We start from the raw sequence: 121,842 nt of genomic DNA, 5'->3' as shown, positions 1-121,842 counted from the left end.
GGTAAATAATTTAATACTTCAAAGTATATTTTCCAAAGTATTTGGTGAAGTAATTATTAGTGGATTAAATTTTTGATATATATTTTGTTCTTAGTAATTATTAGTTCATAAAAATTTTGATACAGAATCCCAACATCAATAGGCTATGGCCCTGTAACCCAGTGGCATGGGTCGCACAAATTGCTAAAAATACTATTATTAATCATCGGTGACAACGGTGTCCAAATACCGCTATTCTAATCACCAATGGTGTGGTATTGAAACCGCTTTCTCACAGATTATAAGTTGACAGGGCCAACAAATAATTCTTATTAGTAGGGCCAGATTATAGTCATGCTGAGAATACATACATGTATACAAAATAAACTTTTTATAATTTGTCTAGTCATATTTTTCAGATATCATAACATATAATATAATTTCGAAATAATCAGTAACATGTAAAGGTTCAAACCAAATTTGATGCTGGCCTTACCTTACCTTATTGAGAAATGTGAGAAATTATTACCTACACTGCGTGCACTAGCGCAGCCGTGAGGCATACATGTAGCCGATCACAGCCGATAGTTTCTATAATAATGCACCAAGATATATGCTTGATGAATGAGGCCTGCAGAAACCAACGGCCCTTATTGGCTGGGTGCACGGCCATATGGTGCTTGTAGTGTAGGCAATAATTTGTCCACCCTTTCACTAACGACACGCTTCTCTCGTTTCTCCTCAAGATTGCAGCTTATCTTAATCAGGTGGGATTGAGGGCTAATGCTGACCAAGTCAAACCTTCGTATCCAATCATAACCCGACACAGCCTCAACCCAATCTTTTCTTAAACAAAGTTTGGGTCAGTATCCAACTGTGCTATGTTGTGTTGCATTAATCAAGTTAGATTGGGTTTGTATAGATAATTTAAAATTAGACGGCAAGATTTTGAATATGTTTGATAGGTCAGTATTGCCATAGAATCTTGTTTGGATGCACTTATACATTATATAACTTAAACAAGCATTTATGCATTTTGTAACGTAAGAAGACCAGATACCCCAAAAAGAACACTAGACAATGATATACATTATATGGTTAAATGAATAATACAAATATGTTATATAAAACATAAACATGGATCTATTTAATTGGGTAAGATTCAAATTCGGTTAGGATTGCAACTTGCTTGAGTTTTAAGCTTTTAACCAGGTCCAACTTAGAATTAAATTGAGATATTTAAACTCGAGCTGATCCAATTTCAAAAAATATTGACCAAATCATATTCAACAAGCAAAATTTGGTTGGTTATGTTTGAATTACCCTAATCCAAATGGTGCACTCATTTTCTTTTATGTGCAAATAGATGGTATTTATATATAATAATGTTTATATAATAATATTTTTTTATAACACTATATTAAATATAATATAAATATTAATTTACTAAATTAAATATTTATCATCACTATCGTAATTATATACATGATTACATCACATCCTGACTTATAATAATAGTCAAGGACTAACATACACATAGCTACGTGGTAACATTGAGACAAAGCAATGATTAAGGGCTTTCGGACCCAAGCACCCAAAGCATATAAATGGAACTATCCAAAAGACTGCAAACTGAAATGTTGAAACTTCGACTATGGATTTACTCGCATTGCCCCACAAGACCAGGTTGAATTAATTAAAAAGATGATTGGATTGCTACAAGATGTCTAACAAGCTGAATGGAAGAGAGGCCGACCAAGGAATACCAAATAATTGTTAGAAGTGAAGAGAATAGACCGAGCGAAGAAGACATATCATGTCAAGCTTGAGGCTGATTGGGTGATAAATTGTGGAGATTAAACTATCGGACTAGTAAAGGGATTATGATGTGGTACAGAATCAGTAGTAACTACTGGATGATTTATGGGTGGTTATCGAAATATGAGGAGAAAGATGTTGGCTGTAACTATTGGAACCATTAGAAGAAAGTGGAGGTCAAGTCTGGACAGATATCAACAGTAAATGTAGGCAATTGCCTGCCCATTTAGAGCAGATCGTACAAATATTAGAATACGTAATTCTATGGAATGATCTTTGGCCAATCAAACAATAATCGATTATATTTCTTTATCTTTATTTCTACCTTTATTCAACTTACATTATGTTAGGTTATCCTTAATCTCTAGTTTCATAGTTTAGACCCTTATCTCAAGCTAGCTTTAACTCAGGCTATCAAATTCTCCAAGAAGGTAGCACCTCGGTAGTGAAAATCCTCGAAGCTCAAGGCTCCTTAATACCATTACCTTTTTCTGGTTTCAGACACTGGTGACATGTTTGAACATAGGGATGGAAATGGGTAGGCCAAACTAGGCCATACCACTACTCGAGCCCGACCTGAAATTTTATTACCAAACTTAGGCCTAAAAATTTTGGAAAATCTAAGCCTAAGTCCGACCCAAGCCTACACCCAAGCCTTACTTTGAAACCCGATTAAGCTGGCCTAAATAAGCTATTTAGGCCAAAAACTAGGCTGACCGAATTTGGCTCCACTTTGCCACTGTCATTGGGAAAGTCCTATGCAGGTAATATTGAAAGGCCTCAGGAAATCGTGTCTCCACTTCGCCAGTGGCATGCAAGTAGCAACTCCATCACCCAAAGATCGCTCTACAAAAACAAGGCCTTGATTATATACCTAGAAAGACCGCTACATAAAGGTTTCAAGTGCAGATTTGGCAAGTTGGATGCAAATAACTATGTAAAATACTTCCTATAAGATCGAAGCAGCTTGGAGAAAATGCTTGGAATCCAAGAAAGAAGGTCCAATTGTGCTGTAATTAGGGTTCTTGATGAGAAAACGCTAGGAATATTGGGAGCTCACCTCGAATGTTAGGGTTTTCCATGCGAGCTTGATTGGAAAGCCTTAACAACTCCTTCTAAGAAGCAGAAATCTAAGGTGGTGAGAAAACAAAACCTAGAATCCAACAAATGCACAAGGATACAATCAAGGATTGAGATTAGGGTTTGATTGACAAACAAAACTATAAAAAATGAAACCTAGAATCCGACAAACATACTTTAATTTGTGTTTGGTAACCAAATTAAAAATATGCTTTTGGTATGATAAAATGATAATAAAGGACATTACATACTATTGTATAGTAAATATAGTGTAAATATATAATTACATAGTATAATATTATAATATAATATAATATAGTAATATATTATTACATAGTATAATGTTATAATAATGCAACATAATGTAATATACTATTGTAATATAATATAATTGTTAGATGTATGCCCTAGAAGCTAATCTGGCTGACATATTATTAATTCTGGAACATAATTTTATACTTGACTTTATTATTATTGAATAATAAATGGGTATGTTTTTTATTCATATTGTTTATGTGTCTATGAATCGTCCAAGAAATTAATAAGATGATGATACATATTTTCAAGGGTTGAGAATTTGAACCATGTATCATTGGTGATTAATTTCTAAATGCTTCTGATCAATGGATCATCACGAGGACGGTGATCGATCCGATGAGATCAGTGCACACATCGCTTTCCTTATGGATGGACGAAACTCGAGTCCACAGTGTAGGAACACTGAAGTGATAAGTGCAGGTGCTTGTTAGAGAATAAGAGTACTGAGCGTGATCAAGACAAGAAGTTACTTGGATGTCTATCCACTTGTCAGTGACTTGCTTGATGTTGCAGTAGAATGACTGGTCCTTTTGACCTGCGGTGCTTCGGCTACTCACAGTAAGGTTATTGTAGTTTGACTGCACATATACATGATCTCTAGTTATATGGGTTCTTGTAGTGTAAATTGGCTGTAGTAGATTCACTGTAGGAGTAGAGTATGCACCTATATGGAATCTATCGACCTTGATAGATGAGGAGTGATCCTATGTGATTTATAAGACTGAGTTCTAAGATCTTGGCCAAGGCAGTATATATAGTGAAGAAAGAGTTTTCCATTCTCGAACTCAAGTTGAATAAATCTAGACATATGACAGACGACGAAGTTTGACGAGTTATCCATAACCACCAGTTTGTTTGGATCCACGATAGAAGGACTATATCATACGATAACTGTACCTAGAGGTTCATCATTCCATTTTGCTGGGTGGCCACTACATGCTGTTAGGTGTCACTGGTGGATGGTGAGACTCACAGGGACCATCTTGATGGTCGATGAACCCTAGTGAGTTGAGTTGGAATTGTTTCAACCTATTGAAAGAAGTTTTCAATGATATTATGATAGAAATCGCAATATATCTCACTACCAGACAGAATAGAACCTATCGGATCACACACATTAGAGGTATTGACCGATCCGATAGTTGAATGTGATTAGGAATCACAAATAATCAATTTAATTGATAATTAGATAACTCGCTAAAGGTTAGTGAGTTGAAGAAGGAATAATTGCAATCGGATTGTAATTTAATTTAATTAATTGGACTTAATCACGAGTCCTACTTGGAGTAGGATTCTTGGAGTCCTAATTAGATTAGTGTGGAGTGATTGATCATAACCCTATTTGATTTTGATGAGCTCAAAGCATCTGAGTATATCTCTTGTTTACTAATGAATTCAATTGAGTGTTTCAGTGAAAATCTTGTCTAAAGTGTTTCTAGACTTGGTTCATAATATTTTGGATAAGTTAAAAAGTCAGTTTGAACCAAAGTCTGAGACTCGAGTCGACTCCAGAGTATTACGAGTCGACTCCAAGCGTATCAGAATCACTGGCACGGGCTCGAGTCGACTCCGGATCATTACGAGTCGACTCCGACTGAGAACAGACAGACGAGCAGAAAGCATCAACTCAAAACCTGTCAGCGAGTCAACTCCTGAAGTGCGCGAGTCGACTCCGATGTTTACCGAGTCGACTCCGGAGTAGTATGAGTCGACTCCAAGGAGTTACAGACAGAAAAGTCAGAGAGCGAATTTCGACCCTGAGATTTGAGTCGACTCCTGTGGAACGCGAGTCGACTCCGATAGTTGGTAGGTCGACTCCAAAGAAAGCGAGAGTCGACTCTCAGTGGTTCACAAGGCAAAAGTCAGAGAGCAATTTTCGGACTCTGAGATTCGAGTCGACTCCCGCAATGCGCGAGTCGACTCCGAGACAGCGCGACCCCAAAAAGACAGAAGACCGAAAAGGCAGCGCTACACCAAAAAGGCAGCGCTACACCCAGACAGCTCGAGTCGACCCCAAGGCAGCGCTACACCAAAAAGGCAGAAGGCCATGTTTCGGAAACTGAGAGCCGAGTCGACTCCAGAACAGTCCGAGTCGACTCCAAGACTGGACGAGCCAAAAGACAGAAGATCGGGAGTTCGGGCTCTGAGCGCCGAGTCGACTCCCAGGATTGTCGAGTCGACTCGAGTGGGCCAGGTTGAAAATTGGCTCCGTGGACTTCATGGGATGAGCCGACTCCGAAAATGCCAAGTCAGCTCCAGAAGTTGGCGAGTCGACTCCGAGTCAAGTCGAGTCGACTCCCAGTCGAAGAGGCCACTTTAATTCAAATCCGGAACAGTTGCCGAGTCGACTCCAGAAAAGCATGAGTCGACTCCCGCTACAGCCGAGTCGACTCCTGATCGCGCGAGTCGACTCCGACCCCCAACGGACATATTGTCAGGTTGTGCAGAGTGTGCAGAACGGGCAGAAAAAGGTGTCTAACGGCTAGTTTCCGTGGGGGATGGCTTAAATAGCCACAGAGGACTGTAGCAAGGCACAGAAGCACCATTCCATTCAAAGAAATCAAGCATTCATTCTCTGCATACTTGTCTTCAACGAAAAGAAGGAAGAGCGCCATTAACTCCATCCAACTTCCTCTTCCCAGCATTTTAAAGAAGCCTCCTCCTGCATTCAAGTCGACCAGACATTCCAGAGGAGACTCAAAGTTCAAGAAGCCCTACTCTACTCCAACTCAAAAGTGTTTGAGGGCTCTTAACTTCTCTCTAGTTTATATTGTAGCAAATCTGCTTTTTAAGAAGCTCAGTTTTTCTGTTTGTTTCTTATTCTTTCCATATTGTCTTTGCTTGGTTCAATCGGGGGATTGAATCAAGGGTGTAGAGGTTGGTTGGTGAGCCGAGTGTAAAACCAACGTGTAAGGGTTCGATTGTGATCCCGGAAAAACAATCGGGGTGGTTCTAGTCGGTGAGCCAGGAAAAACCGACCGAGTTCGTTGTGAGCTCGTAAAACAACAAGTTTGGTTGTGAGCTTGTAAAACAACCGGCTGTAATCCAAGGGGTTATAGTGAATTCCCAAGTGAGACTTGAGGAGTGGACGTAGGAGCAAGGGTTAGCTTCGAACCACTATAAAAGCCTTGTGTTTGTGATTGTTTGTCTCTTTCTTTTACTCTCATTTCATTCACAGCACATAGCAATTAATTAACCATCTTGGTAAAGCATTAATTAGTCATCCACAACGTTTTAATTGCAAAATTATTTTAAAACCCAATTCACCCCCCCTCTTGGGTTGTCTATCTGGGCAACAAGTGGTATCAGAGCCTAAACTCTTCTACCCTAAGAGTCAAAGATCAAAATGACAACCCCATTTGGATCTTCCCACATCGAGGGTCAGTCCACCCAAAGACCCCCATTCTTTAATGGATCCGATTACTCATATTGGAAGGCTAGGATGAGGATATTTATCCAAGCCTAAGATTATGAGATGTGGACCATCATAGTGAATGGACCATACATCCCATCCATCTATGTAGAGGGTGTCAATGTACCCAAACTAGAAAAGGATTGGGATGACCATGACTTTAGGAAAGCACAACTCAATGCCAAAGCAATGAATGTGCTTTACTGTGCATTAGATAGGAATGAATTCAATAGGGTCTCTACTTGCAATTCTGCAAAAGAGATTTGGGATAGACTTGAAGTGACCCATGAGGGCACGAATCAAGTCAAAGAATCCAAAATAAATATATTGGTTCATAAGTATGAACTATTTAAAATGGATCCTAATGAAACAATCACTTGCATGTTCACTAGATTCACTGACATTGTCAATGGCCTAAAAAGCCTTGGCAAAAACTATACTAACAGTGATCTTGTCAGGAAAATTCTTCGCTGCTTACCAAGGTCATGGGAAGCCAAGGTGACGGCAATCCAAGAAGCTAAGGACTTGAACAAACTTCCACTTGAAGAGCTTCTTGGATCCCTAATGACGCACGAGCTGACAATGAAGCAGCACAGCGAAGAAGAGTCCTCCCATAAGAAAAAGGTAATAGCTCTTAAATCTACATCATCTAACAAGGACTTGTCTTGCAGTAGCAGCAGTGAAGAAGAGAATCATGAGGGAGACGATGATGAGGCTCTTCTCGTGCGCAAATTCAGAAGATTCATCAATCAAAAGAAGACCTTTCATCAGAGGAGAGGCCCCTCAAATTCCTATCGGAAGGATAAAGGTAAGGAAAGGGAAAATGAGGGGATTGGATGCTATGAGTGCAAGAAGCCGGGACACATCAGAGCTGAGTGTCCTCTACTAAAGAAGGGGAGCAAGTACAAGAAGAAGAAAGCCCTTGTCACCACCCTATCGGACTCCGACACATCATCATCCTCATCGGATGAGGAACAAGTAGAAAAGGCCAATTTCTGCTTCATGGCCAATGAAAATGAGGTAACATCCGCACCACATTTAGATTTTACTTTCGATGAACTGTATGATGCTTTCAATGAATTAATGGATGAATACAAAATAATAAACGTTAAAAACAAAGAACTAAAAGTAACTAACCAAACTCATCTCCGTAAGTATGATTCATTAGTTAAGGATAAAGATGTTCTTATCAAAGAAAATGCAGAACTTAAAACAAGCAACCAAATCTTGATACAAAAGAATAATACCTTAACTAAAGAAAATGAAAGGCTGAACAAAGAAACATTAGAACCCAAAAACTATAAACATATAAATGAGAGTATCACAAAAGAACTAAATGATCTAAAAGCAGAAAAACAGACACTAACTAAAGAACTTGAGAAATACAAACCCTTGGTTGAAAAATTTACATATAGTTCTGAAAAATTAAATATGATACTTAATAGTCAACGAGCTGTATTCAATAGAGCAGGTCTAGGATACAAACCTAAAAACAAGCAAAAACTTCTTAGTAACTTCTTTGTTAAAGCAGGAGAAAGTAAAATTAAGAAAATAACCTGTTTTTGTTGTGGAACTGTAGGACATAAAGCAAATGTATGTGACTATAGAAAAGGAAAAACTAAAAGAAAAATCAAAAGGGTATGGGTTCCAAGAAATCAACATGACTAACCATGAAGGACCCAAGAAAACTTGGGTACCTAAAATTATATGATCTGCTTGTGTAGGAGTGTCTTGCAGCCAAGGTCAACAAAAATTGCTGGTACTTGGATAGTGGCTGTTCAAGACACATGACGGGTGACAAGGATCAATTCTTCACCCTTGAAGCTAAGAAGGGAGGTGCTGTGACTTTTGGAGACAACAACCAAGGTCACATCATTGGTATAGGTAAAGTACAAATTATCCCTTCTACTTTTATTGATAATGTTAGATATGTTGACGGTCTTAAGCATAATTTATTAAGCATTAGTCAATTATGTGATAAAGGTTATGATGTTATGTTTAAACCATCACTATGCATCGTAACAAACCCAAATGACAATAGTTTAGTTTTTAAAGGAATAAGACGTGAAAATGTGTATGTTGTAGACCTTGAGGATCTTGCCAAACACAACCCATGCTTAGTTAATGAAACTAAGGACAATGATGCTAGTTGGTTATGGCACCGTAAGTTAGGTCATGCAAGCATGGACACAATATCTAAACTAGTTAAAAGAGATTCGGTGATAGGTTTGCCAAAATTAAAGTTTGAAAAGAATAAAATATGTGAAGCATGTCAATTTGGCAAACAATCAAAGAACTCCTTTAAATCTATAAATTGTGTCTCAACCTCTAGACCTCTAGAACTACTACACATGGACCTATTCGGACCAACTAGAACCACAAGCCTAGGTGGAAATAAATATGGTCTAGTTATTGTAGATGATTATTCTAGATACACTTGGGTCATGTTCTTAGCTCATAAGGATCAAGCTTTTTCAGTTTTCAAGAAATTTCATAAAGAAGTAACCAATGCTAGAGATACTAATAGCTATTAGAAGTGACCATGGTACCGAATTCGAAAATCATTTATTTGATGAGTTTTGTAGTAAAAAGGGGATAACACACAATTTTTCTGCACCTAGGACACCACAACAAAATGGAGTTGTGGAGAGGAAAAACAGAACTCTAGAGAAAATGGCTAGAACTATGTTATGTGAAAGTAACCTCCCTAAGTACTTTTGGGGAGAAGCCATTAATACTTCTTGTCATATATTAAATAGAGTTTTATTGAGACCTATTATAAAGAAAACACCTTATGAACTTTGGAAAAATAGAAAACCAAAGGTAAACTATTTTCGTATCTTTGGATGTAGGTGTTTTGTTCATAATAATGGGAAAGATAATCTAGGAAAATTTGATTCTAAATCTGATGAGGACATATTCTTAGAGTACTCTACAACTAGTAAAGCATATAGAGTCTTTAATAAAAGAACCCTAGTTATAGAAGAATCCATACATGTTGTCTTCGATGATTCTAGTGATATCTCTTCTAGTAAGAGAGTTAATTTTGATGATGATACGGAAATTCTTGAAGAAAAGATTGACGAGATGACATTACAAGATAACAGTCAAAAATTAATTGAAGATGCATCATCAAGCCAAGAGACTATAGTAGATCATGGGCTAACTAAAGCTTGGAGGTATGCTCACGGGCATCCTAAGGAATTAATTCTAGATGATCCGTCTCAACCTATTAGGACTAGAGCATCATCCCTTAGGAACTTAAACAATCATCTAGCTTTCGTTTCACATTTTGAGCCTAAACGCATAGAAGAAGCTGAAAAAGATGTAAATTGGATAAATGCAATGCAAGAAGAATTAAACCAATTTACTAGAAACAAAGTATGGAATCTAGTTGAAAGACCTTCTGAATATCCAATTATAGGTACCAAATGGATTTATAAAAATAAACTTGATGAAAATGGAATTGTCATAAGGAATAAGGCTAGACTAGTAGCAAAGGGCTATAATCAAGAAGAAGGTATAGATTTTGATGAAACCTTTGCTCCTGTAGCTAGACTTGAGGCTATTAGATTATTATTAGCATATGCATGCTCTAAGGACTTCAAACTATTTCAAATGGATGTAAAAAGTACATTTTTAAATGGGTATATTAATGAGGAGGTACATGTAGAACAACCTCCTGATTTTGAAAATCATCAATACCCTAATCATGTATATAAATTGAACAAAGCACTTTATGGTTTGAAACAAGCACCTAGAGCATGGTATGAGAGGCTTAGCAAATTCCTATTAGAACATGAGTTCTCTAGGGGTAATGTAGATACAACACTATTTCTGAAAAAGCAAAACAAAGATATGTTATTAGTGCAGATTTACGTTGATGATATTATTTTCGGTGCTACTAACAATCGCCTCTGCGAAGAATTTGCTGATTTGATGCAGAGTGAATTTGAGATGAGCATGATGGGAGAGCTGAACTACTTCCTCGGACTTCAAATCAAACAGTCTGAAGGAGGCATCTTCATCAATCAAGCCAAATATATCAAGGAGATGCTTAAAAAGTTTGATATGGAGGGGAACAAGTCAATCAGCACCCCCATGAGCTCATCATGCAAATTAGACCAAGATGAATCAGGTAAATCTGTAGATCAGAAACTATATAGAGGTATGATAGGATCTTTATTGTATCTTACTGCAAGTAGATCTGATATCATGTTTAGTGTTTGTATGTGTGCTAGATATCAGTCTAATCCTAAGGAATCACATCTAATTGCAGTTAAGAGAATCTTTAAATACCTAATAGGAACTAAGAATATAGGTTTATGGTATTCTAAAGAATCTAGCCTAAAATTAATAAGATACACAGATTCAGACTTTGCTGGATGTAAACTTGATAGAAAAAGTACCAGCGGGTCTTGTCAATTTCTAGGAGAAAACTTAATCTCATGGTTTAGCAAGAAACAAAACTCGGTTGCATTATCTACTGCTGAAGCTGAATATGTTGCAGCCGGGAGTTGTTGTGCTCAAATCTTATGGATCAAACAACAATTAGAAGATTATGGCATTAAACAAGATAAAATACCCATTAATTGTGATAATACAAGTGCCATTAATCTAACTAAAAATCTAATTCAGCATTCAAGAACTAAACATATTGAGATAAGACATCACTTCATAAGAGATCATGTACTGAATGATGATGTGACACTACAATTTGTTTGTACTGATGATCAATTAGCTGACATTTTTACAAAACCCCTAAGTGAAGAGAGATTTAGTGTGCTTAGGAGGGGATTAGGAGTGATTGATCAATGCTAGTGGTGTTTTCCACTAGTTCATTGATTTTGATGATTAGATTGTGGTTAATTTAGAGTTTCTTTACAATGATCATCAAATCAGATCATAACTTAGTGATTTTCCCTCATTCGGCACGAACATAGCATGATTTTTAGGTGCGTGCCAGAGTTCGAGACGACTCGAGTAAGTTTCAGAGTCGGCTCGTAAGGGGGAGTCGACTCGCACATTTACGGGAGTCGACTCGAAAACAATGGCAGCAGAGGGGGAGTCGACTCGCATACAGTAAGGAGTCGACTCGAGGTCAACAGGCGCCTAAGGAGAGTCGACTCGCGCATATTTTGGAGTCGACTCGAGGTCGAGTCGACTCGCGACTCAGTGGAGTCGACTCGCAGTCGGGATCCGACTTTTTAACCCTAACTCCATCGTTTAGAAAACACTTATTTTCACCGCCGCCACTGTTCAAAACCCTAGAGCCGACTCCTAGAACGTCTCCGGCCGCCCCTAGGTCCTTTTCCCGTTGATCCTTCATCGTCCATTAGGATTTCATACCATTCTAGGTCAACCATGCCTCGCAAAGCCACTGTCCCAAGCCGGAAGAGGCCCCATTCCGCGACCGGTGCCGAGCGGCGTTCCAAGGCTCGGAACGACCCCGTGAGGCCACAACCTCTGGCTCGTTCCCCGCCGAGGGCCGTTCCCTCGAGGCCGTGTGCCGGGAAGGCGGTCTCCACTGGGAGATACGTCGATTTCGACTATCTCTCCCGGAAGGGCTTCACTATAGGAGATAGACTTAGGGCCCAGGGTTTAGAGTACTTTTGTTCCCTAGACCTCCCCACATACCCTGGCCTAATTAGAGAGTTCTATGGTACTGTCCATAGGGGGAATGGGGGAATAGAGGGAACCGTAGCCGGTGTCCCATTATTTATTTCCGAGGATTTCGTAGCCCAAATCCTCCACCTTCCACAGTTAGGGGTGGCTCCCACACACCCCAAAGATAGGACTGAGGCCCTTACGGCCATTCTAGGGCATCCACCCCAGTCCCCTTTAGATGAGGTGTCCGCCAGCTCACTTTCAGTTGAGATGCGGCTCCTCTTGAGCATCATTTCTCGGTCTTTGTTCCCAAAGACCGGACGGTTCGATTTTGTGTCTGAGAGGGACCTAGCCCTCATGTACTACATTCTTCAGGATACCCCCATAAACTTTCCCAAGATGATATATAGATACCTATGTGAGCCACTAGATAGACCTAGGCTCACCCTTCCCTATGGCATGATGTTCACCCTTATCTTTAGGAAGGCCGAGATCCCTATTCCTGAGGGGGAACCCTCTCGCGCATTGCGATGGACAGATCGCATGCGTCCGGGGACCCTACACAGGATGGGGTTTCGGAAGGTAGAGGGGACCAAGGTTAGGAAGTCTTCCACCTCCACACATACCACCAGACATTCTCCTAGTCCTGAGCCAGACTCAGATTATCCTGACTTTCCCTCCACTTCTGCTCCTACCACCTCAGCCGGACCCTCCTCCTCAGCTCCTCAGCCCATGGAGGTCCGAATCGCTCCTGAGTAGCTCCGGGAGTTGCGCCAGGAGATAGTTAGAGACCTGCGGGATGATCTACTTCGGGAGCTCCGGGGTTCAGTGCCTGCTCCCTCTCCTGCACCATCTTCAGCGTTGGTCCCTTCCTTGACAGCCGTGACTGAGATGACGGCCCATGTGCGGGAAGAGATCGACAATGTACGGTTCCTGGTCCAAGCCCAGTTCCATAGCATGAGCGAAGTCTCGAGCACCACTCGGAAGATGCGCGATAACGTCCGACAGGATATGGGCACCACTACCCAGGGGGCCGAGCGCTTGGCGAATGTGCTCATCGATAAGCTGGACACACTTCAGAAGTCGGTGACCGAGCTCGATACGACACATAGCAGGGCCACCTCGGCCATTATCCGACAGCTCGAGCACGTCACCAATGCAGTCACACTACTTGCAGAGCGCATGCCCCGGGGACCCGCATCCTCCTCGAGGAAGCCTTAGATCATTTTGTGTTATTTTGACATGTACTTTTTTGCTTTACTTATTGTATTCTAAAATGTATTTACATACACATCAATACAATGAGTAGACATATTCTCTTCAATTGTGTGCAATTTGATCTCTAAGTGATTGTTTGTTCTGCTTACCTCCTTTTTGATATGATGACAAAAAGGGGGAGAAATATTTAGTAGATATGTAAATGGAATCAACATAAAAGAACTCAAAATGAGAATCAAAAATTAAAACATAATTTGTTCTTAGTGGATTTGGTACCTCGAGGCTCATTATCTCTCTGTTGGGGCTCCTAATGGAGTAATCTCCAGAATCTATTCAAGGAATATTCGGAGATTAGCTGAATCCTACTCAAGAACAAATTGACAGATTTTCCTTCTAAAAACCAAAAATTTCAGTTCAAAAACTGCAATGCATTAAAAGAAAATTCAGAGAATCAAAACAAAGTTGAATGCATATGTTGAGGGGGAGAATCTGAATTTTTAAGAAAGCTAAATCATTAAATATATATAAGCCAAACAATTGATTGCATGATATGAAGGCTTATATAATTCCAAATGAAAGGGGGAGCTTTAATTCCAAAATTTATTGTTTCACACCTTTCAAGCTTGGATAAATTAAATAACCAGACACTTGAATTCATTTATGGATTTTATTTTCTTGTTTATTGAGCAATTCACTTTACATATACTCAATGTTTTGTCATCATCAAAAAGGGGGAGATTGTGGAGTGATTGATCATAACCCTATTTGATTTTGATGAGCTCAAAGCATCTGAGTATATCTCTTGTTTACTAATGAATTCAATTGAGTGTTTCAGTGAAAATCTTGTCTAAAGTGTTTCTAGACTTGGTTCATAATATTTTGGATAAATTAAGAAGTCAGTTTGAACCAAAGTCTGAGACTCGAGTCGACTCCAGAGTATTACGAGTCGACTCCAAGCGTATCAGAATCACTGGCACGGGCTCGAGTCGACTCCGGATCATTACGAGTCGACTCCGACTGAGAATAGACAGACGAGCAGAAAGCATCAACTCAAAATCTGTCAGCGAGTCGACTCCTGAAGTGCGCGAGTCGACTCCAATGTTTACCGAGTCGACTCCGGAGTAGTATGAGTCGACTCCAAGGAGTTACAGACAGAAAAGTCAGAGAGCGAATTTCGACCCTGAGATTCGAGTCGACTCCTGTGGAACGCGAGTCGACTCCGATGGTTGGTAGGTCGACTCCAAAGAAAGCGAGAGTCGACTCTCAGTGGTTCACAAGGCAAAAGTCAGAGAGCAGTTTTCGGACTCTGAGATTCGAGTCGACTCCCGCAATGCGCGAGTCGACTCCCGCAATGCGCGAGTCGACTCCCGCAATGCGCGAGTCGACTCCGAGACAGCGCGACCCCAAAAAGACAGAAGACCGAATTATTGTCTCTGAGAGCCGAGTCGACTCCCAGACAGCTCGAGTCGACCCCAAGGCAGCGCTACACCAAAAAGGCAGAAGGCCATGTTTCGGAAACTGAGAGCCGAGTCGACTCTAGAACAGTCCGAGTCGACTCCAAGACTGGACGAGCCAAAAGACAGAAGATCGGGAGTTCGGGCTCTGAGCGCCGGTCGACTCCCAGGATTGTCGAGTCGACTCGAGTGGGCCAGGTTGAAAATTGGCTCCGTGGACTTCATGGGATGAGCCGACTCCGAAAATGCCAAGTCAGCTCCAGAAGTTGGCGAGTCGACTCCGGGTCAAGTCGAGTCGACTCCCAGTCGAAGAGATCACTTTAATTCAAATCCGGAACAGTTGCCGAGTCGACTCCAGAAAAGCATGAGTCGACTCCCGCTACAGCCGAGTCGACTCCTGATCGCGCGAGTCGACTCCGACCCCCAACGGACATATTGTCAGGTTGTGCAGAGTGTGCAGAATGGGCAGAAAAAGGTGTCTAACGGCTAGTTTACATGGAGGATGGCTTAAATATCCACAGAGGACTGTAGCAAGGCACAGAAGCACCATTCCATTCAAAGAAATCAAGCATTCATTCTCTGCATACTTGTCTTCAACGAAAAGAAGGAAGAGCGCCATTAACTCCATCCAACTTCCTCTTCCCAGCATTTTAAAGAAGCCTCCTCCTGCATTCAAGTCGACCAGACATTCCAGAGGAGACTCAAAGTTCAAGAAGCCCTACTCTACTCCAACTCAAAAGTGTTTGAGGGCTCTTAACTTCTCTCTAGTTTATATTGTAGCAAATCTGCTTTTTAAGAAGCTCAGTTTTTCTGTTTGTTTCTTATTCTTTTCATATTGTCTTTGCTTGGTTCAATCGGGGGATTGAATCAAGGGTGTAGAGGTTGGTTGGTGAGCCGAGTGTAAAACCAACGTGTAAGGGTTCGATTGTGATCCCGGAAAAACAATCGGGGTGGTTCTAGTCGGTGAGCCAGGGAAAACCGACCGAGTTCGTTGTGAGCTCGTAAAACAACAAGTTTGGTTGTGAGCTTGTAAAACAACCGGCTGTAATCCAAGGGGTTATAGTGAATTCCCAAGTGAGACTTGAGGAGTGGACGTAGGAGCAAGGGTTAGCTCCGAACCACTATAAAAGCCTTGTGTTTGTGATTGTTTGTCTCTTTCTTTTACTCTCATTTCATTCACAGCACATAGCAATTAATTAACCATCTTGGTAAAGCATTAATTAGTCATCCACAATGTTTTAATTGCAAAATTATTTTAAAACCCAATTCACCCCCCCTCTTGGGTTGTCTATCTGGGCAACAATTAGGATTTCAAATTAAATTAGAGTCCTACTTGGAGTAGGATTTCTAAAGTCCTAATTGGTTTAGGGCTGAAATTTGAGAAGTCCTAATTAGATTAGGAGTTCTTAAGTCCTAATTAATTTTAATCTAATTAATCCAATGACTCCTAATTGGATTAGGATTGAAGAGTTCAATAGAGTCATAGTTCAATTAAATCCTAATTAGATTAGAATTTGAAATGAAAGGAAATGGGTGCACCTAATTCTATTTGGAATAGAATCGAACCCCTAGCATTGGACCCAACCCAATCACCACTTAATATGATTAAGTGGTTGATTGAAATGGGATAAGAAGGAGGGGCGTACGCCCCTCCCTTGGTGCCGTGCGTGGAGAAAAGAGGAGGGGCGTACGCCCCTCCTAGCTAGCCAAGTAAGGGGATAAAGATGAGCTCCTAAAAATTAGGAGCTCATCCTTATCCCTTAGGAGATTAAAAAAGAGGAGGAATTTCGGCCCCTCCTCTTCATGTTTTCTCTAGAGAATTCGGCAGCACCTCTCCTCCTCCCATTCCTCCTTTCGGCCGCAAGATAGAAGGGAAGAAAAGAAGCCTTGGCGTGGCCTCCTTGATCCCCTTCCTTGGTTCCAACGCGAAGAAAATAAAAAGGCTGTGAAGGGCTTTTGTTCTTCTTCCATTGAACCTTCCTTCTTCTTCCTCCTCTCAAGGCAATCAAGAGTTGATTCAAAGGAAAGGATTTCAGTCATCAATAGCCATCTCTGCAAGGGAGCTAGCACCCCAGGGAGATACGAAAGCTTCGATCGGTTCACTACTTCGTGTGGATACCCGTAGAGGCCGGACGCGTGTGCAGCTTCAATCAAACCTTCAACAAATCCACGAATATCAGATTTGTGGAGACCATCTACCCGCATAAGATAAAGATCTGATCTTCTTAATGATTTATAAATGGTTTAAAAGAATTAATTCCAATCTATCTACAAACGAAGTTTTTAAAAATACGTTCATGCGATGAATGGAATTTTGCATGCCTTTTCGCTGCGATCTGAAATTTTTTTGAAATTTTCTGCGACATATATTAGATCCCAACAATAATATAGTATTATATAGTATTAAAATATAATAAGATAAGATATGATATAATATAATAGAATAATGTATTATAGTGTAATATAATGTAATATAATAAGATATGATATGATAACATAAATAATATTAGTTAATAATTATAATAATATTCTAATATAAAGTGTTATGATTACTAATTTTACATATTAATATATTATTAGATAGTATAATATTTTTATGGTATGTGTTTATGGATATTTTGGTCACAATGAAAATTACTTAAAGCCAAAACAACTTTCTAACATCTATTAGAAAGCTTTTTGGAAAAAAGCTCTAAAACGAAGCTTTTCCAAATATAACTTTTCAGCCTTTTAAAAAAGCCAAATCAACTTTCAGATTCTTTTACCAAATACTACTATACCAGTTAAAAGTGCTTTTAGAGGGTTGGAAAATATTTTCTGGGCCACCAAAAGCTTTGCCAAACAGGGCCTTATGTTTCTTCTTCAAGAAAAGGAGAAGATAGAATCAAGTCTTAAAGGGAAAATAGGAGCTTTTTTGCATAAGCTCATCCCATAAACCGCAAGATATGGGATTAATAGCGTTTGCTGAATCAGACCTAGTCGTGGTTCAGTGAAGCCCAGATAAGGGACAAATAAGGGACAGAAATTGGACCTTATTTAGACTAGATTTTAAGCTAGCTCTAGGCCTGACTTCAAGCTTAGCTTTCGGGCTTGGTCTAAGCCTAGGCTTCGACTGCACCCAAATTAGGCCAAGGATCTACTCGAGCTCAGCCTGAAATATCTATGGGTCTATAGTTAAGCCAAAACCTAATCCAAACTTTCTCGGGCCTAGTCCATAGCCCGACATAAAGTTGGCCCGATCGGGCCTACTTCCAACCCTACCTGCATGACTCAACCAGAGGCACGTACACCCTCCTTCTCATCTTGTTCCGACGGAAAAGAAGGCCAATAATATGTAATATAATATAACTATATACAAAATCTAATAATAAAATGTGATGCTCTTTATCATAACTTCTCATCTTTTATTTTCAAAAATAAAAACAAAAATTTATTTTACCTTTAAATTTTAAAATATAAATATGTTTATTGTAATTTTAAAAGTATAAATATGATGACGATGACCAAGGTGGTAGTAGTAAGGGTAGAGATAATGAAGGCAATAATAGTAGCAGCGGAAATAGTGGCAACAAAGACACTAGCAATATAGTAGCAATACAAGAATGGTGACGATGACGATAGTGATGATAGAAGCAATATTGTTTGTGATGAGAGCAATGATGGTGATGATAATACGGCAGAAATAGTGGTAGAGGTTGTGGTGGTGATGGTATGATAGAGGTGTGAGAGTGCCAATAATAATAGTTGTGTGGTGAAGCTGGCGATGGTGGCAATAGAAGTGGTGCTGGTCATGATAATAAAAGACATCAGTTTCTAATTTTTAAAAAAATATCTCAATTTTATTTTAAAAAATAAAAGATAAATGCCAAATGAGCCCTGAACTTATATGCTATAAATATGGAACCTTTGTTAGAAGAGACGAAAAAGGAGCAAAATATCTAATCGCAATGCAGATATCTTAACAAGAAATATTCACTTGCCACGCGTCAACCTACGATTTTGCGGGCCCCACCTCACCCCACCAAGCCAGGACACGAGTCGCTCCCACATCCCGCGGCGCAACTTAGTGGGCCGCTCTGGAGGCACAGTACATCGATCGGTAACGAGAGGGCGACGCCATCCCTTTGCCGCGGAATACCGAACCGCCCCATCCCCACCACGCCTACGTGTCGCGTCCCGAGCGGGGAGCGAGGTGCCACTGGCGAATGAAGACTGGAATCCTCCACGGGGCCTCCCCTCTCTCCGTTCTCCTTCTTCGGCCCTCAAGACCCCGAGCCCACCCTAGCGGCTTAAGGTTAGGGTTCCGGCGTCTCCGGCGGCGGCGATGAGAAGGGGAAAGGTCCAGCTTCGGCGAATCGAGGACAAGGCCAGCCGCCAGGTGAGCTTTTCCAAGCGGCGGAGCGGCCTCTTCAAGAAAGCTCACGAGCTCGCCGTTCTCTGCGACGCCGAGGTCGGCATTTCCGTCTTCTCCGCCAGCGGCAGGCCCTACGAGTTCTGCAGCTCCTCCAGGTACGCTTTCTCCACCTCCATTAGGTTTCCATTCTCCTCCTTCGGCTTAGGTCGTCGGATCCATCGAACCCCTCAGAGCCCAGCCCTTAGGTTCTCGGCCGCCCAGCTCGTCAAACACTTCGCTCGTCTTCGTTCTTGAGATGGTGGTGATGTGTTCGGGCTTTGGATGGGACAGGAGAGAAGAAAGGCGAACGAAAGACGGAACAGTGGCCGGCGATCTTCATCGGTTTATCTACACCCGGGTTCGTTTTTTTTTTTTTCACTGGCTCCGCTGCACCGATTTTTCCCTCGATTTTCTGAGGCGGTTCTGTTCGATGGATCCGGTTCTGTTCGATGGATCTTGGAAGTGATCGAAAAGGCGTCATAGAATATCTAGGCTTGCGTGTGGATTACGTTATTTCATGCATTCCCGATGACATGCGCTATTTAATAGCTGCTGCAAAACTCCAACTAGGTGCTCGCCTGCCTTCATCTGAATGAGGTGTATCTGCTGCAGAACTCCAAATTATTATATTGTACTTGTTATTTTGTTTTTTTTTTTTGTTAGAATGGATGACTCATATACTTTTAATACGATTCCAGTACTCAGGCAACTCTCCCTCACCAACCCATAGGCCCTCCGGAGTGGTCAGCCACATACAAGGCTGTTGGAAAACCATGCATGCTGCAGAAAATTAAATCCGCAGCGGAAGAAGCATGCACGGATTCGTTCATCGCATGAATATATTTTAAAACCGTTCATAGATAGATTAGGATTAATTACTTTAGATAAGAAAGATCATATATTCACCTTGTGCGGGTAGATGTTCACCACCATCTGATGATCGTAGTAATGTTGAAAGGCTCGCTTGAAGCTGCACATACGTCGGACCTCTACGGGTATCCATACGAGGTAGAGGACTAATCAAAGCTTTTGAATCTCCTCGGGATGCTAGCTTCCTTGTAGAGAGCTTTCATGGCTGAAATCCTTTCTTGAACAATCAACTCTTTGATTGATCTCAAGAGGAAGAAGGACTAGAAAGGGAGGAAGAAGGACCACCCCTTTTGCTGCCTTTTTCTTTCAAGCAGTGGAAGAAGGATGGAGAGGAGAGGATGCCGCCAATAACCAAAGAAAAGAACCAAGGGGGGCCGGCCCCTTTTTTCTTTTCCTTTTAAATCCAAGCCCTAGGCGTGGACTCCTCCTAGAAATTAGGAGGAGCCACGCCATCAGCCCTTATCTTGATTAGGAGGGGCCTATGCCCCTCCTTTTCTTTTGCTCACGCACGTCCCAAGTCATTCAATTGAGTTGGGGTGTGGGCTGATTTCTTTGGGTGTCTAATCCTCTTCTAAAGAGGATTAGGTGGCCTCCAAGACTTATCCATAAGAGTCCTAATCTAATTAGTACCCAATTAAATCATGACTCAATTGAACTCTTCAATCCTAATCTAATTAGAAGTCATCTTTATCTATTAGATCAAAATTAATTAGGACTCTAGGAGTTCTAATCAAACTAGGACTCATATAATTTTTGTCCTAATCCAATTAGGACTTTAGGAATCCTACTCTAAGTAGGACCTAATAATTTGCAATCCTAATCTAATTAGGACTCTAGAAGTCCTACTCCAAGTAGGACTTTTGAACCTTATCTAATAAGATCAAGCCCAATTAATTAAGTTCAATTGATTCAATCAAATTGCAATCAAATTGCAATTATTCCTTCTTCAATTCACTAACTCTTAGTGGGTTAAACCAATTATCGATCAAATTGATATTCATGAACTATTGTGATTCCAAATCATAATTCAACCATCAGATCGGTCAATACCTCTAATGTGTGTGACCCCATAGGTTCTATTCTGTTTGGTTGTGAGATATATTGTCATCTCTATCACAATATCATTGAAAACTCTTTTCAATGGGTTGGAACAATTCTAACTCATCTCACCAGCAATCATCGACCATCAAGATAATTTCTGTGAGTCTCACCATCCACTAGTGATACCTAGCAGCATGTAGTGGCTATCCAGTAGAATGGAATGAATGAACCTCTAAGTGCAGTTATCGTATGATACAGTCCTTCTATCGTGGATCCTTACAAGATGGAGGTTATGGATAACTCGCAAACTCCTTCGTCTGTCATATGTCAAGATTTATTCGACTTTAGTTCGAGAGTGGAAAACTCCTTTTTCACTTCACATACTGCCCTGGCCAAGGTCTTACGAACTCAGTCTTATAAATCACATAAGATCACTTCTTATCTACCAAGGTCGATGGATTCCATGTAGGTACATACCCTACTCCTACAGTGAACCTACTGCAGCCAATCTGCACCACAAGGATCCATATGGATGGAGACTATATATATGTACAGTCAAACTACAACAATCTCACTATGAATAGTCGAAGCATCGCAGGTCAAAGAACTAGTCATACTACTACAACATCAAGTAAGTCACTGACTAGTGGATAGACATCCAAGTGACTTCTTGTTTTGGTCACGTTCAGTACCCTTATTCTCTAACAAGCACCTTCACTATCATTTTAGTGTTCCTACACTGTGGACTTGAGACTCGTTTATACAAAAGAAAAAACGATCTGTGCACTAATCTCATCGGATCAATCACCATCCCCGTGATGATCCATCAATCAAGAGCATTTAGAAATTAATCACCTATGACATATGGCTCAAATTCTCAACTCTTGAGAATATGCATCATCTTATTAATTTCTTGGACGATTCATAGACACACAATATGAATGAAACATATGCCCATTTATTATTCAATAATAAAGTCAAGTACAAAATTATGTTCCAGAATAAATTGTGTCAGCCAGATTGGCTTCTAGGGCATACATCTAACAGAGGCTACCCAATCTGCAGCTGCATTGGCCTCTTTATAAACTACTTAGCTTGAAAAGCGGCATCTCCACCAATCACGGTCCGAATATTTTGGAGTAAGGGGTGGCACCTAACCACGCTGCCGGTGCCCCCTGATCCAGCCTATCACTGTCGCCGAGTTACCCTCGAGCAAGACTATGCTGGCCCGCAGAACATACCGGGCTTGACACAAACTAGCCCAAGTTGTCCTCAGCTCCGCCCCTGGCATGGAGATGTCGAAGATCTGACACCCATCAGCAACAATCATTCTGGAGTACAGGCCTCTGATGACAAACCTGCACAACCTCTTCTGCTACCGCCTAGCATGCATCCGTCAAAATTGACCTTAAGAAAGCTCGGGAGTGGGGGCTTCCAGATGAAGAACATCGTTCATGGCGCTACAAGAGCAGATGTAAAGCCTCAAATGCCCCGAGCTATCAGAGGCTTGTCCGATGGACCTGCATGGGTGATCTTCGCTGCCTGTGCCCGGGCCCGCTCCATGATGGATCTGGGTGTAGGGCTGCTCTCTCTGAAAATTAAAGCATTTCTGGCCAACTAGATATGGTACCAACTAGATATGGTAAGACGTATAAGTTACCACAGTGGCTACATACCGGGTCTGAGGGGCAATGGCCCACCGTCTGAGCACCTGAGTGAAGGAGCCCAAATGACACCGAGCATTCGACGGGATAACGACAAGCCTCCAAACCTTCGTAACTCGCTTGCACTAAAATAGAGCGTGGTCCACAGTCTCATCCACCTGGCAACTAGGACACTGAGGTTGGATGCCTAGTCCCTGCCCGCTCAACATCAATGTCGTTGGCAACCGGCCCCAAGCCACCTTTCAGAGAAACCATTGAAGACCGAACATCCAGATTCAGGCGCAGTCCTACCTCGGGTGCTGCTCACTCCGAAGGAGTCTATAAATGTCTCTCTCTGACTTTGGGGCTGCAGACGTATGCAAAACCCTCACATCCGAGCTAGTACTTTTTGGAACAGGCAACGACTAAACTCTCTCTGCAAGGTGCTTGCCAAACAGATAACCGATCCTGTTGGTGTCCCACCCAGCCCCCTCAGGGCGTAAAAGATCGCAAACTCGTAGTCTGCTCATGGCATCAACTAAGGTACACGGCATCGACCGAATCGACGTACTAATAAAGACTGGTATCGGTCTTTATTGGTACCGAACTGGTTCCACTTTAAAAAAAAAATGCACGGACGCGCGCGTGTCCGTGTTCGGCTCTATGGCATTAAAAGCAGGGCTTGCTGCCCCGCGCGGAGAGCCCGCATGGGGAACCGCGCGCGCGCGATTCCCTGTGCGTGGTCCGCGGTTCGCATTGTGTGGAATGCGCGCAGGCGCGAGTCGGGGACGCGTTTCCCACTCGCGCCTACACCCCCGCGCATGGGCCTCTCTCTTTTTTTTCCCTTCTCCTGTTCTTCTTCTCGACCCTTCTCCTCCTCTTCTTTCTTCCCCCCCTCTCATCTTCTCTTCTCCTCTCTTTCCCCCCTTCTCCCGCGAGCAAAGAAAGGGCCGGAACTGCACCGGAGAATGGACGATCCTTGTCAGCCCGAGGGAGGAGCTAAGCTTCTTCTTCTCCTCTCTCTTCTTCTTCCTCTTCTTTCTTCCTCTTCTTTCCTCTTCTTCCTCTTCTTCCCCGATGCCAGTACCGGGCTTGTACCATTGCAAACCGACCGGTGCGAACCGCACTGGTTCCCACCGATACCGGGCCGTTCGGTTCCGTCCCCTTTGGTTGTACCGTATCGGTGCTGGCTGGCATCGGTACGGTACAGACTGAACCGACCGGTTCAGTAGACTTTGGCCTCAACGTTGACCATGGTTGGCTAGAGCCTCACCAGGAGAGTGCCACCCAAGGGTCCACCACATCCACACAGCATCCAATGTCGATCTGCCACCTGGTGTTAGCCAAGACAGTGGGCACATACCTGCAGATCTCTCACCAGAGGGAGCACCTCCAACCACTCCGAGCTGCCCCACTCGCAGTAACCGGTCCATAGTGGGCAATCATCACTTGAGTTCAGAAGCACTGCAGCTCAAGTATAAGTCTTGCTGCATGCTGAGCAACCAACGCCTCCCTCATAAGAAGCGATTGGACACCCAGCCCTCCCTCGCGGTCGGCGAACAAATCGTCTCCCATGCCAGCAGATGCACCCGTACTTGTTCTTTTTATTTGTATGCGACTTACTTCGTTGATTGGACGATAGGCTACGAGATTCGTAGATTGGATTTGTATGAACAAAAACTACATGCACAAAAAAAATAATGTTGCTGAGGAATTCGGATATAACAATTTATATATTTACATGTTAAATCTAAATAGACAATATGATTCAAATGACAGAATAGATTGTGAGTCTTGGAACCCACATATACACATGAAAATATTATTGTTGTAATCTGATGTAGTGTAGAAGAAGCTACTTTTGGTCAAGAAGTCAAAGTCTTATCTCTTTAATTTTTAGTAAGTTGTGTTTTAGTAAGTTGTGCTTAGTAAGTTGTGTTTTTAGTAAGTTGCGTTTAGTAAGTTGTGTTTGCATTTATTTTGGGTTTGGAAATTGTAATGACATTTAATTGGGTGGTTGAGAGTTGGAGCATGATTAATGCTTAGACTAGTATAAATAGACTATGGGTAGATTAAGAGCAGATTGTGATTACTAAACTATTTGATATATGAGATAACTTGAGCTTGTAGCACGCCTTATCCATCCCCTTTTCTTGTTGTGAATGATTGTTCATCCATTTTTCCTTTTCATTTGACCTTCCCCTCTTATTATTTGGTATCAGAGCTTATGATTACGCTCTTGGGTTATTCTCTTTTTTCTCATAGCGGCATGAGGAGGTAGAGGACGATGTGGCAACCGAATGAGGGACAAAAGGGATGATGAACTTCAAGCACTTCGAAGACAAGTCGAGGAACTTACTTTCCGTCTTGAGCATCGAGAAGCTCGTAGTGAGCGATGTGGTTCAAGCCGTGGGTCTTCTAGTGACGAATCCGATAAGAATCCATTTGCCAATCCTAGAGGACGATTGGAAAGGATGTTCTATCGTGATTCCGTCACTTTGAAGATTGATTTATCGAAATTCCATGGTCACCTTCAACTTGAAGAGTTTCTTGAATGGCTTAGCACCATTGAAAAATTCTTTGAATATAAGGAAACATCGGAGATTCAAAGAGTGAAGCTTGTTGATACAAGGCTTCGTGGTTATGCTTCGTGGTTATGCTTCGGCATGGTGGGATAAAGCTTAAGAGATGGGCTTCGCAAGGAAAAGCCTAAGATTTCTTCTGGGGAGAAAATAAAATCTAGGCTCAAGGTGAAATTCCTTCCGGTGGATTTTGCTCAAATGGCCTTTTCTCAATTCAACAATTTTCATCAAGCGTCTAGAGGTGTGATTGATTACATCGAAGAATTCTACAAGCTAATGACTTACAATGATCTTCAAGAATCCGAAGAACAATTTGTGACGAGGTATGTTGGCGGTCTAAGAATTTCAATTCTGCATGAAGTAGAAATGCATCAATTATGGAAACTCAATGATGCGTATCAACTTGCCTTGAAAGTAGAGGCTAAGCTTGCTCATAATGAAAGGAAGAAATTTGTGGAGGTACAATGTCTTTACCCACCCTCCAAAGGAGAGTCTTCACATGGTGGAGGTACAAGTTCTAATGTTCGTGGTGTTCCTAAAGACACTACAAAACCAACTTCGAATACTCATGGTGGGAATTATTTTGGCTGCTCCAACAACCCCAATTCTTGTTTCAAGTGTGGACAAATTGGTCATTATTTCAACACTTGCCCAAAGAGACAAGTTGATGCTCGTGCGAATCTTGTGGGAGAAGAATATGAAAACTTCGATGATTCAAAGCCCGTGTATGCTAAAAAAAGGTGATATTGAGCAAGTGGAGGTTGAATTGGAAGAAGGTGAAAGTCTTGTAATCCAAAGGGTTCTTTCTACTCCAAAGGTTAGTTTGGATGAAGATTGGCTCCGCTCCAATATTTTCAAAACTCGGTGTAAACTCATGGCAAGGTACGTACTATTGTGATTGGAGGAAGTTGTGAAAAATTTGCTTTTCAAGAAATGGTGAACAAGCTCAAGCTTCAAACCGAGCCTCATCCAAAGCCTTATCGGATTGCTTGGTTCAAGAAAGGCAATGAGGTAAAGATTACTAAACGCTGCCTAATCTTATTTTCTATTGGTAAAAATTATCAAGACCAAGTATGGTATGATGTAGTTCCTATCGATGTCACATACTCCTAGAAAGACCGTGACAATATGATAGGCATGCCATTCATGATGGGCATAAGAATACTTACACCTTTAAGATGGGAAGGATTGAGATTGTTCTTTTACCATGTAAAAAGGAAAAAGCTCCCAAATCTTTACAAGAGGAGGGTAGTAATTTTCTCACTATGTTAAAATTTGTAAAAGAAAGTGGGCTTGTCTATTTGTTGGTTGCAAAAGAAAAAGGAGAAGACCATAGGTGTTCCTAGTGAGCTAGAACCACTCTTGGAAGAATTTGGTGATGTTATGCCCGATGAGTTACCTAATGGGCTTCCTCTTCTACGGGACATTCAACATCAAATTGACTTGGTTATCGGGTCAACTCTTCCTAACAAAGCCCATTACTGAATGAGTCCTAAAGAACATGCGGAGTTGAATTGTCAAGTTATAGATTTGTTGAAAAAAGGCACATTAGAGAAAGTATGAGTCCTTGTGCGGTTCCGGCCTTGCTAACTCCAAAGAAGGACGGGTCCTGGAGGATGTGTATTGATAGTTGTGCCATTAATTGCATTACTATCAAATATCGATTTCTTATTTTTCGAATTGATGATATGTTTCGTATGCTTGCGGGTGCTAAGTGTTTTCAAAGATTGATCTTAGGAATGGCTATCATCAAATTCGAATCAAGTCGGGTGATGAATGGAAGACCGTTTTCAAGACAAGAGAGGGCTTGTATGAATGGCTAGTTATGCCATTTGGTCTCACAAATGCTCCAAGCACTTTTATGAGGGTAATGAATCAAGTCCTTCGGCCTTTCATTAGTAAAACTATTGTTGTTTACTTTGATGATATTCTTGTGTGTAGTCCCAACAAAGATGAGCACATAGAGCATTTGAAGGCTGTTCTAACCACTTTGAGAGGTGAAAAACTTTATATAAACCTCAAAAAGTGCTCTTTTATGACCGATAGCCTAGCTTTTCTAGACTTTGTGTTGACTTCTACAGGTATTCAAGTAGATGGGGAGAAGATTAAGGCCCTGTTTGGGGGAGCTGTTAGTAGTAGAGCTTTTAGAAGTAGAGCTGTTGGAAGTAAAGCTGTCTGAAGCAGAGCGTTTATAAAAAGCTGTTTGCTGTTTGGTAACTACATTTCTAAAGTGCTGTGACACTTTAACATGTGTTTGGTAAACAAACTGAGAAAGTACTTTTGTGTGACAAATTGACCATAAAGGACATTACCAGTATTATATAATAGAGCATAATAAAATATAATATATATTAATACATAAATATATGATATAGTATTATATTAATGTAATGTAATATAATATTATTATAATATAATACTATAACATTATGTATTATAGAATAATAATTTAATATAATATTAAAGTATTTAATATAACATATCAATGTATTATGATATAATGTAATATAATATTATATTTATAGTATAATACAATAATAAATATATAAAATATTATAATTATTAGTGTAAATTAATTTTTCATCCTTCTAATGACCATTTATCTCTCTAACAAATTTTCTAGCTAGGTGATAAAATTGGTTAAATAATTACTAATATTTATTTTTATTTATTTATTTATTTATTTAGATCAGATTATTTGCCACTCACTCATTATTTTTATTTATTTATTTATTATTTTATTTTATTGAAATATAGAGGGGTCGCCGGCCATGGGTGGTGGCCGGCATGGTGGCTGCCACCGTGGGCAGCCATGAGCTCCCAAAACAAAAAAAAAAGAAGAGGAAAAAGGAACAGAGGCGGCGGCGTTGAGAGGAAGAAGAAAATAGAGAGGGAGAGGGAAAGGATGGGTGAGAGAGGAAGAGGCAGGATGAGGATTTTGGGGGAAAAAGTGTGATTTAAATGGGGGTATTTTGGTTCAAAAAATAGCTTCCCGACAAAGCTGAAAACAACGTTTTTGGAAAGCTCCAATTGGAGCTTCTTCCCAAAAGCTGTTTTCAGCTTTCCGCAAAAGCTGAAACAGCTTTTCGAAAATTTTACCAAACACAATTTTTTATCTAAAAGTACTTTTGGAGGGCCAGAAAGTGCTTTTTGGCCCTCCAAAAGCTCCCCCAAACAGGGCCTAAGCCTGTCCAAGAATGGTCTACACTAAGAAGCTTGCAAGAGCTAAGAAGTTTCTATGGATTAGCTTCATTCTATCGCTGATTCATTAGGAATTTCAGCACTATATCGGCCCTTATGATAGATTGCATGAAGAAAGGTGATTTCAAGTGGACAAGGGAAGCCGAAAAGAGCTTTCAACAAATAAAAGAGAAGCTGTCCAACACTCTTGTTCTTACTTTATCGGACTTTGAGAAGATTTTTGAAGTGGATTGTGATGCCTCTCATGTAGGCATTGGCGGGGTACTTAGCCAAGAAGGTCATTCCATTGCTTTCTTTAGTGAGAAGCTTAATGAAGCCAAGAAAAGGTATTCAACCTATGATGTGGAATTCTATGCAATTGTTTAAGCTCTTCGAATATGGCGTTCTTATTTGATTTAAAGGGAGTTCATTTTGAATTCTGATCATGAAGCACTCAAACATATCAATAGCCAAGGAAGCTTGAATCGAAGACATGTAAAATGGGTTTCTTTCCTACAAGAGTATATTTTTGTTTTGAAACACAAAAGTGGGAGTTGTAATAAGGTGGTGGATGCTCTTAGTAGATGGATGGCTCTTCTTAACTCTATGAGTGTGCAACTTGAGGGATTTGATTCAATCAAAAATATGTACGGTGAAGATGAAGATTTTGGTGGCATTTGGAAGCTTTGCAAAGAAGAGGGTGAGGATTATTTCATCCAAAGTGATTTTCTCTTTAAAGGGAATTGTTTATGCATTCCCAAGTGTTCTCTAAGAGAATACCTCATTAAGGAATTGCATTCGGGAGGTTTGGGTGGACACTTTGGAAGAGATAAAACTGTCTCTCTAGTAAAGAAAAAATATTTTTGGCCTACAATCTATCGGGATGTGGTGCACTTTGTGAAGAGGTGTCGGGCATGCCAAACTTGCAAGGGCCAAGCTCAAAATACCGGTTGTTACACTCCACTTCCTATTCCTAAAGCTCCATAGGAAGATGTGAGCATGGATTTTGTGGTTGGCTTGCCAAGGACTCAAAGAGGTAATGATTTTATCTTTGTTGTTGTCGATCGCTTCTCTAAGATGGCTCATTTTATCGCATGCAAGAAGACTATGGATGCTTCATACATTGCCAATCTCTATTTTAATGAAGTTGTGAAGCATTATGGTGTTCCTAAGTCCATTGTTTCGGATAGGAATACCAAATTTCTTAGTCATTTTTGGAAGTATTTGTGGAAAAGAATTGGTACTAATTTGCTTTATACTAGTGCTTATCATCCTCAAACGGATGGACAAACCGAAGTGGTGAATAGGACTTTGGGAAATTTGCTTAGAGCTTTGTCGGCTAAAAAGCCTAAACAATGGGACTTGGCTCTTCCACAAGTTGAATTTTCTTATAATTATGTGGTGAACCGCTCTACCAAAATGAGTCCTTTTGAAGTATTGTATGGAAGACTTTCCCAACATTATCTTGATCTTGCACCTGCACCAAATCCATCCTTGTCTAATAAGAAGGTTGAAGATTTTGCTACTTCAATGGCAAGAGTTCATGAAGTAAGAAAGAAGCTTGAAGAAAACAATGAGAAGTATGAAAGAGTTGCTAATCTTCATCGACGAGCCAAAGTTTTTAATGAAGGAGATCTTGTGTGGGTTTTCTTGAAGAAAGAGCGGTTTTCCTCGGGTTCCTACAACAAGCTCAAAGAAAGGAAGATTGGCCTTTGTTGAATTCTCAAGAAGATCAATGATAATGCTTCCAAGGTTGAGCTGCCTCCCAACATCAACACTCATTCTACTTTCAATGTTCGAGATTTGACACTTTACTATAGAGAGTCGAGTGACAACTCGGGGTCGAGTTCTTTCTCGCCAGGGGAGGATGATGTAGCATAGAAGAAGCTACCTCTGGTCAAGAAGTCAAAGTCTTATCTCTTTAATTTTTAGAAAGTTGTGTTTTAGTAAGTTGTGCTTAGTAAGTTGTGTTTCTAGTAAGTTGTGTTTAGTAAGTTATGTTTACATTTATTTTGGGTTTGGAAATTGTAATGGCATTTAATTGGGTGGTTGAGAGTTCGAGCATGATTAATGCTTACACTAGTATAAATAGACTGTGGTTAGATAATAAAGAGCAGATTATGATTACTAAACTATTTGATATATGAGATAGCTTGAGCTTGTAGCACGCTTTATCCATCTCCCTCTCTTGTTGTGAATGATTATTCATCCATTTATCCTTTTCATTGGACCTCCCCCCTTACCATAATCATAAGAAATTCCGATGTAACAATTTATATATATTTACATGTTAATCTAAATAGATATTATGATTCAATGACATGATAGATTGTGAATTTATATGTATGTGTGTGTATGTACATACTTACATAGATATGTTCACACCATACAGGTATGTATTTGTCCCACATCAGCTATGCATGGATGGATCTTGGATACATATACAGAGCCAATGAACTCGAATTATACCTTCTAGCTAGCCCTTTGAGATAAAGTTTTGGGTTGTGACAAATGGTATCTGAGTAGATCCAGTCTATAGTCCATGTAGACCAAAGGATAATGCAGCATGGGTCTATTTGGGTTAACCATGAGCTGATCATGATATTTGTGATTGGATTTGGGTCTTAAGCCTGATGATAACAGATAAATAGAGAGTTTTAAACAAGAGAATTTCTATTATAATAGTAGATAAAATAAAATATTTGTTCTGCTGGGAAGGAGTGTTGATACTAAAGAGAGCGCATGTTGGGTCTTCGCATTAGGGAAAAGTTACTTAAAAAAAGGAGAGTCTAAAATTCAGGTGGAGTCCAATCATGAGGGTTTCTATTATCATAATAGATACATAGAGGAAGCCATTGATAATGTTGAATTGAGTAATTAGAGTCCATATGATTTGCTTTGGAACTGGTTAAGGACATAAAAAGTGGGGAAAGAAGGTTTAATATCAGATTTTGAAAAATTAAAGGAAACTTGGTCTTTCTTCCTTCAATCCTCATATTGTTTTTCCCTTTAGATTTGGTTGATTTTCATAAGCTTGCCTTGGTAAAACATTTGTCCGTAAAACATTGCTATGCTCCATGCTCTCTTTCTTTTTGTTGCAAAACTCAAAAACAAAGAATTTACATAGAAAATGGATTTTACCATGTTTGCCAAGGTTTAATCACATCAATAACATGTTATTCGTGGTTGATATATATGTATGCATGTATAAATGTTTGCTGTTTGTACAAATCTATACATTTACAATATATAACAAACATACATCTTCGTTTATATGTACAATGTCACTCATTAGTAGGGCTAGAAATAGGCCTAGGCCAAGTTGGCTTTTGATCAATCTTTGGGTTTAGCCTGAAAAGGTTTAGGCTAGGCGAGCATTAAGTTTCAAGCCATGTTCAGATCTAGCCCAAGCCTAGCCCGACTATTGGCCCAAAGCCTGATTGGTCCCTTAATATATCTTCCTTCCAATTGCCCTTTTCTTTGCCCCATCTTAATGTCCACTTTCTACTCCCTCCTTTTTTCTTATAGATAGGGACTATGGTTTGCCATACCGATGCGTATCATCCCGTATTAGGCGCATCATACCATACCAGTATCAAATCGAGACTCTCTACAGGGGATGTAACGAGTCTTGGTAACTGACTCCTGTACCGACATTCCGATACCATATCAATATAATACCAGTACAGGGTCTGGTATCGAGATGCCAAATCTTGTGTGGACAATGTCTCTCTCTAATCTATTTCCCTCTCTTCTGCTCCTCCCCTCTCACCACTTCCTACCTAGCACACCCCCTTCTATTCCATTGTTAGCACCTGCCCTCTCTTCCCCTCCTCCCTCTTAGCACCTCTCTCCCCTCTCTCTTTTAATCTCTCTCTTTCACCCACCTTTCTCGACATGCTTGAACCCCCCTCTTCTCCTAGATCTTTCTTCTTCTTGTCCTAGTGCAAGATGAAATTGGGATGGCCTGCAATGCCTGAGAGGACATAATAAAAAGGTTTAATGAGTTTTATGTTAAAAATAGTTGTTTGCTGTCCAAGACCTACAAACAAAACAGCAAGAAGCTGACTTTTTTTTTATATTTATTTGGTGGTGGTGGGGGGGGGGGGGGGGGGGGGGGGGGGGGGGGGGTTGGGAATACAAAGGGTCAAATAATCCTATTGTGAGGTTTTATGAGTGAAGGAAGATGCGATAACTCAAGATCTAGGGTTATCAAGACTCAATTGGACAATTTGTTGTAACCTTAAAATTAAATTTCAACAAATATTGTTCATAGATCTACAGAGGCAGCCAAGAAAATCAAATCGCAGCGATCGAACAAAAGTGAAATATGTTCTAATGCTGTCGACAGTAAACTGTATATAGAATAAAAGCAACAGAGATGGTGAACAAAATTAGTGGAGAAAGAGAGAGAATAGAAGTAATAGAGAGAGAAGATATAGAAACGAAGTGAAGAGAAAGGCAGCTGAACCAGGCTTCAAAGATCTTCTTTCCTTCTGCCATATATCACTTCTGATGCCAAAATCCAGGTCACATATGAGGCCAATCAATCACCTATCTTCTGATTTGGGCCAAATTATGACTCAATTACATCAGTAAACAAAATCTAATAAAATTTTCCTTAACTACATAATCAATTAAACTTAAGAGGACTCCTAATTATGCTCAGCAATGTTGCAAATGTTGTTCATGCTATAGTGTTTTATGAACAGTACCGCCTCCTATTAACTTCAAAACTAAGATGATATTTGTATATTGAAAAAAAAAATCAAAAGATAATCAATGAATGATAAATATGGGGCTGTTGGATGATGTTCCGGTTACTCCTTGCTTCACAAATGGTCCTCATAGCTAGATGGGGCCCTAAAATACCTTAATTGCTGCCCCAATATCTCATCTCTCTATCGAATTGATCAGCAATCTGAATGCTTCGATGACTGATTTTTGTAGCTATTGCAACCTTCCTAATCTTGATCATTTGATCTTCAATAATTCTACATTGTTTCTCCTTTCTCTTGGTGCCATTTTTTTTGCCTATATATGATCTTTCCTTCCTCCGCTCCCTCATAGGTGGACAATGGTAGGTTGGAGGCTAACTTAGAGCCACGAATGAGGTGTGACTTGGTTTAGCGCATCGAGACAGGCCCTGCAAAATATTTTTGGCCTAGGGTTGTTTTGGAAACGTGGAATGTTAAGAGTTCAAATTATGTAAGGTTTAGAAAGCATCATGTAGTCTAGTGTTCATTTTTTTAAAAACTGAAACCCAATTTCTTTTTCTGAAAACTAAAAACCTTAAACCTATTTGGAGTCACTATGGTTGCATTTTGGAGAGGCAGTGGTAATAGCGGTGATAGTGGTGGCAGAGGCAATAGGAAGCTGGTAGCATTGGCGTTGCTAACACTACCCCCCCCCCCCCCCCCCCCCAAAAGCCGGTATTGGCTCACTAACACTACCACATCAAGGTCATGAAGTATACTGAGCTTGATATTTGATATATACTTTTGCATCATTTATTGAAACCTAATTTGTACCTCAATCTATTATTGATAAAAAAAAAACTACACTAACATTGCTCACTCTACATCCATATGAATAATAGAATCCATTACAATAGCATATGGTTATGATTTTAAATACGAAGAGATACGACCTTTTTAGTGAAATAGAATGCCCTAAATACTAATACTTGAGACGGTGGATGTCCTGTCCCATCATGGCCTATTCATTGACTCATCCAATCTCGACATTTTGCTGGTGCCCCATCCCGATTAGGATGATGGAATGCCTTCCTATCCCACTGATACTTAAAACTTTGACCATAACCATCAGGCATCTCCTAACAATCTCAATCTGACCTTATGAATTCATGTTTGTTAATTATACTTTAGAAAGTGTATTTTTAGTATTATCGTAAGCAAGGTATGCTATGCCAGCATTGAGATCTGTATCGGTTGTCTGGTGGGATGATATGGTACGATACCATGCCATTCTATTCTGGGCTCGTACGGACACAGTGAGCCGGCGAGGGAGGGTGAGAGAGTGAAGGAAAGAGAGGAAAAGAGGGGGAGGGAGAGGGAGAGGGAGGGAGGGAGGGAGAGGGAGAGAGAGGGCTTTCAAGCCCCCATCTCTCTTTTTTCCTCTCTTTCCTTCTCTCTCTCCCCCTCCCTCGCTGGATTTCTCGAACTAAGGGTGGAACTATGCCGGTCCGCCCTCAGTATGGTTCGATAAGTCGCAAACCAGGCAATTCAGGATGGTACCATCTTCCATGATCGTATGCTTTATAAGACTTTAATCACCACATGTTAAGTAATGACAACCTTAGTCCCCTTTCTCATCACTTTTCTAAGTTTCTAAACTCATATTTTAAGCACTTCTCCTCAGTAGAGCCTCTTCATTATTATTATTGTAGTTGCCATAGAAGCAAAGAATGTTTACATAGGATTCCAAACTTATATTTGGGGATGCACATCAAGCAGGTTGGGCTGGCCCAAAGTAGTCTCAAGCTTGGACCAGGTTGCTTTGGATGGTTCCTACTTAGCCTAGCATATGTGGGCCCAAGCTCAGCCTGAGAAAGCTTAGGGGTGTCTTCAAAATTATGAGTTGAAGGTAGGGTAAATTGCTTCCCCCAGCTAGGAATATTGTGCTTTTGGCAGGCATCCTCTGTTATCAATTTCTTGACATTCAGCATTGGGCATCTGTTTGATTTATTGTCTATCTATACTATTTTTCTAGGGTGGGATCCATGATACATCCTTGAATGGGGGATTCTTGTGTTTTGGGCTTCTCCTTCCAATTCTTTTACCACACCTTAAGATGGAAATATTTCTCGGAGTACTATTGGAATTGGAATCGAGTTTGATAGGTTTTCCTGCACAAAAATGAGTTAAATATAGCACTTCGGCACTTCAAGTTGTCATCTTTTGGCTAAAGTTGGCATTTTTGCCTAAAGATGGAATCTTGGTGGAATTTGTTATTCTGCTTGTTGCTCCTTCGAGTGAGACTAAGATTGCTTCTAATTGCTATATTCCTAATAAATTAAGTGAATGCATTGGTGTGGCTATCTGTGGTTTTTGAGTTTAGGCATTTGTGTTTAGACTTTTGTTATGACCAAGGTCCGTCGGACCGACTATACCGATGTATTGGTGGAAACCAGTACTGGTTCCAACCGTACCAAACCGGCCAACAAAGCGGACGCAAAAAAAAAACGCATGTTCGCATCCACGCGCGTAGAAGCATTAAATGCCACTGAGTGGCATTAAATGGCCCCGCACGGGGAACGGCACATAGGCGTGGGGAATCGCTCGCGGGCGCAATTTTCTGCTGGGGAATCGGCCACGGGCGCGGTTCCCTATGCGGGAATCGCGTGCGGACGCGAGCTGCGAGCGCGATTCCCTGCTTTCGCCTGTGTGGGTGCGCTTCCCCGCATGGGCGTGGTTCCCAGGTCGGAGAACTGCTCTCGAGGAACCGCACGCGAGCGCAGTTCCCAGCTCATCGCACGCGGTTCCCAGCCACGCTTGTGGTACACAGTGAAAAATGGCCGATTCTGGCCCCTATATGGCCGGAATTGTTTTTCATAACTGAATCGTACCCGTGGGGCCGGTACCGGCGTGGTACGCGGTGAACCGGCTGGTTCGGGCCGGTTCAGCAGACCTTGGTTAGGGCCAAATCTATTTGCTTTCTTTTTGTTGTTAAGAAGGGAATCTCAGTTTTAAAATTTTATAAAGAATGAGAGCAGTTACTTTTGAGCTTAAGTCACCCATTTTGTATTTGAATTAATTTCATCATGTGATTTAAATAATTCAATTATTATAATAAACAAAATAAATTATCATATATCAACTAAAGATCACAAATTAAAATATCTAAAATTTTGTTTTATAATAGATCAAAGTAAAAAAAATCTTCCAACCCCCTTCGATAATTGTTTAAAATCATGTTTATAACTACCTTGATTCGACAATTTATGTAACTTTTTTTATTGGAAGAATAATTCCTCAAAGTCTAAACAACTAGTTATCTTATATTATAGATAACATTTAGTATCGTATCTATACAATATATATTTGTAGTATATACAACTAATGTATATGTACATACTATTGCAAATAATAGGCAGGGATATTGGGCTTATAAACCTCAACTTTGCTTGAGCCAAAGAATTATGACCCAACCATAGTTCGTAGAACCCGTTTTGATACATGTACGGTTATTATACCCAATACAGTGTCAGTGTAGTTGGCTCGTTATCAATACTCAATATGCCCCAATAAAGAGTATCAGTTTGTTGTTGGTATGATACATTATTACCTGGTAGGCTGGTACCAACTGGTGCAGTCCGTATGGTGAACCATGGATCAACCAGCTAGCTTGTAGAAAACATTGGCCCAATCCACTTAAAATACAGCTGAATCAGTGGTGCCTTGACTGGCCCAGCCCAATATGAATCCTTCTTGCATTAGAATCTCTGTAGATACTTTGCTCCTTTTCCCTCTTCTGGTGTGCAGATTTTTTGAGAAACCCACTTTCCTGCACCTACACTAGCAACCAAAAGATACTTTTATACCCACTTCTACTTTAGTTAACCAACCATCGTAATCAGTTTTTTATCAATATGTTGCGGCTATCAAGTTATGTTGTGGCACCCATATTTATGGATGGTAACTTGGCCAGTTCCTGCCCATTTCTTACCACGAACTAAGGTATCTAAGTTATAAGCAACAATCTAACAAACCTTACCCATTTCTCATCATAGTCAAGTTAGAACTTGGGTTTTTCATATTCAAGACACCCACATTCCATGTTTAGAGCCATTCATTGGGCTTGAAGAATTTGCTTGTTATCAATATAGCGTATAGCCAACTTTTGTTACTACTTCTTAATGCCTTAAAATTCTGAATTATAACATTTGTCAAGATTCCTATCTGTGTGAAAATTCTACCCCCTGAATTGCTCTTAGGATCTAGCTTAACCCTTTTCAAGCTTGTTCTACAACAAAGGTGGGATTTTCTAAGACCTAGCTACATGTACTAGTAATTCAGTCAAAGGAGTAAACTTTTGACCTATATTCTCACTTTTGGGCCTACGAATATAAGATAACCCTAGTCACCTATGACATAATACACTTTTAAAAGTTTGCTTGTATCATTTCATGGTGCATGACAACGACAAGCTTCAACCTTTCAAAGTTGAAAGTGTTTCACTGGTACATAATTTAGTCCTGTGTTTATTGTCGCAAATCAAAGTCCTTAAAGAGATGACTTTTTTATAGTTGTATCTTGTGTTGATTGTGCACCCACACTCGTGTGATGATAACATAGACATTTCATGGAAGCTTGCTAACAATGTTGCATAAAACTTACTAGCACTTAGCAGTCTTCAACTAGGTATATTAGTTCCAAGATGAGCTTTATAAGGCCTCTCTTTCTCCGACCAACCATTGCTTTGTTGTCTGAGGAACTAAGCTTACTACATCAATAAAAGTTTTAGGTACCTAATTCATTGCCACCTTGTCTCCATATTATTACCAAGGATGCCAAACTCTAAGACTAATTGCTGTATAATGCATAATAATAATGCTATGTTTCATATGTTCGTGTCATCCATTCCTCTTTCCAAATTCACACCTTTAATGGTTCTCAATTAATCCATTTATTAAAATTCAATACTTGATGTTACATCTACTTTGGTAATTTACTGTGTTAAGAATCTTTTTAGTAAAAACAAGCTGAATATTACTGTCAGATGATTTATAAGAAAACATGCACTGTATTATGATGAGATCAGGTTATGCCCTTGAATTGCTTATATGCATTATTCTTAACAATAAATCCTCGAGCAAGGGCTCCCTAATAGGAAAAAAAAACCTCAAATACATATTTGAAATGTGAAACACATGTTTGATATGGAGAGGATTATTTTGTGGATGGTTGGGTTCCCACTAATTTCTGACATCTTAGAAATCAAAAAGAAGATAGTTGCTTGTACCAAAAAAAGAAGATGGCTTGTTTCTTCCTCTCTCTTCCCTTTCTGCTTTCACATGCATAAATCATGTGGTGTAGCAAAGTACATGAAGCCATTCCAGCCAGATCAAGATTGGTTTCTTATATCTATCTTCCTCTTGCCTGCCTGCCTCCCTCTCCCTCTTTCAAACTTTACGTAATCCTTTCTTCTCATGCGTATGCAGACCTTTTTCACCAGCTAGATGTTTATATGAGAGTGAACTGGCTCACAACATGATTTGAGAAATCAAGAATGGAGAAACCCCGATTTTTGTGCTAGAATAGTACATTTGTAGATACTTAAAAGCCACAAACAAGATAGTAAAGCCAAAAAATATGGAACCTACAAGTTAACCCAGATCAATTAAAACAAATCAACATTTCTTGCAAAAGAAGATTTTGAACTTAAGTACTCCTATTCCCTCATTGATGAAAATTGTTCCTCACCTAGTTTGGTTTTCTCATGACCGCAGCATAATTTTTATTAGTTAATGTTTAACCAAATATATGCTATCTTTATGATTGTCACAATATATAAAAGTAGACACATAATAAGCTTTCTTCGCATAGGTAATCTATAGATTGGCATCTAAAAGACTTCATTTGAATAATTTTCACAACCACAAAGAATTTTACACAACCATGACTGCTGAGTGGTGAGTATAATTATCACACAGCTAACCCATTGGCACCCACAAAGCATACAAGTTTCGATTTTATGAAAATCGTGAATCATTTGTGAAGCATTGTCAAAAACAACTTGGAAAACATAATGATTTAGAATACTATCAGCAATATTTTTTTGTATATTTCTCGTCTTTCTTACATGTTGGAAAATAAAGGCAGTTTGCGATAGCTGTTAAAGGAGCTTTTGTTGTTCATCATCTTTAAATTTTTTTTTTAAAATACCAAATCTGTATATCGATTCAAAAAATAATATCCTATCTTGCAAATGATTATGAACTAAATAACACTATGTATCTATTCTTATTTCACTTAAACTAATAACTTGTTTTAGAATAGGAGAGAATCAAATTTAGATTGGGCAAATAATGATTACTATTTTTCTTAATTATAGTGGTTTCATAGGCTAACCATTTTACTTGTCTAATGACATGATTGACTTTCAGTTACCAACAAATTCTTATATATAATTTGCACATGTTTTTTCAATTTCCCTATATGAATCTTTTCCTAAATAGTTAATTTTGTTTCATTCATCTCAATTTTATTTTCTAAAGTTGCATACACATTATAAGATACACTAAGAGGAAACAACAGAAAAAGATGACATACTAAGAATCAAAGTCCGTCAGACCGGTATCTGGTCCCGTACCGGTCAGTGCCCAATACTAGTACTCGTATCAGTCGGCACCTGGTATGGTTCGGTACCGATTCGGTGTTGAACTGAACCGGTAGGGCTTGCCGGTTCACAGATCGACGCATCCTAATTGTTTTTGAAGTTAAAAAAATTTAATTGGTAATCACTCTTTTCGATTTTTTCTATGAATTTAAGTCTAATTTAATATTTTTTTATGTTTTCTTGATTTTTTTTAATATTTTTGGATGTTTCTATAATTCCGGTTTAATCTAGATGATGCATCTTATTATTTTAAAATAATACAAATCAAATGAACAACATAAAATATCTTCAAATCAAGTAGTGACGCAAAAATTAAAAAATAATACAATCAATTACATACTTTAAAGTCCAACATACATACCGATATCTAAAATTGGATCGAGCGGCGATGCTTCTTGTAGATATCCAAATCAGTATAATCAAGAGGCACATCAACCCACCTTACTAACCAAGCGGCATTGTAGTCTTGTACGTTCATCCCACAAGGAACGTGCAGCGAGTTATAAGCACTCTCGGATCTCTTGCTGAAGCTCTGGCTCTGAGAGGTGTCATTTGGTTGATAATACGGCTGTGGAGGGGCCCATCCGAATATGCCGGCAGTAAAATTCGATTTGAAAGATGCTCCGAGCTGCGTAGGGTGGAGCCACTGAAAGATGCTTCAGCCGCACCATATCCATATTTGTATTCGTATAGGTCATAGGTTGTCTTTGGCTGGGGTGGATAGAATTCATTATACGACTCGGAATCTGATACGTCTATGGATCCTACTCTACGTGCAAGATCATCTACAGCTGCATCGTGTTCTTCTGAATGACCTCGAGGAGTCCATCTCCTATATGCAATTGTATGCTCGCAGGTTCTACCAAATTGTTCCGTGGTTCCAATCCTGTGTAGTATGCATAAAGTGGGACTCATCAGTGAATCGAAGACCACTCTACGGCTGTATTTCATAAACAGTGGTCTCCTATTCTCTATTTGCGGCAAATTCATGACCACCAGAACTGTCATCATTGCTGCTTCTGATCTCTACATCTGAATATACTGACTCCTCCACACTCTCCATTGGGATTGTAAGTATCTTTTGTTTTTCTTTAACGTGTTAGGTAGCTATCTTCTTACCCTTCATGCCCCTTTCTGCCTGGCTATGTTGGGAGGATGTATGTCGCCCTCATGACCGAGTCGACCATATATCGTAATGGCTTGATCTAAGCATCTCTCGATCATATCTCTGAGAGGATATCTCGGACAAAGAGTCATATGGTGACTAGCTTCCTTGTGGCTATGGCTGATCAGCTGGAAGAATGCGTGGAATATTATGCTCAACCCATTGCCCTACATCGACCCTAGCTTTACTAGCTACAAAAGTGGTCGGTTGTGGAGATGATCTTCGCTCATCAAGCTCCGGCTCTTGTTGCTAGCCCACAAGCTATCCGATCGTAGGATCATTCTCATCATCAATGGAAGCACTATGGATCGGATATGTATACTTGAGTTCCACTTTCTTCCGAGTGCACTTTAGCCTCAACCTCAGATTATAGTGAATATATACAAGGTTATTGAGGTGCTTCTGTGTCATTCCTCTGCTTGCTGTGGATGAGGGCGAAGGTGGACTAGTTGCGACTCACAGCCACTCAAGGAGACCGTCTGGAAGAGGATCTAGATAGCTAGCCGCTTAAGATTTTTCACGAACAGCCCAAAATGAATTCACTATTTAGCTGTAAAAATATTGAAAAAAATTATATATAAAATAATATCATATTATTAACCATCTAATGCCAGATAAATATCCTTCTGATGTGTAACATACCTGGATTCATACTTTTCTTACGACAGCTGTCAATACTTCAAAGTTATCACTGCCTTCTCTAAATATTTTGGTCTGTAAAGAAGAACCATGTTGTACTATATTAATAATAGAAGATACCAGTTAACTTACATATATCACTTAAATTACCTTACCTCTTCTAGGCATAGGGTCGCGACTTCTAAATCTAGCTCCATCTTGTAAATCATATTACGGAAGCGGCCAGAAGTTTGTCATCTATATCGAATCCAGCTGTAGTATACTGAAATCGAGGGTTCAAGTAGTATGCTGCAGATAAACTTCATTATCGTCTTATAAAATTGTACAAGTATAATAGTAGTCTAATTTTCAATATTCCTACTTACCTGCTAGATGCAAGTCTCTACTCATCTGGTAGGCCCACCGCCGCTCAATGATGTCGCTGTACTCCTGAGCGTACGCCAAATCTGCTTTCTTGATCTGAATATTTGTCCTCTTCATAATGTGATACAAGAAGCCTATTTGGGAGTATCTCTCGCAGTCTATGGCTTGAAGCACTTTATATAATGGTTTAATAGCCTACATTATTGTAGTGGCCCGATGCTAGAACATCTGCCTCGTCACCAAGTCCTCGACAATGCTCCCTTCAGTGCCGGCCGTCGCATATCTACTTTTCTATCACTCGGAACTGACAAATAATTGACGTAGGGTTGCTTTCTTCTTAAAAAGGCTATCAAGTGCAACGTAGTTGGTAGCAAACCGTGTGACTCTTGATCTTAAGATCTCTTCCTGTATAGCTCCTTATCAGTGAAAGGATCTATGTATGGTTATAAATATATCTAGTTATGGTTTGGGTTATCTCCACTGTCTGTTGTATCCTACGAATTTTTGCAATATCCATCAATATGAGGTCGATACAATAGCACATGGGATCCAAAAAATATGGCCGCCCCTCCAAGATCTCCCCGACGGCTTTATATTATGGACCATAATCAATGATGACCTGCACGATATTCTCCTCTCCTACCTGATTATTTACCTTCTCCATCTTGAGGATGTACGCGATGTCGTGCACGTGATCAGAAGCATCAACCGACTTGTGAAGAAAGCATACGTATCACAGCATGTCAAAAAGTTGATGCTCCGCCTGGTAGTGTCGGTCCAACCATCACACATCATTGTCAGTCCATATATGGGTCACTTATTCTTGTATGAAGCAATCCATTTCTTTAGCTGATAATTGTCAAAAAGCTCGCCGTAGATGTTCTTCGGGCTTGGAGGATCTACACCAGGACCGACAGTCTATATGGAAGAAATGACAGACCTATAGTACGTATTGTCTGCCACATTCGCTGGGATGTGGCTGAAGTAGAATCAGGATCCAATAGCTTGCCACACATCCTTCTTCTTATCTTCCTTCTGCATTGAGTCAACCCTCTGCTGCTTCGCATCTTTGCTAGGAAAGGCATGTGAATCTAAATTATAGATTGCTATCTTTGGATGACTTCTTTTGCTACCAAAAGCCCCCAGCATAGATGCAATCCGGCCACTGCCGTTGTTGACGGCCTCTCTAACTGAGATGTTCTTTCTGAACTCTGATTTGGCCTGCTACCTATAAAATTGGAGCCCGACTTGTAGTATGAGGGCTCAAATCAAGCCATATGCCTGGCTACATTATTTTACAACCACTGATCATCCAGCCTCACCTGCATGGCAACCTTGATCTATGCCTCATCATTTGGAGCAGATGCCTTCTCTGACTTCCTAGAGTGATAGGAAGATGGCTCTGTCATTCAACGGTCCACCTCCACCTTCTTCTTGGCAACCCTCTCATTCGCTGCTTGGAAATCACCAAAATACTTTTTTATTAGCTGCCAAACCTCCTGTGGGCATTTTCGGTATATAAGTACTGTGTTGCACCAGTCGCACTTCTAATGGTGCCAGCCCGAGAGCATTTGCCCATGATCTCAGTTAATATTACGCTCTGGGTTCTTTTCTCTTAGTGGCTCCATTCTTGCAGGTTTATCAAATACATCAGTTTATCAATTATTTAAAAATAGTAAAATTTTATTACAATGAAGATTTTTTTTATCTCAAAAAATATATCTGATTTATCTAATACATAACCCTAATTTTGTTTGTTTATTTATTTATTTATTTATATGTTTTAAATATTTTTTACACTTGAAAATATATTTAAATATCATAAATTCAGAAAATATGATTTCTACCTCAAAAATTAATTCTGAATTATGTAATATGTACTAGTAATTTTTCATAATTTTTGGTTTTATTTATATATTTTTTAATTATTTTTTGAATTTAAAAATAATTGTTAAATATCAATATTTAAAAAATTAACTTCAGCTCTGATCCATGTAGAACCCAATAATGAGTGCTATATATATTTTTCTAGGCTCGAGCATGCATCAAAGGCTACTTTTTAATTTTTTTTAAATTTAGACCTAAGCCAATGTGTACATGATCGCATCAAAGTTAAATAAATAGATACCAATTTTTATGGAGAGTAGCTTGAATCAGAGTTGGGCACTGGGCCGGGCCGCCCACGGCCCGGCACGAAGAGGGCCGTGCCTGGCACGACCCGATAGCTACAGTGCCGGGCCGTGCCTGGCACGGCTAAATGGGCCGTGCCGGGTCACAGGTTACTGGCCCGCGGGCCGACCCAGGCACGGCCCGCTTCGGGCCTGGGCCGGCACGGCCCGCTCTAGGCCCGCGGGCCCGGGCCCGGCCCGGCCCGATAAAAATTAATGCTTCATAAATTTTTTTAATAAATTAATAAATATTGAAAACTAAGGATTTATGAATATAAAGCCACCTTAATGGTGGGGGGTTTGGCATAGACCCCTACCAGTTTATTAATTTAAATCAAAATGGTACATGAAGGGAGGTTTGGACCTTGGTCTGACCTCCAGAATACAATAAGAAAGGGGCCAAAGGGCCGAGGTTTGGACCTTGGTCTGACCTCCAGAATATAATAAAAATGTACAATTATAAAAAATTAAGAAATTTTACTAATCATCAGTGATTTAGTGAATCAGTATTCACTCTTCAGTCTTCAGTAGTGTTTGTATCATCATCATCAGAGGATGTTGTATTATGTCCACCTTTATCTTGAAGTCTTGCCTCAGCATCCAACCAATCTTTGAAGCAGAGAAGCATCTCCACCGTTTCGCCCGTCATCCTACTTCTCTTTTCGTCAAGAACACGCCGACCTGCACTAAAAGTGGATTCCGATGCTACCGTGGACATCGGCACAGCTAAAATATCGCGTGCCATTGCAGACATAACAGGATATTGATTTCTAACACTCTTCCACCAAGATAATACATCTAGATTCTCTATTTGATTTTCATCATATGCAGACTGAAGATCATTTCGTAAATAAAATTCTAGTTCACTACTTAAAGATGAAGAAGATGAAGATAAACTTGAAGCATGTGTGTGTCTTCTCTGTGCAATGAATGAAAAAATAGATGACGAACGAGAACTACTAGAAGAAGGAATAGAGGTTTGTATTTGTGTTCTAGATCCACGAATTTTTTCATCATATATAGCATAAATATCATAAAGAAGTTGTTTTACCTCATTTTTAGCAGGTTCAGGATCTTTAATCATATTTTCACAGTATGCATCAAGTAAAATTAGCACGCCATTTAATTTAACTCTAGGATCAAATACAGCAGCTAAGTTATGCATAGGACATATCTTGTCCCAATACTCATTCCATTTAGATTCCATTAGGTCAATAATAGGCATTAAAACATCATCATATCTATGTTCTGCAAATTTTTGACTAATTATATATGCTTGTTGTAAAAATGAACATGAAGTTGGATAATAAATACCAGAAAGAACATTGGTAGCATTATAAAAACTAAGCAAAAAATCTTCCAAAATTTTTCCTTTATTCCAATCAGTTTCAGTCAATGTAAAGCCTAATCCACGATCATTAATATATGCACTTAATAAGTTTCTATATGGGTATGCATCATGTATCATGCTATATGTTGAGTTCCAACGAGTAATTACATCAAGTTTAAATTTTTTAAAACGTTTACCATGATTTATACATAGTTCCTTAAATTCTTGAAGTCTTGATCTTGAAGCATGAATAAAAGAAACTGCATTTCTAATTTTACCAATCACATCTTGAATCATACCCATGCCAGCTTGAACAGAAAGATTTAAGATATGACATGCACATCTAATATGCAATAAATTTCCATCTAACATGGGATGCAATGAGTCTTTTAATAATGCAACAGCAGAATTATTATTAGATGCATTATCAAAAGTAATAGACATAATTTTATCATTAATATTATATGAACATGCAGTTTGATAAATGATATTTGAAATTTGTTGCCCAGAATGTGGAAAATCAAAAGCACGAAAAGCAAGAATACGTTTATTTAATTGCCAATCATTATCAATATAATGAGCAGTAATGGCAATAAAACAATTACTACCTACAGATGCTGACCAAATATCAGAAGTTAATGAAATTTTTACATTTAAAGTAGAAAGTGATTCAATTAAACTTTGTTTCATTGCTAAAAAGTTAGTCATAGCTACTCTTCTAAATGTACGCCTACTAGTTCTTTTGTAAGCAGGTTGTAGGTTTAATTGAACATATTCTTCAAAATTAAAAGATTCACATAAACTAAAAGGTAATTCATCCTTAACTATCCATTTTACAAGTGCTTTTCTTTGATTTTCATGATTATATGCAAAATTACCTACAAGTAATCCCCCTTGTATATTAAGGGTACTTTGAGTTTGAGCATGAGAATCATGCATCCTATGACTCTCTTGATGTCTTTTTAAATGCCCTGTTTCCCCACTACTACTACAACTATAAAGTTTGGCACATTTTTTACATTTAGCTTTCCAGACTCCATCAACCATAACTCTATCAAATTCAGTCCATACAGCACTAGTCCTCTTACGAGAAGAGGTTTGATCTTCACTCGGTTCACTAGTTCTAGAGGAACTAGGAACATGGGGTTGGAGATTAGTTTCTTCTTCCTCAGAAACAGGAGGAATGCCAAACTGACTTTCTTCAAAAGATGACATATCTAAATTGATGAATTAAAAAAATAAAAACTAACCACAAGGAGGATTGGAGGAATTGAGTAGAGGGTCGGAGGGCAGAGGCAGAGCTGCAGAGCCGAGATTCTGAGCTTCCTCTTGTGCTCTCAACAGGAGTGACCTTCTCTTCTCAACAGGAACCTCCTCTTGTGTAGCACTTGAACACTTGCTAAATGCAAACTAAAAATTAAATTGCTAGAAGAGCACTTTAGAAGAGAGAAATAATAGTATTAGAGAAGGAGAGAATAGTTGGTTTGGTGTGGTGAGAATGAGGGAGGAAAGGGCTATTTATAGAAGCCCAAAAATTTTTTTTCCCAAAATACCCCTCAATTCAGCCGTTATTGGACTGTTGGGAGGGGTAAAACCGACTTTTTCCCAAAATAGCCGTTGGAAACGGCTATTTTCCTCACCCCTCACCGTTGCGGGCCGTGCCTGGCACGGCTCGTTTGCACCCGTTACGGGCCGTGCCTGGCACGGCCCGTGGCGTGCCGTGCCCGGCCCGGCCCGCCAATAGACGGGCCGGGGGCCGGGCCGGGCTTCCTTTTGCGCCCGCGACGGGCCGGGCCAGGCACGGCCCGTTTAGACCTTGGGCCCGGTGGGCCTGGGCCGGGCCGGCCCGGCACGGCCCGATGCCCAACACTAGCTTGAATGCTCCTAAATACATTTTTGATTTTATATTTTTTGATTTTTTATTTTTTAAAAATTTATCCTCTTTTAATCCAAATATATATTTTTAATTTTTAAAAATTATATATAATCCAAAAATTAAAAAAATTTATATCAGCGTGTACATCATCCATAAATCTACAATATATACAAAAATTAAGCCCAAATTAAAAATTTTAACATAATCTTTCTTATTTTGTAATTTTTGAGTTATTTTTTCAAATCTCTTCCAAAAAAAAGAGGAAAGAAGATAGGAGAGTGAAAGCACACCTTATTTAGCCTTGGATCTTTCTTCTAATAGTCTGAATCAGTATTGTTTGTGAATTGTTTGTAAAGGAAAAGTGCCTTCAGGCTTTCAAATTATGTGGGGAGGGCCTTCTTGGGCCTTTCCAATGCCACTTGATGCCTTTAAAAGGCATCATGTGGCACTAGCAGGTGGCCCATACCCAATCTGGTTCGAAATCGGATTGGTTCGCACCAAGTCGGCACCGAACTGTCCGATTCCGGATGGTAAAGGAGGGGTTCCGGCCCCTACAAAGGAGTGGTTCCAGCTAGTAGGGGCCGGAACCGAATATTATTGACGAACATACATGATTTCGCACCAGGTTTGTTCGGTATTGTTTGAACTGGGCGGTTCAGTCCGGTTCAACAGACCTTGCTAAGAATTGATTGCATGTTTTACGGTTAATATATATTATGATGTTCTACAATCATGATATAAGTCAAAAAATGATATGTACATAACATTCTATTTGACATTCAGTTCTTTATGTTTGCCCCTATGATTTCAAAACTATAATGTGCATTACACAAGTAAATTGTCACAACAAATGCTTTATCTTCATATTGTTTCTCTTGATTGATGCACATTGAAATAATATAAGGAAAGGGTGTCCAAGTGCATGAGGCACCCCCCACTACAAGGTCTGAGGTCAGATGCACTCAGCCTTATCCCTACGTGTTAAGAGGTTATTTCCATATTTCAAGCCCAAGTTACAGTGGAGCAACCTTACCATTGCACCAAAAGCCCACCCTCTTGCATTGAAATGATATGCACACGTAAAGATTAATATGCATTGGTAGAAACTTGCACTTGGTTTTCTCATCTTGTCAAATGGTTGTATGATTTAAAACTTTTGAAGATCTAATATTTATAGTGGACGTAATAATAATAATAAAATTCATGCTACAAGTTGGTTTGTGATGAAAAAGATAGATGTTCAAACATGAAAAGAAAAAATTCATGGTCATGACTCACATGGTCAAACACAAAGCACACCTAAATAATATTATCATAATAAAGTTGTCAAAGCCTATGAATCATAATGCATACCTCGTGCCATTAAAATAACATGTAAGATTATGAACTCCAAAAAATCATTCATAAACAAGAAATTGGCTTTCAAATCAATATTTCTCTTTTATTTCATTAGAGATTTTTTCCTTTTCTAGTACTTTGGCATTTTAAAAAAGTTTGAAATGAATTACAAAACATGATATTCATGATTTTGATACCATAGATATTTTCAAGATTAAATATGACGAAAAATTAAATCAAGTTTCTATCTGGCTGTGTGCGCCATCACATGGAAATCAACTTGTTCATCAAACTTTCTTTTAAAAATAATATTATGCCAATATGGTGTATAATAATCTATGCAGTTTCAGCAATGAAATATCTCTGGTTAGAATAATCTCTTCATCGGAACAAATAATCTTCATCCAGGCCACAAGACAAGTCCATAATATTAACATCCTATTAGCAAGTCTGAATATCCCCTTCTCATGTAATGGAATAGGTTTCACTAGCCCAAGACTGCTAACCAAATTATGATATTCAACAATAAGATATCAAAACTAGCACAAGAGGCCTCCTCTTCTCTGGCTTCTAGCACTCTAGCTCGAACTCTTTAACACTAAAAGGTGCATGCATAGAACGTCAAATTGGCATTTATTAAGGTGTCCTTGAAATGGCATAATGGAATAGGTTGGTGATATGTGGATTAAGAAGATTGTCTCCTTACAAAGAATGACAAAAAGCTTCAAGGAAAGTGGAGGCATGGATGTGTACATGGCGCACATAATGGTTTTGGGATAAGCAAGTAGCTAAGTTGGCAATTAATTAGCAAATTCAAAAAGAAAAATTGCTTGCATGGCTGGTAGAACAAGGGAGGGATAAATGCTGTAGGAAATATGTATGACTCACAAGTGCAGGCTACAAAAATGACCAGCACACCCCAACATGCAAAATTATAAGACTAACCCTAGTACATGACACATGCTAATCGAATTAAATTAGCAATCGTGACATGGTTTCAAAACTTCACTTTAATAGACTTGATTATAAGAAAGTAATGTGAAATTGGCAGGGCAGTTCAAAACTTGAAAAGTTCTATAAACATACCACACAGTCATAGTTAAACAGACGATACCTAAAACAATATTATCTGCTTATCATTTTAAAATTATTAGATAAATTTGCATCTAAATATGTATTCTAAGTTGTGAGAACAATATAAGAGATTTCACTTCATAAAATCATCCACAGGCACGGCATGACATTCAAATCAGCATATCTATTTATTCTCCAATCCTATTTTGTTAATATTGGCATAATCAAAGTGAACCATGCAACATGGTATTATAATTCAATATCGCAAATAATATCGACTGAATCAGATGAGAATGTAAAAACAAGATTAAAATCTGGTTATATTTGTACTATCCCACAAAAACTAGCTTGCTTATTAAGTTCCCAGCTATAAAAATAATACTCTGACAGTATGCTGCAGAATCATCTATATTCTATGCTGTTCAGAGACATGAAATGTTCATATTTGTAACTTAATCATTTAAGTACAAAGAATGATGATCAAAGCAAACAATTTTCACCTATGGCTGTTACAGTCTTCATATCAACACCATACTCCTCTGTGCAGACTTAAATTAAGACATTGGAGGGGATCTTAACTTGGCTGATCAATTTTCATGGAAGAGAGGCCTTTACAACATAATTATTTAGTATCTCATATATGAACATGGTGTAAGGTCCCAGAATAAATCAAAAAATGTTTTTTGGAGAACCTTTAAAACCTTTGAAATCTTTTGGTCTGAACAATTTTACATGTGATTTGACTTTGTGACCGCCAGCAATCACATAAGTTCCATAGTATGAAATGAATGCAGGTTACTTAGAGCATTGAAAGTAAAAGAGAATTACCATCCCCTTCAAAAGTGTATATGTGGAGTATCAAGAAGATGTAATGCTTTTAACCACTTATGTGTATTGGTGACAAAAAAAGATTTTATGCAACTGTTTTGTTCAATTATCTTTGGGAGATTTAATTGTAGGCTGAGTACTTTCCCTCTGATGCAGCCTGGAAAACACAATCAATCGTTATCTGCAATTCTCAGATGCCAAACAAGATGTCAGTAAACATATTGACGAAGCACAGGTAGAAACTTTTAGATCTTTGCCTTCTAGAATGTATTTTTGGACATAAAGGTTTTTTTTTTTTTTACTCTTGATTTATTAATAACTAATGACTACTTCGAGAGTGTGCTTTTGGTAACAATGCTTGAATCGGCTGAATCATTGACAATGACAACGCACTCTTGATATAAACCTAAAAGAGACAATTGAAAGACCAATCTACAATTATCAAATACCAAAATTAGTTAAAACAGTGTTTCCTTTAACAAATATATAGGAAACTTAAGCAATCTTCAATGGGGGACACAACTGATTCAACAAGCTTTCACTTTATAACTGAATGTGTAATGAAACGAGGACACTATATGGTAATTTGGTTGTCTCGAATATGGTTAAATTAATTGTATTTTCAACAATCCCTTTCTGTTAAACTGTATTACTAACAATTGTGGCTTGAGAGTCGAGATACCTGGGCAAATTGCTAATGTCGATTGGTACCACCCCGAACAGGGCAAAACTAGTCGGTTCACCCTGTTTCAACCGAATTTTCCTATTGTACCATTTTGGTAGAATAATCCATCCCGATCAGTCTCAATACAGTACGATATGCCCTGTACTGATTGGTTCAGGATAGTCCCACACAAGGATCGTCGAACCGGTACCGATAGGCGTACCGTCGGTCACCGGAACGGTTCGATACCGGTTCGTAGTGCACCGCTTTGGCAATAAATGCCACAGCGCGCGGCGCGCTATGGCACTGAAATCAGTGCGAACTGGTTGGCACCGATTCTTAGCCATACCAGACGGTCCGATTCCGCCTGGTATGCATCTAGTACCGACCGGTTCTGGCCTCATGGAAGTCGGAACCGTTTTTTAACGCTGAACTGGACTGGTTCGTTATAGGCGGAACCGGCTGGTACGGGCCGATTAGAAATTTCTCGATCCCACATACCTTCGTTTATATATATATATATAAGCAAATCTTGAATGAGAATTTTTTTTCAATCCTTCATTCTCATTCTGTCTTGCCATGCCATGAAACCTTTAATTTTCTTTATGTAGACTTTGACCATTGAGGCCCTCATTTTAGGTTTGTAGACGATAGGAAAGAATGATAGCATGGTATATATCAACCAACGTTTGCCGAACCAGCCCGTACCGGCCGGTTCGGGCCGTATTGGACCGGTCCGGCCTATAACCAATACGGCGAACCTTGATATCAACCCTTCCCATTAAGAAAGCCATGTTATGCCAAATATAGATGGCTTTGTTATGTAATTTTTATCTTTGCACACTTCTTTTTTTACTTTATTCTATTCAAAGGCTTGGGAAATGTATAATTAAAGGTGTGTTACAAAGACATTTTTGTCAAATCTTTTGATGCCACTAGGTTGTCTTGTGAAGTTTGTTTTGATAATGCAAGATGAAAATAGGTAGGAAAATTATCAAACAAGAAGAAAACACAAAGGAAAATAGATGAGTAAATTGCTCTTATGAAAGATCTGAACTAAGGTTTTAAACACTAATGGGATGGCAGGGCGTTCCACCATCCTAACTATTGAGACACTATATCAAGTGTCAAGATGGGACAACTCCAGGAATTGACTCAACCGAGATGGGACATCCACCATCTTGAAGGGCGGGATGCGAGGCATCCTATTCTGCAGAAAAGGCAACATGGCCTTGTCTCGTGGTATTTAAAACCTTAATCCAAGGTTCTTGGAACCAATTCGGGACCTGCGCTAGGGCATTTCGACCCATTTTTTATTTTCCGATTTTGAACTGAAGTCAACAAAAGATGTGCCGACTTCAATTGAAAATCCGAAAATAAAAAAGGTAAGGAAAAGGGTTTGAATCAAACAGTAGCACCAAAACAAATATAGAGGGGGGAGGGAGGAGAGAGAGGAAGAGAGAGAGGGGGAAGAGGAAAAAGGAGAGGAAGAGTGGGAGGGGGAGAGAGAGGGAGGGAGGGGAGAGAGACATGGAGGGAGGCAGTCGGGGTACTTGGAAGCAAGGAAAGCTGAACTGAGCCAAACCGGCCGGTTTAGCACGAGCCAAGCTGATCCGGTCTCCGACTGGGTCGGTTCGATAGTAGAAAATGGTTCCAGCACCCTACGACTCGGTTCGAACTGGTACCGACCCGTACCGGACGCTGATCGGTATGGGTCTCAGTACCAATTCGGCCAACCTCGCTTGGAAGGTTGTCAGTCGGCAAGACTAGCAAGGGGCAAGAGCGACATGGGTGAGGACGGCGAGAGCATGAGCAAAAAAAAGGAAGAAATGAATTTATTGTGTGAATCGTGCTACCATATCGAATTTATTGCGCAAACCATGCCGATAATGGATCGATCCAATTCGATATGTCCCAAACTAGTTGATTCGGCATGGTTCAAAATTCCTTGCCTTGATCTAATCTCTATCAGAGCAGTCCTTTGCTAGCTAAAGGTGGTCTAGCCCTAGTGATTAGAATCCAAAAAGGACTCCTTTAGTATATTGAGCACCACGAAAGCCTTGTAGAGAAAGATATCCAAATTGCTCTTGGCCATATTCCAAAATTCTTTAGAAAGATATCCATTCTGCTCTTGGCCATATTCCAAAATTCTCTAGGAGCCAAAAAACAAATCCTTTTGACAGTGTAGCTAGTCAAACTTGAAAAAGAAAATGCCAAAGAAGTCCCTGAGATTATATTACTTTGCCTAAGAAAGGTTTTGGAAAATTTAAGTTTCCGGCTTTTTGGATGGTTGGAAAGTAGATAAGACAGAAATGGGTTTTCCAAACTTGCCTAAATTTGTTCTTTTTCTTTGCAAAACTATTTCCTTTTCCTCTGTCTTTTCACGGTTTTTGCAAAGGTGAAACATATCTAAAGGACATCTAGTGCCAGCTATTGCCTCTTTCCTAATTTTAACCAGTACTAGAGATTCATATAAGGAGCCAACTGATCAAACCAATAAGAAAAATCCTACTAATTGGCAAACATTAAGCCAGAAACATATCCTAGAAAAAAAGATCAGGTAAGGGACTCTGGAACACAAATAAGAAGATATGGAATAAATTCTATTAAAACATAAAAGAATGGCATTCCTAACAAGATAGGTATCCTGTTGGGATAAAAACCCTAGGACTGATATTACCCACCGATCTAAATAATTTAAGTTATATCTAAGAAATAAGTCTATTGTGGAGGCAAGAATTATATGGTATTTTATAATGTTTTCGAGCCATGAAGCTTGGCATTGAGAACAAAAGATTGTGGGATAACATTAACAGTTTTCTAAAATGTCCAAAAGTTGATGACTCTTTCTTTGCTCTCAAAATGCCGCATTGCCAAGCACATATATTGATCTCATTGTGAGATATGATGTGAAAGTGTCATTGCATGACCTGAATACTCTGGTTTATCAATGGACAAAATATAGGCATTAAAACATCACATGCAAATGCTTCTATTAGTCATATCTCGGTGTCTACATATGAATGTAGATCGAGAAAAGACAGGGGGTTGTTTGGGAATTAACTAGAACTAAAATTTCCAATCCTTGCTAAAGTAATTTACAAATATTAAGTGACTAAGGACATGGATCGTGCTCTCTCGAAACTATAGAAGAAAAGGTACTCCTTAAGGATCACCGAGCCGGTACTGGCCGGCGTATCGGTCGGCACCGGTATCGGTTCGGACCGATACCGAATCGGCCAAAAAGGCGAACGGTGCGCTGTGATGCGCAGTTTAATGCCACAGCAGCGCGCGCGGAGCGAATGCGGCAGCCACACCGTGGCATTTAATGCCACAGCCGCGCGCGCGGCGCGCACAGCTCGAATCGGACTCAAGGTCGGTTCGCACCGAGTTCTGGCCGAACCGGATAGAACCGATTTGATTCCATCCGATACGCCTCTAGTACCGGTCAATTCCAACCGGTACCACTGTAGTTGCGGCTCAGTACCACTGTAGTTCCGGCCCCATAGGGACAGAACTATTTTGTAACGTTGGACCGAACTGATCGGCACCGGTACTGGTTCGGTACGAGCTGAACCGGCCCGTACTCCTACCCTTTTGCGAAGCTCCTTAGCCTGTGTGAAGACATTTTATTTTGATGTATGCATGTAAGTTCACAATAGAGGAGAGGTTGATGCAGTTGCGGCCACGGTAAAGGTGAAGGTTGATTGGACCTATTCAAGATGCATGTTGGGACCTTTATGGAAGGTCAATAGTCTCAAATTGCATAAGAGCGAAATTCATAATATTACCATCAAACCTTCCCAACTAATTGGACTTGGCTCATTCATTTCCAAGTTGTTCTGGTACAATTTGGATCAATTAATCAAAAAGGAGGTTAGAGATGTCTCATTTCTTGAAACTGATAGAATGAAAAATCAAAAAAGGTGGGTATTCTAATATCAGATCTGGCAAGTATACGAAGATGTTGTCAGGATCTATGAATATATGTGTGCTATAACATTCATATCAGGATATTGCATTTGTGCCAGAATGAATGCCATTCTGTTGTCATCTTTCTCTTCTAAACTTTGGTCGAGTCACAAGTCTATACTAAACTTAATCATTTTCCCTCTAGACATAGATTTTGTTCAAGTGTAGGGATATTTGAAGAGTTGCCTCATTGATGCATGAGCCTATGTTTCAAGCAATATCTGCGAACTGGCCTCCAAAGCATTATATCAAGCTGCTCGCATGCCTAAAGCTTAATCGACTTGGAATTTGTCATTTATCTGAAGGTTGACATCAAGTGAAACCTCATGACATGAAAATACGCACAAACCATAGATAGAACCTTCTCAATTTAAAATTCTGCTCCATTGATGATCTCATTTTAATGGGAAAATTCTTGAATAATGATGCTGATGATATTTACTTTATTGTCATTATACCTGCAATATAATGGTTTTTCTCAGAAAAGCACAAACTTCATTTGGATGTTTTATTCATACAGGCAAGAATTGTCTTGGTTGACTGTTTTACTTGCATTTGGTTTGTATGTCATCTTATGATTAGTAAAAACAATCTCTCCCCCTTTTTTTTCCAGTGATGTTCTTTATCACCAGTGGACTCTCCTTGTTTTGATCAGCATAGCCTTTATTACATTTTTTGTTAGTTTACATTAAGAACAGAAATGTGTGTCATGAAACAATCATATTTTAAGATATGCAGGCATATCTAAAGCATGATGAAACAAGTCATTTTTTGAAACATCTTTGCACTAAAGTTTTTAACCTGTATCAATTTGTTTCTCATGCTGATTTAGGTTAAAAGATTGTTCTAAGCATCCTTAATAAGTAAGAAATCTATGATTCCTCTAGGGAATGCTAGTCCAGCATTCTTCTCTATGAATGACTACTAGTAGTTTTGTAGTGTTCTCATTAGCTTAGCACGTTGCAATTGAAGAGAAAAGGAATGCAAGAGCCTGGAAAAAAAAATAATACATGAAATTTTGTTGACTATAAATTGAATCGGAATTTGCTTGTTCAGCAAAGGATTCTTCTCAGTCATCTGCTGTCTTTTATAGCCTAACCAGAGAACACTTTTTCATAGTATTTCATTTATGGTACTGCAGAATCATGGCAAGGATTTCGCTTGTCCAACAATCAACTCTGAGCTAATGGAGATTGCTCCATGGTCACTGTAATAACTCATACCATATCGGCAACTATGTAACATACTAGTCTAGCTGTTAACTAAGAAATCTGTCTATTTTGCAGGTCTCTCAAAACAGATATGGCCAAGTTAGATGTGAATGAGCTTGAACAACTAGAGAATGAGCTAAGTGATACATTCAAACAGATACAATCAAGAAAGGTCAGAGTACTCGTCTCTTGTGCGCATAATACAAGAGTGGAAGTGTGTTACAAAAATTGACATTTATCACTGAGATGGCAGAAGTCAAATATACTGAAATCAGAAATCTGAAAATATCACTTTGCAATCATCATTATGTCTCCTAACTTTAGATGATACTAAAGTAAAAGCATGACCAGACTTATGTAACAGATCTCTAAAGAATCTTTAGAGGACACACCCAACACCTGTACATGAATCTATATAACATACAGAATGATGTGTGTTTGTTGTTCAACATCTAATCTTTTAGCTTGCTACATGGAACTGAGATAAACAATCATCTAGTTCTTCCCTTCGACTTTCCAACATGAGGTGGAATCAAGCCATCCACGTTTTCTTTCACAGCAGTAGTTCAATAGAACTAGAAACCTAGCTCTTTTAAGATTGACTGGAAAAATTCTTAAATAACCTTCATTGCATATTAGATATTGGACGTTCAGAAGTACTGTCAGGAGACACTGCATATCATGATAACAGCACAATAGGGGGGGATGTAGGAAGTATGTTGGCATCTAATTCTCCTGTATCATTTATCCAAATGGCAAACAGCTCAGTCAAATACTCATGATTCCTGTAGGTGAAAATTCCCTTTCTTTCAGAGTTTGACTGCTCCTTCAATAACCGATGCAGATCATAGACTATTAACAGCACTCTGTCTCATTGCCAATCTGTGTGGATCTAGACTGAGTGATGGAAATGAAACTCCAGAGAAACAGAGGTGAATGGCTTAAAATAGTTTCCTTTACATGACACATCTTATGTAGGATACAGCATCTGGCCTATTACTGCCTATGATATGCCAACCCTGCATGCCTGCTTCATAATCAATACTGATTCAACTTAATCTCCATTCATCCATTTTTTAGATTATAATTACTCCATAAAGCCATCGTATGCAGAGGAAATTGTAAAATAACATCTATCTCATATGAATGACTCAAATATTTCTCTAAAAAGAAACTTAGTCTTCTCAATACCCTATGAGCACCCAGACTTCTCACATTAAATCTGCAACTTGAACTGAAACTATTCTATGCAAGGTCCGCCGAACTGGTACCGAGACCTTTACTGGTCGGCGGACGGATCAGTATGGTACTAATTTGGTATCGTACCGACACACGGTATGCTTGAACGTGCTGGTCTCGTACCGGCATGCCCATTTTTTTTGAATTTTTCAAGTTGATTTAATTGGTAATCAATCTTTTTAAACTTTTTCAATGATTTTAAGTTTAATTTTATACCGGCACGCTCATTTCTTTTGAGTTTTTCAAGTTGATTTAATTGGTAATCAATCTTTTTGAGCTTTTTCAATGATTTTAAGTCTAATTTTATATTTTTTGATATTTTTGATATTTTTGATGTTTTTGATATTTATATTATTCCGGTTTAACCTAAATGATGCATCTTATTGTTTTAAAATGATACAAAATATAAAATGATTAGTGAGATATTGCATCCTACCAGAAGCAATATAAAATATCCTCAAATTAAGTAGTGAGATAAAAATTATAAAATAATACAATCAATTACATATATTTAAAGTACAACATACATATTGATACCTAAAATCTCGTCGAATGGCGATATCTCTCGTAAATATCCAGATCATTAACACAGTCAGGAGGCACATCAACCCACCCCTCTAACCAAGCGGCATAGTAGTTTTATATGTTCATCTAATAAGGAATACACTCCTTATTATAAGCACTTTCGGATCTCTCATTGAAGCTCTGACTCTGAGAGGTACCCTTTGGCTGATAAACTGGCTGATAAAACGACTGTGAAAGAGCCTATCTGAAAGGGCAGCAGCAAAATCCGACATGTTCTGTGTTGTATAGGGTAGTAGCTACTAGAAGATTTTTCAGACGCACCATATTCGTATCCGTATGGGTCTTAGGCTGTCTATGGCTGCAGATAATAGGATCCAGTATACGATTCGGAACCTGATACATCGATAGATCCCACTCCACGTGTGAAATCATCTGCAACTGCATCATGTCATGAATGACCTTGAGGAGCTCGTCTTCTATATGCAATTGGATCCTCGCAGGCTCCGCCATATCATACACCGTGGTCTATCCTGTATAGCATGCGTAAACTGGGACTCACTGGTGAATCAAAGATCACCCTACGGCTGTATCACAAATGGTGGTCTCATGTTCTCCACTCTCTTTGGTCAACAGATCCTGACCACCAAAACTGCTGCTCCTGGTATCTGAATCTGAGTGAACTAGTTTCTCCTTCACACTCCATTAGGGGTGTAGGTGCTTCTTGTTTTTCTTTTTTGGTGTGCTGGGCAGCTACCTTCTTATCTTTCGTGCCACTTTCTCTCTGCTTACCCTTCGTGCCCTTCTGTCTGGCTATGTTGGAAGAATGTATGTCGCCCTCCTGACTGGGTCGGCCAGACAGCGTAATGGCCTTGTCTAAGCATCTCCTGATCATATCTCTGAAAGGATGCCTCAGACAAGGAGTCATGTGGTGATCGGTTCTCTTGTGGCTGTAGTTGATCAATTGGAAGGATGCATGGAATATTGCTCTCTACCCATTGCTTTGCATCAACCCTAGCCTCACTGGCTACAAAACTAGCCGATCGTGGAGACGATCCTCGCTCATCAAGCTCTAGCTCTTACTGTTGGCCCACAAGCCATCCGATCATAGAATTATCCTCATCATCAAGGTTCGCCGTACCGGTACCGAACCCCGTACCGGTGCCGCACTAGTATAGGCGTACCGAGTGTCGGTACGGTACCGTACGCTCGATACCGACCGTACCGACATTGGTGTACCGATACCGGTACCCATCGGTACGGGTACGGTACGCTCGGTACCGACTGGTACCGACCGGTACAGCGAACCTTGCTCATCATCAACAAAAACACCATAGATTGGATATGTGTACTTTAACTCCACTTTCTTCTGAATGCACTTTAGCCTCAATTTCAGATTATAGTGAACATATACAGGTTGTTGAGGCGCTTCTGTATCAAACCGTTTTTTTGCTTGCTGTGGATGAGAGCGAAGGTGGACCAGTTGCGCTCATAGCCACTCAAGGAGACCGTCTGAGAGGATCTGGATAGCTAGCTGCTTAAGATTTTTTGCGGACAAACCAAAATGAATCTACCATTCAACTGCAAAAATATTGAAACAAATTATATATGAAATAGTATCATATTAGTAACCATCTAATGCCAGATAAATGTCATCCTGATGTGTAATATATCTGAATTCATACTTCTTTTATTTATGATAGCTGCAAAGATCCAAAGTTGTCAATGCCCTTTCTAAATATTTTGGTCTTTGAAAAAGAATTATATTGTAATATATTAATAATAAAAGATTCCAGTTAACTTATACATGTCACTTAAGCTAACTTATCTCTTTTAGATATAAGGCCGCGACTTCTGGATCAGGCTCTATTTTGTAAATCACATTACGCAGGACGGCCAGAAGTTCATATCGATTCCAGCTACAGTGTACTGTAACTGAGGGTTCAAGTAGAATGCTGCAAATAGAGTTCGTTATCGTCTTGGTAAAATTGTACAAGTACAGTAGTAGTTTAATTTTCAATATTCCTGCTTACCTGCTAGATGCAAGTTCCTACTCATCTGGTAGTTCTACCGCCACTCAATAATGTCGATGTACTCCTGGGCGTACGTCGGATCTTTCTTCTTGATCTGAATCTTTGTCCTCTCCATCATGTGATACAAGAAGCCATCTGGGGGTATCTCTCGTTGTCCATGGCTCAAAGCACTTTATAATGGTATGATAGCCTACACTATCGTAGTGGCCCGCTGCCAGCACGTCTGCCTCGTCACCAAGTCCTCGATAATGCTCTCTTCAATGTCGGCCCTCGCATATCTACTTTTCTGCCACTCGGGACTGACATGCATCTGACGTTGGGCTGCTTCTCAAGAATGCTATCAAATGCAATGTAGTTGGCTGCAAACCGTGTGACTCTTTGGCTCAAGATCATTCTCCCTGCATTTCTCCTCATCAGTGAAAGTACTCATGTATGGTTATAAATGTTTGGTGGTGGTTTGGGTTGTCTCCACTGTCTGCTGCACCCTATGAATCTTCGCAATGTCCATCAATATGAGGTCGATACAATATGAAGCACATAGAGTTCAGAAAATATGTGGCCGCCGCTCCATCAAGATCTTTCTAACGGCCTTATATTATGACCCATTATCAATAATGACCTGCACGATATTCTCCTCTCCTACCTGATCAATCACCTCCATCAATTTGAGGATATAGGTGGTGTCGTACATCCGATCAGAAGCATCAACTAACTTGTGGAAGAAAGTCTTCATATCATAATATGTCAAAAAGTTGATAATGCTCTGCCTGATAAGACCGATCCAACCATCACATCACCGTAGTCCATATGTGGGCCACTTGTTTTTTATGAGGCAATCCATTTCTCTAGCTTATTATTGTCAAGAAATTCACTGTAGATGTCCTTCGGGCCTGGAGGATTTATATCGGGACCGACAATCTATATGAAGAAAATGGCAGACCTATAGTACGTATTGTCTGCCACATTCACTAGGATATGACTGAAGTGGAAGCATGATCCAATAGCTCGCCACATATCCTTCTTATTCTTCTTCAGCATTGTGTCAACCCTCTGCTACTTCGAATCTCTGCTGGGGTAGGCATATGAATCTAAATCATGGATTGTTGCTTCTGGTGGAATCTTTCTAGATGATTTTTTTTGCTACCAAAAGCCTCCAACATAGATACAATACGGCCACTGCCTCTACTGATGACCTCCCTGACTGAGATCCTTCTGAACTTTGGATCTCCCTGCTACTCGCAGAATCAGAGCTCGACTCTTAGTATGAGGGCCCAAATCGAGCTCTATGCCTGACCACCTCATCTTGCTGCCACTGATCATTCAAGCTCACCTATATGGCAGCTTGGATTCGTGCCTCATCATTTAGAGCAGATGCCTTCTCTGACTTCCTAGAGTGATAAGAAGATGGCTCTGCCGCTCGATGATCCACCTCCATCGCCTTCTTGGATACCTTCCTTCGTTACTTAAAAATCAGCAAAGTGCTTCTTCATCAGCTGACAAACCTCCTATAGACATTTTCGGCACAGATACGTTGGGGTAACCACCAGCTAAGTATTGCTTCAACGTAGTTACCCCTTCTTTCTTGAACTGTGTTGCACCAGTTGCACTTCCAATGATACTAACCCGAAAATATTTATCCATGATCCCAACTAATGTCACGCTTTGGCTCCTCTTTTTTTCTTAATGGTTCCATTCTTGTAGGTTTATCAAGTACAGATGTTTATCAATTATTTAAAAATAGCAAAATTTTGTTATGATGAAGATAATTTTTTTACCTCACAACATATATCTAATTTATCTAATACATAATACGAATATTTCATATTTTTATTTATTTATATATTTTTAATAATTTTTAAATTTAAAAATAGGTTTAAATATCATAAATTCAAAAAAAATATGTTTTCTACTTCAGAAATCACTTCTAAATTATGTAATATGTACTACCAATTTTTCATAATTTTTAGTGTTAATGATATATATTTAATTATTTTTTATTTAAAAATAATTTTTAAATATAAATATTTTAGAAAAATTAATTTTAGCTCAGATTCATGTTGAACCCAATAATGGATGCTTCATATATTTTTCTAGGTTAGTTGGCATGCATTAAAGGCTACTTATTTCTCAATTTTTTTCAAATTTAGGCCTAGGCCTCTGTGTGCGTGATCGCATCAAAATTTAAATAAATGGACCCTAAATTTTGCTAGAGAGTAGCTTGCATGCCCCTAAATATAGTTGATTTTACAGTTTTTTTTTGTATTTTGTGCCCCTATATTTTTTTATTTTTTAAAAATTATATATAACTCAAATTAAAATATTTTTGTCATCGTGTAGATCATCCATAGATCTACAACATCTAATAAAATCAAGGCTAAATCAAATATTTTGACATGATCTTTTTTTATTTTGCAAATTTCGAGCTACTTTTTCAAGCAAAAAAAAAATGAAATAGAAAAGAGGAAGCACACTTTATTTAGGCTTGGATCTTCTTTCAATCGCGTTGAATCGGTGTGATTTCGCAAATTGGAGGCAAGGGGGAGCCAGTGGAACTTCCAAAATAAAGTGTTGGGAAGGCCGAAGCCTTCCCAACACTTGTTTTTAACAAAAGAAGCAGAGAGGGAGGGGGTCTGGTTCTAAACCTGGTTGACTCGGTCACACTAAGTTCGAATGGAACCGGCCGGTTCCGAACGGTTCCTGTTGGTTCCAGGCCGATTCCGGTCAGAACCCGTGCTGGCCGATTCGAGGCCGAAACCAATTCCAATAGGCAAACGGCCCGGTTTTCCACCAGGCCGGCTCGGTACCGGGCCGAACTGGGTGGTCGGTCCGGTTCGGCCTACCCTGATTCTAGGCATATCCATGAGGCAACAGTCTAGAGGAAACATTATCTATAGAAAACTACTTGCTTGAAGGGAAATTTTTGTCATATAAGGTTAGTTTCTGAATCAATTTCTAATATCTTTATATTGCTTCTAGATCACCATTTATTTAACTCTTGCTTATTAATCATCAGTTAGTGACCTGCAAGATGTGTTTAGTCTTGATTTGGAATTAAAATTCCAACGACATACAACAGAAGATCTGATCCAGGATCAGGTCAGGAGCATGTTGTCAAGTTTTGACTGGAATTGATCCATTTAGCCAAAACATATTGGTTTCAGCAGAGACTAATTTGAAACTGACCAAAATTTTTGGTTCCAAACAGTTTCAACCTGTTTTGGCTGGTTTCAACCAAAATTAGCCAAATCTCCCCTTTTATGTTCAATACTTTATTTGATATGATTCTTCTTTTCTTGCTTAGAATTTTTCTCTTTAATTGGAAATCATGGTATGTCGTACCAGTCTGTATTAGTGCGTAACGGCCAATACCATACTATACTGGTACCGATTCGATACGCAGTACAGAGGGACATACTGAGCGTCGATATGCTAGACCAACCTTGTACCGGTTGTTCTGGCATTATTCCAGGATGGTACCGGTATGGGGTCCGATATCAAGATAGCGAACTTTACCGAAAATAAATGAAATATGAAAATATAATATTGAAATAAATTGATTTTTTATTTAGGTGATATTTTCTTGCTTGGTTAGGTTATTAAAATTAAATAAAATGTGCTTAGATGGGTCGAATAAGATCGGCTTATCATCTCATATGGGCATTCAAATCCAATGGCTAGTTCTGGCTTGGCTTTAGATTAGATAATTCCCTTCCTTGCTCATCTTACTTAAGAAGTCCCACATGGGGGCATGCTTAGAAATTGCAATTAGTTTTTTTAAAAATGACATGATTTGATTTTTCTTGCTTAGATGTGTTCTTAAATTTATAATTTTTAGGGTATTGAATAAGTAATGTAATTAATTTTATAGTCTTGTGTATTTGTCTTATTGGTTTTGCTGAATTAAGTGATCTTTGATGTTTATACTCGATAAGATTTAGTACATTACCATGTTATACTCGATGAATTAAGCATCTGTCTGACACTCCCCAAACTACACAAATTACAATCCTAGATATCTCGAGACATATAAAATGATTCTGGCCAGATGCTCTACTTCATCTATTTAGGTCATGTTAGAGACCTGCACTAAATTGCATATAACCAACTTATTATACCTAACACTATGCAGCTCAGTGTTGGGACCCCACCTCCACCGCCCCCCCCCCCCCCCCCCCCCCCCCTCCACCCCCAAAAAAAAAGAAAACTCACACAAGCTTTTATTCATGCAGACAAAGTTGCTGATGGATACAATCAATAAGCTCCAAGATCAGGTATATTTTTCGTTTCTATTCATGATTTATTTCCTAATGGCTTGTGGCCATGGTTATATCGAAGCTTTTGTAAGGTATTAATTGCTTCAAACCCCTGGTATTTCTTATTACTGCATGCAGGAGACTTAAATGCCTACAATGAATGTGAAAAAGCATTAAGGATATAGATTGTCCATACATTTTTGTACTTTTTTATTTGCTGGCATCTGCATAAAGCTAGCATTTGTATGAATTCAATCACCTACTGACATGTTTTTTAAGTCCCACTCTATCCCGTACACTGACACAAGGATGTCCTTCTCCCCCTTCCCCTTCACCCCAACCTCAAGGACATCTCTTATTGGTGTTTCTGTTTGGTGCTTCTTAGTATCTTTCTTTAGTGCTTCAAATTATACATCAATCAGCATACCCCTCCACAGGCATGTCTGGATGTTCAGACACCAGATCCATTTAATATCTTGCACGGTGGGGAATGACAGAGGAGTATAGGGTACGGAGCGAGAAGTGGATGAAACTGGAGGAGATGCCAATCTGGCAAAGTCAAGATTTTCAAGATACTGAATCTTTTGATCGGTAATTTCCAGTATCCCGAAAATCTTGAGATTAGGGGAACAGAGTTTCCTGACCCCACCAGCTTCATCCTCCCTCATCCTGTCACCTCTAGGCCCTCCCTGCCATGTGGGAGGATATTGCATGGATAAGCAAGTCGGCATCTTTGCAGCCTTGGAGTGCATCTCCCTGACTGAATTTTTATGGGGATATCCGGACATTCCTTGACACCTATATAATTTATATTTGACAAATTCTTAAAAACAAAACTTTATGCGCACCGATATTTCACCCAAGATAGTATTGCTAAATACAAGATTTACAAGCTTGGGAAAGAGTTGGGTGCATGTACAGAGGTTGTGCTGGTTCAACTGCTATGACATTTCCCTTCACGCAGTTGGAAGAAAACTTTCAGTGCCATTAATTATCCAATACCATATTGACAGGATTCATATAATCATATGGTTGTAAAACGGAATAATATAAAACAAAAACGTAGCAATTAGCAGCACATGAAGGGATGGTTGCATACCAGCAATACAGGTAGCAATTAGCAAACAAACTGTGACTTCCGGCTGGGCGTTTGAAGCATCAATGGTATCGGATTGTTGCTTCATTTCTGCTTTTCTGGGTGTCACATATGCTGGCTCAGAAACCTGATTAAACCATGCAAAAATAACACCTGACAAGTGAAGTGCAATATTTACTTCCAACAAAAAAGAAGACAAGTGAAGTTCAACTAAAGCCACATCAAATAAAAAGAAAAGGAGAAAACCATAATCACTGAACCATTAATTTCATATATTCTCTTTCCTTATCATCTGTCTCTTTTTTCTGTTTTCACCTAAAGCAGAGGAAGGCATTGCTTGAGGAGAAAGGGTTTATAGAATCCGTAAGAAAAATTTTTATCATAGCTCTCTCGCGCGCGCGCGCGCGGCAACTTGTTGCTCTCTAATGTCAGGTTATCGTGATGGAGCAGAATGGAGCTGCAGTGGAGCACAACAAGGATGTTAGCAACAATAGCGAGGGCGCTTTGTCCCAGGGGATACACGAAGAGCCAGGGGTGCAACCTGCCAAGTGCCATGCACCACGTTGCTTATTATTATTTTCCTAGGAAGAATAAGCAGGCAGTTGGAAGGGTCTTAATTAAGATAGTGTGGGTCCAAAGTCTCAAGAAAAATAGAGTGGGACAGGGACCATGTAATCTCATGTATTTCACTGTTATTTTACATATGTATGATAATACCAATAAACATATGATGTGCTGAGCTGTTGATTGCAGTTAGACCGCAACCATTTATACCACCATTTGGACGACTTTTATGCCTTAAGATGCGTTGGATGGGGATCATTTTTTAGCTATCCATTTCCAATCTGTCAGGTCAGATCAGTTTTTTCTGATTTAGTTCGATTTGGGATTAAACCAGGTTAAAAAGTAACCAAAATGTAAGTTGTTTTTGGTTAAAGGGATCGGGTAATTTAGTTGTATCTTCCGATACATTTGGTTGGGGTATGTCAGATTACGAGGTAATAAGACAATTTCTGAAAATTATTTATTTAGAAAAATAATTATAGGAGGAAATAAATTTTTATCATATTTGATAGGTAGAAAAATTACTGTAGAAAATGACATCAGAAAGAAAAATTATCTTCTTAGGTTGGAGATAATCTTAAATGAAAATATTACTATATTTTCAATAATAATTTTAAATAAATAATTTAAATAATAATATATTTTATTTTTTTAAAAAAGTTTATTCTATTTGTTGGCTATGGACTATTAAAAAGGAACAGTTGTAGGTTTCAACACAAAAAAATTGGGACATTTCTATAAAGCAATAACAATTTCAGATTATTTCTACTCAATAGTGTGGTGCAGAAAAAAATATCATCCTTCTGGTGGCATTTATTTTACCTTTTTTTTGATAAAATAAGTATAAGATTTATTATTTATTTTATCATCTCTCCTATTCTCCTTTCATACCAAATATGATAATGTAATATAAAATTTATTTTTTCATGTTAGATTATTTTCAACCAAATGAACACCTAAACATGTTTTGTATGGAAAACAACAATTATAACCTACAGACATCATAAATTAGTCACTTCATGCTATTAATTTAAAATTATATATTACATATTAACAATCAATTACATGAAAGTGGCTGCAGGTTAGTTTTGATTTTTAAGCTCAAGGTAGTTTTGGAGGTAAATACAGTTCCAAATTGGTTGAGGCAAGAATTAGAACATTCTTAAAGCTTGCCAATTTTTTTTTGAAAGTACTCACTTTGGATTGGACCTGCCCATCCTTAACACGTTTTAGACTAAAAATAGTTGTCCTCATCCTCTCCGGTTTTTGTATGAACTGCAGGTCCATTTCAACTATATCTATTGCCAGCCTTGCATCAATCTGTGCAGCACATATATCGTCTCCCATCCACCGGTGGATGATTGTGCTAGATACGATACAGTGTAATAATATATAGAAGAAGGTACGCGAGGTAGCGATACATCCTCTCGCTTTCAAGCAAAAGAGCAGGGATCTAGAATGCCGATGTTGTGTTATCGTTCAAAGCTTCGACTTGGCCTCACCTTGGGTTAAAGCTATTGTTGCTGCTAGAAATCAGCTCGATCAAGATGCCGAGCTGGCTAAGTTGTTGGAGGGCTCGGATGATTGGTCATTTATATCGTAGAGATCAGCCGAAGGTCACTATATGCCTCCAAGGTTGCAAGGTGGTGGTTGCTGTACTCGGGTGGCGATGGCTCCATCGCTAGTCGCGCTCGAGATAGTGTCGCGAAGAGAAAACCGTGCTCGGACCTGCACTCCAACATTGGATTTGAATTGAAACAACAAAGACGAAGAAATCCTCTTACCGAAGCATGTTCGGTTGGCGACCCTCCAATGCCTAAGTCAAATGACTCACAAAGAATAGTGGAGGTGTTGTGAGAGCGGTAGAGTAACAGCACAAAAGCATAAGAGGTCTTGAAAGAACTTACCTAAAGGGTCCCTTGGGGATGGTTTGTATAGGCAAAGGTTAGTGCCCATCGATAAGGAATTCAGGCATGCAGATTGACTGTCTTTGGTAGCCCATCACATGTCCCAAAGGTCATACGTGGGCATTTTCGCTCGCGCATTTCACTCATGGTCAAGATGTTGCCAATTGGGGAGAGAATTTGAAATTTGAAAGACTCTCCACATGCCTCTAGATTGGCCACATGGTAGACTTGGATTGGTTGATTGGGGTCTTCATAGCAAGCTCTAATTGGTCAATTGCCACATCAGTTGTGGTCGGTTCCGAGGTGTATCAGCTGCTACAGAAATAAGTTATTGATGCCTCAATATTTAGCTTAAGCTCAACTCGTTCATTCAGTGAATGAGTTGATCAAACTGGACTTTTTAGCCTGCCAAGTTTTGGCTCATGAGCCAATTACATATATATACCTATACATACATACATACATATATGTAAGTATGTATGTATCTATCTATGTATATGTGTGTGTATAATTACAAGAGAGAGAGAGATGGACTAGGATTTGATTGAGTAGATCTTCACTTAGATTCGATCAGAATTAGATTGATTCGAGCCGTTGCATATAATCTGCTACCTATAAACTATTCACATATCAAAAACAATGTGATCTAGATATTTTTAGCATATACGACAATAGGAAAAAAATTAAATAGTTTAAATAACACAAGATGATACATATTTTTTTACTATGTAATGCATAAGCTAGTAGTCTCCAAATTACATGACTCTTTTGTGTGTAAGCAATTTAATGATAGTGTTGACGCCAAAATCTTGCCCAATGATTGTGGATCTCACTAAAGATCTAGAGATAAGGAGGGCATTGATCGATCTGTTATGGTAGAAGATGGAATGCCGATCTACCATGGAGAGTCATGGATTTGTGTAGCTCAGGCTCAACTTTAGCTTCTATTCAATTCTTGGGCTTAGCTTCTTCCAACACAGTACACTCGGAAATGAAGTTGGCAAGTGCATGTACCTTAATGGCAGATCTGGGCCGATAATTTATATCGAACTCTCCAAGCTCAACAGCTTACTTGACTAAGCAGCCAGAAGTTTTTGACTTCTATAGTACCTGCATCTACGGTTGACCAGGCATCACTTTGATGGTATAAGCTTGAAGGTATAGCCACAGTCTCCAAGCTGAAATAATCGGGGAATAGCCTATTTTCTCCATTCTTAGGTACTTTACCTCAAAATCACGAAGGAGTTTGCTCATATAGTAAATAAATCTTTGACTTCTATTCTATTCTCTGACAAGAACCGAGCAAATTGCTAAGGGAGAGATGACCATGTAAAGATACAAAAAGTTTAGTAAGAAGTGGTAGAGATTTGAAGTACTGCTTTAGTTGATTGAACACTGATTAGCATTCCTCCATCCATTCAAAGTTTCTGATATTCTGTAGGATTTTGAAGAAGGGGAGTCACCTTTTCACCAACCTAGAGATAAATCAACGAAGAGCAGTTATCCGACCAGCAAGCTGTTGGACCTCTTTTACTATCTTTGGAATAGTCATCGCTAATACTGCTTGGATCTTCTCTATGTTGGCTTCAATTTCTCATTGGGTCACCATGAAACCCAGGAACTTTTCCGAATTGACTCCAAATGTACACTTGCTCGGATTGAGCTTCATATTATATTTTCTTAGGGTCAAGAAGGTTTCGTGTAGATCGGTGATGTCATGTTCAGCCTTCTAGCTCTTCATGAGCATGTCATCCACATATATTTCTATACTCCAGTTGATCTAATCCTTGAAGACACGATTGGCAGTCGTCGATATGTAGCTCCGATATTCTTCAGTCTAGATGGCATCGTGTAGTAGCAATATAACCCCTTGTCAGTGATGAACGTCATTTTCTCCTCATTCATGGGGTACATTCTAATTTGATTATGTCCTGAGAATGCATCCATGAACCTGAGAAGCTGGTGGCCTGAGGTGGCATCAACAAGTTAATCGATCTTCAAGAGTGGAGAGATATCTTTCGGGCAGGTCTTGTTAAGGTCGGTGAAGTCGATACATGCTCTCCAATGCCTATTAGCCATTTTGACGAGAACCACATTGGCTATCCAATCTGAGTAGTTGACTTTATGGATCTAGGCCTCCACGCACATATCAACCTCTTCATCGATAGCTTGTTGTTGCTCAAGGGCGAAGCTCCTCTTTTTCTGCCATACTGACTGATGCTTGGAATCTACATTCAACTTGTGCATCACAACAGAAGGATATACATCTGACATTTCAATGGTTAACCAGGCGAGCTTGTTGGTGTTAAAGCGAAGGAACTAGATGAGTCGGTTCTTCATTTCATCATCAAGCAATGAGTCAATCTGGACTGCCCGACTGTCTCCCTTATCAAAAAGCAGGATGGAGATGAATTCCTTAGCTAATTCCCCGCACAATTTCTTTCGTTCATGTCAGACATCCAAACCTTCAACAAGCAGCATTTTTAGGAGCATGGTGTTTCTTCTAAGGATAGCCACATAGCATTGCCGAGCTATCTTGTGGTTGCGTCTAACTTCTCCAACCCCATTATTGGTGGAAAATCTCATCATTAGATGATAGGTGGATACCACCCCTCGCATTGAATTAATTTAGGCCAACCAAGAATGGCGTTGTATGCTAAAGGGACCATGACGACCAAGAAGTCTAGTATCACAATCGCCTATCGGCATTCTGAGCTAGCTATGACTAGAAGGTGATTACTCCTTCCACATGTGCAAGATCTCTAGAAAAACTAATCAAAGAAGAGTCAATCATTCTTAGACGATCTATTGGTAAGTTCATTTTCTGGAATGCATCATAGAACAAGATATTTGCAGAGATTCCATAATCCACTAAAACTCTTCTTACATCAAAATTTGCTACAGTAAGAAAGTTTACAACTGCATCATCATAGGGGGTTTGCACCCCCTCCAGGTCGGCGCCCGAGAAAGATATGACTTTCTGAAATTTTGGTCTCTTTGGGGTTGAATCTCCTACTTGAGTTGCTCGAGCGTTAGCCTTTCGAGCCATTAAACTCGATCCTTCTGCTATAAGTCCACTTGAGATAGAATTAATGACCCCCACCATGGATCAGTAGTGTTCTAGCTTTTTGGTTGAGCGCTTGTCCCACTGCGCTCCCTCTTCTTGGCATCGGTTGTCTATACACCGACCAAGATGTCCTCGATAAATGAGAGCCTCGATCTCGTCCTTCAGTTGAATGTGCACTTTAGTATCATAGCGATGATCCTTATGGAACCAACAATATTTCTTGGAATTCCTGATAGATGAAGGGAGCTCCATCGTTTTTGGTCACTGTAAATACTCTCGTTCTATTTCCATCAAGATCTAGGCCTTAAGCGTGTTGAGGGGAATATACCTCTGAAACCTCAATGGTGGGATCCTCGATTGCCGATGGCTATCCCCATCATGTCTGAGCCTCTTTCTTGGTTCTTGTCTTTCTTTTAAATCCCCTTCTATTGCCCTTTCGCCTTTATTTTCCTCCCTCCGAACTACCATGGCCTCTTCGGCCTTGATGCATTTCTTGTCTCAGGACAACAACTCGTCTAGGTCTTTCGGAATCCTCTTCTCCAAGAATAAGTAGAAATCGAAAGATATCAATCTGCTCCTTGCTACTGACAATGTGGTCTTCTCATCTAAGTCTTGAATCTCCAGCATCTCCATATTGAAATGATTGATATAGCTCTTGAGGAACTCATCTTTCCTCTGCTTTACCACGAATAGACTAGCAGTGTCCTTCTGCCTCCGGCTCCTCTCAAACTGGGTATCTTGAATGTCGTCAACAATGATTTTTCCATGATTGCCTTGGAGAATGATGGGTCGGCTCTAATCTATAGATCTTCTCTGTAGTCGGGTTGCCTTCCTCTCGGAGCTTTGAATTTGTTGTTCATCTCTACGATCATTCGATTGAGGTTGACTAGAGGAATTCCGAATCTCTTGAGTCGGAGCCTATTTCGGAATGAGTGCCAGGAAGACCATCTTCTCGATGTCGGCTGAAATTCTTACGATAGAGATCAGTATGTTGGACTGGGTCGTCTTAGCGGTCTGGTGGCACGGCAATAGTTTGTTGGTTCGAGTGTTGCATACCTTGAACTACCTCCGTCAGAGTCTGCATTTATTAGACGAGCAAATTAAACTACTTGGGCATTGCTACTTTGCGAGCCAATGGCACAGTCGGAGATCGTCAAGGGCTAGGCCTAAAGTCGTCAGACTCTTGCTGGGGTTGGTTGATGGAATGGTGATTGTTTTGTTTGGACTTCATCTCACTTGGATCTCTAAAAAACCTCAAAAGAAGAGGACCCTCATGTAGCGCCAACATGTTGTCGCTCAAAATCTGACCTGACAGATGGACGAGCTGATGGACGATCTACTCTATGTAGTTGAACTGTAGGAACGTCGTATGGCACTGGAGCTAATCTACGACCATATAAAATGATCAAGGGGTTGCCAGAATGTGTCCCGCTGGGGACCTTCAGATGCTTAAGCCAAACAGAATTTCAAAAGAAAATAGAAAAAATAAAAGAGAGGTAGAAGTATAAGAGTATGGTATGCAGATTTCTCATCATACCTAGGGATCCTCGTGCTTGGTGTTTATAAAGGAGAGAGCACGAATCGGAGCAATTTGAATCGCGCCATTCACAATGAGTACTTAGCTCTTTCCATATCTGCTGATTGAGATGGTTAGGATATTTCTTTTCAAGTGCATCATGATTAGGCCTTTTCCTTATTTGCCAATCTAGTTGGTTATGATACTCTTTTTTTGGTTCGTCGAGATCACGCCGAGTTGTAACCAATCATGCTGATTGTTTGGAGATTTAATTGGCCGTTGATTTTACTAGACACATATTATTGTCTGGTTGGTACGCAAAGCTGTCAGGAGAAATTTTCAGGATAGTTAATTCAAACCATATCGTTGTCTTTTCTCACCAATAATGATAGCAGCTACTCTTTCTGGTGCCTTTGAGCACATCCAGCCACAATCCACCATTGCCACCAAGGTTGAGGTCAAGATCGACTACAGTGAAGGTGAGGTTGAGATCGATGCAGGAGGGCGAGGGGCAAGATTGACATGGTAGCTAATTTGATAACAAAGCTGATGATGAGATCAGGATCGATGGCTGCAACAAAGCCGAGCACAAGCGAGCCAAGCTCGAGCTGGCTCAATTTTCTATATATAATCCGAACTTGGGTTAGATCCTCTCAACATAATCTGAGTTCAAGTTGAAATCTTGCATAAATTCGAGCTAAAGCTCGAAGAGTCCTCCAGCAGAACAAAAATCATATGGGGCAGAAACCATAGAAAAAAATATGAAGTCAGCTTCCAATTTTGCCATGTTTCCTCTAGTGCCCGTCTTAAAGAAGCAATCCAAAAGTCAGAGACTCCTTCTAGCAATAGAGTATTCAATCCCATGATTTGAAAAAAAAAATTAAAAAAATAAAATCGTGTATGGCATTCTCTTTCTTCCTCGTTTATAAAATATATTTTGTACCAGTACATACTACATGGCTAAGTAATACGTACTAAGTAAATTAATCATCTAGCAAGTCAATAAACATATCTAGGTAAATCGATATACACTTTCTAAAATATAATGTTCAACAATACACAATATACGGTCAGATGACACACACTTAATAAATTAGTTATCTAGAATCTAATACACATCTCTAAGTAAATTGGTACATAATTTTCTGAACATAATGTTTACTAGTATATACTATATAGCTTGTGATAGATACTATACATTCTATAAGCTTATTTGATATATACCCAATAGTTATCCAATACACACCTTTAGGTAAATCGATATACAATTTTCAGAATATGCTTTTTATCAATACACATTGCATGGCCAGATGATACACACCAACAAATTAGTCATCTAATAAGCCAATACACACCTCTAGGTAAATTGATATATTGTTTTCAAAATATGGTATCCATCAATACCAGTATATAGTTTCCTAGCTTTGCATAGCATAAAAAATTATATAATACCATTTCTTAGATTTTATAAACTCTTAGGTGCAAAGATCTTAGATTTGTTTATATATTCTTTCATGCCTGCCCTAAGTTTCGTTCCCTCCAGCATACCTATGTTTACGACTACAAATAGGTCGGGTTGACTTGCGACCCGGCCTAACCCAACCCATTTAGACTCGATGTGATCTGTTTTAAAGGATCCGTAAAGTTAGGATGGGTTAGACTCGATGTGATCCGTTTTAAAGGATCCGTAAAGTTAATATGGGTTCTAAAATTAGACCTATTCTATTTTCTGGGTTGGGTTTGGGTTCTACTGAATTCCAATCCAGCCCAACCCGATCCGTTGTTTTTTGGATTTTTTAGATCATTTACTCAACGACTCGATCCAACCCAACCTGAATCTGAATAAATTGTTTGATTCCACTGACCTGCAGAAGGTGTCTTAGATCTGTGAGATTATTGTCCATCCTCTATTTTCTTCTATTTTTTTAAAAGAGATTTAAATTGAGCAGGTTAAAGAAAATCTTTATTTATTCCGATCGGATTGTAAGCTTGATTTCAATTTCCCATGATGTAATGATGTATGTAATTGGATATTGCATGACATGCTAAAACACTGAGTTGGGTCGGGGCCATCGTGATCCGATCCAAACCCAGCTGTGTTTATCTTTTTTTACACCTTACGGGAAGTTCTCCAAAGTCGAAATATTTATAGTCCCGAGAGCAATGGATCACGGGCAGCACAAGCATCGAGCAGGTGGTGGTCAGCACGGCATTAGGGTCCAGAAAAAGGGTCTCTGCCGTGTAAAGGTTCCCAAAATGGAAAGATTTAAGAAAAAGGTATACACTTCTCCCAGATGCAAAACACCAACAAAATAAAAAAAAATGATTATCCTTATGCCTGCTCCAAAACGTAACGAAATAAATAGAAACCATTTTTCGTGACCCAAAAATAAAAAGATAGAAACACGAACCCTTTTTTGCCATGTATGGAAAGTTGCAGTATTTTTTGGGAGCTAAATTATACATTTTGTCCATAAAATGATAGGTGCGTACCAGTTAGTAGCACGGTATAGCGAACGAGCTTTCAGCTGGATGGCTGGAGAACATCAATTGTGTTTTAGCAGCAAGAAATGCAGGCTTTGAGTACCTGATTCAAAGTGAACAAAATAAATATACCTACCTCCAATAGTTTTATATATGCTATCCCAAGAGAGAGAGAGAGATAGATAGACTTACTGAAGCATTACACTCGATCTATTCTCGGTTTCTCGTGAGCATTTGTTCTCCATTTATATTCACTCTCTGCATCTCTATAGGCTCTCCGTCGATCCCCCTTAACATTCCATGCTGGCGTTCTGGGCCACGGATACACGTGAGAAGAAGTTTAACAGGGGCTGGCGGAGGAAGAGAAAGAGAGGAGGAGATGGGTGTCGCGGAGGCGGAGGCGGAGGAAGCCGGCGCCGGAGAAGGACCGTCGGTGACCGGTGGTACGGCCACGGCGGAGGAAGCCGCCCTCGGGTCATCCCGTCCGCTTGTGCCCCTCCCCTTTTTTTATAGGGCTTCGCGGAGACGGTTCCGTTTCAATGCGTCAGACGAGAGGACGGCGGGGCCGAATAATGCCACCGTGGCTTGACGTGGACCCAAAGAGAGTTCTGGTTGGCGATGAACACGCAAACGTCGCCCCGTTTGGAAGAGTTTTTGAGGTTTTTTTTGACCCTGCAAAAATATTCTTAGATAAAAAAATATTTAGTAAAAATTATGGAAAGCTGTTACAGCTTTTTCAAAAAAATAAAAATTGGAGCTTTCTGAAAAAACTATTTTGAGCTTTATTGAAAATCTTTTTTTATCAAAATATCCATAATAAAATATAACAATTATATACTTTGTTCGTTTATAAATCTAAAAACCTGCTGGAGCCCTAACAAAAAACCCTAACCGAGGAACAAACTCCTTTCTGTGCAAGAAAAGATATTCTTGTCTCCTATTATTGTATTATACTATAAATATAATATTATATTATATTATATCATAATATATTGATATGTTGTATTAAATAATTTAATATTATATTATATTATGAAAAATTAATGTACATTAATAATTATAATATTTTGTACCTTTATTATTGTATTATACTATAAATATAATATTATATTACATTATATCATAATATATTGATATATTATAATAATATTATATTACATTACAGTAATATTATACTATATCATATATTTGTGTATTAATATATATTATATTTTATTATGCTCTGTTGTATAATACTATGCAATGTTTTTTATGGTAATTTTGTCGTACAAAAGTATTTTCTCAGTTTGCTTATCAAACACATGTTAAAGTGTCACAACACTTTATAAATATAGTTACCAAACAATAAACAACATTTTATAAAAGCTCTACTTCAGAAAACTCTACTTCCAACAGCTCTACTTGCAAAAGCTCTACTGCCAACAGCTCCTCCAAACAGGGCCGAAGAGCCTGGCATGCGGCTTGCAGAGTGAAATACACTACAGTACTCATTTGTTGTTATTTTCTTTTCTTGTTTTTTCTTTTCGCTAAAGGAGTACAGTGGAACGAATATTTTTTAGTTGGATTAGGTGCGCCGCTGAGCTCGGCTGATGACCAGTCCAATCAAAAAGCAACTCAATGAAATTCTTTTCTGTTCGTGTTACATCTGTGTTGCTTCGTGGTTGGATTGAACGTTGCTGTCGTAATATTCCCCTCTACAAGCTTAAAGTTGGATCAGATTCTGGCATCCAAGTAAGTTGTAGGATACTTGAAGGAAGAGCGAGGTGATCAAGACAACAAATCAGATTGTAGATGTTGGAAACGTCCCATTAGGAGACTTAATGGGGCCTTCGTGCCAATTAGGTGCTTGCTTCATTTTTTAAGTAAATTCATTAAAGTGATAAATATAGCTAATAATCTATTTGAAGTTGTGGAATACAAAAGGTTTCTAAGAAATATCAAGAGGTTTGCAATGAATTTTCATCTCTCCTTATGGAAGGAATATGAAAAAGTTAACTAAGGTTAAAGAGGATCCCTAGCCTAGCCTTTATAAAATAAGGCAAGTTTTCATCTTTTCCCATCAAAAGAGGCAAATTCAGCAAGGCATAGGCTTGAAGAGTCGTCTTGATCTTAAGAGTGTGTGACTTGTGAGTGGTTGATTTCTTTTCTACTTGAATAATAATGGCTAGAGGTAAAATTCTATCATTTTCCCACTGTGTACTTATGTGTGTATTTTGTAACATAGGATATATGCCCCTTTCTAACAGTAGGATTAAGGCCAAATTAAAATAATAACATGCAATGGCAATCCATATCCGGAACTCTCCAAATCCACTGGAAAGCCATTGAGGATCCACTCCCATGACCCAAACCAACTCAGCTGAGTGTTTTTTTTTTTTTTTTTCAGAAAAGTGCTTATAGATAATAAGTTACATAACTAGGATAGCCCTCGTCCAAATATTCTTGGACTCTCCAAATCCAATTGAAAGCAAGACTTGATCCTATATCATTTGCTATATACCACTGTTAAGAATTTTGTTAGCTAGGTAAGATGGTACATTCAGTCATGACCTTTTATAGCATGGCCATGTAGGATGGCTTAGTTTTCCTTGATTCATTGATGAATTAACATATAATAGAAAGTCAAAAAAATTTCTAGAAAAGCATTGCTTGGCATTCATGCTTGATATGCTCTATTTTGATGAAAGGCAAACTCTATATAAGCTGAGTAAGTCAAAGATGTGATCTAAGAGTGGCAATTAACAGATCAGTTTAGGTTTGGGTCAGATTGACCTCATAAGGACCTCGCCCAAATACAACCTGACCCACCAGCAGGTTAAAAATGACAAACGGAACCCAACCTACAAAAAGCAATTCCAAGCTAATTTGCTTCTAGAAATAGATGGCCTATTTTTGATAGTTTTGGACCATTTGTGCTGCAATCCATATCTCATTTTAGTTTTAAGCCATTGAATCAATGACCCAATAACTCATATTGTTATAATATTTTTGAATATATATGTATGCTTTTGTTTGTGCATATACAATGTAGTACAAGTCTAGATTGGTCGACGGTCTTGACACAAACTCCAACGCAACTTGTTGGTGAGTCGGGCCAAGTTAGGTCGGATTAGAAATTGCCACCTCTGCCGATCCATATAAGATCCATTTAATATTTTCAGTCACAAAAGAAAATTTAGTTTCTCAAGGCATGGTCATCATTGATGTTACGATGCAATTACCCACCTATAGACACCCACGAGCTTACAGACCACTCAAGCAGACATTGCCCAAGAGTTTTGATCATATTTCTCGGGTCTGATCGCAAAAAAATGAGCTTCTCAAGAGCCGAGGTCGGCTCGGCCTTCGGCAGGGTCCGAGGTCGGCCCGGCTCTTAGCGAGTTCGAGTCCTGGCCTACTCGACTCTGAGGTTTGCTCGGCAGGAATTGGATGGTTTCATGCTGGAGTCGGACGATCCATTTTGCCTCCCATCAGTCATCAATGATGTTACAATGCAATTACCCACCTACAGACACCCATGAGCTTATAGACCACTCAAGCAGACATTGCCTAAGAGTTTTCATCATATTTCTCGGGTCTGATTGCAAAAAGATGAGCTTCTCAAGAGTCGAGGTCGGCTTGGCCTCTAGCCGAGGTCAGCTCAGCCTTCGGCGGGGTTCGAGATCGGCCTGGCTCTTAGTGGGACCGAGGCTTGGCCTGCTCAGCTCTAAGATCTGTTCGGTAGGAATTGGGTGGTTCCACGCTAGAGTAGGACGATCCATTTTGCCTCCTATCAGTCATCAATGATGTTACGATGCAATTACCCACCTACAGACACCTGCGAGCTTACAGACCACTAAAGCAGACATTGCAACTGCGAGCTTACAGACCACTAAAGCAGACATTGCCCAAGAGTTTTCATCATATTTCTCGGGTCTGATCGCAAAAAGATGAGCTTCTCAAGAGCCGATACTCATAAAATCCTAGTCGTCAAGCTGCTTCTTTATGGCCCTGAACTTGTTTCCGGACTTGGAATCAATTATTTCCCACTGCACACCTCTGCTCTTAGGAAGTTGGATTGGGTAGGGCATATAAACAAGATTGACCGACACCTTAACAACTAGACTTCGCAGCTCGTATCAATCAATGGTCGGATGGTACTAGTTTTCTCCTTGGCAAATCGTGCTTGAAACTACTCCTGACGTCTAGAAGTAACCCCACCTTGCACAGGCTGCATCACCATTCTGGAAGGATGCTCTTCGGATAGAGAAAAGCTTATTCTGCAGCATCGATGGCTCAATGGCAAAACGTTGGTCCGACCGGCGTCTGGGTGACCAAATCTGGCTACACTCTTCCCTTCACTCCCTTCGGTAGCTGCAGAGCCTTCCATCAAGGTAGGTAAGGCTTTGCAATTCCATGGCGGCTCCCTTGCGGGATTTTGATTTCAACGACGCAAGGAGGGGGTGTTGAGGCTGTAAGACCCAATGGACTTGGCTCAGTCCACTTGACCGGCCCAGCCCTTTTTGGCCCAAAAAGAATAAAGAAAAAAAATTGGCACGTGCCACGCAGGTGCCTAGAGAGAAGAGACTCCTGATTGGAGTCTTCTTCCTCTCCGAGAAGGTCGGACAGAATTTGACTCTAAGCCCGATTCCGGTTGCAGCTGAGCTATATTTAGAGCTCCTCCCCATCTTCCTTTTCCCCCACCAAAAAAAACGGCCTCAATCAGAGCTCATTATCAGAGTAATTCCTCAGCCTTTCTCTACAAACGTCGACGGTTATCGACGCTGTTACCGCGGCCAAACGCCACCAGAAGTCAGGTAAGAACATGGCAATCTTTGTTTAACTCCTCTCTGCCTCATCCCTAACCTTTGGAAGCTCATTTTCGACCAGCAATTGTCGAATTCTTGACGGAAAATAGTAATGCCCTGTTTTCTCTGTTTTGCTCAACCGACTCTGTTTGCTTCCAATTCTAGCTGTCTCCATTGCTGGCGCTTATCATCGGAGGCTCTTACCTTGATCCCTCATGGTGGCTAGAAGTTGTAGTCGGAGCTCTAGCCACCGAGATGCGTTGGTTTCAAAGTTCATGGGATCGAAACCCCTACCTTTTTTTTGTTGCTTTTGGTGCTGTCGACGGTTGTGGATCCCTGACCCCAGGCACCACCTATAGCCATCCTCTTCCTTCTTCTTCCTTAGTTAGAGAGAGAAGCTTCCTTTCTCTCTCTTCACCATCCTTTCTCTCTCTTGTTCCTCTCTAATGAACTTTCTCTTTCTAGAGATGTTGGATCCAAATATGGTACCTCTCTCTGTGATTTTGGATCAATCCTATGAAGGGTCCTAATCCATGGCCGGCGGCCTACGCGCCCGCCCCCACCTTGGCCCTTCCAGGATATTGTTAGAATTGGTTACTGTGATCTCTATCTAAACCCTTGTATCCTGATGCGAGTGTGATCAGATGAATTCTGTTTTGATTGGATCGACAGTGTCGGGCACTTACCGCTCGATCAGTCCTATCTTTCTTCATTCTTATCGAGCATGAAGCCATATCTCTCTTTGTTTGGGTCCCAGTTGACTCTATTGTGGAGGCCCTGAACTGTCCCAGTAACTGGGCGGTAAACCGACCCATTACTTAAGCCTTAGCTAGATTTTTTTAAATTTAGCCACTATTGATCTTCATTTGACTAGTTGAATTTGAATTCATCTTGTTAGACCCACCCAGGTAGTTATGTACTACCACTTAACCGATCTCTACCTAACCGATATGATTTGGGCATGAGTTGCTATGCCTAATAATATTTTAATTTTGACTTTGATTGGCTTTTAAGATACTGATAAAAATTAATTATATTTTAATGATATTAAAATAGGTACGCCTGACCTGTCTAGCTGAAGTAAATTTTTTGAAGTGAGAAGAGGTAAGTAACCTAATGCTTTAAAATGTATTTTCTATTTTTTTAATAAAATAATAATTCGTTGATTAAAATTTTTATATTTATTTTATACTTAGTTAAATGGGTCAGACATGTTAATGTTATGATCGTAATCATTTTAAATTATGTTGTGTTATGAAATCTAGAAAATATGACTATATAAAATATGAAAAAATTTGTTTTATATGTATGTATTCTCAATACGGCTAGGATCTGGCCCCACCAATAGAGATTCTTCGTTGGCCATATCGACTTATAATCTGAGAAATTGGTTTTGACATCACACTATCGGTGATTAGAATAGTGGTATTTGGACATCGTACCACTGATGATTAATAATAGTGGCATTTGGCACTTTGTGCATTTTGACCTATGCCACTAGGTTGTGTGTCTATAGCCCGATGTCAGATTTCTGGTATTTCTTTATAAAAACAATAGTATATTTCAAAAAGAAATATGCATTATTCGAGAAATAATTTAATTTTCAGTCAATATTTTATACTTTTAACTAATTGTTTGGCATGCTTGACCCCACTTTGGAGTGTTATATTACTTACTAGGCTAGTATAGCTCATTATTATGTTTTTTCTGTTTTTCAGATCCCAATGCATGATTGCTCGGGGCTTGGGAATTGTGCTAATTCTGTTAAAGATACTTTTAGTTATTGAAGTTTTAGTAAAACTAGTTAGAATATTTAATTTGATTTATATTAATAGTTAGTAAATGTTGACTTATGCCACTTTGAAACTATTATGAAAGTTATTTGAATAAGTTCTTGATTAAACTAAATTTTTAGAAATTATTATTGATTTGATATGATCTGTAGCCTTGCATGCTTGCGTGGTCGCCCTACAGATATGTGGTGTCTGTTCCGCTCTAGGTTTGGCGTGACAAAGACAATGGAGTATTATCAAAGGAAATAAGAATATATGGCTTTGAGGTATGATTAAACACTATCTTTAAGATGATGTTTGCTCCCAGTCGAATGAGTTTGCTATTGGACTTGCGGCAAACTACCTCCAGGATACAAGAAAACTACTAAAAATCTAGAGGAGAATAAGAGAGTATTCTCAAATTTGTGATCGAGAGCTTCTATTTATAAATACTGACACCTATTCATGAAACAACATGACCGTTCGATCGGATACATCTGTTCATGAAACAATGTGATTGTTCAGATTGAATGGGGTAGTGATTCAATTACCATACGCCAATAGTCACATTGGTTCTTAAGAGTCACATTGGTTCTTAAGGGCTACATCGGTTCCCAAGAGTCACGTTGGTTATTGAACCATTATGTCTATTTACTGAAATGAAAAGAAAAATTAAATATTGATTATTTGATCTTGATCGCACCTATTCACTTTCATAAATTAATATTGCAATATAATGGAGAAAATATTGGCATCTTGACTTCGGATTAAACCGACTTCCTTCACCTCGGTATAAATTCGGCGAAAGCTGAGGAGCCGATCTACGTGTGCTAATAAGGACTGGTAGTTATGGCAGTACTGCTATCAGTGCATGATCAATGCCATATGATGCTCACGCGGAATATTTTCCTCGTCGCAAACGTACAACTAGCCATTGCTTAGCCATTAACACACAACTCGTCAAATCAGATAACTATATAGTTAACTATTCTATATAAAGAGGTAGTCCAGGGATCCTCATGTAAGCTCATTCAGAGAACCCTACCCTGCTAAGAATTTTTTCTTCAACATTGTTGTCTCTCTATCCTAATTTAGGTATCGGAGGGTTTTCTGCCAGACACTTTTCGGCAAGAGGACTTCTTGGCTGCCTCGTTTAGTTCAGTTCTCACCGATTTCAAAGTTGGCCGAGCAGCACTTCGACCTCGGTCCGGGATTTTGCCGCAACATAATTTACAAATTATTTCAATATTGGGAGACGATTGCTGAAGAAGTAGACCTCTAGCATATCCTTAACCGGATTACCTGATGCTATCCTCAGGCGATATGGAAAAACTTATACACGGTAAGGACATAACATCATTTCCTTGTATCAAGGGGCGTTAATAGCCAATGGGACTGCCTGTTTTGGAGCTCAGCTGTCCCTATCAGGGTCAAGAGATGAATCATGGTCCTCACGGCCGTCTCTGCCTCACCGTGGATAGCCATAGCCCAAGCTATTTGTTTGCTTCTGGTGGACGAGTCTAACTACACGAATATAAATACATCCAATATAGTTAGAAAATAAAATATTACGAAATGTCCTAGACAAATCCTCTTTCCGGATCCATAAGGTGCCACCGAAGTGATTGGCCTCATAAGCGGTCATCCAGTCCACAACACTACTGTTGGCCTCTCTAAAGACGTGTTTGGTCTAAAAAGCCATCTTATCTCTGCTCATCGACCAAATATTTCGAAGTAGAGGGTAGTCCCCATTCAGATCCTTTGGGTCCAACTTATCACTGTGACTGAGTCACCCTCCATGAGGATAGAATTGGCATGCAGTATCCATCGAGTGTAGCGAATGCCCACCTAAGCCGCTCGCAACTCAGCTCCGAAAATCGTGGTGTCCGAAAGCTAACAGCCACCATTGAGTTGGTTCCATGGACCGATCAAATTCGGCGATTCTTTGATAAATTCGCTCTTATTGTTGTATAGATAAACTTAATTTTGTATTTCATGAGCGTAAACTTGAAACTTGGTGCAAGAGTCTCATAGAGCCGAGCACCTTATAGTAGGAATACTTTAAGAGGCATATTAAATATAATAAGTGCGTACTGTCAGATCTTGTAAGGAAGGCACAGGGTCATTCCGTTATTGGTTCTTTGACTTTTAGTAAAAGGTATGGTATCCTCATATTTTTAAAGAGAATAGCCTTAAAAAAAATCCTTAAAATAATATATAAACATATGATATCCATATGTCTATATATTAATATATATTTGGACTAAAGAAGTGAAGTTTATTGGGTGTACCATGCTTCTCTTTTTCCCCATTGTCCACCATTAGATCCAAATGTGGGTAATTAGTTAGGTTAGCCTAAACCTATATCGAGAGCATGTTGAATTTAATTATATGCAAGCATAGGTTTCCTAGTAAGTTCAACTCTGGGATTGGGTCAACTAGATTTAGGTTAGCTAGAAATTGATCATATTAGGTTGGTTTAGATGGGGTTAGGTTGGATCAGGTTGGCTAAATTGGGTTAGGTCAAGTTGGATTTAGATCAGGTTAGTTTGAGTTGAATTGGGTTGGTTTAAGTAGGATCAGATTGGATTAGGTTGATTTGAGTTGGATAAGCTTAGATTATGCTGGATCGAGTCTAATGGCTGGAGCAAAGCATACTTTGCGTGGACTTCTTTTTTTTTTGGGTAAAAATGGCATATTATATAGCTTTTACGTGAGTGCAGCCAACCAAGTTAAGAGATAGAACATGATACAAGGCAAAAGAAAGGATTTCTGCCTTAGTCCAAAAAAAATTTCCAGAATGCCGAGCGACAAAGGAGGCAATCCAGTCTGCAGCTCAGTTTGCCTCCCGATACACGTGCACTATCTAAAATGGCTCCATCTCCCTGATCAATTTGTAGATCTCACACATCAGTGGGTGACCATCCCCAAAACAATCTACTCCCCGAATCCAATCAATCACTATGGAAGAGTCTCCCTCAAGGTGTATCCTGTTAGCTCCAAGAACCCTCCTCACATAGGAAATGCCCTCCTAAGCAGCCTGAAGCTCCACCTCAATAGTGGTCTGACCTCGTGTGCATCAACCCCCGCCCTTATCAACATGCCATGATGATCTCTGATCACAAAGCCTACTCCTCCATACTCTTCATCCGCCAACATGTCTCTATCAAAATTAACCTTGAAATGATCAAGGGTTGGGGGTACCCAAGCTGAGAGAGCAAACTTGGGCACCATAGTAGCGTGGACTTTAATAATAAGCTTTGCAATGAAATTTATGCCCGATTCTAGGGGGCTCTAGAAGTTCCTTTTTGATGTCTTTGTTAAGGTCATTTAAGAACATGGACTCTAAGATGAGGTAGCACCACTAGCCAATGAATCCATACCCTGTAAACATCAGCACAATGCTAAACATGATCATTGTTCGCATTATTAAACAAAATTACTAATAGGTTACAACTGATGATAGTTACGGCACTTCTAAACATATAGTTGACGTGTAGAATAATGTGCCAAGAATTATTTATTATTTTCTCTCTCTTCATCTCCTTGATGTGGTTGCACAGAGTGACCAGTGTCCTTTTCATATATAAATATTGGTTTTCTAACCCATCAAAGTCCCTAGTTTCTTTAGTCTCCAAGTAATTGGAATTAGCTACATAATTTATTAGATTATTGTTATATGGAATTCAACTTTATTAAATAAAAAATATGATAATACTTTAACTTATATGTAAATAGTTATTTAGACAAAATAAGGAAATGATATTAATATGTCTAAGATCATTTGATATTGCAAGGTGTAAATTTAAGCCACATGCTGCTAATACGGGGAAAAGATTGTTGGTGCCTTGATGTGAATTCATTTAGTTGTTTTTGGTCCCTGCTTACATAGTTTTTTTAAGTCTACTGAATTTATTTAGTTTATTAAAATTCATTTAGTTCATTTTATTTGATATCATCTATTTAATAAATAGATTATATAAATTAAATTAAATTATCTATTTAATAAATATATTAAATTTAGATATATTTTTATTGTACTTAATAAGTAAATTAGATTTAAATTGATAAATTTTTGCTCCAATCTACATCCAATACAATTCGCTCTGCTATGATTATATTTATATTTATATCTCACAAAAATATACAGAACCTCTGTTAAATAGTCTAATCTTTTTTTAATATATTTATATATATTTATCCACAAACCGAGAAATCTAATATCTTGGGGCTCGTTTGGTTCGCGGGAAGCATTTTCCTTCCTAGGAATATGATTCCTGAGAAACAAATTCCTAGGAAGAGGATGCCTAGGAAAGTACTTTTGGCATGTTTGGTTGACCATGGGAAAGTGACAAATTTCCAAGGTGCTTATGTTTGGTTGGCCATCTACTTTCCTAGGAAAGTTATATATAATTCCTATTATGCCCTTAATAAAAATTAAGTTTTTAATGCCTTTTTAATGCTTCTTTAATGCTGAAGGGACTTTTTGGAAAAAAGTAAAAATGGAGTGATTTCCGCCTCATGGGAAAGTAACTTTCCCATGTTTCTCATGGGAAAGACTTTCCCATGAAATGTGGGAATCACATTCCCATGGGAATACTACTTTTTCTTTTCTCTCCTTTGAAAACTCCAACCAAATAAGAGGCATCTCATTACTTTCCCGTTGACCACACTTTCCCCCCTTCTTTTTTCGCGAACCAAACGAGCCCTTGATGTAACATCAGAAACCGCGCGCATGCTTTCCTTCTGATCATTATGTTTCCATGCCAAGGACACTAATTGTACCACGTGTCAACAGTTCGTGGGTACATATAATATTAAAAATATAAATATAAATATAAATAATTAAATTATTGTTTTAATTGAAATTGATGAGCGCTATATAAAATTAAATAAAATTATAAATAGCATCAGACGCAGATTAGACCATTGTATATAAATATTTAACTTTTTATTCACATGAGAATAGTCTAATTTTATCTGATGATATAAAAGAATCGAAAAAATCACCAACGCCGATCGGAAGCTTTCTTCTCAGAAATGGTAGCAGAAGAAGAGAGAGAGAGAGAGAGAGGAGGAAAAAAAAGAAGCAAGCGAAGATGAGAGGGTAGAGTTTCGGAGCCTATCCACTTCTCGTCTCGATCCGATCAAAATCCCCGTTTATCCAAACCAGTTATTATTATTTCCAAAACGACCATCTTTCCTTGTTTCTCCTGTCTCTCTCCCGCCGCTTCCTCTCTCCTCTTCGTCTTCCTCCTTTTCTTCTCTCCCTCGCAGGGTTAGGGTTAGGGTTCCCAATATGAGAGGCCAGGACCAGACTTCGAGGCTCTTCTACGAGCTCTGCGCCCTCCTCCTCACCATACTTCGCTCCCCCCACCTCGCCATTCCGCGCTCCGACGCCCCCCAGGCGGCGGCGCCACCGTCCCCGCGGCCCCCGCAGGCGGAGGTGGCGGCGAGATCCGGCGCCGCGAGGCGGTCTCAGGTCTCCCCGGTGGGCTTCGCCTCGCTCCTACTCGGGGCGTCGCTCGCGCTCATGCTATGCGGCTCGGTGACCTTCGTGATCGGGTTCATTCTAATGCCTTGGGTGATCGGGCTGATTGTGATGTTCTATGTCGTCTGGATCGTGTCGAATCTATCGGGGTTGGGGAGGGCGATCCTTTGCCCCGCTCCCCCTTCCCCTGCGGTTTCGTCCCCCAAGGAGATCACCGGTGAGATTTCGATGGCATCCGTTTTCGTTGTCTTGAAATTTTGGTAAAATTTTGGTTTTGCTGCTATTGATTTGATTGATATCTTCACGTTTTAATTTCCTGTTGATATCGATGATCTTGGTCTTACGTTAAGTTATATTGGAATGTAATCTTTATTTGAAGATCTGTAGGGTTTTTTTTTTAAATGATAGAGGTAATAATTATATCTAGATTGGCGCCCCGGGAGAGGGGGTTGGAAGATCTTTCTTTTCTGTTTTTGGTTCCTTTTCAGTGTTTTAGATATGTATAATCGCATCTCGATATAGTTCAGATATTTTTGAATGCGTTTCCAGGTTTCCTTGATAGTTCTCATTTCTTATAAATGGGTTGGAATTTTTTTTTTTGTTTGATATATCTAATGAGTCCATTTGAGGGATCTTCATTTGGAACGATACACATGGTTTTTCCATGTATCATGAATTGCCTCCTGTTTTTGGAAATTGGTGGAGATGGATTTTTGTTTTTTTGATAATACATGAAAGGGTGTGCAGTATTGCAGTTGGTGAGAGCATGATGTCGCAGTCGTATAATCACATCTAAATAATGTTTCTCAATAATTGAGATTGGTTCAATTCAGTTATGCTCACCAAGTCCACTTCTTTTTTGTCCTCATTCATTGAATTATTGATATTTATAGGTTGTCCTTTTCTTGTTTCGCCAAGGTTTAAGAAACTGTTATCCTGTTGCAATGGATGTCCTAGATTACTGTTACTGACTGTTATAGTGGAAATCACAGCTGTTCTCACTCTTTTATTTGACATTTTTGGGAACAAAATAATAGCTATTATGATGACTGTTTTATCCATAATACCAGAAATATGAAAAAATAGGGTGAGTGATAGTTTATTGTTGATTTGCCATAGAGATTCAAATTATAAAATAAAATGTTATAGAATAACATATTTTTAAATTGCTATGGAGATTCAAACTATAAACATAAGATGAACAGTTGATTTGCCCTGGGGGTATTGCAGTACGTTAATAATAGCAAGTATAGCATTAATTAAACAACCATTGTTTTAAACCTTGTTCAACACATCTTTAAATTATTCACCTTTCAATGCTCCAGCTAAACTTGTCATGTAGGGTCCTGATCCATATGTAGCCTTTGTAGGCATCATCTTAATGAATGAACATTTTTTTGTATCTTTTCTATATGAGCTACGCATGATGGCTTTATTTGAAATGGTACATGTAGACAAACTCCTGTATTGTCCTGTTCATTTTGACTCCTTGAAATGTTCCAATGCTTGTGTTTTGGTATTTTCTGTATGTCTTAGCAAGCTGACATGCTTGGGCATGATAGACTAATTTGAAAAGATTGTGTTCAACAAATAGCCAAGATTGTCCTTGAAGCTCATGCTGATTGTCAGATTGAAGAAAAGTTTGCACTTCGATATGCAAAAGTTTATGGACCTGTTGTATGGTATAAGATCCTACTATCCTTGTTCTTGGAAACTTACGTTCCATTATCTAGGGGTAATACCATGCCACTTAGTGTGCCGAATGATGGATAAAAAGCTCTTCTGGAAATTTTCTGGATGTGTAAGGAAAACACACAAAACAAGTGTATCAGAGTAAAAGAAGTTATGTTACTTTTAATTTTTCAATGATATTAGATGATTAAGTATGATGTAAACAAAATTTAATTTGCAAGATGGTAGTGCCATGCTAGATAGCCTTTTAGTGCTATTGAACTATGGACATGAATGAAGACTTAATGTTAGTGTTAGTTGCATATGAAATTTGTTGTTCACCATTTAGAATTGAGAAAGACTTAATAGTTGAGTTGCTGGTTTATGACTTCTAATGTGATGATTAGTATATCTGGCCACTTGATTACCATAACAATAACCATCACTGTTCAGTCCTCTCCCATCTGTTTGTGGTTGGTTTAAAGATCGTTATCCATTGGGTATTCCTTTTTAAGGCCAGCTCTAATGTTATTTATGGTTACTTTATTGACAAAAAGAATTCTTTCAAGGCCATCATGAGTAAGTGGTAGTTATAGTCAGAGGTCTATAAGTTTCAATGTCAATCATTCAGTGGCATATAGGGTTTTTGATAAAAGGGTTCTATATGGTTTCTTCTTCTGTCCAAGCAATAGAATGGTCTAGCTAGGCACTTGTCATTATATAGGTGAGAAAACTTGATAGTAAGATAACGAGAGATCTTACATGGTGTGGGTTACAAGTACTATAACATGCTGGTCGCATGCTCTACTTTAACATTTGAATTTAGTGAAGTAACCTAATTGAGGGATTCAAAAAGGATATCGTTCATGTTATTTGTGGCAATTGGTCAAATCTCTGATAATATAAACTCTGGCAGTTTATAGTGCTTCTCCTACTTTTTGATAAACCACTTGAAAGAAATTATGAGTTACCATTGTTATGTTATTATCTGATTACAAGTGGTGGTGGCATGACCACCGTTTGGAGTTTTGTTATAACCTACTATTCTAGGTGAGATTGGCTAGTGAATTATCAAAAGGGGTGTAGCATTATAAATATCTCTTTGAAATTATTGTATTGCATTAATAACTTAATAATGCTATAAATTGAGGGATTATGTGTAGGCAAGTAAGCATGTGTATAAAACTGACCTCAAACTTTTTGAAAACTCAATTTTGTTTGTAAAGAAAGGAAACATTTCAATGAGTAATTATAAATTCCCTTTATGTGCAAATGTACCAACTCAGTCTTATGTCTCATTGTTTGATTAAATGTTCTCAAATGTAGTGGGAACAAAAACAATCTCAATTCTTAGTTGTTGTTGAATAAAGAGTAGGTCCTAGTGCTGGATAGAATTTGTTGTTCTATTACATGCAGACAAAGCAGGTGTACTTAGAAGCAGGGTCGGCGGAACCAATATCGGGCACCGTACCGGTTGTCCGACAGGACGAGTTGATATAAGCCTGCATTGTGCCGTGCTTTGGCCCGTATCGACACAGTAGAAGAGGCAGGAGAGAGGGAGAACGAGAGAGGAAAAGAAAGAGAGAAGAGGGAGGCTAGCGGAGAGCCAACAAAGGGCTTCCGGAGCTCCCTCCTCCGCGCAGCAGCTCCCCGGCCTCTGCCGGCCGGCCGCGGAGTCCAGCCTCGACCTTCCTCTCTCTTTCTTCCTCTCTCTCTCCCTCCCTCCCCTGCTCTCTCTCTTCCTCTTTTTTCTTCATCTTCTTTCCCTCCGGCGCCGGTCTTGTTTTCATTGCTAGAACCATCCCGGTCTGTGGCCGGTACGGCTCAGGACACTCCGAACTGGGAGGTTCAGGACGGTTCCGCCAACCTTGTTCGGAAGGCTCCTTGCATCCAAGATTCAATGTACTTCATGCTTGATATGTATGCCTTCCATTTTTAAGCTCATGATAAGAAACAAAACAAGGATTGAGGGGTGCTGTATATAAGCAATGTTTAGCTGTCTCACAGTGATATAGGCTACGCGATGGGTGGGTTCAGTATAATGAGAGAGACCATTTGGATGACTTAAGGGAGTATTTTCTTATTGTGATAAGGAGTTAAGTAAAGGACACTTGAAAGTTGGCAACCATTCAGCATGAGAAGTTGCGCCTTATCACAAAATGATCTGATTTAGGGATTACATTTGGAAATTATGCATATCTGAGTAAGGGGCTTATCAGTGTTTTGTCACTCATGGACAATGTTGGGTCTTCATTGTCTCATCTTTTATACCTTCTTTTGAACATTGTCGTGAGCTAAGTTTGTGCAACACAGGCCAGTCTTCGGTTTCTGTTAACATGTCTTGATTGTCCCAGGAATTGACTGATAATGTGAGTTAGATCTCACACTGCATATTGTCTGGAAATTATGCATATCTGATCAAAGGAAGACGGAATTTTAGATTTTTGTGTTTTGTTACTGGTAGATGATGCTGGGTCTTTATGTTTTCACCTTCTTAACCTTCTTTTCAGCATTGTTGTGAGACAAGTATGTGCAACTTCAAAGCCAGCCTTTGGTTTCTGCTAACGTGTCCTCAATTGTCATAGGTATTGCTTGATAATGAGTGGCATTTCCCTCACTCTGCATTGACAGCCAAAAACAAAATCAATTTTCAAAGATCTTATAGCTTTCACTTAAGTTTAAATAATGTACAGGAGTATTTTGTGTCATCTCTAAGAGGTGGTTGAATCTTTTCTCTAAGATTTTTGGTTGTTTGCATAGCTCCAATTCCAGGCCACCATAAATCCTTCATTTATACTTTTTTTTTTATAAGTCACATGATGAATCACATGTTCTTGTATCAAATTATGAATGGGCAAATTTGACTTAGAAGTTAGAAATGAGTTCCTTGTGGGGACTTGGATATTTTAATGTTGAAAATGTAGCAGTTGATGATTTTTTCTTTAGTTGTATTGTTGTGTAAAATCTCTTTTTGTGCAGGGAAGTTGTATTGCACTCCCAATTTGGATCACATTAACCTTTTATTACATATAATTAGGTAAATTGAAGTGCCTGAGTGCCATCATCAGAAATGTATTTTCTGTGTATGTGTTATTTGATTCTATAGTTCTGATTTCTTTGCAAATTCTGTACATTAGTTTCCTGGTAATTCCAGATTTTTTAGTCAGAAGTTTTTTTCTAGATTTTACACTGATTGGATAAGGGGATTAAAATCTTGGGAATTTTCAACAACTTGTACTAGTAATTTATGATTTTTTGCATTCTTATCAATCTTTTTGTAACTCCTCTTGTTTTTGTTGTTTTGCCTATTCATTGTAATGTAACATTTTTCGTGTTAAACTAAAACCTGTTCATTCTTTTTTTTTCTCTAATCTTTTGTTCTAATGGCTTATTATTGACTAATACTGATTTGATGTCAAAACACTTGGGCTAATCTCAGTAGCTCTCTTCCTTTGTTTCATCTTGGTTTTATATAATTTGGGGTTAATGCTTTTGCGGATTCAAATATGAATACAAATGGGGTTCAGCATACAATACATAAGGCGGACAGGGATCATCTATGTTCCTTTCTGAAGAGCTGGAGATGAATGACCTTGATGATCTGGAATATATAAAAGAGATTTGGAGTAGGTTTTAGATCATGTGTTGGGAATAATTTGGTCTTTCACTTTGATTTGAGATTTTAGTTGAAGTCAATAAATGCTTGGGCTTTTGTTCCACGCATTTGGTAGTAATTATTGGTTAGTAGTGGTTATTGGCTTGCCACAGGTTATTTTAGTTGCAAGAAAGGCAATTATTTTACAAAGTTTTTCTTACTTGGGAGTGTATTCTAGATGTCTTAAATAGAGGAATAGCACCTTTTATTCCTTGGGTCTAAAGTGCAATCCCACTGCACAATACAACAATGAGCTAAGATATTGTTTACATATCTACAAATATGATGATCATAATTGTTGGTATGTAACTATAATTTCACTTTATGGACTCGGCGTTTTTTGCACGTACTTTAATTTGATCAAGTTTATGTGTGGCTCCAATCAAGTAGGAGGAAGAGTCAAGATGACTAATAATTTTGATAAACTGCATGGTTTAGCAAGCTCCTTGGTGGATAGAAGGAATTAGCTCATATTTTGAGCATAGTTTTAATGACCTTATTTAGTCAATGATGATTGAGTCCAAAAGGAGGAATCAGAGCACTTAAGCTGACCTTGATGTGAGTTTTGAAGCTTTTCTTCCTTCTATGAGTACATGTTAGTATAAGTTTGCTCAATTTAGGTTCCCTATCTTGTTGATTTAAATTTCCTAGGAAAAAAAACTAGAGGAGAAAAGGGCCTTGGTGGACAGCTCTGTTCTCATCAAGGAGAGAGTAAACTTTTTGGGATCACATATGGATAGAAGGAATTAGCTCATATTTTGAGCATAATTTTAATGACCTTATTTAGTCAATGATGTTGAGTCCAAAAGGAGGAATCAGAGCACTTAAGCTGACCTTGATGTGAGTTTTGAAGCTTTTCTTCCTTCTATGAGTACATGTTAGTATAAGTTTGCTCAATTTAGGTTCCCTATCTTGTTGATTTAAATTTTCTAGGAAAAAAAACTAGAGGAGAAAAGGGCCTTGGTGGACAGCTCTGTTCTCATCAAGGAGAGAGTAAACTTTTTGGGATCATATAGGTGGTTGGGATCACACATGAGAGCAGTGATAGTTTTATGAAGCATTTAGATCCAATTGATGAAATTAGTTTTTATTCTATTTTATTTTAGAAATTTTTGCATATCAGTCCCTAATTTTTCATATTGGCATGCTAATCTGTCTTTTCCATATTTATGTTTAGTCCCTAACATCTTGTAAATTATTGCTTATACATCCGTCAGGTTAAAAAGATGAGAATGTAATGTTCTACTTTCTCTTAATGGTTTTGGTCTAATATCTTCTGGACATTTTTGCTCTCAGTTTTCAAACTTCACTGACCTCTTAACCCATGCCCTTCGATTGTTGGTCTCCTAGCGGCTAAGTCTTAAGTAAGAAGAGGGTGAACTGAGCGAGAAAAGACCAAGTTCCAAGCTTCATTCGCTGTAAAGACAAGGGCATTTTGTCTTTCTACAACCATGGTTAACCTTAATAGGTTGAATCAACCAAAACTAATGAGAGGACCGATTTGTACAAACATAGAACTATATAAGGATATTCATATAAATATAAAAAAGATAGCGATTAATATGCAAATATGAAAGATTTCAAGGACTAATTCGTAAAAAAATCCTTGATTTTATCATATTTTAGTTGTTTCCCCTACCACATTGGACATTGAAGTTGAGTACATCTCTAGATTCAGCTGTATTTTGTTGGACTGCTCTTGGTAAAATAGCTGAGCTTTTTGGTAGGATTAAAGAGGTCAAGTGGATAGCTGCAATTTCTTCGCATTATGATAGAAGAGGTTTTAGCAGTGAGTGATTGTGTTTTTGTAAGTAGTCAATATATGGAAGTGAGGGGGATGACTCGAGATGTAAATTCTAGTCGATCGTCATGGGCATTTCACATCTGTTACAATGGTTGTTATTCATATATTCTTACATGTCTCTGCTTTTTATCTGAAAAGATTATTGAACAAGTTGCATGCATGCTGGTAAATATTTTAATTTTATGCAGGTGTGTTTTTAGGCAGGTGTACTTTCAACCGGAAAACCTTTCTGACTTGGTGTATAATTTTTTGCAGGCCAACTCTTTTCTAAATTTCCAATTATTTAGATGTGAAAGTTGCAACTGATGTAAGTAGGCCTACCACGGAGGTCCATAGTATCAAAACTTTTTTGCAGGCCAGGATTTCACTTGATCCATCTCAGCTGATCCTGGTTTATACCATCCCTAAATCTGCTGCTTTTTTTTAAAAAAAATTTAGTCATACCTTGTACCTGTTATCAGTCCTTATATGTGTTCAAAGACCATCACCTTCTGTTCAGCAGTTGCTTTGTAGAGATGCAATATATTTTGCTACAAGGGATTTTAGAAATCCTGATCTTTACCTGTTATGGTCTGGTGCCTTATTTTTCTTCATCGCCCAGCCAACGGCCTTTTCCTCTTCTCATGTTTAGAGGAAGGCTGCTTAGGAGTGTGAAATTTCATGCCCTCCTTATGTTTTAGCTAATATAATGTCTGATAAATTTGGCCACAGTATCCAAATGGGAAGACTGGAACAACTATGTTGAGTAAATTCGTGAAAGTTCATGTTTTTATTGCGGGACTGAGTTGATTGCTCGATTTTGGGCAATCCATCAAAAAGTGCTGCTCGGCCTGTGCAATATACCCAGCTGGAATGGTTACGTATCGTTACAAGGGACTGTTAATTGGCCTATAAAGAATTTATGAAATTTTTTTCTAAGTTTCTGATGTACCTTTTTCTTATTAGTAATAATTTATCTCATGGATATCAAACTTGAAAACAATAGACTGATATTTAGTGTTTGGTACCAGAAAGTTGTGTACTTAAAAGAGGCTTGTGAGCATTTAGTGCAAAATTCATAACTTGCGTAATGCAGCTATATTAATTACTGTTGTGTATAACTGATTCCATAATCCTTGTAATAAAAAAGCTGGATTCCAAAAAAAAAACAGTTTTTTAGTAAATAGGTGAATAAGCTTGGCATTGTGATATTTAGGATTCTCAAAAATTGTTTAGACCTGATCCAGATGCATGCTAACAATTTACAACTGTTTCACTAGAGCGCTGTTTAAGATTGAGATGGAGGGGATTTCTACTCTATTGATCTCTTTTTCCCACTTCTGTAGATTTGAACTCATTTTCTACTCTATTCATCTCTTTTTCCCACTTCTGTAGATTTGAACTCATTTTCATAAGATCAGAGGGGATTTCTCCTCTATTTGATCTGATCGTTCGCTTTGCTTTTGTTTCAACAAATTTTACTTTTTTGTTCCTCCAAGCTCTGCCGATCATATTGTAGATTTACATTGCAATGATGGATTTGAAGGAAAATAACAAGTTTCTGGATGCTGGGCTTCTATTTCTGGCGACCATTGTCTCTGTGCTGAGATTGGCATAAGGTGTGCTATGTGGATTAGTTTGTTTTACTTTTTTTTGTTTGCTATATTGTGCTTTTTTCTATAATCTGGTGTTATAGTTCTTCAACCATATATTAGGCTACATATGCTTAATATGCTTGTTTGTGTTAAACAATTTATGTAAACAGTTTTGTGTATATAGTTTATATGTAAACAATTTCTATGTTAAATAGGTTAACTGTTTTAGTGGTTAACCATGTTTTATGCAAAAGCCTATATGTTAAAGAGGTTATCCAGGTATCATTATTATCTATTGGATCTGACCTAATATGACCTATCTATTAAATAGGTTAAGCAGGTCAGGTCAGGATGCCTGCCTAATAAATATGATAGACTCAGCTATCAAATTCTGACCAATTTAATAAATAGGCTAGGTTTAGGTTTAGAATTTTTTTGATCTGGTCCGCATCTTACCCTATCCATATACAATCTGACCAACATGATTGCCGCCCCTAAATGGATGTTGCTTAATGTGTGTAGAATCACCTAGAGAGAGTGAAGTAAGGAATCTATAACCCCAGATGTATCTGTACTTTATGAGATCATGGGAAGGATTATCTAGACCTTCTGCATCTCTTCCATGTTCACATGCGGAGCTAAAAGCAGTTCCTTAGAGCTCATCAAACTATCAAAGTATAAAAGTGAAGTGTGACCATTGCCTCAAAAGCTACCCTTCACATTATTTCTATTGTTTCCCCCTTGGCTTTCTTATCCCTTAAGCATAGCAGGCATTCCTTCCCTCTCCAAATCCTTGTCACAACCACCTATATATCCCACCTCACCAATGAAAAAATAATCTTCTTCCCCTTCAAGCTTAGAGAGAGAGAGAGAGAGAGAGATGTCTACGGATTGGGGGCCAGTGATCGTTGCGGTGATCCTCTTCATCCTTCTTTCTCCAGGCCTCCTGTTCCAGCTGCCGGCAAGGGCAAGGGTGGTAGAGTTTGGGAATATGAGCACCAGTGGGATCTCAATTCTGGTTCATAGCATTCTATTCTTTTGTCTGCTAACCATCCTGGTCATTGCGATTGGTATACATATGCATGCTTCTTGATCCAAGATGGGCAAGAGTTCACCACCGTCTTGGTCCAGATTTTTTTTTTTTTTTTTTGGTTCTCGTGTTTACGATGGTTTATAGAGCATTTGGTGTTTTAATTAAAGTTAAGGCTTCCATTTTAAAATGCATTTACTTGCATTCACAAGTTTCTAGTAGTCTGTCATTGTAGTTGAAGAATTGTTGAACACTTGATGCCAAATACCTCATCAAATTCTTATTTGTTGTCAACAGGATTTGAGAGTGGACTCAAAATACCCCCTCCAAGTTTAAGAAATGCTATGTCTCCTTTTAACTATGGGCTCTTAATAATTTTCTAATGTTGCAATGCAAAATTATTTAGCATATGGATCGAAAGCTAAGTTTAACAACTACCAAACTATTTGAGATGTATTGTATCTATTTTCACAGGTTAGATCTGTAAAAATTCATGACATTGCAGTTTCTTGTGCCGCTTAAGCAAATGGAACTTAGTAGTGTTATAGAGAACTCTTGCGAATGCCTACCAAAACCGGCTCATCAACGGCAGGAATAGCAAACAAAAATTTAAGCAGCATTGTAACATGTAGATGATTTAGAATGGTTCGATTACTTTAATCAGATTGACATCAGTTAATATTGTTAACTTTATGCTATTAAATCGACTAGCACAAGACTTCGTCACAAGTTTGGTGTTTGGAGCAAGCCGACTAAATTAAAGTTCTGAATTTTGGGAAAAAATAAATAATATGAGAAATTGGCCGAAAGATTGCAAAGGATTTAGATAGGAATGCAGGTGAGTATCGTTGGGACTCTATTCCTTGGGCATGGTTGGAGAGAGAGGCTATACCTCTCTTATAAAAGAAGGGGGTTTTCTTGGACATCTAATAAAATAGGAATGATGCAGGCCCTATGCAAGGATGATGCGCACAAATAGGGACAATATCGGAGCCGATCTAGCTCATAAGTTATATGGACTAGAAGATACTATAGCATGAGCCTATTGGGCTAGCCATGGTTGGTCCTAGTGTTTGTTATTAGATTCATGATACTTATAAATGGATTTGGAATATTAGCTTAGCGATGATACTAAGGGTTAAATAGAGGAAGTATGTGAGAACTCGTACGGTATGCATTTAATCCCACAATGGCTATACAATAGGTAGATCCTAGATATTTATATAGGGATAAGGAACCCAAATAATACCATTTAGCTAGTCTTTTCAGGTGATGTCCTATGTTGTTGCAAATGACATTGGGCTGATTGATTTAGGTTATAAAGATCCAAAATATAACTAGTATAATAACAGATTGGGTCTAGTTAGGGTTTGGGAAAGGCTGGACAAAGCCTTTTTATCTGACCACTAGCTTGATTTGCTCCTTGAGTCTAGAGTTTCACATTTAGCTTGTTTTGCATTAGATCACTATCCAATCTTATTATATGTCAAGCAAGCTAACTTTAAAAGATTTAGCCCATTCAGATTTGAAAAATTTTGGATATCATGTGAAGGTGTACATGATGTGGTGTGGAGGACATGGTAGTGCATAGGTAATCATTCACTTAGAGTAAGGTTATCTCTAGGGGTGGCAATCAGGCCGGGTCAAGCATAAACAGGTCAGGTCAGATACAAGTCGGGTCATAAAATTATAAACATGAACCCGACCTGTTTATTAAACAGGTCAGGTTTTACAACCTGAACCCGGCCTGTTTAATAAACAGGTCACTTGACCCGACCTGTTTAAGGAAAGAAAAAGTTGGGGGCCGGAGAGATGGGAGGGGAAAAGACGTGAGAGAGAGAGAGAGAGAGAGAGGCGGGAGGGTAAAGCCGTAAAGGAAAAAAAAAATCCTGCTCATCTTCTTCCCCGATCGGCCTCCCTTGCCACGGCTGCGCTCGAGCTGCCACCCCGCACCGCCCACGGCCTCCGCCTTGCCGCGTCGCCGCTGGAGCTTCACGAGTCGAACCACCGCCTCGAGATCTGCCGCGATCGCCGCTGTGCCGCCATTCAGCGCCACACCAAGCCGCCACCGCTGAGCCCTCCTCCTCCTGGCGGCGGTCGGCCTCTCGGCCTGGACTATCGGGTTCACCTGCGCTCGCCCCTTCCACACTCCGCTACGAAGCTCCGGCATCCTTCATCTATCCAACCTCATGCCGAAAAAATCCTATATTTTCCGGATTCTTCAAACTCTATCTCGCCGACGAGAAAGAGAAGAAATCCGGAAAGATTCGAGCGACGACAAGAGCGCCGATCAGGCGCCGCGAGGGTTTCTGACTTTTGATCGAAGATTCGATGATAAAAAAACGATTCCCGTGTGGGGAGAGACTGGTTTGCAGGTGATGATGAACGGAGGAAAGGCCGAAACTCGAAAGGAAAAAACAGTTTTCCGAAACCTGTGGCCGTGATTTGTAAGGAATACCGGATACGGATTAGAAAATTATTTAATATTTATAGGTTAGATGGGTTAAACGGGTCCAACAACTAAAAATTGTATCCGACTCAATTAATAAACAGGTTAAACGGGTCAACCTGTTTATGATCCGAAACTGCTTAGGCTAAACTCGAACTTGTTTATGGCGGGTCGGGTCATATTTTGCCACCCCTAGTTATCTCTGATGCTGCAGAATACTAAAAAGGCCATTCAAAGATGGAATAAGGGGAATGTGGGGAGTATTTGCCAAAAAGGTCAGGTGCTATATGAAGACATGTTCAAGCTTCACACAGTAGAAGCAAACCAAAGGGTCTTAATCCATAGGATCATATTGGTCTCCTTATGCTTATGAGAAATTACAACAAGAATTTATATGTACAAGAAGTGCTCTGGAGGCAAAAATCCCCAATTACCTTGCTTAAGGAAGGTGATGCCAGCACCAAGTTTTTCAATAAATCCACTGTTAAGGGCTAGAGAAGAAACAACATTTCCATAATTCATGACCCACAGGGTGACAGGGTGGAGGATGATGATGGCATCCGAAAGCAACTTTTTGCATATTTTAAGAAAAGATAGGCATTGCAATCACAGATGACCAAAAATGAGATGTTGATAGCTGCTGGTACAAAGATGAAATAAAGGCAGCAATCAAAAGTATGCAATGTGGACAAAGCTCCAGGACCGGATGGGTTTCAATCATTATCCTGCGACGAGTTCTAGTATATAATTAAGAGTTATGGGCAAAGCTCCAGGACCGGATGGGTTTCAATCATTATCCTTCGACAAGTTCTGGTATATAATTAAGAGTGATATGATAATAGCTGTCTAGGACTTCTTAGACATGCCAATATGGCTCATTCTTGGAAGGATACATATATTATTCTCATTCCAAAAAACCAAAGCCCCACAGAGGTATTGACTTCTGATCAATCAGCCTCTATAATACTGTATACAAAATAGTTGCCAGAATTCTAATGAATAGGTTGAAACCGGTCTTGCCCTCATTGATATCAAATGCTCAGGGGGCATTCATACCTGGCAAAACATATCTGAACATATCCTCCTAGCATAGAAAATTATACACTCTCTGTGGAAGTCACCCTGCACTAAAAGTCTTATGGTGCTAAAGATGGACTTGGAAAAAGCGTATGATAGGGTTGTATGGCAGTTATCTAATTAATGTCCTTAACCATTTTGGCTTTTATGGTAGATTTGTTCAATGATAATGGCATCTGTTGCTAATTCGGGGTTTGCAATCCTAGTGAATGGTGTGCCATCGGATTGGCTTCTGCCTTTCATTAGCTTGAGGCAAAGATGGCCATTGTCCCCATATCTTTTTGTTTTGACTTCTGAAATGTTATCACACACTTGCAGCTTGTAGTAGAAAACAATATGCTTGGGGCTTACAGACCGTCCAAGAGGGGGCCCAATATATCTCATATCGTCTTTGCAGATGATTGCCTACTAGTAGCCAAAGCAACTACGCTGGGTAGTCTGTCTTAAACTAATTCTTGATATGTATTGCTCCTATTTAGGCCAGACAATGAATATATCTAAATCGCATATTACTTTCAGCCCGACTACACAAAGAGCCATCTAGAATCAGATATGTCAAAATTTTCAGATGTCCAGTAGAGATGGGGTTTGGAAATTTTTGGGGCTGCCATTATCAGGTACCTACACTTGCCGCTGCAGATTTTAATTATATAATGGACAAAATGATAGCTGAAGTAGACAGTTGTCAATGGAAGGCTCTCCCCTTTGTGAGGATGGCAACCTTGCTTCACTTTGTGCTATCTTCCATGCCTCTATTTTGCATATCTTGTATCCATGCGCTTTCATCAGTTTTGAGACAACTTAAAAGAAACTCTCTAGCCTTTTTGTGGGGCCACACGGAAAAGGACCGCATCTCATTTCTTGGGACCCTGTGTTTGCCTCATGAGAAAAGGTGTCTCGGCATCCAACCATTAAGCGACTGAGGTGGTCGCCTAAGCTTCAGTCCAAAGAAAGCCCACCGTAGAAAAGACCTCAAAAACAAAAAAAAAGCCCTCTTTAATAAAAAATTAAAGTATAAAATATAAACATTTAAATAATATTTAATTGCAATAGTATTTCTACTATATGTAGCACCTATGCCATAAAATGATATATAGTCATTTCTATCTACAAAAATATAGAAAGAACAATATTAATATCTCCGACCATATATATCTCATAGGTCATTTGGGTTGCTACAATTACAAAGGGGATATGGACTCCGGATGCCAACTTTACGGTTTGACTAATTTTGATTCGGATCCTAGAGAGTGAACTAGTAAAATAATAATTCTTATTTTTATTTTATTTCAAAATATTTTAATGATTTAACTAAATGGTTCAAAAGTGGGTCAAGCCAAGTGGGTCAATGAGTTGACCCAATAGATCAATGAGTTAATACCCACTTCATTGTTTTAAGATTTCTAGGTTTGAGATCGACCTAACATATATAGGTTTCGAGGGTAGTGATTGCATGGGTTGATTCAATCCTCATTGGCTTTTAGAACATCACTTGTCGCTTCAATCTATACTGATGCCATTTTCAAATAGGTCTTGAAATGGGTCAGGTCCCTCCTCTATGCTAAGTGTGGCAATAGGATGGATCACATTGGATGCATGTTGCATCAAAAGGTATGTTTCAAGCCAACATATTTATTTAATGGGTCAAAAATCAAAATCTAATCCCAATCTTTTCAGAGGACAAGTCACAAGCACAAATATTGTAACATAGTTGTTGCTACCCAATTTGGATCGAGGTGGGAGTGTAGCTCGGACGATCTTGAGGTCGGTTGGAGATGAGATAAGCAGGCTGGTTGAGGCGTCAGGCATTAGTCTCCTCTGCTAGCCGGCTTGCAAGAATTCTACTTACCAGAGAGTTTTCGGGGGGACCCTCGAATGCCTAAATCAGAATAACGAAGAAACAATATGGAAGGAAGAGATCTCAGCAGAGATTGGTCTCTATGAGTAATAGTGAGTGCTTATTATGCACGCACCTCTAGTCCTCCGGATTGCCCTTTTATATAGGAGAGCTAATCTTGTTGTTACCTAGGCCGATGTGACATGTAATGATGCCAAGCAGCGGTCGATGGTACGGCCGCAGCGCAAGGGTTAGTCCCATGGGTAGAGTGCAGCACAGATCTAACATAGGATGTGGGGCTGCCACGATTGCGGACTTTCAGAGTTGTTAGTTGTTAGGGCTGTCAGCCCTGGTCGATGTGTGTTGATGGTTCTTCTCGGCTGGTGACTTTTTAGTTGGAGCTAAAGTCGTTCACCTCAATTTGTATCCAAGGTTAGCGGGTCGATCTGGCATGAGGTCAAGGTTTATCACTTGCCCCCCACTTCTAAGGCCGAAATATGTTCTAGTTCAGATGATGGAAGTTAAGCAGTTACGTCGATTGAGGGCGAGACATTCATCAGGGGCGTTAAGCACGCCGATCGATTTTCTTGAAGCATCGCCGGATTCGGGCCATCCTGAGACATCATCATTGTGGGGCAACTCCGAGACACCATTAATGCAGCGATCCATTTGGATTGCTCATGCCGTACCCTAGGCTGACACGTGGCTCAATCTGCTCAAGTAGTCAGACCGGCGCTCTGATCGGGGCTGTTCATAAGGGCATCTCTAACCCTTAGACTATATCTTTTGCTCCATCTGCCCCTCCATCTGAATACCCAAGTGTCTAGGATTCCGTGTGGTGTCTCGGCGAAGTCTTTTGCTCCCAGCATCGGCGTCCTCCATGCTTCTCCATATTCGGTGGATTTTTGCTCTTTGGCTGCTCGACCCTTTTGTGGTCTTCTTCTTTGTCTTCTATGTATATTTCTTCATCTTTTTCTAGGTCTTTCTTTGTCACCATGAGCGGGGTTGAGGCTAATGCCTCGAAGGAGAGTCATCCGTCTGACCTCTCCTCTCGAGGTTAGCTGCCTTCGCCCTTGGGTGAGGCGAAGTGTGAGGTGTGGCCGGTTCCAAACTATGAGGCATCTATCCTTACTCAAGAGCAAATAGACCTCATCCGAGCTCAACACTTTATGCCCCCCCGAGTTCACCTTTGAGCTTACTGGTCCTCATGATCGAGTGACTACCTGCGTCCTTCTCGGTTCACCTTGTGTGAGGAGACTTTACGAGCCAGGCTGAGACTTCCTCTCCACCCCTTCTTTATGCAACTAATGGGTCCTACCACTTTTTCCGATCTTGGCGGGTCTTAGTTAGTTTCCTTTCTTGATATTTTCTTCGGAACATTTGACTCTCGGTCCTCCTTTTTTGAGGGTACTTCGTCCTAAAGAGATATTCTCGAGATAGCAACTATTGGTATTTTTTTTCTTGAAAAGACCGTTAGTTACTCCGAGGTACTTTCTTTTCCATTCATGGGTAGAAAGAGAGGTTCTTCTTCATCCACTCTAAGCAGCCATGGGGGTTTGACGACGATCCATGGGTGGAGGGTGCTTTAGAGAGAGCTGAATCGATCCTCGAGGTTGTTTGACGATGATCATAGGGCCTTGGACAGGCTTCTGAAATCTCGATCTGAGATCCTCATCTTGCAAGAGCTATTATTTGAGAAGACTCTAATTAAGGTCGGTGTGAGCCCGACCGACCCCCAGGGTAAGCTTTTTTTATTTTTTTTTCTTTTCACCTCGATGTTGTGGAGTAACTTTGTCTTCGGTTTTGCAACTCTTGCTGCCATGAAGTTCGATCTCTTGCTGATTTGTGAGAGGAGGAAGGTGAAGATGAAGTCGGCCGCAGTTGTCGAGGATGGGGCTCCTCGATGGAAGAGGGCGAGGGGGGGAGTCCTCATCGGCCCATGCCATTAAGGCCGCCATCGAGGTCAGTGCCAAGGCCTTGATTCCTGTAGCTTCCCCTGAGGCACCTGTTCCTTCGAGGGAGAGGTCTAGGTCGCTCAACCGCCTGGGTCAGCCCCTTCAGAGGGGATTGTTTTTGTTGGATCCCATTCTCACACCTCGCTTTTGTGCCGACCATCTACCAAGGTTTGCGCATGGGGTCGATCAAACCTCAGGTCGTCCGCCCCGAGCAAGGAGAACGCTTCAACCTTGGCCCGCGTGTCTCGAACCCACTCTTCGAATCGAGTGGTCGAAGAGTCCACCTTGACTCTAGAGACTTTGAAGGTGGCGCGGGAGTTGTTCGAGCTATGCAGCTCCAAGCCGACAGGGAGCTTGTATTGTCCCTCGATGCTACTAATTTCTTTGATGAGGCCTACACCACGATCATTCGGATAAGTTTCATAAATCTTTACCAAGTCACTTCCCTCGAAAAATGACTTCCACTTTTCTTCAACATGCCCACGAGGTCAGTAGCGTGCACGAGAGAATAAAGACACTCTCATGGCACATCTCAAAACACAAGGTGAGGGCGAAGATCGTTGAAGGACGCACCTATCTGGCAAGGCGAGGACAAGGCTACTGAGGCATGGGCTGAGTTGAGGACGACGACAGCCGAAGATAAAGTTAGATCGGAGGAAGCACATCCCTCAGCTACGCAGATTTAGGCGATGATCATGGAGGGACAACTGTCCTTGGCTAAGGAGGCCTACCATATTTCCAAGTAGAAGGTCGCAGAGCTTGCGAAGAAGCTGGTCCATGTCTAGCAAGAGGTTGTCAAAGATTGGGAGGAATCTATTTGCGCTATGGTGAAGGTTGTGGAGGCAGTCAAAGAATATCGTGCCTCCAAGGAGTTCGAAGAGGAGGCCCCGGAGACCGCAGTCGACGCCTTTTAGAAGGGCTTCACAGAATGCCGAGCTTGGGCACAACATCTCTTCCTAGGGATGGACTTCTTCGGTCTTGACGATGACGACGATGGCGGCAAGGGCAACGAAGTTGGAGATGAAGGTAATGACCCTAAAGTTCGTGAAGACATTGAGATCGGTGGCGGCAACAGTGAAGGCACCGAGGGGGAGAGATGGATATAATTCGGGGGGGATGCCCTCCTTATCTTGGATCTTAACCTTGACATTGTAGATCGTGTCCGAGGACCCGATCCCCCATGCGATGACCTTGTAGGCTAGGATCTTCACAAAGATCTGCATTTTTTCAACCAAAGAAAACGGTGTACTTCAGCAACAGCAGGGGCAGCGAAGATGAGGAATAAAACATTTTATTCCGTTGTTTCTGGATTTTCTTTTTGCTCGGGTGAACTAAATTTAATGTACTATTTTTTTTTTATTTGGCCTCTACTGAGGTCGGTGTAAAAATTCAAAACTTTATTGAAAACAAAAAGTTTTTCAAGTTTCTAACTCCAGTCTTGATTTGCGTCGTGTTGTCGTTTGCTCTTTGTTTGAGTTTGCGACAGGCCTTGACGTTTCACTGTAGTTCTTTTTGCTCAATTTTCTGTCGAGATTAATGCATGTACCAGAAGATAACAAAATAAAAAACTTTTTGAAGTACCTGGCTTCGATTTTTTACTTCTTGTTGTTTATTTCTTTTTTGAGTTTAGGTTGTCTCACCGAACCCTCTAGGTCGTGGAGCTTTAGTTTGTCTTGGGCTCTTCGGATGATTTTCTCGAAGTCTGGCTCTCGAGAAATTCCAAGTGGGCTCAATCTTCTACTTGGGTCGTTTTCGACTTGAAGAGGTCGGTTGGCAGGCTAAGCCTTTGGCACGGTAGCCAGTTCTTCTACTTGAGCCATTCTCGACCTGAAGAGATTAGTTGGCACGTGATAGTCAACTTTAAAGATCACGCAATAGCACGTATCTGGTAGGATAGTGATTACGGGTATCGATCCACAGAGATTGGGGTACAGTTGTTTTCTTAAAAAAATATTTAAAAGAAAAGTTTTGTGAAGAAAATTAAACTAAAAAATTTAATAAAAAAATGCAATTAAAAGGATATCAGTTTGAGAAAATCTAGGGCAAGGAATTCACCACTAACATCGGGACAAGGATTATTTGTAATTTATTTCGTTCTTGGATTATTATGCAAATTGGCTACAAAGCTAATAAGCATTCAAAGAAAATCTCACAAAAATAATTTAGGAACATCCATCTTCGATTGGCATGAAATGTCTATCCTAAACTAATGTGGCAGGATACTGCATCTTCCCTAAATATGGGTGATCTTTTATTAACTTAATGATCATGAAGAACAGTTATATAAACGTCATTCTTAAAATCACAGAAATTAAATATGAGTTAAAAGAAGATATCTATTAAAAACAATACGTTCATACAACCCCAAGAATAGAAATAAAAAATACAAAATCCTTATCCTTTTGTTAGGGCTGCATCCAGCCCTAGAAAAGAGCTCAGCCCTCCATCTATAGACGATGGCAACAGCGCAGCAGTGGGCTTCCATCTATTCGTTCATTCTCCCTGGAGACTGTAGGGTTTTAGCATGTTATAATGCGCAGCGGAAGCTAGGGATTTTAAAAAATTTCTTAATAAAGTCCCTATGCATGAAACCCTTTTAAGCCTAGATCACCTTAATGATTACAATCAAATGATATAAAATAAATGCAGAATTAGTAGAATACCTCAAACGCTAATCCAAAGTGTACAATCTCCACGAGGCGTCCAAGTGTCCGCCCTCCAATGGTGATCCACACGAAAACTTGATCAAGACTTTAGCTCCAAAGACTTTTGATCCTTAATGCAGAATTCTTCTAAAGAACTCTAATGGCTTGCTTTCCTTCCTTTCTATTTTTCTTTAGCCTTCTAAAATCACTTCTAATCCTTTTTTTCCTAAAGAAGACCACCTTGTCTTGGCTTAGGACACACTAGAAGCAATGCTAGAAAGAAAGAAACTAATGTAAGAAAGAAAGAAGAGAGGAGTGGGGTGGAATTGGAATGATGAAACCCATGGAGTGCTAACCTATTTATAATAGGTGTAGGGATGCATCTCCAAGGGATGCATCCCATCCACACATCCTCTCATGAAAGGGCATCATCTAAAGGGCCATATCAAATAAGAGGAGGTGCAGATCAAGTGAGGAGGTGTATCAAATGATATGTCCTTTCATGTGGTGCCATATTTTGACCAAGTCAACATCACATGCTAATCACATGTCCATCACGCCTCACCTCTTGATCTTTCATGATGATGATCCAAGGGCTCCAATGCAAGGCGCCATTCACTTGACCCATTATGTCTTCATCCAATGGTGGGATTAAGATCCAATGGTCAATTATGGTAGCCATCCTCTAACCCAATCCAATTGGGTTAAACCAACTCTCCATTATGTCTTCATCCAACGGTAGATCAAGATCTAACGGTCTAGATTGAATGATTTATTAAATCTAATCCAATTAGACTCAAACCAAGCCAATTAGGTGCCAACTCTTGGCTAACCCATATTAGAATATGATCTAATCAAATTAGATCAATTAAGAATCAGATTCGAATCCAATTCGAATCAGATTCGAATCTAATTCGAATTAGGAGCTAAGGTTTGCAACACCTGCTAGGATGTTTATCTTGCAAACATGATCTAATCCAATTAGACCCTTGATAAGTTTTCTTGTGTGTGACCCATTGGGTTCCATACTTAGCCAGCAATAGGTGTGAGTGCGAGTTGACCCAACTTGATTAGAACTCTTCTAATTGATTTAAGTCCAAACTGCGCGAACCCAAACTTAACAATTAGAATCCTTTCTAATTGGTGATCGAATTAACTCTTTAATTTGATCAAACCTATAAAACAAGATTGACGTCTAGCAACGTGTCATGTCTATCCGGAAAATATGAAATTTGGTAGAAATACCAAAAATACCCTTCAGTGGCAAGTTACCATGCAATTCAATCCTTTAATCAAACTGCATCCCAAAAATGCATATGAGTATGAATATATGTCAAACTCAATTTCATATTCATATTTTTCTCAATCTTTTAATGATAATTCAAATAATGAAACATTAGAAACTCTTTCTAATTTTCATTCTACTTTGATCAAAGGTTTCCTGAATTATCATATGATTAGAATAAATAGGATGCTATCTTCTCTTACTAGAAGTGATTAATTCCTTGTTGACCTACTCATAATCTTCGTACACAATTCACCATATCCAGAAGACCTCGTACATAACTTATTGTCATGAATGAGTGTAAACCAAAATATGGGTTCATGTGCACAAAATACCATGGTGATCTCAGGTCATAGGATCAGTTGCACAACTCCCACTAAGAGAATCATCTTTTGACATGTAAGTAAGACTTCATAAGATTTCTCTTTGTAGGTCAATTCAGTGAACTCATTCCTCTAATGAGCACCCACATGTTTGTATTAGTGTCTCCACACAAATGATTGTGAGATCAATCATCCTCTGCATCGAGCATACATAAGACATGCCAGTCTTTCCGGTAATCATTGATCCCCGACTCAATGTACCAATGACTGGGAATATTTAAGATTAGGATTTTAGGATTTTAATTCTCACTAGTATGATCTCATCATAGTCTTAAAACCATTGCCCTAAACTAAGGAGTTTATCATAAATATAATCAACAGCATATGATAAAACATAACGCCTTTATTCATATTTAAATGTTATGTACATGATTTGGACAAATCAAAAGAAAAAACCTTTCGCAATACATATTGCGATTGGCTTGTAGGGCATCTACTCTTTCAGAGACTCCACTGAAAACGGCTCCCTCTCAACACTTCCTCATTTCTTCTTATGGGAAGTTATTCCCAGAATACCCAAAAATAATCTCCCTCTTGACTTCATGGGATTCGGTCTCCTCCACCAAGCTTCCTTCACTGTTTCCTGCCTTGGCCTTTTATAGGCTGCACATTTCCCCCTCTCTCCTCCTCTGTGGCTGATCCGAATGAGAGGATAAAGACGTAAGCTGCTCCGGGCGTTGGAAGAGGCTGAGCTGGGAAGCTTGATATGCGAACTGATCCCAAAGACGTTGCAGTTCTGATCCGTTGAAATAGGGAAGTGCTATGAATTCATCCGTGGATAGAGTTGAACCCGAAATGGATGCGCACGGTTGAGATGAAGATCTGTGACGCGGAGCAGCGGGATTGATCTTTATCCATGGATGATGGAAGCTGGACGTGGGAGAATCAACATGGAGGAGGACGTGGAGGTGATCTCGGACGACTGTTAGCTTCCAGACGTGGAGAGAGATGGGGTGCTCATCCGGCTGGGAGGAGATCTTTGGGTGATGCGGATTTATGCGGATGAAGGGACATGAGATGCTGCTCTGTTCCGAAGCATGGATTTATCCAAGATGACGGAGTTGGGATGAGGATGCAGGGAAGTTTGTTCGTGGACGTGGGAGGAATCTGGAAGAAGATCAATCCAGAACACTAGATTGGTTCGGAAGAAGATAAAGATGATACTCTGTTTGAAACAGGGGAGGATGCATTTGGATGCCGTGAAGCTCGGGAGGTGGACACACCAGATGCTAAGATTTGCTGGTTGAAGAGAAGGATTGCATGCGAATGGTGGTCAATGAGAGGATCTCGAAGGCTGGGAGGAGATGAGCGTGGGACGTTGGGAGATTCCATGGGATCAAACGTGGATGCTGGGATGAACTTGGATGAAGATGGATCACAACGGGATGAAGATACGATGGGGAGATGAGCTGGGATGTAGGGGATTCGGAAGTCATGGGAAGCTGAATTCCTGAGATTCCTTTTGACGTGGATGAAGGGAAGAAATGATTCGTGAGCCGAGATATTCGGAGAAGGAAAGATGAGCTGGGAGCAAATCCGAATGGGGTTGATCCGACTGAGATGCGGCTGGGAAAAAGATCTTGCTGGATTGCGGAAGACGTGCTGATTTGCTGGGATTGGTGCTTATCCGTGGGTGGTGATCTAGCGAGAGAAGAGGAATACGTGGGACTCGGTTGGCAGCTTGGATGCCGAGATTTGCCGGGAGATGTCCGTGAAAGGAATCTGGAGGAGGTTGCCTCTGTTCTTGGTTCCGAGTGACATGCAAACGGGCTGAAGAGAGGGACTCGGATTGGTTGAAGCTAAAACAGGGGAGGAAAAGGATGACGTGGAAGCTTTGGATGCGAAACAGGGGAGACATTGGATTTAATTGGGAGGAAGTGATGGGGACGCGTTCCACGGAATGGGGAGATGAGGGATTGGATACGTGGGAACTTGTTCGGATGGGCGAATGTGTGAAGAAAGAAACAGTTGATAGGCTGTAGTGTGGGTTTAAGCATTATTCAATTGGATTTGACTCGACCTGCATATATAAGGTTCAATCAATAAATAATCATCTCAAACTCAACTTACCTTTAAAAAAATGCAACGATGAAGGTAACACATCTTTTATGGTTAAATTTACAAAATATGCGAATTAAAATAATGATAAGTGCTATGAGAAAGAGGTTAATTTATGTATTATTTAGCACTTATCAGCACGCCAAGCTTTCAGCGTGGTGGCCAATTTTCTTGCTCGGGATATTCTCAACTTAAGAAGGTCGGTTGGCATGCTAAGCCTTTGGCATGATGACCAGCTCTCGTCCTTGGGCCATTATCGATCTGAAACCTCCGGTTGTCTTGCTCGGGCCATTCTCGATCTGAAGAGATTAGTCGACTCGCCGAGCTTTCGATACGGCGACCGGTCTTCTCATCTCGGGAGTATGCTCCCTGAGGCATCCCTAGGTTGGCTGCTAGTGAAAATTCGAGTGGGCTCGACCTTCTCATCTCTGGAGTATGCTTTCTGAGGCATCTCTATGGTTGGCTACCTAAAAGAAATCCAAGTGGGAGCGGCCTTCTCTTCTTCGAAGTATGCTCCTGGAGGCATCTCTGGGATTGGCTATCTAGAGAAAATTCGAGTAGGCTTGGCCTTCTCATCTTCGGAGTATACTCTCGGAGACATCTATGGGGTTAGCTATCTAGAGAAAATCCGAGTGGGCTCGGTATTCTCATCTCCGGAACATGCTTCCGGAGGCATCTCTAGAGTTGGCTACCTAGAGAAAATCCGAGTGGGCTCGATCTTCTTATCTTCGGAGTATTCTTCCAGAGGCATCTCTAAGGTTGGCTACTGAGAGAAAATCTAAGTGGGTTTGGTCTTCTCATCTCTAGAGTATGCTCCCGAAGGCATATTTGGAGTTGGCTACCTAGAAAAAATTCAAGTGGGTTTGGTCTTCTCATCTCCGAAGTATACTCCTGGAGGCATCTCTAGGGTTCGCTACCAAAGAAAATTCGAGTGAGCTCGATCTTCTCATCTCCAGAGTATGCTCCCAGCGGCATCTCTGGGGTTCGCTACCCAGAGAAAATTTGAGTGGGCTCGGTCTTGAGAAGGCCTTGGGCATCCCCAGTGTGTCTCCTTTGTTGGGGCCCAGGCATCCCCGGGTTGTCCCAAGTTGAATTCAATTGTCATGGTAGTTCGATCTGAAAGACAAGCAAAACAAGAGAATTTTTATTGGCAATGAGTTCGGACTATAGTGAACCTTATTGATGACAGGCGCGAAGGCTGTTGTAGCTCCAAGCCTACAAGATCGAGGCGCCATCGAGGTCCCTATATTATACACAGAAGGCCTTTAGTTACCAGGTTCCGAGATCTGATACAGAGAGCCTCGTACTCGATTTCGTTACTCGAGGTGGAGAATTCGTAAAAGATGGCACACTTTGTGATCACTTCGCTAGGGCTAATAAGCATGGGACTGACCGCACTGCCCCCCAGATAGGGATGGCAAAATATGACCCGACCCGCCAACTCGATCCGTGTTCGACCCGCCATAAACAGATTTGGGTTTGGCCTAAACAGATTCGGATCGTAAACAGGTTGACCCGTTTAACCTGTTTAGTAATTGGGTCGGATACGGATTTTAGATGTCTGACCCGTTTAACCCGTATAACCTGTTTAATTTTTGGGCTGATAGATAAGGAAATAACCACAGGCCCACAACCCACAAGGCCTACAGGCTACTGCTCGGCCCAACTCACCGCTCGGCCCAGCTCCCCGCGTCGGCACAGCTCCCCGCGTTTGCCTAATTTCAGCGCGAGCCGTGAGGTTCATGAATCACGATTCACGACTCCATCACTCCACCCATCCACACTCCTGTTCTCCATTCTCTTTAGGGTTAGGGTTAGCTCTAGCGCCGCCGCCGCCCGAGTTCTTTGCTTATCCCTCTTCCCCTCTCCTCCGGACCTCCGCCCTCTCCTCCCCCGTGCTGGCTACTTCCGCCTCCTCGTGCAGCGCAGGCCTCCTCGGCTCCTCCTCGCAGTAGTATCTCTGCAGAGTAGTCAGAAGAGAGGGGCAACGAGAGCACCGCCACTTCCGCCCCGCACAAGTACTCCGTCAAGATTCTTTTCGGCAACCACCATGTGAGCGCTCCGCTACCTCCTTCTCGTCTCGCTCTTCCTTTCCTCTTTCCTTTTGTTCTTTTCTCGTCTTCCTTAGGGCCTTTTTCTGGATTTTTTTCACCTTGGGGAAGGGGATCTGGGGATGGATGGACTTACTTTTGGTCCACCGAGCAAAAATCTTCCTTTGTTTCTCTTATTTTAACCGTCCTGTAACTCCTGTTTTACTTCTGCCTTAGGATTTTGTGAACAGGTGGTACAGTTGTTGCCTCTTTCCATAAGATTTAACGTCTTACAGATTAATCTTGTTCACATATTTGTTTTTCCTCTTTGTTCAATTAAATTTTGTACTTCTATATGGATACTATTTTTTTTTCTTTTCAGTTAATCAATCTTTTTTCTGGCTCGTTTATGATTAATAGCGCTGCCTCATTTTCATTGTTTGAGATGCTTTGACTTGAAGTTGTTTGTATTTGAGGACCAAGATAGTTTCTTCTCCCAGTACTTAGATGCTCGTATATTTCATTGTGTGCTATAGCGAAATCCAAATGCTGGCTTGTTAGTCACGTGGTTCAGGTCGGAGTTAGTAATTTGCAATTAGATGTTAATATTTTAAGAAAAAAGGTTAAACAGGTCGGGTCAGGATGGGTTAGACTAAACATGTTAAACGGATCGGGTCGGGTTACCTGTTTATTAAACAGGTCAGGTTCAGGTTGTAATTCCTGACCTATTTAATAAACAGGTCGGATTTAGGTTTATGATTTTCTAACCCGACCTATATGTGACCCAACCCTTTTATGTCTAACCCGACCCGATTGCCACCCCTACCCCCATACCTAATGACCCATCAACGCGCATGACTTGTGGCCGCTTTATGGTCTTCCTATTGAGGGGTTCGATCGCCTGAAGTACTACCAACGATGGTGTCGATGATGCCGATCGTTAGGCGATTGATAATTTGCTTTGGAGGCAGTAGATCAAAGGTTGGGCATGTGCTCCTTGATCCTACTAGGCGCACTCATACCAGTCCCACTCGCATCGAATGAGTGCTTCAATTTCGTTCTTGAACTAAGCACACTCTTCGATGTCATGGTTGTTATCCCGGTGGAAACAGTAGTACATCTTTTGATTCCTCTTGGTCATTGAACCTTCATCGGATGCGGAGGGTGCAAATAGCCTCGACTCTCAATCTCCATGAGGATATAGGCCCATGGGGCGGTGAGAGGGGTATACCTCTCAAACTTCCAAGGAGGGCTCTTGGGTTGTCGCAGGTCCCTCTTGCGCCGAGGTGAGATACTCCTCAGCTCTCTTCGCTCCTGGCATCCTCTCTTACTTCCTTGGGGGATCTCCCGCATATGGACTCGCAGCGAGAGGCCATGGCTTCTTGGGCATGGGCATATTTGTCAGTCCGCGCCAACATTTTAGCAAAGTCGTCGGGGAAGTGTTTTTCCAAGAAGAACAGAAATCTCGATCGCAGGCCGTTCTTCATTACAGACATCGTTATCGACTAGTCCAGGTTGCGGACCTTCAACATTGTTATGGTGAAGTGAGTGATATATTTCCTGAGGGATTCCCTCTCCTCCTCCTTGATGTTGACCAATGTGTCCAAGTCGTGGTGTCATCTTCGGCTGGAGATGAAGTGTGCTGCAAAGAGGGGTGCGAGCTCCCCGAAAGAGTAGATGGATTTGGGCCGAAGCCCGAAAAACTAGAACTGAGCTGCTTTACTAAGGGTCGCAGGGAATGCCTTGCAAAGAAAGATGTCGATGGCTCCGTACAGCATCATGAGAGCCTTGAAGCTCTCAAAGTGATCCAAGGGGTCTGAGGTACCGTCGTATGGCTCTACTTGCAGCATCTTAAACTGAGGTGGGATTAGTTTCTCCATGATCTTTCGAAAAAAGGAAGACTCCGAGGAGAAGTTTAGGTCTTTGCTGGCCCTTGAAGTCTGTCCTTTGAGGGCTTGAATTTGCCTGCCCATTTTCTCGATTCTCCTATTGAGATCGGCTTCTTGCTGGGGTGAGGGCTCCACGAGGCGAACATGCGAGAGGCTCTAGACAGAATCCCCACCAGAATGAAAACTTGGAGTGCATTGTTTTCTATTCGGCTGGAGGTGCTCTGTTGAGTGTGTCGACTCTGACACGACCGCTCGGGATCCTGGTCTTGTGAGCGGTGGCTAACCAGGTGAATGCGGTGCGCCAGCGACTGAGTGTGGGGGCTGGGTTGGTTGGATTCCGGTTGGGCCAGGTCTAGTTGGGCTATCATCTATTGTAGGCCCTAGATTGCCATGGTCAATGTCTGTACTAGGTCCAATTGCTCCTTGTCTACAGACGCAGCGAGTTGTTCCGGTGGAGCGGGTTTGGGGCTTTGCAATGACCCTTGAGAGGTCGGGGCACGGCGTTGCGAAGCACATTGGTTGTCCCTCCCTCTGATTGAAGTTGATGTAGTTAGGGGTTGGAACCTCCTTCTAGCACCAATCTGTTACCGCCGAATTCGAACTGAGGTGGGAGTGCAGTTCAGATGACCTTAAGGTCGGCTGGAAGAGATTTGAGCAGGCTGGTTGAGGCATCGGACACTAGTCTCCTCCGCTAGCTGGCCTGCAAGAAATCCACTTGTCGGAGTGTTTCCAGCGAGGGAGCCTCCGATGTTTAAGTAAGAATAACGAGGCAACAATGTGAAAGGAAGAAAACTCAGAAGATGGTGATCTTTGGGAGTGATAGTGAGTGCTTATTATGCGTATACCTCAAATCTTCTGGGTTGTTTTCTTTATATTGGGGAGCTAGTCTTGTTGTTACCTAGGCCTACGTGACGTACAATGTTGCCAGTCAGCGGCTGATAGTACGGCCGCAGCGCGGAGGTCAGTCCGTATAGCCAGAGTGCAATGCAAATTTGACTTAAGATATGGGACTGCCACGACTTTAGACTGCTAGGGCTGTCGGTTGTTAGTGTAGTCAGCCCTGGTTGACATATGCTGATAGTTTCCTCGGCCGGCGACTGCTCAGTTGGAGTTAAAATCGTTCACCTCTGTTCATGTCTGAGGTCGGAGAGGCAGTCTGGCCTGAGGTCGAGGTGTCCCATATTTTTCCCATCAATGGTTAAAAAAAAAAGGAAAAGTCTAGCCCACAATGATGCGCTAATTTAATGTGGCATGAGTAAACAGACTATAAATTGGTTGACTTGACTCAATTATTAAACACAATTATATAAGGTTGCAAATAAGGTAGATCAAACCGAGGCTTGCTTGACCTCAACCTGATCTAATTTCATATTCGAGTCATGATTTTGGACTCGAACCCAACCCATTAGTTGATTGGGTTTGGGTCAAATATGACCAGACCCAACCCTAAATATTCAAGTTCGAATTGAGTTTGAGATTCGAGTTAAGCATCTAGCTACTATTTTATTACTAATATAATAATTAATAATAAATATAAAATCACTAAAAATTGTTAAATAAAATTAAAAAGAGCTAACATAAATTTGATTTTTGGCTTAGGCTGATCAGCCTCAAGTTTTGTCGACCAAACGTATGACCAAATTTTATATCGATCTAATCTTTGAACCTGATCCAATCCATGGGTGTTTAAATATGGATCTAGTTGGGTCCAATGGGGTAAGGGCTGTAAGGTCATGGTCTGGCGCAACCTACTGCCAGCCCAACAGTTGTTACAATAAAATGGGTAAGGACTCGGAATTTATATTTTATCAAATTCAGTAGACCGGTGCAGCGAACTTGACCAGACATGATGGCCCGGATTTCGTCAGCCTACTTATCACGTGTTGACATATCGGGCGTGCGGGTCGGGTGATTGAACGCCTCCCCTTTTCACCCTCAAGCAAGCCTCCCCCCTGGTCCCCCACTCCCACTCCACTCACGCTGTGGTCGACGTCTTCTCGGGCTGAGTTCCCGCCAAAAGGGAGTGAGCGTCTCTCGGATCTCCTAAAGCCATACCATAGATCGAAGCCTTCGATGGAGACCGAAGAGAAGACTACACCAAGGAAACGAGATGAGGCGGCGACGGCGGCGCTCGGCTCTTCCGTTACTCCCATGGGGAGGTCGTCTTCGTCCACCACCCCCGGCCCCGGCGGTTCCAATCCCACTCCCGGCACCCCCTTTACCCGCTTTTCTTCTTCCTCCTCCTCCGACAAGAACTCGGTTCGATTTCGTTTCAACCCTATTTTTTCTTTCATTCTTGGATGATTCTGTTGTTATCCGAATCATCAAAATTTGATTTTTTGGGTTTAAAACCCTAGGTTTTGTTGTCCGATTGGTGGTTGGTTAAAGCGGAAAGTGGAGCCGGTGGGAAAAGATTGGCCGTCAGTGGGTTTACCAGCAGGTAAGCGCTTAATTCCAAGATGGATATATTGGATCCAAGTGCAATATAGCTGTAGAATGATGAGATTTTTGGGGGAAACAAATGGTTAGAGGAGAAAAAAGTACTGGGAGTCGGGTTGCTTTTAAGTTTCTTTAGCAAATCTAGTTTCTACACTAACCATGTAAAGTTCTTCTGTCATTTCTTGCCTGTATATCATTTCTGTTGGTCCGTAAATCTTTTTGGTGCTTGATGTTTTTCTGCTTTATTGGAACCTCTTGGGAAATAATCGATGTTATGATAATGTTTTACCTTGCCAACTCGTTTCCACTGCTTGATTTGCTGTTCCCGACTAGAATAAGAAGGCAAGGAACCACAAAGGTTTGACACCTAGTTTCTAGGTTAGGAAGCAGCCTTCCAAGCACAGATGCTTCAACTTGCAGGACGTGTCCATGCCCTGTACGTATCAGACATGATACTTGTCGGATGCGACGAGGAGGTGCTTTTTTTGAGTATCTTCGTTACAAAAGAATTAAAAGGGTTCTAGATACTGCTCAGATACACATGTTTCTTTTGTTGTTTTGTTTTTTAAAATTAATCTCCTGTTTTTTTAGATTTTTTTTTGGCATCTTCTTCATCTCAATAGGAAGGATCACATATGTGTTGTGAGCTACTAAAACTAGTTGTGATAGGAAAGATGGTCATGGTCTTGTAGTGGCTTGGAATACAAAAGTGCAGGTAAACCCTGTCAATATAGTTCAGAACCTGGAAATCTGAACTTTTATATTCTTAGTGTTTTCAGTCTATGCCAGACAATGTCAAATTGTTGTGTTATATTATTTTTAACAACTTTATTGTTCTTTCACACCAAATGCAGGCAACAAGCAGTGAGAATCTTCAGTTCTGCACCTGTTGTAAAAAGATATGATGCCTACACTCTTGAGACTGAAGATGGGATCACTGTGATAATTCAGGGCATGATAAACAAAATACGCACACGTGATAACGGGTTTCCTCCTGAGGTTCGCGATGTTCTTCTCCCCTTTTTATTTTGATATATTAGTCAGTAAGAACTCAAAAAAAGCAATTGTTCATCCTTTACTTGACTTCCCATTGCCCGATAGTTTTTCTTGTAAAAGGCATTGCACCTCAAAGTTAATTGTATAAGCAACAGTTTCAATATGTACAAGCAAGAAAATATTTAGGTTAAAATGGCTAAAATATTTTCCTGCTTGTTGCTTGTTGACTGTTGAGATATGCAGATATGGATGTTCAGTTCTCACAATATCTTGTCATATGTTTTTTCACCTTTCTTGCTTATTACATTTGCAGGTTTGCAATCGTTTCCTAGTTGGATTTCCTTATAATTGGGATTACTATGCTGATGAGTATCTTAGAAAGAGTTCCACATGTTCAAGTAATTCTTCAAGTTCTGCTGGTTCTGGTGAGCAATCCAAAGATTCAGCTGTTGGTGCAGGTGGTACATCTCCAGTATGTGTAAAGGAGTTTCCAGTTCGCAGGATCTGTGACATCCTGATATCGTCTGGTGACACTCTGTCAAGAAACTTCACTGAAAATCTGAAAAAGTTCTTCAGAGATCCTTCATTGAATCAGATTCTCCAAAAACCATTTTTTGCTGGGGAAAAGTGCAGTGAGCATGAGATGGATAAAAGTGATCAAAAGTATGAAAATGACAAGGGATTTGCTACTGCCATTATCCATGATGCTGAAGGACATGTAACTAGCCATGCTGAAGAAGGGGGTCGTAGAAATGACTTACATGCAGGTAATGTCCTGGAAGAAAATTCTGACTTCAATCATGACATCTCATATGATTCTTTAATGCATGAGAGCAGAGAAACTGATAGCCAGCCAGCGGTAGAGACCACTTGCCAGACAGAAACAGGAACAGCCATGCAGAGGGAAATGCTGTTGACAAAAACAAGAGAAGTGGAGAAGGATAATGATTTGGCAAGCTCTGTTCCAATGGATTGTGACAATGTTGATCACGTGCCAGATTGTATAGAAGGAAAGGAAAGTGTTGAGAGTAGATTAGACTCATGCAATGTGGGGATGAACTGCTTATTAAAAGGTTCACTGCCAAAAGAATCAATTCTTTCAAAACATGAACATGAGGAGGAACCTGGAGATGATGCAGTAAGAAGACAACATCATGTTGAAATTTTAAGAATACCAAATGTAGGTGTTTCAGATGATTTGCTGGTGCCAAAAGACTGTGACCCAAAAAATGCAAATTCATTGAATGTCAAAATGAGCGTGGGTTCAGAAAATTATCTTGTTTCTGATGTCACAAAATCATTGAAGGCTCCAATGACACAGGATGATAGAACAAGCTCTAAGATTTCATCACAGAATGAAGTAATGGTGCATTCTACCGTTTTAGTATTTCAAGGTGATGCAGATTCTCATCATGTTGAAGGGAGAGGGAGGGACCTTAACAACTTGAAGTCACCTAATGTTGGCATTACAAGGATTTCTAAAGATTCTTCATCAAATGAGATAGATAATATGTGCCATAGCATTTTTGAGAAAATTGAGAGGTGTAAATTTCCTGCTGCAAGGGATCCCACTTCTCCGATAGGCTCTGCTGCTGATATGAAAAGCACTAGAGCATCAGAAGTGAAGAAATCTCCAATAAATAAACATTTAACTAAAGTAGTGAAAAAAGCAGGAAGAAAGAAGGAAAGCATTCAGAAAAAAGATCAAAAATGTGCTGAATGCATCAATAGTAAAGTTTGTTTGCATGGAACTGAAGAACTCTCATCAACTGGAAATGTTCAGGATGATGTGCCTTTAATTACTCTTCGCACACGTAATGTACACAGAAATAGTTCTGCTTCATCCGAGGGGAAACCTGTAGAAAGCTCAACTAATGTCAAGGCTAATGCATTAAGTACGAGGATGAAGTCATCAAAGAAAAAAGGGTATGATAACCAGATGGCTGGATGTAGTCCTGAGGTTGAAAAAATTGGGGTCGGTTCTGCACTGATGGACCATAACATTGTAAATGCAGCAAATGATACTAAGCACGCATCTAGGCACAAACATACTCAGGGTGTAATGCACAGACAAGGTGATAGACATACTTATGACTGCATTGGCTTGAATGATGACAATGAAAATGTAACCTTGAAGTTTCCTCTTGAAACTACAGGTCATTTAGATAATTCAGCAAAGGAGCAATCCAGCAGTAATAAAACATTAGCTATGTCTGGAGAAAATATTCTGAAAATAACGAATGATCAAAATGTAAGTCAATGTTATTATGTTATACACTACAATTTTATTTCCCTTCTTTGGTTTCATTTGATTAGGATTACAATATAATTGGCATCTTAACAATCAGAGAAATGCAAAAGCTATCAATCAAAACAGAAATTTTAGATCTTCTGTTGGATGTTGATGTTAAACAGGCAAAAATATCTGAAGTTTTAATAATGGAGCAACCTTCTGGGGAGAAAACATTGCACACTACCAGAAGGAAAACAGCTTGGAGGCCGATTTCATCTGTAAAAGATCTTCACTTTGTTCTCTCTGTAATTTGAATCTATCTGAATATGATTGATGCAAACTCTTTCTGTGACATAAACTCTAAAAATTACTGTTCAATCAGTAGGTTTTTTTTATTCATATTATGATTTTCTAAATGTAAATATTTGTCAGATGGCCCAAACCTTGGAGTTTGCTAAACTTTGATGCAAATCAAATGTCTGGTTCATTTTGTCTAAAATGAAATGTTTTCGGCAAGACATTTCAAGCAGGACTTTATTTTGGATTAATTGATTTGGTCTTGGCACTAATAGTTTAAAATGAAACTCTTGGGTTTCACCTGTAACTTTTGAAACTAAACCTATTTGAAAGAGAGCTTCTGATTTACATAGTATCATGTTCAAATCATTATTGCGGCCCAAATCAGAAGTTCAGGATATTAAAATTATCCGGCTAAGGGTAAATATAAGAAATCTACAAAAGAATAGCAGGATATTTAATATTAGAGAAAAGAACTGAAAACAGACTTCTGCACGAATCTATTTAGTAGTGCACATGGAAACAAACATGAGGTAACCACTTAAAATAATGGCAACACTGCCACCACTTACACCAAAAAATAACACTTTTAATATTTAATACATCAGTTTATCATAAATAACTCATGAATAGTTCACGACCAATTTATTACTTTCATGGACTATTGGATAATCTTAGAGTAATTCTACTATTTGAGAATATTTTGGGGAATCAATTGTTAAATAGAAAATTTTGCATATTCTCATTGCTTGTGCATGTTGAGTTTTGGTATTCGTTATTTTTTCAAGAAAAACTAAGAAAGATATTTCACTCATACAGGATTATGGGGGTGAAGCATAAAAAGTACCAAGACCATAATTTCTTGAAAAACATGATTGAATCATATAAAAATAAATCCACCTCAAAATTGATACTAAATTTTATGTAATTTAAGCAATAATATGGGGGTGCAATAATATTGGGGCCATTGTTTGGCGTAGTGGTAAAGGCTTGGGTGACAAGTGCAATAGCATGGGCTTGAATCTTGAGGCAGCCACTTTATGTAAAAAGTGCCAAAGGTTAAGTTTGTCCCTAGTTCACCCCTCCCAAGACCACAAACATAATTGGTTAATGTGTTTTCTTCCTTTTCAAAGCAATGATTTAATGTGCATATAGACTATTAAAGCCCTAGATGGTGCTTCATAATTTATAAAAAGTTTAAGGTTCGCCATCTCAGTACT

General features: G+C 39.8%; 4 protein-coding genes and 1 long non-coding RNA gene across 11 annotated transcripts in view; 4 read left to right on the top strand and 1 right to left on the bottom strand.

The window, feature by feature from the left end:
• The first annotated feature begins 19,028 nt into the window (after positions 1–19,028).
• On the top strand, positions 19,029–66,526 carry LOC103719124 (MADS-box protein EJ2-like). 5 transcript variants are annotated; one of them, XM_008808208.4, is made up of 8 exons: positions 19,051–19,395; positions 50,704–50,777; positions 50,894–50,972; positions 56,515–56,582; positions 56,660–56,756; positions 64,608–64,649; positions 66,052–66,090; positions 66,178–66,526. In XM_008808208.4, exons 2-8 carry the CDS (start codon positions 50,758–50,760, stop codon positions 66,310–66,312), a joined length of 480 nt encoding a protein of 159 aa, XP_008806430.1. In that variant the 5' UTR covers positions 19,051–19,395; positions 50,704–50,757; the 3' UTR covers positions 66,313–66,526. The 5 variants fall into 5 exon arrangements, with proteins under 5 accessions (XP_008806426.1, XP_026665065.1, XP_008806427.1 ...); XM_008808204.3 differs by lacking the exon at positions 50,704–50,777 and having other exon boundaries at positions 19,029–19,395; XM_026809264.2 differs by lacking the exons at positions 50,704–50,777; positions 66,052–66,090 and having other exon boundaries at positions 19,029–19,395; positions 66,160–66,526.
• LOC113463534 lies at positions 36,581–75,952 on the bottom strand. Of its 2 annotated transcripts, XR_003387893.2 has the most exons (4): positions 75,458–75,952; positions 75,275–75,368; positions 65,731–65,854; positions 36,581–38,815 (listed from the first exon to the last, which is right to left on the bottom strand). It is a non-coding gene; the product is annotated as an uncharacterized LOC113463534 (long non-coding RNA). The 2 variants fall into 2 exon arrangements; XR_005507786.1 differs by lacking the exon at positions 36,581–38,815 and having other exon boundaries at positions 65,449–65,854; positions 75,458–75,949.
• A 10,891-nt stretch (positions 75,953–86,843) lies between these two features.
• On the top strand, positions 86,844–95,038 carry LOC103719123. Its single transcript, XM_008808203.4, has 2 exons — positions 86,844–87,532; positions 94,701–95,038. The coding sequence occupies exons 1-2, from the start codon at positions 87,124–87,126 to the stop codon at positions 94,730–94,732; spliced, it is 441 nt and encodes a 146-aa protein (XP_008806425.2). The 5' UTR covers positions 86,844–87,123; the 3' UTR covers positions 94,733–95,038.
• A 484-nt stretch (positions 95,039–95,522) lies between these two features.
• LOC103719121 lies at positions 95,523–97,410 on the top strand. Its single transcript, XM_026809263.2, has one exon. It carries the CDS (start codon positions 96,900–96,902, stop codon positions 97,110–97,112), a length of 213 nt encoding a protein of 70 aa, XP_026665064.2. The 5' UTR covers positions 95,523–96,899; the 3' UTR covers positions 97,113–97,410.
• A 19,168-nt stretch (positions 97,411–116,578) lies between these two features.
• LOC103719120 (kinetochore-associated protein KNL-2 homolog) overlaps positions 116,579–121,842 on the top strand; it is a 12,447-nt gene continuing 7,183 nt past the window's right edge. For both annotated transcript variants that reach the window (XM_008808200.3, XM_039117831.1), the window contains exons 1-6: positions 116,579–116,916; positions 117,015–117,097; positions 117,951–118,095; positions 118,406–120,167; positions 120,249–120,343; positions 120,508–120,603. In XM_008808200.3, the coding sequence (XP_008806422.1) occupies positions 116,731–116,916; positions 117,015–117,097; positions 117,951–118,095; positions 118,406–120,167; positions 120,249–120,343; positions 120,508–120,603 (2,367 nt within the window). In that variant the 5' untranslated portion in view covers positions 116,579–116,730. The remainder of the gene's footprint in view (positions 116,917–117,014; positions 117,098–117,950; positions 118,096–118,405; positions 120,168–120,248; positions 120,344–120,507; positions 120,604–121,842) is intronic.

Source organism: Phoenix dactylifera, unplaced genomic scaffold (genome assembly GCF_009389715.1).
Source record: "Phoenix dactylifera cultivar Barhee BC4 unplaced genomic scaffold, palm_55x_up_171113_PBpolish2nd_filt_p 000277F, whole genome shotgun sequence".
In the NCBI taxonomy this organism is placed as follows: domain Eukaryota; kingdom Viridiplantae; phylum Streptophyta; class Magnoliopsida; order Arecales; family Arecaceae; genus Phoenix; species Phoenix dactylifera.
The sequence above is the reverse complement of the archived record's forward strand: the minus strand, read 5'-3'. Positions and strand labels throughout refer to the sequence as shown.

Coding starts and splice junctions, on each gene's coding strand:
- LOC103719124 (XM_008808204.3), top strand. CDS start 19,211: ATGAGAAGGGGAAAGGTCCAGCTTCGGCGAATCGAGGACAAGGCCAGC. Junction 19,396..50,893: donor GAGTTCTGCAGCTCCTCCAG/GTACGCTTTCTC, acceptor CCTCTGATGCAG/CCTGGAAAACACAATCAATC. Junction 56,583..56,659: donor GAGATTGCTCCATGGTCACT/GTAATAACTCAT, acceptor TCTATTTTGCAG/GTCTCTCAAAACAGATATGG.
- LOC103719123 (XM_008808203.4), top strand. CDS start 87,124: ATGAGAGGCCAGGACCAGACTTCGAGGCTCTTCTACGAGCTCTGCGCC. Junction 87,533..94,700: donor GTCCCCCAAGGAGATCACCG/GTGAGATTTCGA, acceptor AATTTTTTGCAG/GCCAACTCTTTTCTAAATTT.
- LOC103719121 (XM_026809263.2), top strand. CDS start 96,900: ATGTCTACGGATTGGGGGCCAGTGATCGTTGCGGTGATCCTCTTCATC.